Here is a 115,108-nt window from a genome sequence, read left to right as displayed (position 1 = left end):
TTTGAAATATTTCTTCTGAATATTTTGACTGCAACTCCACAAGAAATGTCATTTGCCAGTAACACAAATAGGAGAGCTGGAATTCAGGAAAGCTGGGAGCTTCTCCCAAGTCTCCCCACCATCCCTCGCTGTTGACACGCGGTGCTCGAGTGCTCTGGGGCGTGTGGGCAATGCTTCCAACTTTGAATTTATCTAGGCTTTGCAGCAGTGGATAATGATTATGACCACAAGGTATAGATGAGGAAACTGAGTCACTGAGGGATGAAGTGATTCGCCTGAGAGCCCAGTGAGTCAAGAGGAGAGCTGGGATTAGAATGCAGAATTCCCTGCGTCGTCCATCAGAGCCCTCAGATAATACCATTTTATAAATGCTGCGTCTTTGTAAAGACTTCATGGCTATAATTATCTTCCCAGGACTCTCATGGAAACAAGATATTTATAACTCCATTAAGCCTTTCCTAGTAATTTTATGATCAAAGTGAAAAAAAATAAATAATGCCGTGCCAATCAGTGGCATGTCCAATGTCATTCAGAAGGGCTGCACGATGAAAGCTTCTCCTTGGCTGTTTCCATTAAACACTTGCTATCTTTTGAATGCCTTTCTTGTGTCTAATTCCCCTTCCACTGCATACCCATGGAGAGGAAATATTTTTTGCCATGTGATGAGCCACGCATTTAGAATGTACCAAATAACTGGGAAAGCTGCTTGCTGCCAACAAAGCCTACTGGTTTGTGCTATAAATGTGACCATTTGGAAAAACAAAGAAAAAGAGGGTATTTTTCCTAAAAGCCCTTAATCTTTGCCAGTTTCACCTAAAATGAGCAAAGCCACCTCAGTGTTTCCACTCGCCCTCGGATATCTTTAAAATGACAACACAGATGCCAAGACTAACTGTAAACAATGTCTCAGAGACTGAGGCATTTGGACCCTGGCTCGGCAAAGCACTTAAGCGTGTGCTTAAACTGAAATCCATTCTTATGCTCCAAATCCAGCTCAAGTGTTTGCTTAAAGCAAAGCACGTGCTTAGGCCGAGTTTTGCTTGGCACAGCCCAGAGCCTTAGAATTCATTTATTTTTGAAAGGAAGCCATTATTTTTAGCCTACCTCTCAGGGGCTGAGCTGTATCTTTTCACCCCCAGCTGTCTATTTTCAGGAGGTGTACGTGCTAAGCCTAAACTTTGGTTTCTGTGACAATCAGTGGCACAGAAAAGATACCGAATACTGTTACTACCGTGAAGAAAGAGACCACTTGAAATACTTGACTGGTAAGTGCAGAAGAGAGGGGCCTTCAGTGAAGCTCATTAGAGGGAAGACATAAAAGAAGCTGTGATTATTCTGGGAGGTGGCTGCTGATATGACGGATTATCTTTTCTCTGCGCTGACTGGAGAACATTCACTTGCAGTGGGTCAACAGTTTTAACTCAAGATGTTTTGATGAGTTTTCCGTCAAATATATTTCCACAGGAAATGGATGATTTCAGGGAAAAGATTTATACTTTCCTTAAAAGTATCAAAAAAGGTTTGGCTGCAGTGTAGTTTTTGGACATTTTTGTGCATTTTCTTTAAAAGCTAACTCTAGATTTCCCCTGTCATTAAGACTCCTACCATTTGTTTCATTGGCTTCCCCCCATATAAATGAGTACCAACAGATGGTCCTGGCGAGCCCAAACCATGGCTTTGCTCAGACAGATCTGGCCTATGGCATATCTGAAGGAGGAACAATTGCAGTTTTCTAAGATGTTTCTTAGATGTTTTTTGAGGGATGCCCTAGGGCATTGCCTTTGACATCCATACTTCATCTAAAAGGTAGAAATATAAAGATAAGTCAAAATGCATTAGTCTTTTTAGGTTTTTTTCTTCTGGGGTTAGGAATATCCTGCTTGTGGCAGGGAGATGCTACCCTTGTGGTAGCAGTGTGACTAAAAACCTCATTCTGACTCCTTCTACTGATCTTTACAAAAGCTTTCTAGCAGTAGGGAGAGACAGGTAAGACAAACGCCCACAGAAATTTAGCACAGCTGTATTTAAGAGCAGACTGGATAAACACCTGAACAAGAATAATTTAGATACTGTTAATCCATTCCTAAGCAGGGTATCATAATGACCTTTTAATACCCATTTAATTCTGTCTCAGAGGGAGAATGCTGTCTTCCCTTGCCCCAGAAGATTTACTAATTGGATGGAGCTGCTGTCCAGCTACAGGGCAGACACACAGTGATGGGATCTCAGAGTCAAGCCCACTTCTCTTCAGCTATTTGTTTGGTATCTCTCTGGTTGTCAATAACAGATATTTCTTGCAAAAAGCATGGTTTTATTTCAATATGCCAAAAGCATTTTTTTAATTTAAAACATTTATTTATCTATTTATTTTTAAAATTGTCCTGCCTTTCAGGACAAATATTTTCATGACTGATTCTAGCCTGCTAGGGAGTTGCTCCCTATCTGCTCTCTGTGAGCAAAATAATCTCAAAATACACATGTATAGAATCATAGAGTCATTTTGGTTGGAAAAGACCTTTTAGATCATTGAGTCCAACTATTAACCTCACACTGCCAATCCCATCACTAACCCATGTCCCTCAGCACCTCAGCTACGTGTCGCACCTCATGCAGTTGGGCTGAGGCCAATTGTATGGAGTTCAGCAAGGCCAAGTTCCAGGTCTTGTGCTTGGCCCACGACAACCCCAGGCAATGCTACAGGCTTGGGGATGTATGGCTGGAAAGCTGCCCAGCAGAAAAAGACCTAGGGGTGTTAATTGACAGCCACCTGAACATGAGCCAGCAGTGTGCCCAGGTGGCCAAGAAGGCCAATGGCATCCTGGCCTGGATCAGAAACAGTTTGACTAGTAGGATCAAGGAAGTGATTGTCCCCCTGTACTCAGCACTGGTGAGGCCACACCTCGAATATTGTATCCAGTTCTGGGCCCCTCTCTACAAGAAGGACACTGAGGTGCTGGAACGTGTCCAGAGACAAGCACTGGTACTGGTGAAGGGTCTGGAGCACAAGACTGATGATGAGCAGCTGAGGGTGCTGGAGGTGTTTAGTCTGAGGAAGAGGAGCCTGAGGGGAGACATGATCCCTCTCTCTACAACTCCCTGAAACGGAATATTAGTGAGTTGGGATTCAGTCTTTCCTTTCCAGTAATGAATGACAGGACATGAGGAAATGGGCTCAAGTTGCACCAGGGAAGGTTTAGATTGGATGTTAGGAAACACTTCTTTATCAAGAGGGTTAATAAGCATTGGAACAGGCTGCCCAAGGAGATGGTGGAGTCACCATCCCCAGAGATACTGCAAAGCCGTGTAGCTGAGGTGCTGAGGGACATGGGTTAGTGATGGGCTTGGCAGTGTAAGTTTAGTGATTGGACTTGATGATCCTAAAGATCTGTTCCAAACGTGATGATTCCATGATTCTATGATCTCTAGTGATAGTGACTTCCCCACCTCATTGGACATCCTGTTCCAGTCCTTAACAATCCTCTCAGTGACAAAGTTCTTCCCAATCATGTGGATATATAAGGTGTGTCCCTCCAGCAGCTGATCCTGAATCCCCACTCTCCCCATCTGCCTGCTGCCCAGAGACACACACTTGCACACACATGTACAAATGGGTCTCTGTCAACCTCCAGACTCCATGGCCTCTCTGGCTGCTGTCCTGAATCCCATGTTACCTCCAGTAGCCAGCTCACTCTGCAAGACACAACTATTCCCTGCTCGCCAGTGAGCCTGGCTGCATTTTTGACAGCGACCACACGCTGACGTCACACATCCAGAGTGCACTCAGTATGCACACCCACGCTCACTCCAGCTGCTGGCCCCATGGCCCCTCCAAAATGTAGACCCACTCATAATGCTGCACTCACTCCCCCATACCCTTAAGAGCACACAAAAGAGAGCCCTTCACCCAGTTAAAAATGTCATAAGGAGAAGGTGGGACAGCCTGCACTGACCAAGCACTGTCACTGCTCAGGCTGCTCCCCTCTCAGCCCAAAAGCTGCGAGCTGCTGCTGCTGCTGGCTGTCACCGTGAGACATGGCCAGTCCTGGGAGGGCATTGCTCAGGGTCCTCACCTGATTATGCTCCTCTGCCCCTACCTGTATGGTGGGGAATGGTTTTTATCACAGACCCTCACATAGCCTATTGGCTGCTTTTTTGGGATGTGGAAGGAAGTAGGATGTTGTTCTCATCAGACACAAGATCACACCAAGTCTGAAAAACTCAGCAATACACAGGAACTGTACCAGAATTGTTCTCATGTCTAGGACAGATCCAAAGCCATGTGTGGTTGTATCTTATTAAATATTCAGTTTTAGTAAGCTTCAGGTGCCTTTGATTCATTCTAAACAAACCAATGCTGACCTTTGGGTTATCCATTCCTTTAGGGACCTCTTCATTTTAACATCAAGTTTGCCAGTAAGGAATTTTTATTTTTTTAGTTACTTCTCTTGGAAAAAAAACCCAACCAACTAAAACAAAGCTACAGGCAACCCCTCCCCCCCCCACCCCAAATTCCAAACTAATTAAACAGAAAAATAAAAAGAAATTTATATTCTGGAAAAAAAATATTGCAAAACTTCAAGGCACCCAAACAGATATTGTGGGCATTTCCAAAATTTAGAACTAACATATACAGTTTTGAGGGTAATGACCTCACATGAAAACCAAAGAAATAGTTTTCAGTTGCATACCTCACACTTTTTTTTGTAATATCATAGAATCACAGAATGGTAGGGTTGGAAGGGACCTTTAGAGATCATCTAATCCAACCTCCAGAGGAGACTCCACACCCTTTTTGGCCACGAGGGCACATTGCTGGCTCATGGTTAGTTTATTATCAACCAGGACTCCCAGGTCTCTCTCTGCAGAGCTGCTCTTCAGCAGGTCAGTCCCCAGCCTGTACTGGTGCATGGGGTTGTTCCTCCCCAGATGCAGGACTCTGCACTTGTCCTTGTTGAACCTCATGAGGTTCCTCTCTGCCCAACTCTCAAGCCGGTCGAGATCCCACTGAATGGCAGCACAGCCTTCTGGGGAATCAGACAGTCCTCCCACTTTGGTGTCATCAGGGAACTTGCTGAGGGTACACTCTGTCCCCTCATCCAGGTCACTGATGAAGATGTTGAACAAGACTGGCCCCAGAACCGATCCCTGTGGAACTCCACTGGCAGGAGGCACAGGCCTCCAACTCGACTCTGTGCCGTTGATCACCACCCTCCCGGTGGCTGGCCTTCAGCCAGCTCTCGATCCACCTCACTGTCCACTCATGCAAGCCAGACTGCCTGAGCTTTCTGATGAGGATGTTATGGGAGACAGTTTCAAAAGCCTTGCTGAAGTCAAGGTAGATGGCATCTGCTCTTCCCTCATATAGCCAGACGGTTATGCCTTTGTAGAAGGCTATCAAGTTGGTCAAACAGTATTTCCCCTTGCTGAATCCATGTTGATTCCCCCTGATAGCCACCTTTTCCTTCATATGTTTATTAACAGCATTGACTCCACAGCTTTTACTGCTGTTGAATGTCCATTTGTATGGTTTTTTTGCAAATACTTTTAAAATGATGAATAATCTTTACTTAAAAGACTAAAAATACATGCTAGCTATTATTGTATATGAAATCTGACAGCAGTTAAAGTGTTGATGTCTGAACTTATTTGACAGCCTCTTTGAACAACTTTTACTAGGTATTCTTTATAGGATTAAATATTTTTAGATTTGTACAATTTGTCCTATCAGTAAGCCATGTTAAAGGGAAAGCAAATGTTTTCCAGCTATTGGACAACCTGTCTAAGGAATGGCAATAGCTTTTCTTGCCATTATTTGTCATCAGAAACCACACACAGAATCACAGAATCATAGAATCATAGAATTGTGGAGGTTGGAAGTGACCTTTAGACCTCATCCTGTTTGCAGGTTCCCCTCCATCAGGAGGCAAAGGAACATGTCCAGGCAGGTTTGGAAACCTCCCAAGAAGGCAACTCCACACCCTCCCTGAGAAAGGACTCCCTCACCTCAAAACCAAACAAGTTTCTCATCATATTTAAGTGGAACTTTTTGTGTTCCAGCTTATGCCCATTACCCCTTGTTGACGTCATGATAAAGCTTTCACTGCACATTCATGCAAGGACCAATTCTGAATCCTGTGGAGCAAATAAATCTCAGTAGAAACTTTAGTGGAAAAAGACCCCAGTGTTTCCCATGCTTGCAATTTTTCTATTACAAATCCATTTTCTTTGCAAAAATTTGGCACTGGTTGTAGACAGAGCAGGCCAGGTCTTCACTTACACAGGGAATGATACCTAAGTCATGCTAGTTTATCATGGCTGTGGGGCTGATCTGGAGGTCTCTGTTCAGCCCTATCCTGCGGTTTGTACAGACCAGTATGCAGTTACCAATCTGGTGTCTTAGCACAAGGCACCGCTTTCGGCCTTGGCTCAGAGATCTTCAGGAAGCAGTGGCCTGGCCTAGGGGACTTGCTTTTCCAATGGTTCTAGCACAACTTCCTCGCAGATTTTCCAAACATAGTAGATTTTTTCCTGGATGGCTGGTTGGTTGTCTTAGTATATCAAATTTGCAACATCTGTGAATAATTGGCCCACAAATTATGAATGCAGCAGGAGAGCTGAAATCTTAAACATTAGGAGGGGGGCAATCAGGTGAGGAGCACAGATGGGACTATGATATGGCATACCACAGCTTTCAGTTGGCATTTATAGCATTTACAGTTGAAATTAGGAACTGCTAAGTCAGAGAACCTGTCTGAAGGTGTAGGATAGGGAAGCAGCTGAGCAGTCCATCCAGGGGTGTCTGGCAAAGGAAGGTGAGTTAGTGCTGGGCAGCTTTCATTCCCGGTATTTATACTGGACCCGGAATGGTGCCGTGGGTTGCTGTGTCCCCACCAAATGCAAATGACTCTGCAAAAAGAAGAAAGACAGTAGAAACATTTTAGTTCTGTTACTGGAATTATCATCGTGCTTTAATATTAAGATCTAAACATATTGTGATAGCTTTGGTCTTGGAGAACCAAAATCAAATATGGAGAGTACTTCTCGGTGTTGCTAAAGTCATTGAGTAGGACTTCCAGGGTTACTATTTATTCCAGTCACTATGACAGAGGATGGCACATGAGATCTTAAGAAAGTAATAGTTTTTAACATCTTCACCAGCAAAGCTGCCTGTGGATGCAGATCCAAATTACAATCTTGTAAGAGCTGGCATGGCAACACCATCATTAGAAAAGAAGCAGCCTTCCTCCATATTCTGGGTGGACTTCCTACCAGTATTAGAGATCAACATCTCACATTCTTAAAGGACAGCAGAGGAACTGAGCTTTCAACTTCCAGCCTAAAGGACAATCATACAAATCCCATAGCACTCTGAACGGTTCCCTCTTCTCTTGGCAGTCTAGCTATAAAGCATGTGTGTCACATTTAGGCTGTGAGAGGTAGGCATGCTCATTTAGCAACAGTCTGTGTTTGTGAGGAACAATGTTTTCTGAGAGCTGGAATGGATGCTGTGCAAATGGAGAAGGAAATCACTGCTGAGAGTAGAGACTGTACCACTTTCCCTTCACGGTAATTCCTTTCTGTGTCACAGTTGCTCCTTCAGCCTTACCCTAATCATTTATCTTCCACCACTAAAATATGTAGTGGAAGAACCCTGTAAATGCTGCATTTGATACCTTATCTTTAAAATATTAACAATCCAGTTCCATAGTCATTGTTTCTGTGAGTGGCAGAAAGTAATTATAAAATCTCCTATAATGTTTAGGCAATGAGGAGACAAAATACTCTTATAGGTGCTCTCTTGGATAGCCAGCGCAGCCCCACTCATATTGCTGGAGTTATTCTCGGTTTTCTGAGCCAAAGAGAAGACTGAGTTATTCATTACATGTTTTAATAACAGCCTTCTCGAAATTTTGCTCCGTCATACATAAACACAGTTGTGTACGGTTGTTTAGCTAAGCGCCATGAATGAAGGATACAAAGATGTGGAATACTAGATAAGTGTGTGGATCTTTTACCTCCTTTGGTGCTGCATCCAAAAGCACAAATTCATATTTGTGCAGGAACAGTGCAACAAACAACTGGATTTCCATGATGGCAAACCACCTGCAAGAAAAGAGATGCAAAAGATTGGTCATCTAGCCTGACCATCACATGTGTGTTATCATCAGATGAGAACGAGGATATCTTTGACACATTTTACATTCTGTGCTTCAATTCTGTCTGAAAGTTGATCTTCAGCAGGAAAATATGCTCTGGATTTGTTCAGCTTTATTACTTAATAAAGAACACAAACACTGCCCCTTCTTTCTGGTGAAACTTTCTCTCTGACACCTTGTTTTAAACCAGCCCCTTAGAAAGATGGGGTTTTTTTCCACTGTGCAAACATTTATGTTCTTCTAATGCTTCCTGACTTCAAATAACTCCACAGGATTGAGAAGACAGTCAAATATAGAATAGGCTATATGACTAATTGTGCTATGTAAAGTTATATAATGCAGCTGGGAGCCTGATGACATCAGAGTAGCTGTGACAGCAGGAGGTATTATTTAATGTGTCAGCATTTGGATGCAGCATGAGACCCAAGGGCATGATTTTTTTTCTTTCTGTACCACTCTAAAGAAAGGCCTTTCTTAGTCAGTTTGGAAATTTCAGATAGATGGAGGTGAACTCTTCTGGGCTGTTATTTTTAATGTTGGTATGTACAAGAGCTTTCTGCATTCAGGCACTGGTGTGTACCTGTGCCAGGTCATGGGATGACTCACTTGCAGAATTTAGAAGTGTCTTAAATACCTGGTCAAAATAGTAATACTACCTAGCCCTCCTACACCATTTATTTTCCATTATCTGAGAGATGCTGGAAAACTGGATAGACCAGCCATTGGGGAATTCACTGGGGAGAAGGCCACATGACTGCACATGGCGTCAGCCTGGATTTGGCCTGGCAGGTGTGAAAAGGCAGCTAATAAGCCCCAGGAGACCCGGGGTAAGTCCTGCAGAGCCATCCGGGCCTGCGCAGAGGGACACGAGTTTGTTTTGGCATCGCATCAGGCCCAAATTATCTCTCTGGTTTCACTTTGGAATTACCTTGAGATACGGAGCTTTTGGTGACCTTGAGCTCAGGGGAACTGCAGTGTGGAGATGTTTCAATGGAAATTAGCTCAGGGCATGCAAGACTTACTAGCTGAAACTCCACGCTGGCAGCACAGTACAAAAGTGAGCTTCTTACAGCCCTGTCTGAGCTGTGTGGCCCTGGACCCCTGGTGCTTGAGGTCCTGCTCCTGAACCATCCTCACTGCTTTGGCATGGAGGTACCACAGTGCAGGCAAATGCCAAAATACCTCTAAATTGTCCTGAAAGTGGAAATGCTGCCGTGACAGAAGGTTATCCTTCAAATACAAGCACAACAGAGCAGAGCTAACCAGCCCCAACACCTCTGTACTCATGGTATGGCTCCTCTGTCTGAGCGGCAGTTGATATAACCAATAACTGACTGCAGGACTTCCCAACATTAGACTTCAAAGTGCTTTTCTCAACAGACTGCTGTTAGTCTGCTCTGCAAACAGAAATGCTGAGGCACAAGGATGATAAGCAACAGACATGTCCCAGGCTGGCCTGAGGGACAGTCCAGGAGTGACAGGGAGAGCTGCAGAGTCCCAGGGCGTCCCTCTCTCCCACAGCATGTTGTACACAGCAGAAACCTGAGCTTTCTCGCATCTAAATGCCCCTTAGTTCCCACCTGAGTCCTAGAGCAGTTTTCCTGTAAAAAACTCTGAGACAAAGATGCCTTCCTGGTTTACTTAGTGACAAGGGGGGTTGACAAAGATGTACTTTCTGAAATGTTGCCCCCAGTGCACTGCTATAGATTTGTTGTGTTGCACAGTTGCACGGGCAACAGTCACCTGGCTAGACAAAAGTAGCTTCACTGACATCAAAGTTCTCCTTTAGGTAAAGAAGATGGCACAGAAATGGTTCTGTGAGAGCTCTTCCCATGTGAGTCTGCTAGAATATTTGACAAGTAAGTTATTTTCTAGCTTTCAGTTTGGTTAAATTAGCTTCTAATTCCATGCTGAACTTTTGCAATGGAGAAATGAAATGTTTAATAAATTTCATTTATATATCCCAGTACTGAAGTAAATGAGAACACATCTTAAACTTGAAATATCATTGTTTCATTCACTCCTACCAAGGAAACCTACAACCTGAGATCTAGATACATCCCTTGATTTAATTTCCTTTTTACCAAGGCCACCATGTTATTCTTTTAGAACTACTGCTGAAAAGCATGAAGGTGTACATCACTGGGTGGACTACAAAAGGGTTTGAAAGGACTTTTTGTCTGTCAGCAAGAAAAAGATTCTCCATCTGTTGTCTGTGTAGAAATATTATCGTTTTCTTTCTAAACACAAACTTACTTTAAAGATACTATCGGAGTACAGAGAACAGCCTGAGCAAAGAAATAGGATCATATATAGAAAGAAGCAGCTTTCAGAAACATTGTTTTGCAGCTTATCCTGTACCTGCAGATGCCTCTTGTGAATTCTGCTGTCACCCTTGCTGGGAATGAGGCTGTGCTCTTACTTAGCTCAAGAATATGGTAAAAGCCACAGAGGTACAGCAATGAATGAGCACTTTCCTCTGGCAAGTGAGTGCAGATTTATTCACTTTGTATCTTTAATGCCTTCACAAAGTTTATCTGACACTCATGTCCAGCTTGCTGCAAGGTGCAGACTCAAGAATGCAGGTTGTCTGCAACACCCTCTGGATTCCTTGCTCCACGTGGGACTCTTGAGCTAAATTGACTGGTTTAAAGGATTCTTGGTTACTTGCTTCTTAGAGGCATCAAGGTTTCGAAGGCAGAGAATTGAGCATAGAGATGTTTGAACACAGAAACAAGGAGCAGCTGGTTCCCTGGGACTTGTTCCAGGAAGAGAGATAGCAGAGAAAACAGCAGAAGGAATGCAGGAAGCATCGAGGCTGGCATTGCTGGAGGAGTGAAGTGAGACAGGATCTGCAATTTAAGCCATCATACAGTTGCGTGGGCCTTAATGCAAAGACAAGATTCAAACAGAGAGGAGCCAGCTAAGATATTTGAAGATGAGCAATGTCAGTGACATCGTAGAGGATGGAAAGAGAACCTCAGACCAGAGAAATGTCCTTTAGGTTAGTTTAGAACTGGTTTTATGGCAACCTAAATGCCTATGTCTGTAAACTGTCATGTCTGCAAGTGCAACAACGCTCCCTTGATGAGAAGATGCCTTGGCAGCAGCAGAGCAAAGCTGATGGTCCTCCCTGAAGGATACCTCTTGCTACACTAGTCTCAGATTTTGCTTTTACATTGTGATTTAACCTGTCTTTTCCAGGAATGAAACCACTTTCAAACCAATTTATACAAGGTCTAGATGATACTGAACATTAGGGGATTGACCAAGAGCAAAGCAATAAAAACACTTTATCTCCAAGTGTAAGAGGAGCCCAGTTCAAGAGAGCTGTTCTCTGCAGGGTTTGGGAATAAATAAACCCCAGCTGTTTCACTGACCTTCCTGGACACTGATGCTTCCCTCCTCCGAATGCCACAAAGCTGTCCAAGAAAGCATTCTTCTCTAAATTTGCCTCTTTCCAACGATCCTGTGGGAAGAAACTTTTTTTTCCAAATCAGCCTTATATAAATAAAGTTTATTTCTCCAGGCTAAAAATGACCTTGGACAGCTAATCCTCAATACAAAGTTGCACTAATGCCATTTTTTTGCATTCAACCTGTTAGGGTTAGAATCTGGATGTAAAAGTAAGTGCTGACCCAGGGAAAGAAACGAGGGTCCCACTTGAAACACATTTAGGTGCCTCAAAGTGCTGGAGAGGTTTTCAAAGTCACCCCCAAAGCATTCTTCCTATATCTCCCCATTTTTCTAATTCCTTCATCTTGAGCTATAAAAATGCCACCTTCTCCTTTTACATATATGCAAATTCAAAGCAAATATTCAACTAGTACCTTCCCTCAGCCTCAAAATGGTATCACAGCACATGAAAGCCTCGTGCACATCTTGCACAAACCATTACTAAGGTGGTGTGCACAGACAAATGCAAAGTGTATGAGCTGTTACACAAGAGTAAGGTGAGGAGGTCCATTTACAGGTGCAAGCCAGGGTGTGAGAAAATGAACTATTCTCAAGAAAACCAGCCTATCTGTACCCAGAGGGCTTCTTGCTCTATCCTGAGCTGCTTTAAAAGAAAAGGACTAACACAATGAATGAGGCAATACAAGCCAAAGTTTGGGCAGGTGACACTGACAGAAGCCAGTCTCTTGAATGCTGGGTGACAAACAATACCAGCCTCCAGAAACTCAGTTCAACTCCATCAAGGCCTTCAAGAAACACCTAGTCAAGTTTAAGGCAGCTAACTCCTCTGATGAAGTTGTTTTAGAGAAACAGCAATCTTATATTTGTTTGTTTGTTTACTTATTATCTGCTAGGGCTGTTTAGAGCTTTCTGAGAAAACCTATTAGCATCAAAATCCAATACAAGTATGGAAAAAAAACCTCATTGATGATGAAGCAAGGCAAAACATTTGGAGTGGAAATATCAAAGGGGTACTTACCTATTCCTCATGGGAAAAGAGTGACTCTAAATAAGGAGGTAGCTTGATTTTAGGGACAAAGTTACTAAAAGGATAAGCTGTTGCATCAATGTTTTTGTTTCAGATTTTAAACAGGCAGAAATTGCTATGAGAGATTTCAAACTGATGAAGAGTTTGCTAGAAGGGAAGTTTTGTTTAAATTACTCCTTGATGTATTTCTGTTAAAAAGACAAAGTGTTCTATATCAGATGGTGCTAAAAAGAGCAGTTACAAGTCTGCCCACACAGCCACCTGGAGTGAAATAATAATCAAGAAACTCTAGATGAACTACTGATTTAGCAGAGATAATACCTACCAGAAATCATCTGACTGGAAAGACCAAAGAATCCGAGAGAAGAGCAATACAAACAAATGTCAGGGAGAGAGGAGTAGTTTGGAACACAGAATCACAGTGTCTTCTAGGCTGGAAAAGGCCTTTAAGATCATAGAGTCCAACCATTAACTCAGCACTGCCACAATCACCACTAACCCATGTCACTCAGTGCCTCAGCCACATGGCTTTGCAATATCCCCAAAGATAAGGACTGCCCCCCTTTCCCTGGGCAGCTGGTGCCAGTGCAGTGAAGAAGTTTTTGCTAATGTCCAAACTAAATCTCCTGTGGCACAACTTGATCCCATTTCCTCTGGTCCTATCACTTGTTACTTGGGAGAAGAGACCAATCTCCACCTCACCACAATCTCTTTTCAGGTACTTGTAGAGAGTGATCATGTCTCCCCTCAGCCTCCTCTTCTGCAGACTAAATACCCCCAGCTCCCTCAGCTGCTCCCCATCAGACTTGTGCTCCAGACCCTTCACCAGCTTTGTTGTTCATTTCTGGACACGCTCCAGCACCTCACAGTCCTTCTTGTAGTGAGGGGCCCAAAACCGAACACATCACTCAAGGTGTGGCCTCACCAGTACTGAGCACAGAGGTACAATCACTGCCCTGGTCTTGCTGGCCACACTATTTCTGATCCAGGCCAAGATGCCATTGCCCTTCTTGGCCACCTGGGCACACTGATGGCTCACATTCAGCCACTGTTGACCAACAACTCCAGCTCCTTTCCCTTCAGGCATCTCCCCAGCCACACATCCCCAAGCCTGTAGCATTGCCTGGGATTGTTGAGGCCTCAGTGCACGACCCGGCACTTGGCCTTGCTGAACCTCATACAAATGGCCTCAGCCCACCACTGCAGCCTGTCTAGGTCCCTCTGAAGAGCCTTCCTGCCCTCGAGCAGGTCTATGCACCCAACCATCCTGGTGCATAAGCAAATTTGCTTACACTCAGTCCCCTCATCTAGATCATAGATAAATGTGTTAAACAAAACAGGCTCCAGCACTGATCCCTGGGGAACACCACTGGTGACCAGCTGCCAACTGGATTTAACTCCATTCCCCAACACTTTCTGGGCCTGGCCATCAGCCAGTTTTCCACCCAATGAAGAGTGTATCCATACACGCCATGTTTCTCCAGGAAGATGCTGTGGGAAACAGTTTCAAAGGCTTTACTAAAGTCCAGGTAGACCAGATCCACAGCCTTTTCCTTATCCACAAGTGGGTGACCTTGTCATAGAAAGAGATCAGGTTAGTCAAGCAAATTGGTTTCAGTCAGTGGGGTCTTTCAACAGTAAGATTTGAACAAACTTTAAGCAATTTGTCTACATGCTTTTGATGTGAAATAAATGAAAATAAGAAAATCCAGGAAAAATACTCATGCTAAGGGTGACAACTTACAGGTTTGAACATTTCTGGGTCGGGAAAATATTTTGGATTCCTGTGCAACCAATATGGTGACAACATCAGCATATCACCTGCAGGGATAGTGAAATTCTGAAAAGAAGAAAAAAATCTAAGAAAAGAGAAAAATCACAGGTGCAACTCACAAAACAGTCCTTCCTTAGTACTTTCCTTCCATCAGCAGAAGGTCCTAATAGAGGACAAGTGAAGATGAAAAAGCCATGATGGCCATATTACATATCTGAAGCTTCTTCTTACAGTTGCCATGTTTTTTTCCATAAGAAAGACCTAAATGGTGGAGAATGTGGAAAGACTATTTTTGTTCTAATTAATGTTTTCAGGTATCAAAATAATAGAAACATTATTTCTGTTTTGCTTTGTCTTGATGTACCACGTGTATTTTCTTTCCTAAATCTTCCAAGTGATTTGTTCAATGCAAAGAAATTCTTAGAAAGTCTACTATATCTTAAATAGGAACAAGTGCTGATTCTTTAAGAGAGTGTTTTACATTTATTAAGGCTCTCAAAGGCTGGCACTTCCCTTCTGAATGGCACTGAAAAGAACAAACAGAAAAGATGGAGTTTGATTAGTCACTAAATTGTGGTCCCTCCCCCTATATTTGACATGGCTGATTGCTATTTAATATACCATCAGCACAATATCTCCATTTCAATTGAATTAAATCTAAAACCAATTCAGAACTGAAGGTAAGATTGTGAGCAAAAGAACCAAACCCATTCTTAAGGATGATGAATAAAACTGTTAAGTGTACTATATATGGCAGAGTGTGTACTATCTCTACAATTTTAATTTTATTCAGATCTATTTTGAGGCCCCTTTCCAGATAAATAATACAGCATCCTTTTGGTTTGTTTGTTTTTGAGAAGAAAACCCCAAATCTCACCTGAATTCTTATTGGGTTTACTACTTTCTTGGTGATTGCACCTGGAGACCTCAGCCGTATGGCTTCCAAAGTGCACCATTTAATAAAAGGGAGCTTCTTAAGGTCCTCTTCAGAGATTTCTATTTTATCTTTGCCTGTTTTGGCACGAGAAAGAAGACTGTAAAAAATTACATTACATACTTGTTTTGAGACATGCTGACATGTCCCACTTTAGAACTTTTGATAGAATACTTCAAGACTTCAAGACTTTGTTTACACCCGGAAATGTTCTTTATATTTCAAAGTAAATAAATGCATCAAAACCAGTACAGTTTAACAAAAGCCATTGAAGATAATTTAATAACTTCAGGGTAGGTGAAGATATGGCATTGGCCAGAAGAAGCCAACCAAAGGTCATCTTGAAATCAAGAGTCCCTGGACTTTTTCAGTGCTTTGGTAGGGCACTGCATGGAAATCTCAGGGTCTGTAGGCACCAAGACAAGAAGCCATTGATGAGCTCTTGGGCTAACAAATAAAATAGGACCAGGACAAAGGCATAAACATTGGTTCATGATTTTCTGTATTGGTTAGTTATTGACATGTTCCTTGATATAGTTTTGACGCATGTCAACTAAGAGTCTTCCATGACAGTCTAAGCATGATTCAGATGACTGCAAACGTGAATGACTGATCCCAGCAGGTGACTGGTTTTTGAGGGAAAGAGATGAATCGTGCTGGACAAATTGGCCTCAGATGAGAGAGAGAAAACACAACAGTTCCTGGCCTGGTTTTCCACAAAATATCTGTAAGTCTGGTGAACATCACACCATGAAAAGCAGTAGAATTGAAAGACTTCATCTGACTCTATCTTAGATGCATGAAAAAAGCATAAGACTGATTAATGCAAATCTAGGTCTAAATTATAGGTGTGGAACAAAGATATAAATGCATATGGTTCTGTTTCTAGCTTCTTTTGCTAACACCAAAAGTGGTTTTGCATAAAAATATGACTTGAGTATATGCTGAGTAAAGAACTCAGAGCTGGACTTCGTGTTATCAGTAGTACCCTTAGCAGCAACATTCATTACTCCAGACATTGACCAAATATGTTGAGTGCTGCGCCAACTCAGAACAAATAATGTCTTTGGTTCCAGAAGGCCATGGTCAGATTTATTACCTGCTTTGCCTAAAACAGAAGTCAGGTCTTCCATGATTTTCTTGTAAATAGAAGGGTAAGAGAGGATGAAAACCAGGGTCCAAAACGCAACCTGAACAGAGATGAAAGTATTTTAACTCAGGAGTGTGGAACAGAATTACGGTACCTTTGTAGCAAGTCACAGAGGCAGGTGAAAACATTTGCACTTTTTAGTATGTGCCTACTGTAGTTGGGATGCAGAGAGAACTGTCCTTCCTGGGTAAATCCAAATCTAAAGGCTCAGATTCTGGGAGATTATGTCTGGTCATCTGCTGTGTACTTATCTTCAGTGAACATTACATAGCTTTGGCTTTGAGCTTTGAAACACAGAATCCTTTCTTTAATTTCAAATAACTAAGTGTTAAAATGAATTACTTAATCATTGTCTGTGATTAGGTTTAGCTGCATGAATGGAAGACAATTAAATAGGAAATTCATACTTATATTAGTAGAAATGAGGTTAAATAATTTGCAGGGCATTGTCACACTGAATCACACTAAAATGGGCAGGAAAAGTGTTAATTAAGGCCAAACAATCAGTAGTATATCCCCTTTAGAAATAATTTGCTAGCTGATTATGCAATTAAGTTGAAAATCAAGATATTTAAGAAAGGAGAAAATCCTCTGAGGTAGAATGAAACCAGAAGACTTGCAGCACTGACAGGAGTCTCTCTGCTTTTGCTGAGCCAGTGAGAGATGCAGTCTGCACACATTTTGGTTGTGGGCCATCTGTGCTGGTGAGGGATGAGAACTCGTACTGTTATTTCCCAAATAGCCCCACGTGCATGCAACCTTCCTTCTGCAAAACAAATCTGGTACCTTAGTTTTCTTGCACAGCACTTGGACAGTGTGGCTTCACTCCATGGGCTAAAGAGGGATCACTGAATTGTTTCAGATAAAAGGGTTTAATGAGCTTGTAAAAAATCTCTTTGGAAGGTGAAAGGTCTTTTTGCATCACTCCAAACACCAGAACAGTGGTTGTGACTATTCTGAGAAACAACGAAAGAGCTGTATGTCTATTTACAGCTGAATAGCACAGAAGTAAGTAAGGATAGTGTTGTGGAAGGAATGCCAGTTATCTGACAACAGACAGCAAGCTATGCCTCTCACTTATACCAGCGCGTGAATCCACAGAAACCTCACTGAAATGGACGAAATTCCTTTAGGGTAAATTGTGGTAATACCCATTCTACAGAACCCATAGATACATCCATTAGGAGGACACATAAAAATAACTCTCTTTCTTTCTTTTTTCCTAAATCACATCTGTAACAAACATAACTGTGCTAGAAAGAGCTTAGCAGTCATGGTAAATAAAGGATGTTTTTGCTGCTATGGATTTTTCATCTGAGAAATTCCTATCAATGTCTTCAGTCAGCCTAAGCTGTGTTAGGTATATAGGGCTTGTTAGTGTACTTACATCTGTATTGTTAATCTGTCAAATCTGCTTGTTCTAACATAGACAAAACTTGAGCAGCAATAGAATCAAACTCTTCCTTTTCTCCCCCTGAAACAGCACTGGCAATTGTACAGCAGATCCCTCAGAGAGAAGCAGCCACATTCACTCAAGGATTTACAAATAAAGTTACTCTGTATTATGCTTTTTCTATTCTTCACAATGGATAACACCAGCCTATTTAAAAGACAGTTCCCACTATGCTTCAAAATAAAGTTACATATGCTCTTCACAGCTTAAGATTGTGATCTTAATAGCTATGAGATGTATGTTCCCAAAATGTTACGATAGAGGAAATCGTAATTCAAGGAAAATACAAGAAGAGCTTTTCTTGTCATTGCTTCTGTGACATTTCAGCCTGGATATATTTGTAGTGATGCATGTGGGCGTGATAATCCCTTCTTTGGATTACATGCAGTGTGTGTGTGACCTCTGGTTCAAAAGTCTTTGCTTCCCAAATACAGACTTTTTGAGCAGGACAGAGAGAATATGTTTCTCTGGCTGATGTACTTACTGGGACAGCATTTGCTTGGGAAGCCCAGAGCATGAGGAGACCATAACTGGCAGCTAGATGTTTTCCTTGCAAGTTATCCAGGAGATGTTGCAGTAGTGTCTGTTATAAATAAAAGACAATAATGTGTATGTCCAAAAAAGATATTAAAAGCTAGTTTAGGATAGGGCTTACTAGAATTGAAGGATATAATGTGAGATCAGTTTATCAAAGAGAAGTAATGTTAGTTATGGTTTTTTTGCAGTCACAAAGAAGATATGACAGCTGTTAAGAGAAAGTGAGACCCAGTCATAGGCAGAGGGTCAGAAGAAGGCAAGGCATGTTGCCAATCCCTACTGAACACTTGCCCTGCTCTCCATTTTCTTAAAGTTCTTAAAGGATTTGGTTCCCTCACTCCCTGTTGCTGCTTCTACATGGAAGAAAGAAAAAGGAAATCTCTACTATTTTTTAATTCATGCTCTACTTTTCTACTTTAAAGAACCTGAAATAGGACTTGAACAAGTAGAATGAACGGACAGGAGGAAAATGTTCTCTCTGTTCCTGCCAAAAAGGTGCTTGTTAAGAAGAGATGTTTTGATATATCAGCAAACTCCCTAGTTCCAGCTGCTTTGTTAGTGACCTAACCAGTGACTTCAATGGCTTGATAGTCTTTGTAACTACAGCAACTGTCTAATGTTCTAGGATCAGCTTTTGTTTACAGTATTTCAACAAATAGGGGGCCGCCATGTGTTCAAGACAAAGCTTCCTGTCTCCTTTTCAGAGAGGAAAAGGCTGTTCTTGAATAAAAAATTACCACTCTTTTTTCCAAATTCCCACCCAATTTAAGACATTGGGCTCATGCCTTCTACTTCCTGCACCTTCTTACCTCTCACCATCCCTTCTCCAGCTACCCCTTTTTTTTCCCATTATTCTGGTTTATTTTATGAAAGAAATTGTGGCATGTAAAGCTTTTAAAGTCTAATTAAAACCTGTTTAATGACCTGTTCTATAATTATTTGATAGATCAAAATTCCCAGGCCAGTCAGCCTTTATTCTTATCAGGTGTACAGACAGAATTCCTGCCATAGCTATGGAAAAAAACCAAGCAGGCAACTTATCACAGCTTTGACACAATCAATATTTTGGGTACTTGGCTTCCAATCGAGCAATCTGCTATTTTCTACTAGTCTGGCTGCTGGAGGATCTACTCACTCTACACCAGAGTTTAAAAATAGTACACGTAAGGTTTTGAAATCTCACAGCACGGCACTCTCAGAGAAACAACTGAAGAGGGCTTTTCTCATCTCTTTCAACTGTTCATTGCAGCTGCAATACTGGAGGCTGGTGATAGGTCATAGCTCTGAACTTAAAATTCTCCAGAGGAAGATGTCAATTTTCAGAATTGTAGGAAATAAACTAAATTGAGGAGCAGGACTCAAAATTATGGGCCTGTCCTAATGTAGGTGACAGCAAACCTGGACAATTAAGGCATAGCTATGAAAGCTGACATGTTTGCCTTGTTTCTTCCAGTTCTGAAATAATTCCTGCCCTTCACTCCTTCAGTCAGAACAGACAACAAAGTCATCTTATTTCAAAATCTCTGATGCTTACCTTGGATGCAGTATCTGAAGGGTTGGTCCTTTCAGCATCTAACACTACTTTCTCTAAAAATTTTAGAAGCCATTGCTTTGATTTAGACCAGTTCCTGAAAAGAAAAGCAACAAACAAGAACCACTTAACTGAGGCAGTATAAACCAACATTTTCTTTTTCACAAGAAGGACTTGTTGGTTTCTTTCCAAAAGCCCCTTGGGCAGCAGTCAGTTGGTGAATAGTCAAGTGTCAGTCTGACTGTCAGTAGTGTTGACAGACACAAGGAACAGCATGCCCGAGACCTTCACTTTGGCCAGACTTAGCCTTGCAGCCAGGACCTGTGACTGCAAGAGTCCTAGATTTTCAGCTGAACAAGTTAAATTAATTGTTTGAAAGAAACAAGTTGAAAACCACTGTTTCACTGCAGGTTTTCATTGTGGCTTTGCAGGGATTGCTTAGGCTAATCTTTTCAAGAATGATCCTCCCTAAGAATATCAAGGCCACATCTTTAGAGCATCCTCAGTTCTTTCTGAATGCTATTTTGAGATGCTTAAGCTGCTATCACATCTCTGAGAGTACTGACAGGCTCTGCAAACACTTTCCTCCCTTCTTCAGGGTTTGGTTGCTTCTACCCAAGGTCAGCTCTGTGTCAGTGCAGCCACGTAAGCTGGGATCAGTCTGCCGGGAAAATAGCTAAAGTATGGGAAATAGCAGAGGGGTGCCTAGTTGGGGATTCCTCTATCTTGGAACTCACATTTAGCCTCAGGCTTTTGCCCTTTGCACAATTCTGCATCTTCTGGAAAGGTCTAAGATGGACTCTTCCCGTCTAGGCAAGTCTGTTTCTGCTTTATGCTGGGAAAACGCAGGAGACAAGGTGAGAACTTTTTTGAAGCATCTTAGCTGAAAGCCTGCCTGACCAAAGGACATACTGTTGATAAAGACAGCACATCTTCCTCCAGGGAAAATGGCTCTCGTCACTGACAGTGCAGCAAGCAAAATGCCTGTAATGGGTACACCATGGGCACCATATTTGCTCTGTTACCTCAGGAAGCATTCGGGCATCTGAGAAGCATATTCAAAGTCCTCATCATACTTCTGAAAATGTTCTTCAAACTCCTTGATTTCACTCTGACTTGTCAGACAGATGCCTTTCCCAAATAGAGTGTTCACCACCGCAGGATACATGACATGCCTGCAAGGAGAAGATTGCTGTGGCTTACAGGTCATAGCGAAGCTGTTGCAGCAGTTTTAGATCAGGACGCAGCATGTTGAATTGCCAGCACTAGAAGTGTTCCAGGGGACTGGAACATCTTTTGTATGAGGAAAGGTTGCAGACCTGGGACTGTTCAGCCTGGAGAAGAGAGGACTGAGAGAAGACCTCATTAACACCTGTAGGAGGTTGGGACATCCCTTTTTTCTATGGCATCTAGCAACAGGACAAGGGGTAATGGGATGAAGCTGGAACACAAAAAGTTCCACTTAAACAAAAGAAAAAACTATTTCACTGTGAGGGTGAGGGAGCCCTGGCACAGGCTGCCCAGAGGGGTTGTGGAGTCTCCTTCCTTGGAGGTCTTCAAGAGCCGCCTGGACATGTTCCTATGTGACCTGATCTAGGTGACCCTGCTTCTGCAGAGCGGGTTTGGACTAGATGATCTCTAAAGGTCCCTTCCAACCCCTACCATTCTATGATTCTATGTACCTAAAGAGTGAATGTCAGGAGGATGGGGCAACACTCTTCTGCAGTGTCCAGCAACAGTACTAAGGATAATGGACATAGGCTGGAACACAGAAAGTTCCACTTAAGGCAAAACTTCCATACTGATCAGGTGAGAGAGCCCTGGCATAGGTTGCCCAGGGAGAGCGTGGAGTCTCCCTTCCTGGAGGTTTCCAAACCTGCCTAGACACTTTGCTGTGCCCCCTGATCCAGGGGAAACTGCTTTAAGCAAGGGGTTGAGCTGGATGAGCTCTAGAGGTCCCTTCTGACCCCCACCATTAAGTGGGGGACTCAAGCATCAAGATAGTGAAGGGCTTGACATAAGGCTCATGCCTCATTCACACTCTTATCACAGATGATAAGCAAAGGCTCTGAGATACACAGACCTCAGACCAGTCTTCTGCATATGGCTGAACTTCATCAGCTAGCATTTGGTCACTTGAGCAGTGGCAGAAAGGCTCTGGGCACTGAGATCCCCTTCTCCCTACTAACCACCGTTCTTTATTTCAAGTTCGCCCATGCAGACCTTCTGGGCATTGTACAACCTCTTCTGCTACCAGACACCAGAAGAAATCCCGCTTCTGGCTGCAGCTTTCCTGGACTAAACAGTGCTTCGTTTGTTGGCTTTCTTTTTATGTCACACCTTCCCCGTTTGCTCCTCTGATATCTTGCAAACTCTGAGCTCTTTTCCCAAACCACTTCCACTCTTAAGCTCTGAGAAACCCCGATGCAGTGTTTGCCTGGCTCCAGCCACTGCTCAACACTTATTTCAGGCGATGGCTTCCTTTCCGTCTCTTGCTGCGCTGCTGCTGTTGCGGTGGCTGGAGCCACCTGGCGGCTCCTGCCATGAGTTCTGAGGCAGCTAAAAGACGATGACGGGCATCTAAAACACAACACGGCATTGCATCCAGATTCTTCTATCCCGTGCTCTCTGCAGATCCATAAGAACAGCGCACACTCAGCACAGATTTGCTGCAGTTTAACCATTCTAACCTATGACATCTTTTTTTTTTTTTTTAAAATAAAAATAAAAATTAGACAAATAGCAGGTGATTGGGATTTGATGAGCAGTGCCCATGACAGCTGTGGCACTGGGAAGACCACAGCACCCTGTTTCCCAAGGCTGCATCAGAGCTTCATGCATGATATACGCACCCATGACACCATGCTACTGACCGTGGTCTGTGCTGGTGCCAGTACAGCACAGAATAACAGGTCCATCGCTGCCCTCAGAAACTTGCACCCAAGTAATGGAGCACAGGTGGAGCCAGACAGGAATAACAAGAACACATGAGCCCACATTAGCACACCACCCATTCAATGTGTCTGTTTTTTCACAAGAAGCAGATGTGACTTTGATCTCAGAAGATGAGTGGGGCAACACCATGGGATATGAGTGCTTGCACCCCCTTGTTGAGACCAGATGGATTGAGGGCTGGCAGGTTTCAAAGCCCCTTTCCCCCACATTTTTTCCCAGTTAATCCAAACTGCAATAATTGAAGTAATAGGTGCTCAGTGGTTCAGATGCAGTAAAACCCTTCATCTTAGATGTCTTAAGCAGAAAAAGTCTGCAAAAGACAACTTGGATATGACATCTTAGAAATAGCTCCAAAGCCAAAGACAATACTCAACCTGATGGACAACGCAAAATAGGTGTTGTCCCAGACAATCTGGAAGAAGGAGGAATTAAAAGCTCTGTTGTTGCTACATGAAACTGTCAGTAAAGGCTTTTTTTTTTTAAAGTGAAGGATGAAGTTCTGGCAGGAAAGCCAGCTGCAGAGGTCTTTTAAGTTTTGGGCTAGGCTTGGCCCAAAACATGTAGGGAAAGTTTTCATCCTGCCGAAGATCAAGCATTTTGTTGGTTCATAAGTTCTTTATAAATACGTGAAGTCCCAACTTTGGGGAAACAGAGTTTGTTGGAAGATGTTATGTTTTCTTTTTTCTTTTAAACAAGTAATTCAGATGTTTCTCCTGGAGTTCTAGATGAAAGCCTGTCCACTCTGAGCCACATGAAACTGTGAAGCAGCAATGAATTATCCTGAGACAGCTGTTCTAAGACTTGAGAGTTTGATCCCCACCTGCTTTACAGGAACATCTCTGCTCACATACAGGATACTCATGTGTTAGAGATGTACTGCAAAACTCCCTTACCTTACTAGGTCATAGAGGTCGCCTGTGCCCTCCGTGCCCAGGTATGCCATGTGCTCGTTTAGTTCCTTACACAAAGTGCCCGTAAACATATGCAGATTAGAAGGACCCATTTTTCCCTTCATCATGCTGTAGAGGCTACCATGGTTCTGATAAAATGCTTCTGCAGGGACAGAAACTAAACACAAAAAGGAAGAGAAACTTTTTAGAAAGTAGATCAAGTAGATTTTGACTGACAGTGAAAATTTTTGCACTTAAATTTATGACTCTAATTTAAATGCCTTAACCCTCATTTTCCCAGAGCAAGATTCCCAGAAAGCTTCCTTATAACCTTGTAAAGATTTTGTTGAGCCCTCTGCTTCTACCAGTCTGTGCAATATCTTATTGCCCTGTGAAACTTCAGTAACAGAATCAACAATCCATAAATTTCCCACTAGCTTCAGTGTGGATGTACAGAGGTGTACATGGGCTCCACAAAACTGACTGAAATGAAAAATAAATTAATCTAAGAAACAACTCTTTGGGTCTTCATGCTATACTAGTACACCTGCTCAGTCATACCAAGAGAAGCTGAGAGAGCTGGGACTGTTCAGCCTAGAAAAGAGAAGGCTCAGAGGTATTATATTAGTGTGGATAAATATCTGGTGGTGGGAGTGAAGAAGATGAAGCCAAGCTTTTCTCACAACAGGAAGCAATGGGAACAAATAGGAATATGGGAAAGACACAGGACAGTTTTTATTGTGAGGATAGTAAAACACAGGAACAGGCTGCCCAGAGAGGTTGGAGATACTCAAAACACAACTGGACACAGCCCTGAGCAACCTGCTGTCGCTGACATTGCTCCAAACAGGAAGGCGATCTCCAGCAGTGCCTTCCAGCCACAGGGATGCTGTGATTTAACCTCTGTCATTTCATAGTCCAAAATTACCAAACTACTCAAAGAATTCCTGTCTGTGCCATTCCATATGGATATAAGCATATGAGATGGAGGAACATGGGATATATAGCTCATGATTGGCTTACTGCAGGGTAACAATTAATCATTTCTATAAACTAATATGCAAATTGATAGGACAATATTCAATTGGTCCAAACATGGTACACATAGATGGAGTGTCTAGCAGCAGAAAAGGACTTGATCTCAAACTGGGGCTGCTTGATGATATAAGTCATAACAGTCCCTAGTTCAGTAACCTTTGATCCCTTGAGACTGAGTCCAAATCACTTTACAGTGCTGGATCCACACGAAGGAATTTAATTTCACCTTTGTTTCATAGTATGGTCAGGGATTAAGGTCAGCATTTAAGGCATGATCAAAGAGCCAATGGGCTTTAATGTTCCTGGGTAATGACATTTGGTTTCTGTTAAAAAAGAGCCAAGATTCATTTACCTGCGTTCTCCACAGCTTGTTGTACTGCCTGCTCAAAATTCAAGTCTTTAGAGTTAAAAAATGCTTCAGTTCCTTCTTCCTCGGTCACAAAAGTAAACCGTTTTCCCAGGGCGAATATTGTGAACACAGGGCCATGCTGGAACAAACAAAGAGTTCATATCACTCTACTGATAACATGTTTGATGGGAGCCCTGACAGGACTTCAGTGCTGCTGAGAGGTCAGGAGGGAGGACCTGGTCCTTTCTGCTCTCTGTGCACCTTGGCTCAGAGTGCAAAAAGGATAAAGATGAAACAGGACAAGATTTGTAGACCTACAGGCCAAAAGGAAAGATTGCAGGGGTCTGCCTGGCCTCTTGCAGAGCAGAAGAGAGTCCTTCTCTGAGATTAATGCCTTGAAATTTGAATCACATTACAATGCAAAGGATACAATTCACCTGGACTTAAAGAACTCAAGTGATGGATTATCTACTGCATCTCTTGGCTGCCACAGCAAAGTAGCCACATTGTAAAAATCCATAATCTATTTCAATCTACATTTTTTTTAACAAAAACTCCCTGTTCCTGCATCTATTGGGGTTTTTTTTCTTTTCTAGTTTAAAGGTTCTGCTAATATCAGTGATTTATTTCTAATACAGGTTTTTAAAGATCAGTATCAAAATAGCTAGCAAGCTTTGAGCAGAACAGATGGAGCTTGTTGAGACTTATATTCAGGGGAAGTTTTTCACGACATAAATCATTCTTTCATCTGCCCTTGATCTGGTATCCTAGAGTCCTTCCAAAACTTTCAGCAATAAGTGTTCACTTCTGAATTCCTACATTATGAAAAAGATTACTGATATTTGTAGATACTCTGAACTAGAACATCAAGTGCAATATCTAGTGGCTGTCAGATTCAGGCACAAAAGAATCAAAATTAGGAAATGAAGCATCTTTAGTGTCTTTTTCCCAGTCAAGGCAATTTCTGCTCACAGGCAAAAGCCTTGGATATCAAAAGCCTGGCATTTACGTTTAAAGATACATTACCTTCTTTTGGCCAAGTTATTGTTTATCTACATAAAATAATTGTTTCTGTGTATAAATATCAAAGAAAGGTTTATGGCTTTCATAAAGCCTCTAGGCACATCAGGGAGAGTGACTTTCTTTTCCAGGTTACATTGGTGACACAGGTGAGAAAAAGTTTTCCATTGATCTGCCCAGAGCCCTGAAAAGCCTTGAATCCACCTTGCTCACATGGTGATGCCATTGACTTTAACCATTGCTTTTGTCACCTGTGACTGTATTGCAAAGCCCATTCCATCAAATGCTCTTTGAAGCCAAGGAAAAGATCCCTCTTCACATCAATTGAATTTGATTGTGTCCTTCAATTGTTAAATAAAGAATGACTGTTTAGATTGTCTGGGTGATAATACATAAATTATTGTTTTAACAACAGCTACATTGCTAAGCTTGCTTTTTCTACAGATAACAGCATGTCCTGTTGTCAGACTGGATAAAAACCAAGTGGGGAAGGAATGTGAGTTTGCAATTACATGAGTTTAGGACAAATCCCACTCTGGATCTTTTCATTGAGAATGACAGACTGAGACTTTGGTTCAAAGAAATCATTAAGTAGGACAGACTTAAACAAGTGCTAGGTAAACCAGGATAAATATTTCAATTCAAAACTCTAGAGGGATTAAAATATAAAGTTGCAGAACTGCCTACTTTGATCTGTTAAATCACCCTCAGCAACAGGAGGATGGACAGGAAAATCTGGTGCCTGAAGGAGGATTTGGGATGCCTCAGAATCATTGCTAGTACACAGCAAATTTTTACAAGCATTGTCAAAAATGAGGATTAGTGGTGGGTAAACAGCATGTACTGGAGAAGAACCCAATACAACTTTAAGGATGCACAGCCTTAAACAGATTCCTAATTCATTCCTTAGAAGAAAGAATTAAAGGTATGCACATAATCTGGCATCATTTGAAAGTCTCAATTCAGAGGAGATCTAGAAACATCACAGAAGAAGGCCTAGAAGAAGAACATTCTGAAATGACCTCAAGATCTATTATCCAAGCCCTAACAATTAATTTAGAGCTCTCATCTTGCTATGAGAGAAGTGAAGAAATTTTCTTCTTATCTCAGTTACCAAAATGATGAGAAGCATTTGATATTCCTTCTTAACCCTTAACATGTTTGCCAGGGAAAGTCAGTAACCACAGCCTTTGAACCCCTCATTAAGCAGCTGTATCTGTATTTTATGTTGAGTGGTGGCTCTGATTATCCACCCTGCCCATCACAGTCTGTCTCTAAAACTGCTCTAACTAGCTTTAGGAGGAAAAGCTGGTATCTTGTATTAGAGCATAGATTAAATATTTCGTTAGAGCAGGGCTTTTTTTTCTTACACCCACTCCACTGATGACACAAGGGGAAAATCAGGCAATTCTTCCAGCCCATGTTTCTTCTGTAGGAGGAAAACAGAGGGAGCAAACTTCAAGTAAAGTACAAGTTAGAAGCAGTGGAAGTCTAGTGTGGTATTCCAGGGCTTGAGAGAAAGAGCAGTGAGGGGTAGATATACATAAAATAGACAAAAATTAAAAACCCTAACTCTTTAAGAAAGAAAATCAGTGTCACTTTGGCAGACTGAAGGATTAAGCCAGAGCAGGAATTTTCTAATTGTGAAAGTCTCCCCTGAAGGCAATGAGGTTTCACACTGCCTAGAGCCCCTTTCTGCACTAACTTTAAGGAGGGCAGCTTGCTCATATTAAGGACACTTAACCTTGTTCTGGCAAGATTAAGGAGCTTGGACTTATTGCAGATGTATTTTGCAATTTTTGTAATGCCTGTTAATGACCCCTTTGGTAGCAGCACCTGTTTTATCTGGCTCTACTATGCTACGGTGAACACTCCTTTAAAAGACAGCAGGCAGGAACAGACTTATCTTTCCTGGCCTCAGCACCATTTCCAATGTGGGAGGTGGGAAGGAAGGTAGATGTGCCTGGGGTGTTTAAGAAGAGGAAGGGGCAACAGGTAGCCATCTCCAGGGCTGGACTAAGAAACCAAAGGAAAGTAAAGGGAAGATGTGTAAGAAAGCCTTGTCTTTCTGCTTTGTTGTAGCACCACCAGCAGCCTCAAAGCCTCTCCAGAAAAATGAAAATAAAAACTAATAAACCCAGGGCCACTAAGTTTGCATTTGTACCTCAAGACATTCTTTAGTATGCAAAAGTTCTGATCATTCAATCTGTGAATGACCCCTCCCCAAAAGGACTCTACTGTCAGGTTTTCTCTAAGAGATTTCACAAAAACTCCCTGGGGAGAAAAGGCAACTAAAGCCAATTTAAGTCATGGTGAAACATCTGTCCCCAAAAGGGATTGCCAAACTGTTGTTTGGCAGGCTGCTTTGATCTGGTTGCCACCAGGATATGTTTTTAAGAGAACAAGGAAGTTCTGTTGGGAAGAAAGGAACCTCATGAGGTTCAACAAGGACAAGTGCAGAGTCCTGCATCAGGGAAGGAACAACACCATGCACCAGTACAGGCTGGGGATTGACCTACTGGAGAGCAGCTCTGCAGAGAGAGACCTGGGAGTCCTGGTTGATAATAAACTAAACATGAGCCAGCAATGTGCCCTCGTGGCCAAGAAGGCCAATGGCATCCTGGGATGCATCAAGAAGAGTGTGGCCAGCAGGTTGAGGGAGATTCTGTTCCCCCTCTACTCTGCCCTGGTGAGGCCTCATCTGGAGTCCTGTGTCCAGTTCTGGGCTCCTCAGCTCAAGAGGGACAGGGAACTGCTGGAGAGAGTCCAGCGCAGGGCCACCAAGATGATCAGAGGACTGAAACATCTTTCATACGAGGAAAGGCTGCGGGAACTGGGGCTGTTTAGTCTGGAGGAGACTGAGGGGAGATTGTATTAACATTTATAAATATCTAAAGGGTGGGTGTCAGGAGGTTAGGACATCTCTTTTTTCTATAGTAGCTAGCAACAGGACAAGGGGTAATGGGATGAAGCTGGAACACAAAAAGTTCCATTTAAACATAAGAAAAAACTATTTCACTGTTCAGGTGAGGGAGCCCTGGCACAGGCTGCCCAGAGGGGTTGTGGAGTCTCCTTCCTTGGAGGTCTTCAAGAGCCGCCTGGACATGTTCCTATGTGACCTGATCTAGGTGACCCTGCTTCTGCAGGGGGGTTGGACTAGACGATCTCTAAAGGTCTCTTCCAACCCCTACCATTCTGTGATTCTACGATTCTATGATTCTCCAACAGCCTTACATCAGAAAGTCAGAGAAATATTACACTTTTTTATTTTCTTTTAAGTGAGGATTGATCAGTTCATTTTAAAGGATTATATGGGATGGTTTCTGAAATAGTAGCTGAATGCACTGGAATGAGTTTTCCTCCAGTCCTACATTTCTGCCCTACAGTGAATGAACAAATAACTGATCATGGTATGCATAGATGAAAGACATAGGAAAGATATAACACTACAAGGTAAAAACTGGCCTGGTAAGCTCCAAGAAGCCAATGAACTCTGGATCACACACATAAGCTTACTGTGTGGTGCACCTAACGTGCTTCCAAACAAGAATGACAGCTCTTGATACTCACAGAATCACAGAATGGGGGAAGTTGAAAGGGACCTCTAGAGCTCATCCAGTCCAACCCCTTGATAAAGCAGGTTCCCCTCAATCAGGGGGCACAGTAATGTGTCCAGGTGAGTTTGGAAACCTCCCGAGAAGAAGTCTCTACACCCTTCCTGAGCAGCCTAGGCCAGGGCTCCCTTATCTGAACAGTAACACCCTGATGTTCTTATACCTGATAATTCAGCTGATTATACTTGAACCTCTGCTTTGATTTAACACAAGTTTATAACACCAATGGCTGCAAAGAAGTACTTACAAATATGAACTGTAATAGTTCAAAACAAGAAAGAAAATTTTATACATCTAATACTTATTAAACAATTTTTCAAGTTTCAGGATGTTACAGTGGTTTCATTTTCAGCTGGTCTTTGCAAGTAGTGAGCTGTATGATCCTTCAGTATCAAACACTTGAGGCTTACTATATGGCAGCAGCAAGTGATACCATCACTGAATGAAAATGCGAAACTAGGCTTTATGTAAGCTACTATTAGCTGCCTGGAATAATCATTTAGGCTCTTGCTACCAGACAGGCATAGAGAAAGAAAGGTATGTCCAGGGGGGCAAATCTTCACATTCATCTGTGGTAAGTTTTTTAGGATGGAAAAATTTGCCTGCCAAGCATGCCTGTGTCTCTCCTGAATGTTGAGGGACACTGTCTGGTACTCACCTTATTTGTGCAAGTAAGCCCTGGCACAGGGCTTTCTACATTATCTGAAACAAAGATTAACATGCAACCAGACTGCAAAAGCAAAATAGCAGAGCTGCTGGGTCCAAACAGGACATTTCCACACAGAGAATCATGCCTGAATCAGATTTACAGCCTAACATCATTACTGGTACAAAGCTGATCCTTCACCAGCTAAATGCTCCCGGAGTGACAGGAAAGCGGAAAGCTTAAGAAGTTTCTCCCCGCCTTTCCTCTGGCACGCAAACCCTGAGTAAACACCCACGAGCAGGCACGTCGCCACAGCCATTACCTTGCTTCTAGCTTGCTCTATAAACTTCAGAGGAGCTTTCCCAAACTGAAACGCAGCTCCAAACCAGGGGATCCAGCTCCTGATGCAAGGAGGGGAGCTCGTGTTTCTCGGTTGAAAGAAAACAGCCTTGACAATAAGAAGTCCCAGGATTGCTGCCAAGAGGAGAGTCAGAGCCATTTTGCCTCTTCGCTGCCTGTGTCAGCCGCTGCTCTGCCTGCGCCAGCGCCCGGGATGGCTGCGCAGTCTGTGAGTGGAGCCTCTCAGTAAGCAGCCCAGGGGATGAACCCTCTTGGTCTTGGAAAAGGCAGAGCCAATTCTCCTCCACTCTGGGACGAGGACCAACTCCACTGTTTGCAAAACTGAGATGTTGCTGTGACAAATCCCTGACCTTCGCACCAGCTGCTGGATGGCTACCCAAGCTGCAGGGACACAGCCAGGGACACCGTGGCAAAGCACTGCATCACTTCTTTCCCTTAAAAACAACTTTTGGGAGGGCGATAGCAAGATTATGAAGTAGAGAGGCTGCAATTGGCAGACATTTAGCTTTCAGCAGGCAGATGATAAGCAACTTCTGCAGGCGTTACCTGGAACAGTAAGCTCTATGAAAGGTATTTTTCATCTGTCTGAGACTGATGTACCTTACAGAACGGAAATTTCCTTTAAGCAATGACATGAGCCATGTATCTTGGGAAACAGGCTCTGGTGGTGAGAAGATGGGGTTATGGCCAGCCTACAGTAACAATGTTTAGGCTGGGATGACCATAAATCAATGGCTTCCTTGTGTGAACCTGACTGCTCTGTATCCTCTGGGAAGGACCATGGACTGATAAGGAGGGAACCTCCTGCCTCAGACACCGGAAGAGTGGATGATGCTGAAGTAGCAAGAAATCATCAGATATCTGCAGTAACTGGGGGAAAGGCAAAGGTGTCAGGGGGAGATCACAACCACCGACTCAGAGCCCACCTGCCCAGCTTGCAGCCCAGACCCAAAAGAAGAGGGTGGAGGAAGGGAACTGAGCATCGAACTCATTTACCTGCGAGGTAAAGGGACTGCTAAACCAATCGCTACAGAGAATGACAACACATATGTTTCAGAATACAGAGTATGCTAATGATTTGTTTATAAATACAACACCAGAGGTACTACTGGGCTGAGCTCACTATGTGGATTACCTCCTATCACCTGTATCTGCACAAACGTGCAATAAAACAATATCTGGACTCTGTGTGTAGTTTGGCTCATTGCACACCAGGTAACAAGCCTACATTGCGGGACAACAAGATCATCCCATTAAAGGTGTGTCCAGTGTCTGAGGAGAAGAGAAAGGCTTTGGAGGCTGAACTGACAACTCAAAACCCCTATAATATCACTGCAATGTTAGAAGATAAAATTTCAGAGAGGTCAGATTGTTTACTTTGCATGTGTGGAAGTGGCACACCAAAATTATACATAGAATTCATTAAGTATAGAAAAACCCCTAGGAAACGCTCTCACAGACTACCCTTGCACACCCTCAATAACAGAATTCATTAAGTATAGAAAAACCCCTAGGAAATGCTCTCACAGACTACCCTTGCACACCCTCAATAACAGAATTCATTAAGTATAGAAAAACCCCTAGGAAATGCTCTCACAGACTACCCTTGCACACCCTCAATAAGTTTGAAAGCAATAAAAAAAAAACAGGGGGAGTAGCTGATAGACCATATAAGTTCCATTCAGAGGAACCATTCATAAGTACCATCCAGAGGAATCTCAACAAGCTGTAGAAATGGGCAAACAGAGACTTACCACAGAATCACCATAATACCTGATTGGAAGGGACCTTAAGGATCATCTGGTCCAAACTTTCTTGGCAAAAAAAGTGACTTTGTGAAGTTCAGCAAAGGGAAATGCTGAGTCCTGCCCCTGGGGAGGAGCAACCCCATGTACCAGCACAGGTACAGGCAATCTGAGTGGAAAGTAACTCTGCAGGTCTAGGGTCCCAGTGGCCTCCACGTTTAACATGAGTTGGAAATATGCCTTTGTATTCAGCAGTACTCTGGGCTGTGTTAGGACAAGCATTGCCAGCAGGACAAGGGAGGTAATCCTTTCCCCCTCTGCTCAGTGCTGGAGAGATCTATACAGAGTGCTGGGTCCAGTACTAGGCTCCCCACGGACACATTGGAGTGTGCCCAGTGAAGTACCAAGAAGCTCATACAGGGGCTGGAGCATTTGTTATTTGAGGAAGGCTGAGAGAACTGTAGCTCTTCAGCCTGGAGAAGAGAAGGCCCAGGAGTATCTTATCAGTGTGTATGAACAGCTGAAAGCAGGGTGCAAAGAAGATGGAATCAGGTTCTTTTCAGTGGTGCCCACTGAAAGGGCAAGAAGCACTGAGCACAAACAAACACAGAAAATTCCACTTAATTTTTATTGTGATGGTGGTCAGACACTGGAACAGTTTGCCCAGAGATGCTGGGAAGTCCCAGGAGACATTCAAAACCCAGCTGGACAGAGTCTTGAGAGCCTGCTCTAAGCAACCCTGCTTTGGGCAGAGTATCAGACTAGCCAGTCTTTAGGTCCTTTCCAGCCTCAACTGCTTGGGGTGTTTCTTCTGTGATTTTGTCTTCTTTTTGTCTGGCTTTTTGTCCAAATCTATTCTTCTGCTCAGTCCCAGAACCTGATCCTCAAAATCCTTGCAGAACAAGCTCTGCTCAGCCTTTCTAGCTCTTCATCTGTGTGTCCCACAGACAAGCTGCACATAATGTCTTACATTTCTCCCTTTACTCAAATGCTACCTTCACATACACATTTCCTTTTTAATCAGTTTCAGCCTTTCTGGCTCTGTCCACAAAATTGCTTTCCCATATAATTATTTCTGAACCCCGCTTAGTCCTGTCTGGTTGTCTTCATACCTATGTTTCCAAATCCCACCAGAAATTCCACTGCATTTGGTAAGACTGTACCATGGGAATACCACACCGCTTGTACGGTGCACAATTTGTACACCATTTTGAACTAACACAATTATTCCATTTAAAGTGCTTTGTACAAATAAGTTTAACTTCCTTCCTATACAGGAATAGGTGCACAGATAGGAACCTTTGTATCTGTCCAGATAGGCAGTAAAGTAAAAGTAGCACAGTAGAAATGCAGCTGGTAGGAGAAGGTTAAAAGCTCTGAAAACCAGATCTATAGCGCTCATCAAGCAGCCATACTGAAATCCATTGAGATGTTACCTCCATTGGTCAGAGGTGCAGAACAAGCCCAAATACATCAACTGTGACAAGTAGGATGTGGATCTTCATTTTTCAAACTGTCTGGAAGAAGCAGACAAATCACTTTTAACGGTGACATTACTATACTTCTGTGTTTAGCTATCACAGTTCTCTGTATGCTTATTTCCTGGTTCTATTTTATCCCTTAATTTCTTTCTTTTCCTACAAAGGAGTAAAATGGTACAAAAGCTAAAGGCCTTGGGATATTGGAGTATATTTTCATTATACACACAGCCTGGGTAGTGAGTGTTAAGAAATACTAGTAATTTAGCCAAAAAAAAAAGTTTTAAGTGGAATGAATCATGCAGAGGCAATCACTTAGCATTAGGCTGCAGGGATTACAGCACAATGTTGTGCTATTTGGTGTGCTGTTTGTTTGGCATTACTTAGCATGAGTAGTATGAGTTGCTGAAGCCTCAGGCCACATGCTGTGAAGTTTCACATAGATATGCTGAACCTAGTTAAGTGGAAGAGAGGCAACAGAGCCAACAAGGACCAGAAAATAAGGTTACCATCATCAGTGAAAGCTGCAAGAACACTTAACAGCCTGCCAGGAGTCAGAAAAAGAATTCAATAAGTTGTTAGATTCCAGGCCAGAAATCACCATTGGACCAAAAAGTGAATGAAATGTGCATGAAGTGGGTGTGAAGGGCAGGGGCATAGACTGTAAGGATGTAATTGCTCAGGGATTTCCTTGTTTGGGAAACACCCTCTGTAAAGGCTCCTGGCAGTAAAGTCTTGGAGGGTGTGAAAGTGACTCCCTTAGATGCCCAGACGGTGCAAATTACCTAACACGGAGTTTAAAGTCATCTATGTATATAGGTACAACAAGCCCGCTACTGGCTGGGAAGACATCCATTAAATGCTTTAGTGTTTGGTTTGGATATTTTTTTTTTGGGGGGGGGGGTTAGCTTCTGCTCCTGGGGTACAATTTGGTGAAGGCCACAAGATGCTACTGAAAGGCACCGTTGTGAGGAGGCCACAGACAGTATGATGGTGTGACAGTCACCAACAAGCTTTCCTCAGACTAGGTCCTAGTCCTGGGCAGACAATAGTTAATGGTATTTCCAATGTAAACTAAGACAGTCACCACTAATGGAAGCAGGTGAGAGGACTGGAGTAGTTTGGTTGCCTTTCTCCAGCAGCACACTGCTTTCCCAGACCCTGCTGCTGTGTCTCTATCCCATCTGAAGTTTACTCTCCCTTCCTGAACATGCAGCCTTTGATCAAACTACTCTTTGGACAGAAACTAGAAATGCTGTCTCACTGAAAACTGAAATAAGTAAATAGAAAGAGTCCTTTCTGCTGGAGCTGTCTCTTCTCATTTTAATCAGGGTTTTGTTGGTAGGTTGTTTTATCACTGCATGAATTCTAACCCAAAGAAGGATCCAGTTTAACACCGATTGCTGATGATCAACATAAATTTATCTGACTTTAGCTGACTATTTCACCTGCAATTCTGGGGTCACACCAAAATGTTAGGCAGTCAGACAGGGGCATGGGGGAAGTGATCTGAGATAAGTTTCTGTAACCTAAAAGTACCTCAGATCCTCAGCATGAGGATTAGTGATTAATGACTAATGATTAACTTGGTGTTTCAGGCTGAGCCTTAATGACGAATGAAAAGCTCTTGAACCGCACATGACTCACCCCTTTTTTTCCACAGCGAGAACCTAAATATGCCTACATTCATTTAAGAGAAACTAGGACTGCTTCAGGGTTCAGCCAGGAAGAGCTTTAAACTTTTTTACATACAGGGCTTTGGGCAGAGACTAGCTTCTCTCTTGCCAGGTTTGCGTGCCCCTTGCTCAAACTGCACTACTCTGTGCCTAATCCCCAGAAGATATGCATTGCTACAAGCACTCTAGCACTCTGAGCACTCGAGCTTGGCATGTAGCTGCTGCTAATGCAGCTTTTGTTAAACCAGATCTGCATCAATTCATCCATCTCTGATGCTTGTGCAGTGGATTGACACAGGGATAAAACTAGGGGCTCTCAAGGCGCTGCTGTCGATGACAGGTATCCCACAGAGCAAACAGCCCCCAGGCATGTTCTCATAATCTTTAAGTCTCGTTAATGGTATATTCTTTTAACTGCAGACAACGGGAAAAGCTGTGTGACCGTACCTGCAGTGCCGGTTTCCTCGCAAAGGGTAGCGCCAGTGGCAGACTACATTTCCCAGGAGCCTGTGGCGCAGGAGTCTCTTGTGTCACCGCACATGGACCTTGCAGCTCTGCAGGAGGCATTGAGGCTGCTGCAGTTCCTAGCATTGCAGAAACATGACCTTCAGCAATTTGTCTCCTAAAGGACCCAGAACAGAGCTAAGGTAGGGTCTGCTTTTGCTCCAGATCCTCTCAGGGTGGCTGGTTAGCCTTGTTTCATGTTAGAAGCTAGATGTCACCTGCAGAAGAAGAAAAGAGCTTACCTCTTCCTGAGAGATGGCCCCGAGCCAGCAAATTCGCTCTGTCAGCCTGTGCAGCGGCTGTGGCAGAACTAGGTACAAATCACCGTGATTTTCCGAGAGGGAAGGGGGTAAAAATTTACTTACAGGGGGCAGAGGGAGCTTCAGTCCCTGGATATCTTCTTCCTTGGTGTTCACTCTGGCTTATCCACTGCGGCAAATCTGTTTGTTCCAGTCTGCTTGTTATGTCTTTTCAGTAACTGAAGCCTTGGTAATGTTTTATGCCACCCAACTGTGGCTGGAAGGAGGGATTTTTGAGGTCGAAATCTTTGCCTCCAAGACCAGAGGGCTGCAGTCATTAACACAGAGCAGTTGTGACTAATTTAAGCATTATACTTGCTGGGTTCCAGGAAGAAGACTAAAGAGGCTGGGTGATCTGCTGCTTGAGTTAGCAGCAAGGGGCTGACTTATTCAGGAATTTGGATTGCATAGTTCATGCAGGTTAATCAGAGAGAAATCAAGTCTTACATTTCTGGTTACAGTGAGATGTCTGTAAAAAATAGAGTATAAACTGCTTGCTGAAATGCAGGAAAGAAGCATCCTGGTGTCTGCATAGCACTGCTTTCTGATCAGTAACTTTGTATCATTTCTCAGCATATTCTATATAATTTCTACAAGCTCTTCCATGCAAACCTGTCTCATTGCTGTAATGATTTACAACTTCTCTTTGCTATCCTTTAAAGATAAATGTCCAGTTTAATGCACAAATAGTCTGTAGGTCCACTGAGGCTTTGACTGCCTTCCCCTAGTACCGCCGAGTCCTTTGGAAAGGGCTTTGGAAGGCCCCTGTGACATGGTGTGTTGCAGAGATAGCAAAGCAAATACAAGCTCTGCTCCTGGGAATTCACTGCCTAAAGCAGCTGGGAAGCTCCATCATCCAGTGAGACACCTCATACCCATACTGCTTCACGAGAAGTCCCGGGAAGCTGAGATTGAGTTGGACCACCTCTCCTGGCCAAATTTTTTACATCTGTATCAGCAAAGCAGCATATTTTAGAGTGGTTTGTAGGAGAGAGGCTCAGCTGCATGTGTGTCTGTGTCGTGATAGCCACTATGGGGGTTGTTCCTCACTGTAACTTGCGCAGCCACTCTGCTGGGCAGAACTGGAGAGGCCACACTCTCGGTAAGAGATTTGGCTGATCTCCTCCAGATTTTATTTAGGGAGAGTAACTGGAACTGGATTTTTAATCCAGAATCTCTTGGAAAGTACGTGACAAATCTAAAAGGAATAAGGGAGAAAGACCTGGTGTTTGATGGCAATGTGTGTTGGTTACTCAGGCCCAGAGGCACTTTTAACAGATGCGGATGTGAATCTTCTGATATACTGCTGGGTATGGTCTCTGTCTGCTCGGCAAGGGGGCCTGTGGCACAGATGTTACAGTTCTCCTCGCAGCTGCACTCGCATTCATGCCTGTCCCTGCTCTTTGTCCTCAGTGACGTTTCCCCTGGATCTGACGAAAACCCGGCTGCAGGTGCAGGGTGAAGGAGGCGCAGGTGGGCAGGCGGCCCCTCCCCGCGGCATGCTGCGCACCGCGGTGGGCATCGTGCAGGAGGAGGGCTTATGGAGCCTCTGGCAAGGAGCCACACCGGCTGTCTACCGCCACATAGGTGATTATCTGCTCATGACAGGATGAGTTTGTGTCCTGCATTTGTGGCCAACTGCCTTTTGAAGCAACATTGCCATATCTTCTTGTACTTTAAATACAACTGCAAAGTAGACTTCTTCAGTCTACTTTGCAATGGCACTTTCATAGAATCATAGAATCATTTTGGTTGGAAAAGACCTTTAAGATCGTCAAGTCCGACCTCTCACCTGACACTGCCAAGCCCATCACTAACCCATGTCCCTCAGCGCCTCAGCTACAAGGCTTTGCAGTAGCTCCAGGAATGGGGACTCCATCACCTCCCTGGGCAGCCTGGGACAGAGTCTGACAACCCTCTAAGGCGAAAACTTCCTCAGCTCCAACCTAAACCTCCCCTGGTGCAACATGAACCCATTTCCCCTTGTCCTATCACTTGTTACTTAGGAGAAGAGACTGACCTCCACCTCACTACAACCTCCTGTCAGGGAGTTGTAGAGAATCATCATGTCTTCCCTCAGCCTCCTCTTCCCCAGACTAAACACTCCCAGCGCCCTCAGCTGCTCCTCATCAGACTTGTATTCCAGACCCTTCACCAGCTCTGGTGCCCATCTCTGGACACACTCCAACACCTCACTGTCCTTGTAGTGAGGGGCCTAGAACTCAACACACCACCCGAGGTGCGACCTCACCAGTGCTGAGTAGAAGGGGACAATTGTTGCCCTGGTCCTGCTAGTCACACTATTTCTGATCCAGGCCAGGGTGCCATTGACCTTCTTGGCCACCTGGGCACACTGCTGGATCATACGTACTTTGAAATACGTGGGATTCTGGCTTCATATCATCTCCTCCCACTCTTGCCCATTTCTTCACAGATTGTTTTCTGGCTTCCAGAAAAACAAATTATAGTTTCCTTTTCATCCTTCGGGAAGATCTTCAGCACAAGCAGAAATCAGAGTCCTGAGAACAATAAATATATTTTATCTGAGGGCAGTGGGGAGGGACTGGGGAAAAAGATAAGGTAGCAAGCATGAAGAAATACATTAGTGGTTTGGCCACAGGTAATAGTTGTCTGTGTTTTATTTGGAAATATCATGACCAGTGGGAGGTTTAGTGCTTGGCACTAGCTGAGAGGGAAGCGATGTGGTTGTATTTCCTCAGCTAGAGGGCATAAGCCATTCTGCCTCCTGGCAGACCCATGGCTCAGCCAGAGAGATTCTTTGATACTGAAAGGCTCTGGCTGTAGCACTGCTACCAGGCAACCCCCTTGCTTTTCCCGTTTTGATCACGAATGTGGCAGCAGTGGCCAGCTGGCCCAAGTGAGCCTGGTATCTTGGCCTCTCTGTCACAGCTTGACCTCCAGAAGTGGCAGAGCCAAGAATTTTCTCTTGCTTTTGTTTTCCACAGTGTACTCTGGTGTTCGGATGGTTGCGTATGAACATCTCCGTGACTCAGTGCTTGGCAGGGCTGAGGATGAAAGCTTTCCTCTCTGGTAATGTTGAACGTTTATGCTTTTACCTATTTGAGGATTGTCCCTTAATGTAGGAGTCCTGAAGCCCTAAAAGCTGTCTTTTCCTCATGGCTCGCCTACCCTAAAGAGGGTAAATATAAAGTAGGGGTTTAAGCACTGGTACAGGCTTTCTGATTTCAGTTTCAGGGCAGTATCTTTTAATTCATCTGGGAAGAGGGCTAAGAAATATTGAAACATGTTTCTCAGAGGCTTTACTAGGACTGTATTTAATAAGGATACTGTACTGAAGAGACGGAGAAACGAGTTAAACTGCATTGATAGGAGCAGCTGTCTTGGGTTGGCAGGAATTAGCCTGGATCAGAGTGGATGCAGGGTATCTTTACTGTGACTCACAGTCTGTGGTGTAGTGGCAGCTCGTTCATTTCCATGTGGACCAGGGGATGTTGGGAATTGCAGACAAGCCATGGCTGACCCAGCAGCTGTGTGACAGTGGTGTGAGTAACTGTGACTGCTTCCACAGCTGGCTGGGTAATACAAACCAGAGCTTCAGCTGAGCCAAGCTGGGCTTGCAGCTCATGCCCTGCTCAGCTCTGAGGTCACCTGAGAGCTTGCTTAGCTTCCCAAGGGGCGAGGACACATTTCCAAGGGTATGATAGACATCTCAAACATCCTCTGCAGCTTTGCAGAGGAGAACTGAGGGGTGGCGCACTCTAGGCTTGCAGCTGCTGAAGATATGGATCCCACTAGGTGTGGTGCAGCAACAACTTTGCTGTTTTGCCACTTGCTGTATGGCCTGGGTAACAAATTATGACAGTGGATTACAAGCAAGTGGAATAGGAAGTTTTGCTGATTCTAGTGCTGTATCAGAGCCCAAGAGATAGAAAGTTCATGGCTTTCTAATTTTCAAGTCCTTACTGTTAAAGTGTCAGTGATGTACTTTTATAATTGTACATTTTATAATATCGAACCAAGCATTTTACTCCAATACCGAATTTTGGGTTCAAAATGTAACTGGTTTTAGTGTGGGATTTATAAAACCTAGTACAAAATACTTGTCATGCCTTGTGCCATGGGAAGGGGGAATTATGCATATTACTGAAATTTCTGATGTTTGTAGAACCAGACAATTAACACAGCTCATCTAGTAATGATGGGAGATAAAGTTTTATATATCAACAAACAGTTTAGAACTTCAGATTGGCATGCAGTTGTTATGTGGAGCGCCGTCCCTTACTTCTGTATGTTGCCATCCTGCCTTTGAACCTTAAGAGAGGAGGTAATGTAACCTGGAGAGGTAGCAGAGCATCTTGGTGGCTTATAATAACTTGGATTTTTCCCCCCAGATAAATTTTAAGCCTTTCATAGAATTGACAGAAGTATTATTGACTACCTTAACATGTAGTCACCACAAGTATTAACTTTGGCTGTCAGTATACGAAATAACCATTGATGCTTCTTTCACCTGGGTTGTGCTGCTGAACTCTGCACCTTGAGCACTGCAGTTTGTGAAGATTTTCAGTGTGTTCTGGAGTACATTTTTTTCCCCTGTTTGGCAGGAAAGCTGTAGTTGGAGGCATGTCCGCGGGCGCCATTGGTCAGTTTTTTGCCAGCCCAACTGATCTAGTGAAGGTACAGATGCAGATGGAAGGAAAAAGGAAGTTGGAAGGAAAACCATTACGGTCAGTTTCTGTTGAAGGTGGCATTTTTTTCCTGTTAATGATTATTCTTTGGCCAAAGGTGTGATTCTCTCTCTTTGCTGCCCTCCCCCGCCCCCATCTCCCCAGCTGCTCAGATCTCTTTAGAGCAGTGCCTACACAATGGCTCTGGGCCATTGTGGAGAGGGTGGGAGATCCAAAATTTTCTCCTTATTCCATTTATACTCATAGAATCATAGAATGGTTGAGGTTGGAAGGAACCTCTAGAGCTCATCCAGTCCAACTCCCTGCTAAAGCAGGTTCCCCTCAATCAGGGGGCACAGGGATATGTCCAGGTGGGTTTGGAAAATCTTCCTGAGAAGAAGACTCCATACTCTCCCTGGCCAGCCTGGGCCAGGGCTCCATCAGCCTCAGAGCAAAGAAGTTTCTCCTCACATTTAAGTGGAACTTTTGGTATTCCAGCTTATGTCCATTACCACTAGTCCTGTCACTGGGCATCACAGAAAAAAGTGTTGCCCCTTCCTTCTGACATCTCAGTCTTCTCCATGCTAAACAGCCCCAGGTCTCACTGCCTTTCCTCATAAGAGAGGTGTTCCAGTCCCCTCATGATGTTGGTAGCCCTCCACTGGACTCTCTCTCCTCACCTTCCTTATTCTGATGCATTGCTCCCAGAGACTACAAACCCATCCCACATGTGCAGCATGACTGCCAACACTCTGCTGGGGGAAGGGAAGATGGAAGAAAGGATGGTGGAAATGGCTTGTGCATGATATACAGGTGCAGGGAAGGGCTGGGTCACCTGCATTCAGCAGGGCTTAAAACCTTCCTGCAGATACTCAAACTGCCAGCATCCTTTGACCTTTCCTCCATTTAGCATTGCAAGCCAGATGTGGAATCAAAGGTCATCCATCATTAGTGACCAGAGTGCTGCTTACCAGGGCAACCGGCATGTCTGTTAAAATATTGCAGCATAAAAGTCAAAGATGGATCCAAAGATGGATCAAAAAATGGATGAGGGCCAGACTCTTGCAGGTATAAAGTGCCTTTCCCGTGTGAAGAGCTGGCATGGCAAAGTGCAGGAATATACAAAGATTTCTCCATAGCTGAGCTCTCTACTTATGAGTTGCATACTGATTGCAGGTTTCGAGGAGTGCACCATGCATTTATGAAGATCCTGTCCGAAGGAGGAATACGAGGGCTTTGGGCTGGATGGGTGCCAAATGTCCAGAGAGCTGCTCTAGTGAACATGGGAGGTAAATTTCATAACTTGGTCTGCAGCACTTAAGGTTGCATCTATGCTTTAAGGAGAGGTCAGCCGCTCCCTTGGTCCTCATCTCTTGGTTATCTACACTGGGAACCTGTTTGAGTCACACTGCGGGTGACTTCTGCCTTGGGTGTTTTGTGTCTGTGGAAATCAAGTTGCTTAAAAAAATGAGTTTGTGCCTGCGACAGAGAGATAGTGAGCTGGGAGCAGAGGATGTCCCATGCCAAGCACAGCAGGGACCTTGCCAGCCATGACCCAGCTCCCTAGTGCCCAAGGAAGGTGAGCAGGGCAGAACCAGTGAAGGCAGACAGATTCCGCTGAGTTCCAGGTCCTCAGGAAAGTCTGTGGTGATGAGGCAGGTCTGAGACCAAGCCAAGAAGCTGAGCCAGTACGAGGTCTGGTGAGGCACATCAGAGTCAGACACAGCTCAGTGATCACTAGTGTGTCCAAGATGATAAGAATGGCCCAAGATGATCCATGGGTCAGTGTCCAGATGAACAAGGTCTGCAGCCCAGGCATGATGTGATGGAGCTGCAGGCAGGTACACCTACAGCATAGTTTAGGCAGGGACTGAGGGTTTATAAGGGAAAACAGCTGCCTGAGTGTACAGATCCAAGAAGCACTCCTTCCCCTCTTTCACAAGTCAGAAATCATACCCAGGGGGTATGTTTGTGCTGTGTAAAGCATTACAAGGTGCTAAGAGGGTCATGCTGGTTTTTAGGCTCTTTAGTTTAAAGGTGAGGACACCGCAAATGGAGCCTAGATCTGCCATTAACTTTCAGGTCATGGTCTTTCATTCAGATGCCCAGACACCATTAACTCATGTCCACTTTCCAAAGAACATGTTCTAACATCCATGATGACGTCTTTTGGGGATTTCTTGTCTTATGTTTCTAACGTTTTTATAACACAGAGTGGTGTAAGAAATAGAACCATCCTTATTATGGCGTTTCTGGGTTTGGTTAATGAGTTATTTTGCAGAATTTTCCATTTGGGATCCATTTCATCATTTGTAGGGTAAATCAGAAAAAAACAATAGTAGAAGGGAGCATGTACTCATATGTGTAATGAGGTGCCACAATCACCATGACAAACTGGGACTGAATGCTAGCTGTGCCAATGGGAAGAGCTGCACTGGAAATCTAGGTCTTGCCAAGCCTTCATCCTACATCAGCAAAGAACAGCACAGATACCATTTACTTACGACAATGCTATTTTCCTCATTACAGATCTCACCACTTACGACTCAGTGAAACATTTTCTGCTTCTGAACACACCACTTGTGGACAATAGTGTGACTCACAGTGTTGCCAGGTACTGTATTCCCCAACTGCCCCTTTTCTGCGTTTCCAGCCTCACTGTCTTAATCTACTTTTCTGAGCCAGCAGAATCATAGAATAATTGGAATGGGCCCCTAGAGTCTCTCCAGTCCAACCCCCTGCTAATGCAGATTTCCCTCCATCAGGAGGCACAGTAACGCATCCAGGTGGGTTTGGAAGCCTCCAGAGAAGGAGACTCCACACCCTCCCTGGGCAGCCTGTGACAGGGCTCTCTCACTCACATAGTAAAGAAGTTCTTCCTTGTGTTTAAGTGGAACTTTTTGTATTCCCCATTCCTCTCAGTTCTGTCACTGGACACTACAAAAAAGCCCCTATTCTGTGGTTGTGATACTGCAGTTAAAATGCACATTTATAACTACCTTTTCCTGTTTGTTTTTGCTTGAAAGGAGAACTTTGTACAAAATGCACAAGACAAAGGATACAACCATTGCTACAAAACTGCCCTCACTAGTCCCTTGCTGATGCACTAAACCACCTTACATATCTGTGAAAGCACAGGAATCGTCACATTTCTAGAACTGACACTATCTTATCTAACCTAATTTTATCAGATTGTAAGAACAAGAAATATAAGTTGTGCAGAACAACCTCTTTTACTCCCTTAAATTATGAAGAAATCTGCTTTATGTAAATAATACCATAAATTGCCTGTTGCAGCTCCTTTACCTCTGTCTCAGATATGCACACAGAGGTGAGGGAAGCTGGTGCTGGGAGGACATCTGAGTAAGACAAGTACTAGCAGTCCTCCTCCTAAATCAAGTTTATGTTAAGTTATGATATATTACTCATGATTTTATGTTAACTGTTTCAATATATTATGTATTATTAGAACTGGAATCACGATGCTTAAATTGTCCTGATAAACCTTAGTTTCTTCTTTAAGTATCTGTTGCTGTTGACAGTTGCTGTTCTGGCCTGGTAGCTGCTGTCCTGGGAACTCCTGCTGACGTGGTCAAAACCCGGATAATGAACCAACCGAGAGATCAACAGGGAAGGTGCAGGCACTTCAGAGATTGACTTTACAGTAGAAAATTAAAACCCTGAGTCTCACTGATTCCACTGGGAGTGAAGTGCTAAGTTTCTTAATTTGCTCTTTATATTTCTGGTAGTCATTTTTATTGGTTTGGTTTTGCATCTGCAGGAGGGTGGTTGTGATGGCCACCTAAGCACACCCAGTTACTAAGTGGATTTCAGTTCTGATGTGACTCTGGGGAGCTTACAGAAGAGCTCTTCCTTGTATAAATATATCTGATATGGATTATTTTTGAAGGGATGGGATTTTTGTTTTTTTAAACGGGTATTTGTAATCCTAACAGCTTTTGTTCTCCTTGTACATTCCCAGAGGTCTGCTGTACAAGTCTTCCATGGACTGCTTGATTCAAACTGTACAGGGTGAAGGGTTTATGTCTCTATACAAAGGCTTTATACCAACCTGGATGCGAATGGTAAGTGCCTTTTAACTCTTTTTATAAGGCAGTTGAACAATGTAGCATTAAAATGTAAGGAATTATTTCTGGGTCAACACCTTCCCAAAACTATTTGAGTCTCTATTTCATTGCAGTTAGCGTAGTTGGATGGAGTGTATGACACAACTGCAGCAGTGTCACTTCCTCCACGTTGCCTCTTGCATCACTTTCATTTGGAAAATTCCATCCTGTTTAATTGCTGTGATTTTCCTTGCTTTTTTTTTTTTTTTTGCAGTTGCAAGTTCCCTCCTTTCTCCCTTCCTAAACTCTCCTTTATTCTCTTGCTCTCAGCCCTAGATTCCATCTGCCTTACTTTCATTCCCTCTCTCCTGACACCAGCTTTATTACTGCTCCACCCCAGATCTCACTTTTGCCTCTCTTCAGCCCAGCAGCTTTCTCCTGCATACTGCTGAGCCAATCAAGCTGTGTCTATATAGTTAAGCCAAGCAGCAGCTGGAGCCTGGGATCTGGAACTCATTTGGGCAAGGGACAACTCCCAATAACAAATTTAGATGTGATCACCTTTCTTTCTTTCTTTTCTTTCTTTCTTTCTTTCTTTAAGTCTGTAAAAAAATTTTACAGTATGGCTACATCTAGACTCTGCCAGCTGGCTTCAAGGTCTTACCATTGTTTAACTCACCAGATTGAGCACTAAGGCTGAAAGCAAAAGCCTGCTTCTCTAATTTAACTGAGCACAACAGTGGCCACGGCCTCTGGTGAGAGGAATTGCAGGAAGCTCATCACATTTGCTCAGTTCCCACATTCCTTATGTGGAATGTTCAGTATTGATGGGGTCTTTGCAAGTTTATTACTAAACTAAACATTTCCATGCAGCATATGCCAACTTAAATTTCCCAAAGGCTTGTAATTTAGGGAATGTTTGCTCAGTGTTTCAGAGGAACAGGAAAAAGGTGTTTCCTAGGCACAAAGCAGCCTATTGCCAAACACCAATCTATTGCCAAAAACCACATTGGAGCATCTCAACTAAATGGGTGCAGGGTTTTATGCAAGGAGATCCATGTGATTTTCTGATTAAGGTTTTAGAACAAGTAAGCCCTTTAAAATTTTTTTTTACATGTTCAGCCTTGACATAGCCCCCAGGTAGGAAACATTTCAGGTCAAATATCTGTGAGTTGGGAAGCTGAAAAAAAATAAAAGGTTTAGGTGCCCTAACCATATGCAATGCTGTGATTTTTGTATGAAAGACATTATTTGATATTCAGCTCAATAATATGATTTTTTAACAGGAGATAGTTAAATCTAATGGGTTTATTTATTGGGTCGCTTCTGGTTTAAGCCTCTAACTTCAGTGTTTGCTTTCACAGGCTCCTTGGTCACTGGTATTCTGGCTCTCATATGAACAAATCAGAAGGATCTGTGGAGTCAGTTCTTTTTAAAACTGTGAAACCACTTCAATATTCATCAATAAAGGCAGAATTGGAAAGATGAATTCTCATTCCACAAGGCATCCTGACCCCACAGGGAACCAGTTCATTTAGGAGATTGGCAGTAGGATCACGTATATAGGTTGCTGCTTCAAATCCAGTCCTTGCTGGTTAGAAGCAGCCATTATTTAAGGATACTAAACTAAACATAAGCATCAATGCGTCCTCATGGCCAAGAAGGCCAATGGCATCCTGGGATGCATCAAGAAGAGTGTGGCCAGCAGGTCGAGGGAGGTTCTCCTCCCCCTCTCCTCTGCCCTGATGAGGCCTCATCTGTAGCTCTGTGTCCAGTTCTGGGCTCCCCAGCTCAAGAGGGACAGAGAACTTCTGGAGAGAGTCCTGCACAGGGCCACCAAGATGATCAGGGGACTGGAGCTGTCCCCTGAGATGAGGAAAGGCTGCGGGAACTGAGGCTGTTTAGTCTGGAGAAGATGAGACTGGGGGGGGATCTCAGTAATATTTACAAATGGTGGGTGTCAGGAGGTTGGGGCATCACTTTTTTCTATTGTATCCAGTGACAGGACAAGGGGTAATGGGATGAAGCTGGAACACAAAAAGTTCCACTTCAGAAAAAACTATTTCACTGTCGCTCAGCGTCTCATCTACATGGCTTTTAAATACCTCATGGGATGGTGACTACACCACTTCCTTGGGCAGCCTGTTCCAATGCTTAAACCTTCTGGTGAACAAATGTTTTCAGATGTTCAGTCTAAACCTCCCCTGGTGCAATCTGAGGCCATTTCCTCTGTGTTCTGTTGCTTGTTGCTTAGGAGAAGAGACCATCCCCCTCTTCGCTTCAAGCTCTTTACAGGGAGTTGTAGAGAGCAGAAAAGCCTCTCCTCACCTCCTTTTCTCTAAACTCCAGCTCCCTCAGCCACTTCCCATCAGACTTGTGCTCCAGACCCTTCACCAGCTGTGTTGCCCTTCTACCCTGCCTTCATAGAGAAGGGGAATACTGCTGTTTGCCACTAGCCCTACCTTTGTCAATCAGAAGGCAAAAATGCAGTATAGAAGCAATCATAATGTAGACAGAACAAAACTAACTTTTAATTTAGCAATATCTAGTAGTGAAAAAAACTGTACAAGACTTAGCTCTCTGAGTAAATCCTCAGAATTCCTTTTAGACTAGTCTTTGCAACTACTATCTTCAATGTGCCAATTTCTGATTAAATACAGTTTGAATGTCTTCTTGGCTTGCACTTGTACCTTTTTATTCTATTGTAGATCTGTTGTAGCTGCATGCATTTGGGTGTGTGATTCCAGTTTGGAAAAAAAGAATCTCACTAGGATTAAGGAGTCAGAAGTTTTTGTTCAGAAATACTGTTCTTCTTCTAGTTGTCAGCCTGAGAAACTGAGTTCTTTCCTTCTTGCACACCGTGACCAGCAATTATAAATCTGCAATCAAAACTGCTTCTTCAGTTACATCCTAGGTAGTCCTTCCTGCAATCCTGTTACTCAGCCTAGATGATGTAAAAGTACCTGATTTATTGAGTTGTAAAGAAAAGTAATTGTAAGTCTTTTAGCAAAAAATGGTTTTAACTCTTAAAAAAACTCTTTTTAATGGGTAAAGATATTTGTAACAGTGCTGATTCCTAGTATTTTATATTTAAAAATAAATAGTTAAATTTTTCACATTTTACATTACTTTCTAGTGTTTTGTAATTCTATTTTTTTCATGCAGAAGCTTCTACCTTGTGAAACACTTGGCACTATTCAATTACTTAATTGTTTATTTCTCACTTAGCTTCAGTTTCAGAAACCAAGGATTAGTCCATAGATGGGACTGAGATTCCAGGGCTAAACTCTTCTGTGGCCTGAGAGACTTGCTGAAGTCCTGGACTCTCCTCTTCCTCACACCTCCACTTCTGGCCATTGTCCCTGAAAGATGAAAGGCAGCCCCATCCGAACCTCACAGGTCTGCCTGGGAAAAGAGAAGTGAAACAAGGGAGAAATTGCATGCTTGAAGAGAAGAATGGATGAAATGAAGCAGCATGACAGTCCAGACTATCAGGAGGCAGCCACTAAACACAGCACCCACGTCTTCCACTTCCCAAGGCCCTGAGAGGTGACGCTTTGCCTGCGGCTGCCCCATCCATAGGCAGGACAGCCCCAGACGCTGCTGTTCTTCAGGCCGGTGTCACCCTGCCTGTGCTGCAGATGGCCGAACCTGCACAGGACTTGTCGCGGGCAGGTGTCTGGTGCCACGGGGCCGCCGCTGTTGGCGGGTGACTAGCGGAGGCCGGCCCCCACCTGAGGCGCTGAGGGAGCCATCGGAAGTTGGACGCCAGGACCTCGCTGCCGGCGAAGGAGCAGCCACACACACATGTCAGTTGTCCCTGCCCTGCGGGGGGTTGGCTGCAGCGGGGCCCGGGAGGCAGGGCCACCAGGTGGCGACTGCCCGCAGCCTCTGATCCGAGCACGGCCACAGCAGCTCGGCAGCCCGGCCGCGCGCTCACGGCCCCGCCACCGCCCCTCCCTCACACTGCTGCCCTACTTTGGCCAATAGCCGCCAAGCCCTGCGCGCACGGCCCGCCCCGAGCGCCCCGTTCTGACCAATGGAGACCAAGCAGTCTCCCCTCACCCCGCCCCCTGGCTGGTTCGCTACCACATAGCCGGCATGGAGCGATGCTGTCTGGGCGATGGCAGGTTCGGCGGGCTCCAGGCGGAGCCCTGCGGCTGCAGCCTGCTCCGGTGATAACCCTAATCTTTGGGAAGCCTTCGAACAGTCTCACTTCAGGAGAAACTTCCCGATGCATTGGTCCACTCCCCACCTCCTGTGTCCTCATCGCCCCGCCGCCCCCCGCGCGGGGATGAAAATGGACTAGACCAGTCGGGCAGCCGCTTAAAGACCCTCCCCGCGGGTCACGTGTGCGTGAACCGTCGCGTGAAGGGCTGGTGGTTGGCGGCAGTTGGGCTTCGTTTTGCGGTGCGATGGGCTCCCGGCCGCGGGTGCTCGCTCCCGGCTCTGCTCTGGCCCTGCGGGTCCGTGCAGTGGCCCTGCGCCCCGAGGTGCCCGTCGTGCGGCTGTGGGGACTGCTGCGCGAGCACCATGTTGACTACATCCGTCTCCGCAAAAGGATCCAGGCGATGGCGGGGCCGCGCCTAGCGGCTACCCCGGATTCTGACGAGCTGGCGGCTGGTGAGGCTCAGCTGCGCGTCGGAGACATGGGCCTGGTGGAAGTGGTTGGACTCTGGTACCGCTGTTGCGTGGTGAGTCACCGTGACCGGGACTACCGTGTGTTCCTGCTGGATGAGGGCTTCACGGTGGTCACGTCTGCCTATTACCTGGCACGGGGCTGCGCAGAGCTTTTCCACCTTCCTCCGGAGGTGTTGGGCTGCATTGTGGCCAATGTTGTACCATCTGGAGGGCCCTGGGTGGCAGCCTGGGAGAATGCACCATTTGCCTCCACCTGGACAGTGGAGGCTATGGAGTTCCTCAGCTGTCTGCATGGCAAGGAGGTGTCTGGTCTGGTGCTGGAGGTGGTGACACCACAGCTTGTAGTCTTGGAGCTGCCGCAGCTTGTGGCCCAGATGCATCACCTGGGCTTGGCCAGGAAGGTTGCTTCCCGTTGGTTCTGCCAAATGGTTAGGCGCAGCCTGATTTATGGCCATGTAGGCAGCCAGTTCAGTTCACAGCCTGCGGTACGTTCGCTTGAAGCTTCACCAGTGCCACAGCTTCACCATGACTTGCACTTATATCAGCCTGCGTCACCTGCCTTGGATTACTTCTACCTGCAGCTTAAGGTGGGTGTGACAGAGCCTGTCCTAGTGACCCACGTTTCTGACCCCCACCACGTCTACTGCCAGTTGGAGAGCCTGTCCCAGGAGATCCATTGCCTTTCTGATACAATGTGCTATGCTTATGACTGCCAGGAGCAGAATTTACTACCCAGAGTTGGCTCACCCTGTGCAGCCCGAGGCGCAGATAGTCAGTGGTACCGTGCGCTCCTGCTGGAGCTCATTGCTGGGGAGCAGGACCAGGAAGTGGCTCTGGTGATCTTTGTGGACTATGGCAGGAAGGAGGCTGTGACTACAGCTAACTTGCGCCCTTTGCCTGTTGAGTGCTTTCGTATGCCTGTGGTGACTTATGCGTGTGCTCTGCAGGGTATATCAGATGGAGGTTGTGGCTGGTCCCCATGGCAGATAGAGGAGCTGCGAGCGTTGGTGTTAGGCAAAGGAGTGAGTGCGTACATTGAAGCCTTTAACTCATTTGAGCATCTCTATTATGTAAGGTTGTATGGGGAAAATGGTATCAATTTGAACCATCTTTTTGGGGTGCAGGCTTGCTGTCTGGTCAGCAGCCATACACAGGTCAGCCTAACTGAGGCTCAGGAGCTACTAGAAGTAGAAGAATTGGCAGCTGAAGAGCTGGAATTGCCATCAGGAGCACCTCTTGTTGCTTTAATGCCAGGAAATTCGGCCTCTGCTCCTCTAGTTGATGTGTATCTGAAGTTGGGCACATTCCATGATGCACAGGTGTCTCACCTCCAAGACCCATCTGAGTTCTGGCTGCAGCTCCATGAGCATCACCGCCTCTTCAGGCAGCTGAGACAGCGCATGTGGAATTTTTACTCCCATGCCCCAAGGCTGGATGGTGCTGGCTGGGACCTACAACCTGGATCCCTCTGTTGTGCCAGTGGGAGTGAGGGTGTCTTTTATCGAGCAGTGATCACAAGGGTATTGGACGGTGGGGTAGAAGTACGCATGGTGGACAGTGGCAATACAGAAACTGTAGATAGATGTCTGGTAACAGAGCTGCTTCCTCGGTTCAGGGAGCTACCTTCTTTAGCTCTGAAGTGTTGTTTGGCAGATGTCTCTCCTCTGAGAGGGAGTTGGAGTGAAGCATCTGTCTCTGTATTCAGAGAGCTTGTACTGAACAAGGGACTAAAGGCTCATTTTTTGAGTGTACAGGGTGACAAATACATGGTTGAAATTTTTGACCAATCCCAATTGGGTGAGAAAAGCATAAGTAAACAATTGGCTCAGAGAGGGTATGCTGAATACCAGGGTTGTGAAATACCCAAGACTCCCCAGAAATCCTTTGGTAAGGCTGTGAGCCAGGGCTCTTCCCTAGCTTGTGCCAGGGAAGAAGACCAAATAAATGCAAATAAGAAGCTCAGAGAAGAATCTAATATAAAGGAAAGGGAAAGAGCACTTAATCCTTATGCAGCTGCAGTGGTCAGAGAGCACCCTGTTGCAGCCATTCACAATTCTGAAAGTAGTGACTCTCTTCCTGGTTGTAAGTATGAGGGCAAGGAAGACCTGCCCATCTCTTGGAGACAGAATTATGTGGAAATCAAGTCATCTTCCTTTGGAACTTACGGAGGCCAATTAGAAGTGGGAAGTACAGTTGATGTTGTTGTGTCTCATGTTGAAAATCCTAGTTATTTTTGGTGTCAGTTAAGTAGGAATTGTGATGACCTTAAGGTATTAATGGCTGAAATTCAGGAGTATTGCAAAAATTCATCTTCCCCACATGTTTGGCCAAATCCTGTATGTTTAGCCCAGTACTCAGAGGATGAAAAATGGTACAGGGCTTTAATTGTTAGTCACATTCCTTCTGCAGGAAAAGTACAAGTTATATATGTCGACTATGGCAACAGAGAGGTAGTCTCGCTAACAAACCTCCGCTCCATTAACGATTGCTTTCTTAGGTTAGAGGCTCAGGCTTTCAGGTGCAGCCTTTACAATTTGATCCACCCAAATGGTCAGAATCCTTTTGCCTGGGATGAAGAAGCAGTTCAGGCTTTTCAGGAGTTTATTGATAATTCATCTTGCTTTGAACTGAAGTGTACAATTTTTGCTTTGGCTTCAATAAACAATAAGGAGCTATTTAATATTGTAGATTTAATGACACCTTTTCAGAGTGCTTGTCAGTTTCTGACCCAGAGAGGTATGGCCAGACCTTTGTCTCCTCAAAAGCCTTTGGAATTCTTGTTTCAGCTTCATTCTTACTATTATTCTACACATGGTATCAAAATAGGCAGTGAGGAAGATGTTTATATTACACATGTTGAGGATCCATGGACATTTTACTGCCAACTTGAAAGATGTGCAGATGTCTTAGCACAGCTCACAGATAACATCGCTCGTCTAAGTGAAACAATGACCAGCTTGGAAACCTCACAGGACATTGGGAGCTTGTGTCTAGCAAAGTACAGTGACAAGCACTGGTACAGGGGAGTAATTGTGGAAACAAAACCTAACATGCAAGTCTTTTTTGTGGATTTCGGGAACACAGAAGTAATAGAGAAAGATCATCTACTTCCTTTACCCAGCAATGCTTGTGATATCTTGCATTTGCCAATGCAGGCCATAAAGTGTTCCTTATCTGATATATCTGATATCCCCCAAAAAGCTGTAACGTGGTTTAAGCAAGCTGTCCTAGAAAGGCAATTAAAAGCAGTAGTAGTAGCTAAGGAATCTGATGGTAGACTGTTGATTGAGTTGTTTGATGGTAATACTCAAATTAATGCAAAACTGAAGGGGAAGCTAAACAACAAAGGGCTGCGTAAGAATGTAGAAAGTAAAATGTCGTGCCCTAGAAACACAGATGTGAATGAGACTGCAGAGTCCCATTCAAATACAGGTAGGCCTCTTGAAAGAACAAAATACAGATCTGAAGCCCAGGGAGGAGTGGGAAGTAGCAAAAGGCATTTCAGAGAAGGTGCAAACCTTTTCCAGCCTTCTACAAAGGAAGATCTGGCAGCTGGATTACTAGAGTCAGTTGAAGTGCGTAGCAGGAAGAAGGAAGCTTTTTTGTCAAATGAAGCAGGGGAGGAGTCTCTGCTTCCTGTCCAGATGGATGCACAGTTAGATGTTAAATCTGATGCTGAAGATGAGTGTGCAGTGCTTAAAAATGTACCTGATCTGCTGCAGCAGAAGGTAGTGCCAGCTCTTAAAGTGTTAGTATATGTGTCTCATGTGAATGATCCATTGGATTTTTATGTTCAACTAGAAAGTGATGAGGCTCAGCTTAACAGCATTTCAGAAAGCTTAAATGATGGAACAGAAGCAAAGAGCCCTTGTGAACAGGTCTTCCAAGCAGGTGACCTAGTCAGTGCTGTTTATTCAGAAGACAGCCTGAGATATCGAGCTATAGTAAAAGAGAAGACTTCTGACAATTTGATAAGTGTACAATATATTGATTATGGTAACACTTCAGTAGTTGGTGTGGATCAAGTATGCAGACTCCCTGAAGACTTGTCATCTGTTCCAGCAATAAGCATTCACTGCTTCCTAGGTGGACTTAAATGTAAAATAAATACAGACTGGGCAGAGAAAGCAGTGCTTTACTTCATCAAGAGAACAAGAGAAATTCTGCTAACGTGTGAATTTGTAGAGGAGGTTGAGGGTAAATGGGAAGTTATTCTCAGTGACCACCACGGTGTAATAACAGTAGACTTAGCAGATGAAACTCTTGTGAGTATGGAAAGATCTTGTTCAACAGAAATACTTGATAGAGGAGAGAACAGTAAAGTAACTGTGTGTGAGCCTTTGCCTCCTCAGGCACAGAATGATATTTCCCATGTAAGTGATTGTAAGTCATTTACCTGGAAGTTTCCAAAGGCAGGTCAGATTGTAAAAATTTATGTCACAGTGGCAAATGGTCCAGAATACTTTTGGAGTCACAGTGCTGATACAGAAGACATGAACTACATAGAAGAGAAAATAGAGGAAGCTGAAAATCTTGGACTAAATGCTATGAATGAGTGCAGATCTTGTATTAAAAGTGGTGATGTTTGTCTAGCAAAATATAGTCAAGATGGAAAGTTCTACAGAGCTGAAGTGAACAGCATAAAAGGTGACCATGTACTTGTTAGACATATGGATTATGGAAGTGAGGAAGCTGTTAGCATGGAGATGATCAGACAGATTCCATGTGAGTTGCTCAAAGTACCTAACCAAGCATTTGCTTGCTGTCTGTCAGGTTTCAGTTCCTCAGAGGGTTCATGGCTTAGTGAAGCGGGAGACAAGTTTTTTGATATGACCAAAGACCTCTTGTTAGAAGCTGAAATAATAGAAACTCGGGAAGAGAAAGCTTCTGAAATCCCTCTGTGTGTTGTTAAGCTGGAAGCTTCTGGCAAGAGTATTAATGAAGAGATGAAACATTTTTGGAAGGCTAATGAAGGAACTGGTGATGATGCTTTCTCAGACCTTGAGAACCCCTTAAAGGGAAACGGATGTTCAAACAGTGATATGGGTCTCTGTCTCAAAAGAGAAACTGCTGCTCTTTTTGGATTAAGTCAAGAAGAAAGCAAAAGTACTTCACTTCGTTTTAAATCTTTCCTGGATGTAACTTCTGAGTGTTCAAATAGTGTAGAAGCAAATGTCTCAGCAGGACCTGTTAAGTCTGTGTGTGGGAAGGCTGAGGTTGGATGTGAAACAGCTGAGTGTCAAAGCAACTTTGATAAAAAGATACCTCTGCCTCAAGGAGAGAGTAATAACAGTGTATTGCTGGAACTGAAGAGAAGCTCCAGTCTTCATATCTTGGTTGGTGAAACAAAAGCTGCAGAACAAGAATTATCTGAGGTACCACTTCAAGAGGATGCTGAGCTGCCAGCAGCACCGACAGGCAGTACTTTAGCATCCAGTCTTTTCCTAGGAAACAAACAAGACCTGCAAAGATTGCCAGTGCCCCAGGTACTGTCGTCTCCAAGTGATGAAATGGCAATGTTAGTAGAACTGGATCAATTGCAAACTCACTCTTTATGTGATCTGGAAAACCTCATACCGGAGCTAGAGGCACTCTCAGGACGATCATCCTCTGAAGAAACAAAGCAAGCTCTGGAAACAGAATCACTTGAAATACAGGCAGCTTTGGGCAGTGAAGCAAAAGAGAAAGAGTTGGAATGGGAATCAGTTTTTCTGCCAGTTGTGAGTGGGGAGATGGGAGATTTGGCAGCTCTGGAATTTCATGAAATCTTAAATTCATTTAATGAGAGACAGAACTTGGTGCCTTCAGTTGGCAATAGAGAGAAGACAGAGCTGATTCCATCAGATGTTCAGCATTCTTTGAGAGTGAAGGCAAAGAAACCGGAGTTGATTCCGTCTGGAGCTCATAAAGCAGAAACTATAGAAGAAGACTGGATGAAAGTAGAGCTGTCTTCATCTGGTGCTAGACCTGAGAAACAACTGGACCTGAAGCCCAATGGCACATTGTCAATGCTAGCTGGCAAAAGTGAGAATCTTCTGGAACTGGTGATGCCTGATGTACAGTTGTCTCGGGAAGACCCATTACTGCAAAGTTCTGCAAACAGTGGAAGTCAATTTTCATTTCCTAGAAAAGATTTAACAAATCAGAGGCCTGTTTGCACTGCAAAATCATATGACTGCAAAGTTAAGAAACCTGAGGAGTGGCAGAAGAACGATGACTCTTATGTGAAAGAATGGATGAAACAAGACTTGACTGACTCATTTAAAGAATGTGGAAATATATATGTGCAGCCTTTAGACTATAAGCCTGAGGATAAAGAAGTAGACAACAAGCAAAGTGAGAACTTGGCTGACTGCGGTGCAGGTAGAGTATCTGATTTTAAGGAGATAAATAATCAATGTTGCGGCCGTTCAAGCATGAGAACAGCTTGCTTGTAGAAACCTAATCTTTATTCCCTAATAAGTTACTATATTAGTGTTAGTGTTGGTGTTCTTTAATGGGTTAAGGACATCAGGCTGTGTATCTCAAGGATAATGTAACAGTCCAACAGCAACTAATCTTATTTGGAGAGGCTGGTTAGTGATTTTATGATTGGAAGTTTATTTCTAAACATGAAATGCATTTTCAGGAGTGTTCAGGATGAGAAATTTTAAACTTTCAAATATTAAGTAATTTGGAGGGGAGTATGGGAGCAAGGTTGTTGACATATTTGAGTGTTGTTTTTCTGTTTGAATTTGTCTCACTTTCCTCCTCCATCCATATGTCATCATTTTTGTAGAACACCGTGAGCATATTTGTAGTCTGAAGGGCTTTGCTGTTGGTTCCAGCTGTGTAGTGTGGACCTCTCTAAAATGGTGTGAGGCTCGCATTCTGGAGGTATCTGAAAAAGGTACCAGGGTAAGTATGGTTTGAATCCTCTTTCTGCATGTTTAAGATCTGGTCCATCTTTTGTTTTCCTCTAAACTGTGAGTGTTTTATTGAAATCTATTGCAGAATTCAAGACTTAGTACTGGAAAGGTTGATACTAGACTTTCAGACTACATAGAAACAGCAGTGTCTCAAACTAAGTGGATACTATTTGTGAACACTCAATATTTCCTTCATCTTATTACTGTGTGTTGACTGGGAAGAGTGAAGGATCTGGCTCTGATTTGAGATAGAACCATGTACATAGGAGTATCTGGCATGCAAGTTAATGTGGAGCTGTGGAGTTGTATTACCATTAAGTGCTCACGAACTTGGCATTATATACTGATATTTTGAGGAATTGGAGCTAGAAGCGTAGGAGCTGGGGAAGAAACTTCAATGATACTGTAAGTAATAATGAAAACAGAGGTGTTCCTACCTCAGTGAAATGTGTATTGAATTAGTAGTTGGTGGCAGTTAATTTTAAGAGTAGATTATAATCTAATGGGCTGCCTTGTCCTACTGCTCTTTAAGCTGTGGGATAAATGAGATGATGTATTCCAGTTCAGGGGAAGTACAGAAATTCTGCATACATTAAAAGGGCCTTTAAGATGTAATTTAAGGTTGAAAATCCAACAGATCATTTCATAGAAGTAACTTTTTGGAAGATGGAATGCCTGAGATCATGAAGCCAGCTTTTTGGCTAGCAGATTCCTCGGGTATGTAAAGCTAATCTCAGCTGTACTCAGACGGATGTCAGTATCAGGTATGTGGTGATGTCCCTGTTCATCAGTTTTTCTCTAGTTCTGATCAAGTAGGTGTCTTCCAGCCTTTTTGTCTCACCATACTTGGGTTAGAATCCCAGGAGACCTTGAACAGATTCAGTAGTGATATTCAGCTGTATAAGAGGTTAACTTGCTCTTACTTGCAAGAAATCTTTCCCAAATGCAGGGAGTCATCAACTGTATTTTCCTACTGCTGTATCTTATTTGCTGAGTGTATTCTCAGGATCTACTGCTGTGCTAGATAAGTTTTGGCTCTGTCTGTACAGGTGTTGAATCTCTCCAGTGGCAGTGAGGAGATTGTGGATCCTGAGAATGTCTGGAACTATATTCCTGACAGGGCTCACAGATCATCTGAGGTATGACAGTGTAGTAGTGGACTGGGGAAGACAACTGTCTCTTTAAAAGGGCACTCTGAGTTTAGTTGTGTTGCTGTGAGAACAGAAAGGTAAAGTAGCAAATCTGTACCTTCATGCAAACTGCTAGAAGCAGAGTATTCTTTACAACTTTATGTTATCCTTCTCTAACAAATATCTGTGGAGGCTAAAGAAAAAAATCTATAAGTCTATTATAGAACTGATACGATTTATATAAACTTTTAATATACATTTATACAAACTGTCAGCCACTTGGTGTGAAGACTGTGAATTCAGTCTGTGACTAGATTAATGAAAAACAGCTGGAAGGAAGAAACATTTCTTGATTAATAGTAGACTTCCAGTAGAGAAGAACAATGCTGATATGTGGCTTTTGACAGATCATTCTAGTACAGCATGTAACTGGCAAATCATGAAAAGTACTTCTATTACAATGTAATTAGGAAATTATAGAAAGGTTTGCACCAGTGGTTTTTCATGAAGTACTGAAAACTGAAAAACTCCTGTCTGGAACCCAAACCTCATGTCATCAACTATGCTACTGACAATTAAAGAATGATTTTCGAGTTCATACTTCATATGCTGTTTCTGCATCAAAGTGAAAACTGAAAAGAAGACTTCTGTAGTGAGTTATATCAGGGCGAAATAGTGGTAGCAGTGCTGATGTAGTAAGTTGGTCTGGTATTAAAGGAAACACTTCAATGGAAAACTGTCTTGGCCAGCTTAAAAACAGAATCCCTTTTTGTACAGGCAAAAACTCCTGCAACAGAAAACTTGCAGTCCTTACCAGAGGAGTTCGTACTTCAAGGTAAAACTACCTTAAACCTCACAAAAAGCTTGTGTACTCATTGTTTGTATGCTTTCTAATTTTCTGGAAAAATGCTTTATTTTAGAAAACACAGTTGAAACACTTTTTTTTGTATTTACCTTAATATCATTATAATTTTCTTAGATAACTTGTGTACTGTCAATGTAATGGTGAGTATATGAAATGAAAGCAGCTACTCTGTCCTGATTAGGAATCAATTTAATATTTATTTATTCAACCTAGTGGATTGAGCCTCTTGGACAAGCTGGGATGGTACACTTAAATTACAGGTTTTGGTAGGGTTTTGAACATTACCCACCAGCGTGCTACTCTTGCTCACGTTTCTGAGGCAAGGTGAGCAACTGCTAGGCAGACTATACTAAGCATTGTAGCTTTGGATTTGAATGCCTCAATCCACTAACAGATCTTGGTCTATGAATCTAAACGCGTAATAATACCATCTTAGGTGTTGTAAGGATAGTTTGTGAATAGTGCATGTACATGTTCATGGTTACTTGAACATTTTGAGTGTTACTGGCGAACACCTATTCTGTGTACTGAGGCAAACAGTACGGGTTCTTTCTGGTTAAACGCTATTTCTATAATCTGTGGCATCATAGAGCAGTTCTGGTTGAAAGGCAGCATTGGGGGTGCTTAAAGCAGAGTCAACTACATCAGGTTGCTTATGAGCTTCCTTTCAGATCTGGAATCTATCCAAGGATGGAGATTCCAGAACCTCTCCTGGCATCTTGTTCCTGTGTTTGACCAGAGGTTGCCTGATGGAGATTGAACTAAGGCTGAGATAGCATGTGTGTCTTTAGTGATTGAATTGGTAATTGTATTTCAGTACAGTTGTACTGAAAGCCGACTCATTGATGGGTAACAAACAGTGAAGCCTGCAGGGATATAGTTACCAGTTGGTCAAAAAAGTAGTTTAAAGAACTTCACTAAAATGTTAGAATCATCAAGTCATTATGGTTGGAAAAGACCTTTAAGATCATGAAGTCCAACCACTCACCTCGCACTGCCAGGCACATCACTAAACTAAACCATAGCCCTCAGTACCTCTATGTGTAGGTTTTTTTGGGGTTTTTTTGGTTTTTTTTTTTTTTTTTTTTTTTTTTGTAATATCTCCAGGGATGGTGACTCCCCCCTGGGCAGCCCGTTCCAGTGCTTAATAACCTTCCCGGTGAAAAGGTTCTTTCTAATGTCCAATGTAAACTGCTCCTGGTACAACTTAAACCCATTTCTTAGTGTTCTGTCATTCATTATTGGAGAGAAGGGGTAGACCCCCACCTCACTACAACTCCCCTTCAGTAGTTGTAGAGAGTGATCATCTCTCTTCTCAGCCTCCTCCTCTGTAGGCTAAGCGTCTCCAGCTACCTCAGCTCCTCATCAGACTTGTGCTCCAGAGCTTTCACTATCTTCATTGCCCATCTCTGGACACACTCCAGCACCTCAATATCTTTCTTGTGAGGGGCCCAGACTGGACACAGTATTTGAGGTGTGGCCTTACCAGCCCTGAGGACAATCACCTCCTGGGTCCTGCTGTCACACTATTTCTGATCCAGGCCAGGATGCCATTGCCCTTCTTGGCCACCTGGGCACACTGCTGGGTCATGTTCAGCTGGCTGTTGATTAACATCCTCAGGTTCTTTTCCACAAGCCACTCTGTCCCAAACCTGTAGCATTGCCTGGGGTTGTTGAGGCCTAAGTGCAGGACCCAGCACTTGGCCTTGCTGAACCTCTTACAAATGGCCTCAGCCCATCACTCCAGGCTGTCCAGGTCCCTCTGAAAAGCCTTCCTGCCCTCGAGCAGGTCTCTGCACCCACCCAGCTTGGTGTCATCAGCAAATTTGTTTAGGGTGCACTCAGTCCCCTCATCTAGATCATAGATAAAGATGTTAAACAAAACAGGCTCTAGCACTGAGCCCTGGGGAACACCACTGGTCACCAGCTGCCAGCTGGATTTAACTCCATTTACTATGACTCCATGCCTGGCCATCAGCCAGTTTTCTACCCAATGAAGAGTGTATCCATACAAGCCATAGGCAACCAGTTTCTCCAGGAGGATGCTGTGGGAAACTGTTAAAGGCCTTACTATAGTCCAGGAAAACCACATCCACAGCCTTTCCCTTGTCCACTGAGTCATCTTCTCATAGAAGGAGATCATATTGGTCAAATGAGGTGGATGAGTGCCCAGAGAAGTGCTGGTTTTGAAGACTGGGGTAATGAAAGCATTAAGTACCTCAGCCTTTTCCTCATCCTTGCTCGCTAGGTTTCCTCCTGTCATCCATTAAAAGGTGAAGATTACCCCTAGGCCTCCTTTTGACACTAATATATTTGTAGAAACTTTTCTTGTTGTCTTTTAGAGTGGTGGCCAGCTTAACTTCTAGTTAAGCCTTGGCCCATCTAATTTCCTCCGTGCATAACCTCACCAGTCTTGTAATTCTCCTGAGTTGCCTGCCCTTTCTTTGAGATCATAGGTACTCTTTTTCCTCCTGAGCTCCAGCAAAAGCTCTCTGTTCAGCCAGGATGGTCTTCTGGCTCACCTTACACTTGAGGACAGTTTGATCCTGCACCTTTAAGATCTCCTTCTTGAAGAATGTCCAGCCTTCCTGGACTCCTTTGTCCCTCAGGACTGTCTCCCAAGGGACATGGGCTACAAACTTTCTAAACAATTCAAAGTCTGCCTTCTGGAAATCCAAAGTGGCAGTTCTGCAGATCCCCCTCTTTGGTTCTCTGAGGACTGAGAACTCAATCATTTCATGATCACTATACTTAAGATGGCCTCCAGCCACCATGTCACCGACCAGACCTTGTTGGCAAACACCAAGTCCAGCAATGTCCTTTGCCGTGTTGGTGCTCTCACCAGCTGCATGAGAAAGTTATCCTCCACACACTCCAGAAACCTTATGAACTGTCTCCTCTCTGCTGTGTTGTATTCCCAGCAAACATCTAGTAGGTTGAAGTCCCCTATGAGAATGAGGGCCACTGATCCCTAGAGTTTTCTAGTTAAACTGAAATCTGCAAATCTTCCCTCAGTTGCATCAAATGCAGCATTATTCTTGATCTTCTTCTTTCTGGTTTTGGTAGATTTTTACCCCTTCATTTTGGTGCCTTAACACCTTTGCTAATTACTACTATCTAATCTTGCCCACTGTCTGTGTTCCCAAATACTTTGAATTTTAGTGTATGCACCCTCAGCAACATCATGGAAATGGGAGCTAAGGTCATACAAGCATATGGCACTGGACTAGACCTTGCTGCACACATAGGCTACTGGCTGGAAAGGCAGTTTGAGTAGGAGGTACTCTATCCACACGACTAAACTCTCATAGCGGTTTATGCTAAGCCCACTGAGGGATTTAGTGGCTTACACTTGTAACTGAAATCTGGGAGAATGGCTTGCTCCATCTGTTTGGGCAGTGCCATTGTTTAAACTATCTTGTCCTTATACAATGATTTTGCCTATGTATAGTTGTGTAATAGGGTCCAATATGTTGATGACATTTAGTTTGAGGCCTTGTAGAGCTATGACTTCAGATATCAATCCATTTATATGTGTTTATAGAACCATCTTGATAAGTCTAATCTGGTTTTATTTCCTGTAGAAAAGTGAACTGGCTGCAGTTCAGATTTATCTGAAGATCCTCAAGTCCTTCAGCATTCCTGAAATTAAGTGATGTGGTCACCACGTGAAGCTGAACAAGTGCCCGAGGACACAATCCCATGAAAATGTGTTTTCATAGGAACAAGAATATAAGCAAAGCATTGAGTATTTCTGCTGCCTAACTGAGCAAATGCCTGTTACGCTATGCTTCCCTGTCAAAGAGTAGTACTTGTTGGTAGTGTTATGGTCAATTACCTTATAGCTGTACTTCAGTAAGGATTTTCCCCTTGATTGGCATTCCTTACTGAATGTATGTGTGCACCAGCTTCTGTCTAGCTGTTGGTGGGTGGTTCTTGAGCTCGGGTTTGTTGTGGGTTGCTGTATAGGCTACTGTGTTTCACAATACTGCTTTCTGAAAAGTTGCCTTGCTAAGTGGTTTGTCTTTTTTTTTTCTTTTGACTGAGCAAAGTTCAGGATAACTTGGTGGGTGGAGGAGTGTTTTCCCTGTAAGGGAACATAATTGGTTTTGGTTTAAGTCTTGTATTTTTTGTTGTTGTAAAGCAAGGGAAGAATCTGGAATAAAACTTTGTTAGCAAATATTCATTAGTGTTTTGTTAAAAGACTTGTGTTCTTTCCCTATGTATAATCCCAGATGCTGTGTGTGTACTGAATATCTTTCTTCAGTTCTACTACTGCAGTTAGACATAGCTGTGCATGTTCTGCAACTACTGTTCTGTTTCGACCCTAAAAAGCTCTCTAGAGCACTGTGAGCAATGGTGAGGGCTTTTAAAGTCATGTACAAAACGGAACTTAGATTTATGATGTGGCCTTAATTGCACTATTTTCCTGTAAATACGAAGCAGACCCAGTAGAAAGATTTTGCTGCAGCAAAAAGTACACTGGGGTAAGGATGTCTCTCAAACTGCTGCAGCTTATCTCGCCTTTTATTCTCTGCTTTGTGTTGGAAAGGGTTTCTATTTTCCAGTCCTGTTCCATGCTCGTGTATAGCACAGGTTCTTGCTCCTCTTCAGAGGCTATGGAGTTTTTATTTTTTTTTTTTTTTTGCTACCCTAGTGATTTAGAACCCAAGTCTGATTTCTGACAATGTAATAGGTGAGGTGAGTATGACAGTAGATCTCAGCAAGAGAAACACTTGCATGTTTATTTGTTTAACAGAAACAATACATGGTGGTAGGCTGGAGAGAATCAAATCTGAAAACAGGCTTTAGATGTTGTTGCAAGGGCATGTTAATATCACTGATGAAATAATTACTCCGCTTTCCTTGTTCCACTTCCTTCAGTTGTTTTGTTTGGAACCTGACTTTGAAACAAATAGGCTACAGGCAGCAGTAGCCCCTCTTGTGCAAGACTTAGTCATTTAGAAGACACCCTTTCATATGGCAGCTTCAAAGAGAGGTCTAAAAACAAGAGCCTTCTTTAGCCAAGCACAGTCAACTTCTACTGACAGACACAAAGAACAATGCTAGTACCTGGAAAAAGACAAGGGGCTGGGAAGTATTACACCCATGAAATATCAAGATGATGAAGCAATGCTTACATACTCCTTGAAAGAGAGTGGTATAAGTGTAATTTCACCTACAACAGTATGGGTGAGTGATACTGGTAATACAGGGATTAACAAGAGGCATGGCTTAGAGCTTTGCCAAAAGGGAATTAAAATTGCTACAAGAGTGACCATTTCATCAGCTTTTGTAATGGCAACATCCTCTAACTATGGCAGTAAACAGATCTTAAATGTAAGTGGATCAAGTTCATATAAGAAGTCCCATGTCTGAACAAACACTTTTCTCTGCTGTTACTTCAAACTATTTCTTGAAGCTTTTAGTCTGACTCTTATTTTAATAAGACAGTTTAGGACCACCTTCCACTCTCTTGACTAGAAGGAGCAAACACCGGCTCCAGCTCTCAACTGTTGCCAGAGCAGAGCTGAAATATGCAGCAGTTTAATAATAAAGATTTTTTTTCTTATACTGCAACAAAGACTTGCTGGATGCAAACTGACTTAAAGCTTGGTAAACAGAATTTTAGTTGAATTCCTTGGAGCATTATTTCTCTGCAAACTTGATTCTAAGTCAGGACCAGAAAGATCATTTACATTATCATCAACTGATTTTTTTTTTTCCATGTCTTTTTCTTCTTCTCTGCAGCTGCCTATAAAGCAGAACTTACCCTTTGCAGTATGTCAGGGAATCCCACTAACTCATTTGAACTAATTCTCCATTTTCATGATGATATAACCTAATACTTTGTTGTTGGTGTTCCACACCCCAAAAGCTGTGGAAGTGGTCAGTGCTATCCCACGTCTGAGCAATGTCTCGCCAACATTAATGTCCTCATGGCTGTGGCATGTTCAGTACTTCTTTGTATTCCTTACTCAGGTTCAGCTGGAGATAAGTCAATATTGGTACCAGGAATAACATTGGGTCCTATACCATCCACAAGAGCATCCCACTTATCAAAATCTTTCTTAAGACCTATGAAATGGGGGGAAAAAACCCAAGTAGTAATGAGTTAAGACATCAGCTTTTTTTAACGCTACACTGAAAAATTAAATCAACTTAGCAAAGTACCGGCAGCATCATGTTTTAAGGAGGGAAAAATTATGCTTCAGGTTTTATGTATCAGAAGAAAACTCCACTGAATGTTCCTGTGAGCTGCTTAGATTACAAAGGTAACTACAAACACCTAGAAAAAGTTTGATTTATTTTTTCCACTCAAACTTTTGATACACTTTTTAAAAAACTTTGTTCAAAATAGAATGTAAATATAAAAAGCTTCATAGGAATAAAGAATTAACTTTGTACTTTGATGTAAACAGGTACTTACTCAAATGTTTCTGCAGGAAGGCTAGTGAAGCATGATTGCTTATATCAATAGCTTCATTTGGATCTATTTCTCCTTTTAATTTGAAGAATCTTCCAATGATTTCTCCACTCACAAAGGTAAAGTCGGGAAAGCTCTGATGTACTGATCCTCTGCAAATAGAAAAATGATCAAAAGGCTTTTAAGAAAGCAGTTGTCTGATTAAAAGATGCCATGCGTTGCACAGACTCACATCCTGTTGTCTTTAGCACAAGATAAAACAGGTTCATCTCTTGAGCATTCTAGATTAGCAATATATTCTGTCATAAGAACAGAAGGGATGAAGTTTTATAGGGGCTTGCTGTAAGTCACTATAAATGCAATGGCAATAAAGAGTAGGAAGATAAAAGTTGTTGCTGCTCTGAGTATAAAGTGGATTACAGAGCCACTCACTTCCGTGTATGCTGTGCTTTCACTCGGTGAATGCATCCCTGCACTCAGAAGCCTATTTTAAAGCATTCAGCCACAGATGATGCAAAACTTGTGCCCCAGGGCAGGACTGCTGGCTGCTTTCAAAGAGCTCTCTGTTTCCACAGTGAGGAACATGCTGCTATCTCATTTAAACATGCTGTGGAAAAATGTGGGCCATGAGGAATTAGTGACTGTCTTTCTGCAGTTAACAACTCCGAAAAGAGAGTGAAGATTTATTCTACCACAGAAATGATGGATCCTGGCCACTTACTTGATAGTGATCATTTTCTTGTTTGTGTCACTGGAGATGAGCTTCTTCATCTTTATGATATTAGCAGCCCACTGGAATTTTTCAGAGTTGATAAAAAGCAGAGGCTGCTGGACACTGTTTTGGTAAATGTCATCACCCACAGGAAGCATCCATGCATCAAGGGCAATGCCACACCTGCCAAAAACAACTGGCTATGGTCACAGAAGCAGAAAGCTTTGTATGCCAGTTTTCAGCACACTTTGATTTACAGGAGCCACGGGAAAGAGAAACTCTGTGACACTGAGCAGGTTACTGAATTGTTTTGTTTCAAAATTCTACTCTGGGGAAAGAGGATCCATTTTTGCATTTGTTGATGTCCAGTGCCAGCTGCATCTGGGCACAGGGGCTTCTGCAGGGTCCCACAGTATGATGATACCACATAATGCAGCTATTATGTTCTACCACATCCCCACAGTTGAAAAAAGCATGACTCGAGAAAGCAAGACATGCGAAACCAAACTTTTCTTCTAGAGCTAATTAGTAGTTGGAGTATCTAAGGTAAGGTCCCCTGCTCCAGACCTCTTCAGTGCCAAATGTCTCTTGCCTAGTTTTGCACACTTACCTGAATCTTATTTCTTTGCTGAGACTCTCAATAACTGTAGCACCACCAAAAGAATGTCCCATCACAGCTATTCTGCTAGTATCAACAGAATCCTGTCAAAGAAATCCAGGTGCTGTAAGAGACTTTCCCAAACTTGTTTTTTGTTTTTAATTTAAAGGGAATAATTTTTTAGGCAACAGATCCTATTGAAATTGGACAAGCAGCATTTCTGCTCCATTAGTATCAATACAGCTTGGGATGAACTGAGAATATGTTCATATATCTACAGCGTGATCTTCAGAATAGTTTACAGGAACCAGTTTAGAAATGGAAAAAAGAAACCAGAAGAATGATTAGGCATTTAACAAAACGCAGTCTCTGTCTTTCACTTACCTTTAGGCTATTCCAGTCAAAGTTTGAATTTAGTACATTTATTACTTCCTCTCCTGAATTGACTTTAAGAAGGAGATTGAGAGCTTTGATACACTCCTGGGCTCTTTGTTGCACCTGGGGAGAAAAAGAAGTTGGGGCAGAGCAGTGGAAGGAGTTATCAGAAACTGTTAGGACCTTTGGACACAAGGCTTAGTCTGTTTTAGTTTTTTTCTTCCCTGAGTGTCTGATACAGCAATGAATATCCCAAACTGCAGAATGGAACTATAAAACAGAACTCTTGACAAGGCCTGACCAATGGCAAAACTGATTTTTGGAAAGCCAAAGGTCTTGTGTAGATCCTCAGCACACGGAGGAATTTATGCCAACATCATCAGCCAAAGACCTTCAATTCCTCCATCCTGTCACTACTCAGAGAAGGGGTTGTTGGGACGTGGAAAAGCTTAAATTACACAACTACAAGGAAGACTGACTCACTGCTACTCCTCAAGGTCATCTGGATGAACAAATGTTGTTACATCATTTACCCCACCTGCACAGTAGCTTTGAAACTGTCTTTAGAGTGGAGAAACCAAAAATAAGAAACAGCCAAGAGGCCTGTCTCATTTTGTATGTGAAAACATTCTTGAAAACTGTAGTCAAGGTGTTGCAAATAAAAGTTTTTAAGTATAAGAAGTGTTTTTCACTTTGGTATGTCAATAAAAAGCTTCAAAAAGAACCAAAGAACAGTACTGTTTTCGGTAACTACAGTGTGTAGGCACTCAACAGGATCTCTGTGCATTGCTGTATTTCATATAAATCTCTATCTCCTGACTTCTCTAGTAGTGAAATTTGCAGGCACTAGCTTCTAGAGGTTATTTGCAAGCTCAGACATTATGCATTTAGACTCGTAAAGAGGATGTTGTGTGCACACAGGAAATTACAATTGTACTGCTGTCTGAATGGCCCAGGGAGATAGAGACAAACAACTCCCTGGCTGAATTTGCATTAGCTGTGGGAAAACATTCCCATATTTTAAATGTCAAGTCTGTGCTTGGAGGAGCTTGTCAGTATGGCCATATCACATCTAGAATGAATGCTGCTTCTAATCAGGAAGTCTGCATTGTTTAAATTGATACAAACCATGTTAATGCACATTGAAGGGGATGAAGCAAACATTCCCCCTTAGAGCAGCCATGATTAATCTTGCTATCCAAGAGTAAACAAAAGCTGAAGCAAGTCTAAGGCTAGCCAAACACTTGAATTCAATGCTGTATCACTTAAAGACTGGGCTGGGCAGCAAAAGTGTGAAGGCACAGAGAAGAAACAGAAAGTTGAGTGGAACCACAGGAGAAACAGCTGACTAAGCTTGATGCGCAACTTCATGAGAAAGCACTGTTCTGAAGAAAGCTGTTGTTGGCTTTCCCATTTCAGGAATATAGGACTTGATGCATTATCAGTATATCCTGAGTGTGGGAATTGCACACAAAGGGTTAGATGTGCCAGTGCCCACATATCTCTTGTGCAGACCTTGAAGGTGGAGGCCTGCAAGATCAGCATGAGAAGCAGCCAAGGGAGGAAGCCTTGTGGTAGCAAGATGGTCCTGGTTTGGCCGGAAATCACAGTATCAAGCAGACAAACAGCTTCAAAACAGTTTCAGCAAGGCCATGGTGCCTGGAGTGAGACTTTTCCCTAAATATCAGTAAAATTAATATTCAAGGTAACACCCTGAATATGGCAATGTGCTGAAAGAGGTACGTGCTAAACATGCATGACTATGTTCCTCAGCTCTTCACCCAAATCATGTCAAACATCACCCTAGGGACAGGAACCTAAAGAGTTTTTAGTCTTTTAAACATATGGCTTTTAGTTTTTTGAGCTTTTTTTTCTCCTTTCTCTTCTCAGAAACATGCAGAAGGAAGAAAGAGACTGAAGACCCAGGTGAGACAGTGGACACGTTGAACTCTTCTTCCTCCATCAAGACAGGGACACCTTCTTGGTCAGAACTGAGCTTTTTCGTTCTGTAGTGAAGAATCCCCAGGATTAAGTACTGCCAGCATTTGTATTAGCTATTAGCACTACTGCAGTGAGTGTATTTATCAATGGCAATCTCCAATCTGTTCCATCTTTTGCCTTAATAAATTACCTATTTTCCAACTTTCCAAAATTATGTCTCATAAACAACAATTCTAACCCTTGACTTTGGGAAACTGTTTTCAGTGAAAGTCCCTGGGGGGAAATCTCACAATCTGACTTCGAGCTCTCATCTTTTAATGCAACAATGAGCCATGGCAGAAGACTGCCGACATGGCCAAAGGGAACAACTCTCCTAGTTAGTCCTGAACACACCACCCCTGCTTTGTTCCCTTGAGCACAGACTCAGGAGGAGTACCTGCTTGTGGCGCAAACAATGCTCTTCCTCTCCAGTTTTTAGCTTCCTGTAGTAGATCCACTCCTTCTCCATGTTTGATGTAGACTCTTCTGGTGGCTCAGAAACAGACTTTTTTTTACAATAGTATGTTGCTGAAGCAGATTCATCTCTGTTATATCAACAAAAGGTTATTTCTGGGGATGTATTATGTTTGGGTTGGGGTGAAGTCAGCAAAGTTTTAGATTTCATTTCTCTCTAGAGATCCAAGCCACTGACCAGTGCTGCTGCAGTCACAACTGAGTGCAGACAGCCTTTCTACACAATGCATTAAACCCACCAAAACTCCCACCCTCCTTTATATTCTCTAAATTCTAAAAATAAGAGAAAGAAAAATAGGAAGCCTGAAGAATGACAAATTCTGCTCTTGAGACTTTTCATTCAAGGACTTATCTAAGCAAATTCCCATTGCCTAGGAAGAGCTGAACTAGAGAAACGGGAGGTGTTTGCAGGGCTCAAGAAGATAGGTTAGTTTTCTTTATGCAAAAAGCCTAAGAAGATCTTTAGAATAAATAACATTTCATTCAATGTGAGAAAGTTTCTTTCCATCAGAACTCTGAAACGTTCAGCATACGCACCTGTGCTCCACAGCTGCCACTATAAAGCCCTGAGAAGCCATCTCTATGCAAATGGCAGAATAGATTGTCCTGCAATCAAAACCACACTCTGGTGAGACATGTGCATCATGATCTTAATTACACTGCTCTTTAAACACTGACCATGCTACATATGTGCTTGCCCCATTTAGCATTTCTTCTCTTTGAATTTTCTAGCCAGCAGAGCATGCTTTTGTATGCCAGGCATCAAAGGCTCTTCACAAAACCTTGTTACTGTTTTACTGCCTATTCAGAAGGAAAAATGCTACTGATTTTTAAAAAGTAGCACCTAGGAAACTTCAAAAATCAACTAGCTAATCTTCACAATGTACTTATGGGTTGATAAATACCTTCACCCTAAAATACAGAGGGGGAACAGAATTAAATACATCAACTCTGCTTTTATTTACTGCTGTTGACTTCAGTGGAGGCATACTGAGACACAGCAGCCTGTTCTTCAAATCTGTTCCTGCTCCACGGAGATCTCACCCCCTACTGAAAATCTCTTCAGAACCATCCATGGAGATTGCTGTCTCCATAGACAACAGAAATAGTTTGCAAACAAACTGCAGAATTACCGAAAAGCTCCAAGTCCATGGGAAAAAATGAGGAGTGGGTATTTTTCTCCTGGCTTAAAGGCAGCATTTGACTTTGCAGGACAAGTCACTGAACCTAGACAAAAATCAAAGAGACCGTCTTTGTTACTGAAATGAGAGAAAGCATTTGTTCCTGTAAGAGAGATCCCAAGAATCTGATGACTCCTGATTTCAGAGAGGTCATCTGAAGATAAAAGTATCAAATCTTATCCTTAAAATACAGAAGACAAATACTGATCCAATTCCAAAAATAGCTTCTACTTGTCAGAAGATACTTTCCTTCTCCTTGTGCCATCCACAGCCAAGCACAAGGCCCACATACTTCTTAAACTGTACGAGAACAGATTTGCAGGGAGTCAGGCATCTCTGTCTTGTTGGTATTCAGATCTTAGTATCTATCTGACTTTTCTACATTTGCACCTTTCCCTGTGGGATTTAAATCCCAACACATACACAAAGCTTACCCAAGTTCTTCCTACAGCAATTGCCCAGACTATCCTATTCAGAGGAGTCAGGGACTGCAGGTCTGCCTGAGAACTGGGTCACATTCAGCATAAGCCTCACTACACAAACCATCTGAAACAAATATATTTCTTTAGGAAAAAAATCCCAAAGTTTTAGTACTGCGGCAATAATGCACTGCCCACAGCTGCATACAGAGCTCATGCTCTTGCACTAGTCAAGGAATAAAAGCAAAACCGGTCTTACCAACGTAGTACTGGAAAAGCCTTTCTCCTACAACTCGGTACATATTAAGGAAGTCAGAGAGTCCCTGATAGTACTCTTTATCTGGAATCCATGGTGCCTCTTCGTTATCTGTGGTGTCACATGATGGATAATACAGGCGCAAGAAGCTTCCCTGGGATTTGGAGGGAAAAAAAAAACCAACTAAAGATTGATATTTATTTATATATGGAAAAGAAAAAGGAAGAAAAAAACATTTATGTCAAGAGTTTCAGATGCAAGAATGACAGCTTGAGAGAGTTATAGGACTCTCACAAGAAAATGATCCTCTTCCACAGGCTTTGATACCAATCCTACATCACTATCTTTTTGTCCCTGCAACGAATTTAAAGTAGCATGGCTGTTAGCATCCAGGTAGAGATATGACACCTTCTCTAGGTTAGCCTATGGCTAATTCAAAATGCTCCATTTAATTCAGTTACTCATTACAAACACTAGCTACTTATTTGCTCTATTTCCACATCTTGCTGGATCTTTTTTTCTGTCCTCCTCACTATGCCTCCCTTTGGGGAATGGTATGATGATGCCGTTTGATCAGTTTAATAGGAGTGACTGTGTCCCTTTCACCCTTCCAGCTGGGCAGGGGGCTCTCACGGCTTTCCTTGCACCAGTGAGGCTCATGGAGCTGTTACTGACCCAATTCAGCTTGCTAAACTGGGGGAGAAAAAGGACGCTCCAAGAAGTATATTTTCCCACTATGTAAGCAAGACAAATTTTACCCTGAGACTAGTTTCTGGAGGTGTGGAACAGCAGAGGAGATTCAGGTAGTCAGGGGCATGGTCTCACTGTGGCTACATTGTTCCTGGATGACTTGCACAAAAGGCTGTCAGTAAAGCTCCCAGGCAGCTGGACAGCAAAGGACTGACATATATTGTTCACCCTCATCAAGATGTTTACGAGTTTTTCATGGTCCATCTTTCTAACCGCTGTTTTGTTAACTTGTGCTTTATCTGCCTTTCATTTTTACCACCAGTCTGAATCTTCCCTTACTGTCTGTACTACAGGTCTTCCAGGAAACCTTCCAAGCTTTACACATTTATATAGACCCTCCATTCTCCCCTTGCCAGTATTTTTCCTATGCAGACAGCAGCAGTGTGGCAACAGCACACCTCAAAGCAGCCCTCCCAGCAGATGAACTGTGTGTAATTTGCTTGCTGACTTCCTGGTTTGCAAGGGAATTTGCGACACACTGTTCACACTGTCTTACTCCAGCTGTACTTTTGTTTTCGTAAGTTAAGTCTAGGGCCAAAAAGAACGTGAGGTTGGGAATAAAATCTGTTTTCTTGAATAGTAATTTCTGAGTTTCATACACAACGTGTACAAAAGCTTGCTTAATTAAGCTTGTTTTTATTTACTCATCAAACTTGAATCAACCTTTGACATAAAGGCCATTAAGGAAGTTTCATCATCAAGCCTCCATCCATACTGATGATATTAATTGATCCCAGAATAGTCCTAGTGAACTTTAGCAGGTGACTAACTGCTTACCAGGAAGAGAAAGAGGTTCATTATTGTGCCTGAGAGAACTCTAATTATACAGATTGATTATTTAAGAAAAACACAAGGGCTGATTGCAAAGAGAAACTAATATTTTCTTTGGGCTAACACAGAGTTAGCCAGTATAGTAAAGGAAAACATAAAAATAACCACTACAAACCGATCACAAGTTCCACTATATCTGGCTCATGGAGCTCAGGAGTAAAACCGCACTGTAAATATAAGCATGTTCTCATAGGAAAACTTAAAAGCAAGAGGATTTGAAATGGAAACCTGTAAGCAAGCTCATTAGCTGTCTACCATCCTCATCTTTTTATTGGGCCTCTCTCTGTACTAACCACTTGCAAAATTGACATCCTGTTCTTTTTCAGAGAGATAAAAATTTGAGATGTCTGAGGATTTACTCTGCAGCTGAAACGCTACCTACCCTCATCATGTCAGCCATGCACACAGACAAGACCTTCTGTTTGATTCATCTGTGCAACTACAGCGAGTTCTTTCACTAATGTTATGGCTTAAATCCAAAGGAGGAAGAACCGAGAGCTTTACCTCAACTGCATTTTCTGTCATCAGGTCTGTACATCCAACTGAGTGTGGTCCCTTTCCTTTGGGGATCCTGTAAAACTTAGTGCTGCTGCTCTCCATTTCCATTGGTGCCTTCACAGAAAAACCTGGGGGAAAAAGACAAAGCAAATCAAGAGGCTGCCTTGGGCTGTGTCACCTCCCCTGAAAAAAATTAAGTGTGCTGAAGATGCAGGAGTCAGAAACTCAAAACTTGAGCTGACAGAAGAGTCTCAGAATGACAGATCTAACATCCCAAGCCACCGACCTGACCTGCTCTATGGGGGAATTTCCTCATCCTGAATGCTAAGGATCAGACAACACTTGAGTACTAAAGGGAAATGAAACATATTTCAGGGGAGACCACGGTGGCATTCGGGAAGCCACGGGGCAGGGGCAAAAACCGAGAAACACAAGCCCGGGAGCGGTGAGTTTCAGAGGTGACGGCAGTTCTCTCCCTCAAGGCCATGACCCAGAGCTGCTCTTCCTCGGATGAGCCACAGAGAAGGAAGTTTTTGCAGCTCCTGTGCAAACAAATCCAGCCTATGTATCTGCAGAAGGAGGATGTCACGGAGAAAACCAACGCCGTAGCCATTTGTTTTCCATGAAGCCTGGCTTTGATCCCTGGAGAGAAAAGGAAGGGCTGCGCGTTGTTAGGAAGGTCTGACCGTCGCCGGCCCGTACCTGGGATGGCACCTCCGGCCCCGGCTGGCCCTGGGGCTGAGCTGCGCGCCGGAGAAAGCAGCCGCATCCCAGCCTCAGGCCGCGGGCAGCACCCGCCGGCCGTCGCTCCAGCCCCTGCGCCGGCGATCTCCGGCCCCCACCGCCCCTGCCCGCGGAGCGCGGAGCAGAGCCGCGGCCATTCCCAGCCTGCGGGAGCAGCTCGCCTCCGGGAGTGTCCGGGCGGGCGGGGCCGGGCTCCCTCGGCCGGGAAGCGGCGGGGCCAAGCGCGGCGGCTCCTCCCCGGAAAGGGCCGCGGGTCGGTGCGTGTCGCCAAGATGGTGCGGAAGCTCAAGTACCACGAGCAGAAGCTGCTGCGGCGGCTGGAGCTGGTGAGCTGGGAGGCGGCGGCGGGCAGCCTAGCCGAGGTGAAGGCGCTGCGGCGGTACCGGCTGGGCCGGCGGGAAGACTACGTGCAGTACAAGGCCCTGGCCCGCACCGTCCGCACCTTGGCCCGCCGCCTCCGCGACCTGGGCCCGGCCAGCGCAGCCTTCCGCGCACGCTGCACGGCCGCGCTGCTGGAGAAGCTGTACGGGCTGGGGCTAGTGAACTGCCGGCGCTCGCTGGCCGCCTGCGAGAGCCTTTCGGCAGCCGCCTTCTGCCGCCGGCGCCTGCCCTGCCTGCTGGTGAAGCTGCGCATGGCGCAGCACCTGCGCCACGCCGTCACCTTTGTGGAGCAGGGACACGTCCGCGTCGGGCCCGAGGTGGTGACCGACCCCGCGCTCCTCATCCCCCGCGCCGTCGAGGATTTCATCACGTGGGTGGATACCTCCCGCCTTCGGCAGAAGGTGCTCGACTACAACCAGGAGCGCGACGACTTCGACTTGGCCGCCTAGAGATGTGCTGCCTGCCCCGCTGCTGCCCCCTGGACATGCATCGGTGCAGCTGACTGGTATTTACCTCCCAAAAACACACCAGAAAGGGGAGCAAGGAGGAAATGTACTCATTTCCAGGAAAGTATTGCTCTTCTCTTTGCTCCCCCTTGCAGCTAACAGCTTTATTCATCCATGCAGAGAACCTTCCCTTCTACTTCCATCACTCTGAGAAAACATCTGTCAGCCCAGCTCTGTCACACTTCAATCCTGCAAAGCCAAAGTGCCTGGGAAGATCCTCACCTGATGGCAAGAGAGGATGCAGTCAGGCTGAAATGCACACCTGCTAATAATAGTATTGCTGGAAGGGGTTTTCAGCCTGGCCGAGTGGCTATCTCAGGACAGTTTGGCAGCTTCGCAGCTGCTTTTCTAAGAGGTTGCCCTGTTCCTCCTTCAGCTGACGGGCACACAATAACTGGAGGAGCTGCTTCTGGAAGGATTTTCTTGGGACGTATATGCAGGGAAATGTGGGGTTTGCTTGGGGTCCCTAGTAAACAAAGAGGCCAAGTACTGCATTTCTGGAACTGTGAGACTTTTAGCCAAAAATGGGATTTAAAAGAAGGCCGACTTTGCTTTCATGTGAAGTTGTAAAGGGAAGTTTGATACTCTCTGTATGTTCGGCATCTTTGCTGTTTGGGGTTCCAGCTAACAATTAGGCACTGTTTATGGAGCAAGATCTAACTGGGGAAGAGGCATTGGAGCAAAAGCTCTCCTAACTATAACGATAAACCTTGGGAGGGGGGCAGAAAGCTTCTGCATTTAGCACATAAGCCAAACAGAAATTAGTACCTGAGGGGAGCCTCAGACCTTCTGGTGCTGTTTGGAACTTTCTTCCTCTTTGAAATAAAGAGCAGAAAAGCAAAATTAAACCAGTTGTTTTAAGTTGCTGTGGATGTTACAGGATAACAGCATCCATCATCCCCACTCTCCTATGGTACTAGAACTCAAATCCTTGTTTTTTAAGAAATGCTTCAGCTTGTGTCTTCAGTTGGAAGTTTGTGGCCTTGCTGGTTTTACAGCAGCTGAGACCTAAGATGCATAGCCAGGGTCCACACATGCCTCGGAGGAAGGCTGGGTCTCCTTCAAGTGCCATCAACAGCACCAGTTCTATCTGAAAACAGAGGTTCCACCTGCCAGAAGCATGCCCACGTTCTTGCTTGTGATTGTAGGCAGGCAGATAGTGGCTTCCTTGTGTTTACTGGTGTTTTTCCTTCTGCTAGCAAGTTTGAGTTTGTTGGCCAGAGCCAAAGTGCTGCGAGTGGGTGGTTCCTGCAGCGGCGTCGGAGCCTGGGATTGTAAGGGGGCAGGAAGCAGCTCCCACAGCCTCTCCTGGCACTGGGATAAACACAGAGGCTTTTTTTGTTTTTCAGATCCCAAGGCTAGATCCAACATCGGTGCTGGCTGCCAGGGGCCTGTGTGAGCCACTGCAGGGAGATCATATTGGCATTGTGCTTTTTTTTTGGGCCAGATCCTGCAAACTCTCCCCTCTTCTGGAACTCCAGGGGCTTGCTACAGAAGAGCTTATGCTCTTGGTAGAAGGACAGGGCTGTGACTGTGTGCTTCTTCCCAGCACCTTCTGAAGTGGGATTACTGTTTTTCAGGTAGCTCAGCATCTCCATCAAGCTGGAAGGAAGTTACCAGTGCAGAAGTACAGAGGGTGGTGATGCTGGTGTCAGGGCAAGCTTTCCCCATGCCTGACAAAACCTGATCTCTGCTGTTTCCATGAGTGTCCCATCCCAGCAGCTGAGGGCTGGAGAGGTGCCAGCAAGGGAGGAAGTGGCTGCAAGAGGAGTCTGGTCAGTGCAAGAGCCGTCAGAGCAAACAGTGAGCGGTTCCCATGCAGGAGCTCTCACTTGGATGGTGGCCAGTTGTAAGGGACCTTTTACCAGTGCCTACAGTTGTACTTTTTTCCCCTCCCTTTGTTTTTTGGATATTTTCTCTTTTTTTTTCTTCATTCCTCCCTGACCTTGGCTTGTCCTTTATTTCAAGGCTGCTACAGTAGGGGGAGCTTAGCCTGGGGAATGTGGGGGAGACAAGGAAAGAGTCCTTCACACTGAGGCCTTTTGTGCTGCACAGGGTGTAAATGGCTGAGGCTGTCACCAAAATGCAAATGTGTATTTTTCCACTGATCTGAGCCACTTTCTGCCCCCCCCCCCCCCCCTTCCCCCAGTAAACTGCACATTTTAAAGGCTGCTTTCACCCAATGTCTTAGTGTGGCTTAGTGCAGAGGTGATGCTGACCTCAGTAATTCAACAGATAGCACATGGGTCTGGGGAAGGATGATACATACCCCTTGCCAAGGTGGGAAACGGTGACAGGGAAGCAAAGGTGGAGCTGGGTGATTCCCAGCCTTTGAGGTAATGCTTCTGCATCCTAGGTTAGGCCAGGGCCTCCCAGCTACATCTTGGGGCACTTCTACTTGCACATCTCAGCAGTAGCTGAGTGGCGCTCCTCAGTGAGATGAAGGTGTCATTGTCCCCTTCTTGAGCTCCATATAATCTAAGTACATGTCCCACCTCCTTTAACACTGGAGAATGAACCAAAAAGCCATTTATCATCATCAGAGCATGGAATCACCTTAGTCCCTTCCCCAGATACCAAAACATTTCAGCATTCACCTAGTCTGGGGCAAAAAAGCACCCCTAAATGTTAAGCATTTACCTGAGGCCCCCAGTTCTGGTCCCTGCCCTGTTTTAGGCATTGAAGCAACTCTTTTCACCCTTTCCTTGCTGGTTTGGGCCTGAAACAGGACCTGGGTGAGGGAAAACCTGCCTGCTGTGGAAGGAGCAGGCAGCAGCTTTGGAATCAGACTGAGGTTCAGTCTTCCCCTAAACCATGGAGCTTCTGGATCCAGGGGCTAAATCCAAGTGTACCTCCTCCAGTGGGGATGTCCCCTCTCACTTCTCTGCAAGCACAACTCCACTGCAGAAAGGTCTCTTTCCCTTAATACCATCTGATTTTGAAGAGAAGAAGCGTGTCACTTGCAACAGGCAGAGAAAAAGGGGAGGCTACGCACTACCAACAGCTAGAGATGGAGATTTTAGAGAGGGTCCTGCGTGTTCTCGGCAGTAAGTGAGAGCAGCTTCTCAGCTGCTGTAAATCACGTCAGCAGGGTTAGTAAGCATGACTCCAGACAGCATTGCTGCCCTCAGTCCCTACCCTGAAGAGGCCCAGAAAGCTGTGTCACGGGGTAAAGTACAAGCTGGCTCTCCCAGTGGGTTCATCTGGCTAACATTGCAGTCCACCACCTTGTCCCATACGTATGAGCTCACCAGGCTCAAAATATGCTGGGGAGAAGCCCATCCTAAACCTGCTGTCCCCACTGGCTCCCAACAGCAGCCAGGGCTCGGGGGCAAACATCCTGCTGACGCTGGGTTTGGGGGAGATGACCCAAAACCTCCTGCTCTGCGTTCCTCTCAGCCCCCCTGAATAATTAAAGTTGGGAATATCTACCAGAGGCGTGCTCAGTCCAAACTCCTGCTCAAAGCAGGGCACTGGATGCCTGAAGCAGAGTTTAATCATCCTTTTTTTTTCCCTCTCTTTCATCTAGTCTGTTTCCCCTGCTGCAGCTTGGGACTGCTGTTTCCCATCCCGAAAACTAGAATGACTTTTTCCCTGAACACTGGCCGTACACACAGCAGGGAAGGGGCTGTGTTCCCTGCTGCATCTTTCAGGACAAATCCCACTCCTCCGCAGGGACACGCAGGGATCTTGGGCCAGAGAAGGGGCTGGAAGGGAGGAAATGGAAGAGCTGAAGGCCTCGAGGCCAGGAGCCAGGCTGCGGGAGCACTGTCCCGCTGCACAAGGGGCTACGCAGAAACCACCGGGCTGCTGACAATCCCTCTAAGGCTGCGTCGCTCCCCGCCGCGCTCCGCGTTCCCCCCGCCGGGGCCCCGCGTACCTGTCCTGCGGCGTCCCGGAGCCTCTCCGCTGCCGTCCCGCGGCCCGTCGCCGCTGTCCCGACCCCGCGGTGCCCGGCCACAGGCGGCTGCGCCCGCAGAACGACGCGTCTCTCGCCAACACGCTGGCTGCTGCCGGGCTCTCCCCGAAGGGGAGGGACCAAACTTGGCCTTAGTTTTTAGATGAGACAGTCTTTCTGGGAGAGATCTTCCACGGGCCTGGAAAACAAGCTTCTGGCACGGAGCCATGCCCTCCCCTCCTCCGCCTTCCCCCCCGCCACCCAAAACCCAACCCACTGCACGCCCCAGAGATCCATGCGGCTGCTTAGAAGCCGGGCTGTGCCTATGCAGGGACGGGGGAGGTTTATATACGGCGCTTGTCTGGCCACGGCTGAATTTTGTCTCTCCTCGCGGCGAGGCCGCGTAGGGCTGGATCCGCTCCGGGATCTCCGCGAGAAAACCCGCCCGGACAGGCTGCGGCACCCGGAGGTGCTGCAAGGCTTGGGACTGCGAGAGGAGGCGAGTCCTGGGCGGGGAAGCACTCCATTAAGCTCAAGATCCCTCCATATAAAAATCCAAATCCTTTCCTCTGGCGTTATGAGAAGTGGGTAGCAACAGGCTGAGGAAGCCGATCCCACTGCTGGGTGCAACTTCTGGAACGATTTACGGTGGATCAATCACCCTACTGATGGGTGGATCAGCACCCATCCACACTTTGTATAGCCCAGGCATTTACCCCCTCATAAGACTCGGGGAAATAAGCCTAAAAGCGGCACCAGTAACAGATGAGAGGTCAACAGGATGATTCAGCTGATGAAACAGCTGTAAGAGTTTCAAGGCCAGCAGAGGGAAGCAGCAGGGGAAGGAGGGTAACATTTGTCTTGGCCTAAATTCCTTATGGAGCTGCACCCCTGAACTGTCTCCTTAGAGAGCTGGTGACTCCTGGGGTGGGATCATTGGCTTCTCTTCCTCTCCCATTGCATGTATGTGTGTGGGTATGATCTGAGGCTAGCAGAGCACTAAGGAGCCTGACATTTAAGTTATATTTTTAAACTTTGAATTTTGTTGGCATTTCCTTGGAAAAAAGTAATGACATTGTGTGATGGTGTGTCCTTCCAGCCTGTATTTTGGGTGTGTTTGGGATGTTTATGGGAGTTTGGGAAGAAGCAAATGGCCACATCCACCTCTGGCTCCAGGCATGTACACCCTAGGATTGCAAAACTTCCCTCATGTCAGCCTCCGCAAGCTCCAATATTAGTCCTTTCCAATGTGCTAAACATGGAAATCATATTCTTTTAATCTGTAAAAATTACTCCATGAAGTAAATACAATGCAAAAGCTGTAATGAGTCCTAAAACTTATGAGTGGGACTGGGCTAATTAGCTCAAGACCAACTGTTGGTCATAGAATCACAAAATCATTTCAGTTGGTAAAGACCTTTAAGATCATTAAGTCCAACCATTAATTTCACACTGCCAAGCCCATCACTGACCCATGTCCCTCAGCACCTCATCTACACAGCTTTGCAATAGCTGCAGGGATGGGGATTCCACCACCTCCGTGAATAGCCTTTTCCAGTTTTCTCCCCTTTGATTTGTCCAGACTGAAGAAAATAATGCAGTATTTCCATCCTCAGGATGATGGGGTAATGCAGTGACCCTTGCAATTCTCTGCCAGCAGAGCAACTAGGAAATATTCCCTAGCCCAGGTATAGTTATTGAAATCCCTGCAGGGACTGAAGGTCTGCTGTGTTCCTTGATAGGAGTCTGTTGTATGGAACTGGAAAATGCAAAGCATGGCTGTGGAGATGAGAATTTTAAGCAACATGCCATAGTTCCATTATTTGCACCAAAGAACGTCAGAAGATAACTTGCACAGATATTTACTTCATAAACCACTACCAATAACGGATCTGCAGCACTGGCAGGGGAGGAGCCAGTTTCCATGGCACGGGAGGACCAACAGACCCGTGGCAAATGTTTGGCCTGAGCTGCCTGTTTGTTAGCAACATCCTTCAGAAATGCAATGTGGTTTTATCTCTGAGTCCTTTACATAAGGGGCTCTACTTGGCTCCAGGTTTCCATGACTGCAAATCAGATGTCACCATCAGTCTGGGATCACTGTTTTGAAGGTATTTTTTTCCCCTCTCATTCCTTTTTCCTTGTTCTTTAATAAATCCTGTTTTCTCAGAGTGCATGTCTCATTTTTAAGCCAACTGCTGCTTGGTCTGTTAAAACTGCTCTTGAGAGGAGCTAATTCATCCACTAAACAACCATCCCTGTTTTACCAGGCACCTTTTTCAAGTGTGGAGCATGACAGAGCTCCATGAAGCTGTGGCTGTGGGGGACTACGACCTGGTAGATGAGATTTTGAGGTCAGGGCGCTGCGACCCAAATCACAAGGATGTTGACTGGCACGATAGGACCCCGCTGCACTGGGCTGCTGCAAAAGGTAAGGACACCTTGTTCTGTTACCTCTGCAAACCAGCCTTAGGAAAGGAAATGCTGGTTGTAGTTACACCTTGCTGGCAACTAATGCTGGTGGTAGTCACAGCTTGAGTCTGCTCATTTTGTGAGCAAGAAAAAGAGGAAAATTGCAATTGAAATGGGAACTTTGCCTCCAAAATGATTTGTGAGATCATCATTGAAGTGATTGTTTTAGCTTTTTTTTACCCTTGGTATGTGAAGATTTACAATTGACATGATATGTACAAATAGTATGGCCACTTGTCCCCCACATAACTTTTCTAAGAGGTGACTTCACATAGTGCAGAGGAGTTATTTTCCATGGACACCTGCATAAATGAACAGAAAGTCAAACCCACTGTATTTATACCAGATATTTATAAAACTCAATAGAACAAAATAATTACAGTATGCTTTATATTGCCCTTCCTCTGTCCCACATGGTCGAATGAACAGATGACTAGAGTTGTATGTAGCTCCCACCCAGTCCTTTACCATCAGAAGTGTCTGTTAAAATCAAATATCCTTTTGCAGATATTCAGAGGAGAGATGAATATATGACGTGTACTTGCACATAGTGTAAAATGGGAAACTGAACCTGTACTCCTCCATGCGTATGACACCAAGGTAGTCAATAGCCAATTGGTCAATGACTAATTGAGATGTGCTGTTCAGAAATTAGAATTTCTTATTTATTGCTTTTGTTGTAAAATGCTTCTGAAAGCAGTCTGGTTTGGATGGAAAAAAAAAGAAACCCACAACATTTTCTAAGGCGTATCACAGAATCACAGAATGGTGGGCATTGGAAGGGACCTCTAGAGATCATCCACTCCAACCTCCCGCTAAAGCAGGTTCCCCTCAGTCAGGAGGCACAGGAACGTGTCCAGGAAGGTTTGGAAACCTCCCAAGGAGACTCCACATCCTCCCTGTGCTCAACACCAAACAAATTTCTCATTTCATTTAAGTGGAACTTTTGGTGTTCCAGCTTTTGACCATTACCCCTAGTCCTATTGCTGGACACTACAGAAAAAGTGTACTCCCAACCTCTTGACACCTAGCCTTTAGGTACTTAAAAGTGTTAATGAGATCCCCCTTCAGTCTCCTCTTCTCCATGCTGAACAGCCCCAGTTCCTGCAGCCTCTCCTCATGAGAGATGCTTCAGTCCCTTGATCATCTTGGTGGCCCTGTGCTAGGGTCTCTCCAGCACTTCCCTGTCCCTCTTCATCTGGGGAGCCCAGAACTGGATACATTATTTAATAAATCAAATAGCCAGATTGTGGGTAAAATCCATTATGACATGACTGAGGAAATGATGATGAATTGTGCATGACTGACATATGCATCTTGAAGGTCTCAAGTCTAACACAAGTGCCTCTTCTCTCCCTGTGCTGCCACCCACGGAAGGCCAATCGGAGCTGGTCAGGCTGCTGGTGGATCACGGCGCCCGGCACTGCCTGCGGAGCGACGTGGGCTGGACTCCGGCTCACTTTGCTGCCGAAGCGGGCAGGCTCGGTGTGCTCCGTACCCTTCACACGCTGCACGCTGCCATGGATGCGGCCGACCTCTTTGGAGACACTCCCAAGAGGCTTGCGGACATCTACGGACACCGAGACTGCTCCAGGTTCTTGGAAACGTGAGTAAAAGTGGCCTGTCCCTCTGTGGCAGCTGATGGGGCCCCAGCAATGGAAATTAAGTTGACTGCTATGTAATGGACCAGAACAAATAGAAATGTGTTAGTTGTCTTTCCATCTAAAGCCTATTTACATGAGCCATCAGTGAAGGCCAACCGCATCCCTCTTGAGTCCATGTCTGGAATATTGTGTCCAGTTTTGGGCCTCTCAGTTGAAGAAGGACAGGGAGCTGCTGGAGAGAGTTCAGCACAGGGCCACAAAGATGGTGAAGGGAGTGAAGCATCTCCCTTATGATGAAAGGCTGAGGGAGCTGGGGCTCTTCAGCTTGAGAAGACTGAAGGGTGACCTCAGTAGTGTTTATAAAGAGTGGATGTCTGGAGGATGGAGCCAGGCTCTTCTCAGTGATGTCCAATGAAAGGACAAAGGGGCAATGGGTACAAGCTGGGACATAAGAGGTTCCACAGAAACATAAGAAAAACATTCTTCACTGTGAGGGTGATGGAGCACTGGAACAGGCTGCCCTGATGAGTTGTAGAGTCTTGTTCTCTGGGGACATTCAAAACCCACCTGGATGAGTTCCTGTGTGACCTACTCTAGGTGGCCTTGCTCTGACAAGGGGGTTGGACTAGATGATCTTTTGAGGTCCCTTCCAACCATTAACATTCTGTGATTCTGTGATTCTGTTGCTTACTAATAGCTCTGTAGTATCTTGATTAAAACAATAATGTCATGAAGCGGTAAAGATTTTGAAAACATACCAAGGCAAACTATAAAGGGCAGTGGAACAAATGAATGTCTTCCCAATGTTTTCCTCATGACAAAGACCCACATTTGCTCATCTACTACTCCAGCACCTCAGTGTCTCTCTTGTGAAGGGCTCAAAACTGAACACAGTAAAGAGTGTTGTGAAAACCTGCACACACTGAACTCTGAGGTGCTGGAGCACCCAAAGGCTTTTCCTCCCCTGGGTTTTGCTGTGAATTTACAGTTGCACCACAGTCCTTAACCAGACTCTTTTTTACCATTGACATATTCGCAAGACTGCTTTGACACCATATCAATTACGAATTTTCTTGTGGACACACTTTTAATGCAAAGTCTCCAGCTTGCCAGTTCAGCACAAGAGCTGCCAAGTTCAAGATCAGGCACAGTGGCTGGGCAAATGTCTGAGAACTGCCAGATGCCACCTTTCATTAACCTACTTAAACCTTTCTCTGGGTCCTGCTGTCCTTTTGCTGTGCTTCCACAGCTTGTTGGTTCCTGCTGAAGTGCTCCATGCTCACCTTTTATCTTTACACAGTGTCCTTCCATAGAAAGAGATAACCAAGCTGTGCAAAATCTCCCTGTAAAAAGCCCAAAATACTTGATAGGAGAGCCACAGATTCCTCTTTCTAAGCTCTGGCTGTTGTGTAAGCTGATGGGGCCTTTCACATACAGAACACCTGAGAGCTAATGCCTTGCTGTGCATGGAAGCTGTCATGCTGCAGACCATCATTATTGCCCATCTTCCTTCAACACAGAAGATTCAGCTCTTATTGTCCTCAGACAACTAATTGATGCCTAAGTTTGCTAATTAGTTTGTTTTTCTTTTTTTACTACTGAGAGCCTAGCTGGGATAAGCCCTGGTTTACCAGTTCTTTGAGAATGGGGCACTTTCTTCCAGAGGAGAGTTTCTCCTTATACTCTTCTCAGATCTTGGCTTGCTTAGTTTCTGTATCAGAACAGGTAAATATTGTCTGTCCTAGAGAGCAAAAGGTCTGCAGGCTTGTTCCCCTCAATGAATCGTTTCTAGTAATTGCTTATCTATTGAGCGCTGCTGTTTTTGCACTAATAAGTCCTGCCAAGTCTATAGCATTTGCTGAGCACTTGCCTGTGCACCAGGACCAAGGGGAGGTGACAACAAGGCGAGAGAATTGCCTGGATAATGCCAACAGGCAACGCCTGAGGCAGGCAGAGGATGAGGGAATGATTGGCAGGAGGTTTGACATCCTGGTGTGAGCCACCTAGGGTGACCTGTGTCACTGCCAGGGGGCTTTCTGAGGTGAATGACTAATGTAGTGTGGAAAAGTTGTCTTTCAGAGCCAGATTCTGGTCTGACTTGTCCCATGGCTGCCTGGCTCAGCCAGAAGCATGGCTGGGAGAACTTAGAAACCAGGGATATGCTTTGAATTGCCATGCCTTGGACATTTTAAAAGACACATGAAGACTGTATGATCACCTCAGAGCCTGTGGGCAGCCTAGGCTTTATCACCAGGGCTCAGGAAGCCGCTTTTTAAGGCCAGCCACTATAATTTACTGTCACAATGGATGCCTTCACTTTCATGATACACTTTCACTCCCTCACATCAGCAAACTTGGAGCTAACTAGGAGCAATTACTGACGTTTGTGCCATAGTCACAACTACCTTCCATGGAAGGTCCTGGGGTGATGCCCATGGCCAGGCAGTGCTCCAAAGATCTGGGGGCAGTTGGGCAGTACTGGTGTGTGCCACAGACAGAAAATGGAGTATGTATCTGCACACCAGTGCTGTGCAGCACGGAGCAGGTCTGCCCTCTCCTCACCATGTCTCTGGTAGTGGCATGTAAATATGAGTGATATTTTGTTACAGAGCATCACCATCAGTTTTGAATATTTGTCTACCATGCAAATGAGAGAAAAGGCATTTTTTAAAATAACATCCTATGACAAATACAGAGCTGACATGTATATCTAAACAGAGCTATGAGCATCCAAATCTTTCCCAAATCCCAATTCAACCCTCTCTAGCATCACCATGACCCTTGTGTGTCTGACCCCATGTGCTGCTGACTGCATGAACATACCTCTACCTACCTGGGTTGAGCCACTGCTCTGTACTGGGGATTGTTTGCATCAACATGGAAATTCTACATGTAGCCATATGTAAATATTATTAACATGTAAATATTATTAACATGTAAATATTATTAATATTCTGCTACAGAGTATCTGTACCACTCAATGAAGTTTGCATGGACATGCAAAAGATAGGAAGCAGCCTTCAGAACACAGCTGCTTCTGAATAACAAACATATTATTTGCATCAGATTGTGGGTTTTTTTGGCAGCAGAAGGGCTTTACCCTGGATGCTGCCAGAGCTGTCCAAGTGGCACAGAGGCCCATGGCCCCTGCCTGTTGCCAGCCTGCCTGTGAAGTGCTGGGTGTTGAAACTGCCAAGTCAGCCAATGGCATCCTGGTTTGTATTAGAAATAGTGTGGCCAGCAGGACATTAACGTTCTGTGATTCTGGGAAAGAGAACTGAACAAAACTTTCAGTAACTTGCAAGTTGGGCTTAGACTGAGTGATCTTCAAAGGTCCGTTCCAATCCAAACCATTTCATGATTCTATGCTGTGTGACTTGGATGTAAAGTGTAGATGTACTCATTCTTTTAAAATTCCTCAGTGCCTACAAAATACAGAAAGTACCTATCTGATTTTTGGTTTGAAGTCACTTTTTTTCCAGTGTTGTGATCTGATTAACATTTACAAATATCTAAAGGGTGGGTGTCAGGAGGTTGGGACATCCCTTTTTTCTGTAGTAGCTAGTAACAGGACAAGGGGTAATGGGATGAAGCTGGAACACAAAAAGTTCCACTTAAACATAAGAAAAAACTATTTCACTGTTCAGGTGAGGGAGCCCTGGCACAGGCTGCCCAGAGGGGTTGTGGAGTCTCCTTCCTTGGAGGTCTTCAAGAGCTGCCTGGACATGTTCCTATGCGACCTGATCTAGGTGAAACTGCTTCTGCAGGTCTAGATGACCTCTAAAGGTCCCTTCCAACCCCTACCATTCTATGATTCTATGTCAGTGCAAGGCCTGTATAAAGATTATAAAGAGAAAGTTAACAACACTTAATAGAAAGAATATTTAGGAGCTGTGGTTACCAAACCGTAACTGAGATGATAAAAACCCATTAAATTCTACTTCTCGAAAGAGTACTTTGATCTTGATGAAGATTATATTTTGTTGTGATTGATTACCATGGGAAATGTAATGAGAAAACATTTATATTCCCAGGGTATATGGAAAGCTACAGTGGAATATGTTTATTTTCAGATTAGCTTCTACAGAGTCCTTCAATCAAGATCTGGGTCTGTGTTTAATAGAAAATATATGAATATCACAAAAAAAATAGAGCTTTGGTAAACCATATGTGCCAAGCGCGAACCCACTGCTGACTTGGAAATCCTAGGGTCTGGATGGGTGATGATTCACAGTCTGACATGCACAGATTTCATACCCTTGAAATCATGGAGATAATTTGAAAAATGCAACTGAAAGCCCAAAAAACCAGAGAGCAGTTGTGAATGATTTGCGTGTGGAGGCATTGGGCTGAGAAAAATTATATCCTCTACATTATTTAAAGTTTTCCCAGGTCAAATTTGAACCTCCACAGCACAGTCTTATTTCTATGACATTGCTTAATTAAAACCATTATTTTAAAAAAACAGAAATGGGGATGAATTGTCAAGTTTAATTCTGGATTTGAATGTAAAATTTCAGGTATGAATTGGATTAGGATTAGATCATTTCTGAGGCCAAACAGTCATCCACAAAGAATAACTATGTACAAACCCTCCCTAATCCCAGTCGTCTTCAGATCAGATGTTTTGACATAAAGAATTTCAAATTTTTGACATGTTCCTATGTGACCTGATCTAGGTGACCCTGCTTCTGCAGGGGGGTTGGACTAGATAATCTCTAAAGGTCCCTTCCAACCCCTACCATTCTATGATTATATGATTCTATGATTCTAATACTTGTGAATGAACAGCACAAAAAAGCAAGGAAAATGCAAATGTGGTTACAGTGAGTTAATATGCCAAGCCCAATTGCATTCAGTGTGCTTAAGTCTATTTTATAGTACACAAATTCATTAGATCAGGCTTAGAGAGCTTCGTATGGTTAAAATTATAATGGTAAAAGTCCAATCTCCCTGTGGAACGTGGCTGAGTATTTCTCACTCTAGCCCAACTCACAGTGAGTACCTGATCACTTGGGGTGATGAATGCTAGTAGATTTGAGTTGAACCTCTGTTTTACCCTGTTGCTGGCAATATTGACCATAGACATACATGATCCCTGATCCTGCAGATGCTCACGAACTGTGATATGACTGTGCTGTGCTCAGAATCTGAAGATGCACTCTTGCCTTCTTCCCCAGAGCAGAGGAGGAGAGCAGAAACTATCGCAGGACAGCTGCACTGAAAGGAATTGCGTTAGATCAGATAGATGAAGACTGGGAACTCAAGAAAGACAGCCTTCAGAGAAACCCACCGTGTTCTCGTGAGAAATACACATCCTGTACTCAAAAGAAAAATCAAGGAAAAAGGAAAAAGCATTAGTGTGTTGGGCCTGTTTGGTGCCACTGAGAACTTGCAATGCAGAGCAAAGACTGGTAGACCTCAGGTGCAACTACGGCATGAAATATGGATGAAGAGGAGAAGCAAGGGTACATCCTTGTGATGGACTGTAAATGCTGACATTAACAGGGAGAGAGTAGAAGTGCTTCTGGCTCTGTGTGTGTTTATACATGCCGTATCTCTATCAGAAAGCTGCAGAAGATATTTCAATGAACTAATACTGTAACTCACTGAAATGCGTAAATATACAGGAATGACATCAGAAACAACTCATCTTGACTGAGAGGGAAATAATTTTGCTTCTGACTGATTAATGAAAGTATCTGGGACTGTGGTTCTGCTCACTCTGATGAAGTCCATGGCCCCTGCTTGTTTCCTTCTAGCCCTGAGTCAACCAGGAGGCTCAACTGGGACTTGTAGCCTCTGGTGTTGGCTCTCTTCTCTTTGAAGAGTAGAGTGTAGTTGCTTCTTCTGGCTGCAGAAGATAAGTTGATGTTGACATTTTAATGGCCACACGGGTCTAACAGCTTGTAACTACAATTCCTGGCTCAGCAGAAGGGAGTCCATTCTTCCTTGTTACTGATTAGAGAGATCTGTGGCTGACAAGATGGAGCACTGCCTTATTTTTAACAGTGCTTCCAGCCATTTTTATGTCTTTGCTCATAGGAATGCGGTGGAACCAGTCCTGAGCTATCCCTCTGCTCTACTACATTTTCCATGGAAAAAGTATTCTTAGCTGTTTCACTTCTGTCCTGGTTTAGGCTCATCCAGGAACAAAGCAGCATGATCAGCAATAAGTACCTAGAGCCCTTGGAGTGCCCTAAGGAAAGGGAGGGCTCAATTGCCACTTATGGTCCCAGACAAAACAGATAAAACTACTCAACTTGGGGAAGAAAAATGAAATTAATTTAATCCACCACCAACCAAAAGCACATAATGCAAACTATAACAAACAGAAAACACCATAATGATGAAGAGTACAACCAGCCCTTTAAGACCACCTTCCTCCCACCTGTCCCCTCTTCCTGGACTCAGAGTTCTGATTCCAGTGTCTTTATCTCCTCCCAGCCTTCAACAGCTTAGAGAAGCAGAGAATGGGGGATTCAGTCAGTCCTTTCCTCATGGTTCTTGCTGCTTTCATCATCTCAAGGCAGATGGGACTCCTCACCAGTCATCCCTGCTCCAGCATGGGGTCTTTCACAGGCTTGGCAGCCCTGCACGAGCCACTCCAATGTGCATTCATCCCAAAGGCTGTAGCTCCTTTCTGCCTCTTGTGTGGATCTACTCTGCGGTGTCCAGACTCTCCGTACTGGCCTGTGCCATGACTACCTCCTCACACAGTCTCTCGCCCGTCCAGGTGCACTCACACGGAGCTGCTGGTAGCTCTCAGGCCTGCCATGGCCCTACATGGGTTGCAGGGGCACAGCCTGCCTTCTCACCATGGGTTGCAGAGAAATCTCTGGTCTGGTGCTTCTCCTTCCTTCCTCCTTCTCTGACTGAGGGGGTCCAAAAGGTCGCCTCCATCATGTAACACTGCTCCACTTCCTCTTCTGACTCAGATTTTATTTTTTCAATAATGATGTCAGAGGCACCAGATTGGCCTGGCTAGGCTGGAGGTTGGCCCACCTCAGAGCCAGGGTATGTTTCAAGAACTATTTAAGGAGGCAGTAGCGCAACCTCCTTTCCCACTTACGAAGCAAAAAGCAGTTCCACACAAAACCCATGACAACCTCTCAATTATAAAAGCTCTGGTTTTGCCCCAAAGAAGTGCTTTGCTCAATGCCAGCACAAACACCTGGCACATCTATCCATGGGTCATTGTGAGATGAAAACAGGATATTATTCCACACTGCCTTTTCCAAAAATGCCACCTTCCTGGGTGTTTTACTGAGCCGGAGTCTGCTGACAATAGCAGATCTTGTAAGAAGATATTAGCAGAGGAGGAGAACAGCTGCACAGAGCAGGGGAAATGATGTTTTTGGAGGACACAAGGCAGAGAGAGCACACAAAAGGAAATCAAGGCAATAATAGCGTCATCGTGTTCACACGGGTTATAAACCAATGCAATGGAGAGACACAGCTCATAAAGTTACAAAGTGCACAGCGTCAGAAGAAAGAAATGTGAATCAAAACAGATAAAAACTTGTTGCTTAGTTAAGTAGCTTCAATTAGCAAAGACTAAAACATTTTTAGAAGGTTTACAGAACCGTTATTCCCCTTTTGAAGTCAGCCCATGTACCAGCTCTGAATTACTTTGATATTGACAACATTTAAACTCAAAGAATTATATACAGGAATTTAAAATAATAATTGATTTAACTCCTAATAATTGAGTTCAAGCAATGATAATGGAGTTTTCTTCACTGAGCTGGTGGTGATAGAACATCTGTATCATCTGCAGTGGCATTAGAGATTAATCTACTTGGTTTCTATAATTAAGGAGCAACATCTTTATTGGGTTCCAGCTTTCATGACAGTTCCTACCTCATGCAAGCCTTGCACTTCCCACAGAGCAGAGTCCTTAGCAGTGTCTTCTCCATTTTGGGATTGCTGAAAATCAGAATAAGGGAATGAATGGTTGGAAAAACATATGGATATACTAACACCAGAAATGTCACAGGACTTTCCTTCTTCATGAAATAAATGAATGCCAAGACCAAACATACAAAGTTAATGGTGTAAATAAAGAAGAAGGACAGAATAGATTTCATGGCTTTGATATGGGCATCCATGCTGAGGTCCTTCACTGAGTTTGTCTGCATCTTGCGATTATGGGTCCAGAGAGAATGAAGGAGGAGAGGGGCAGAAAAGATGACCGCCATAAAAGCAGTGGCAAAAATGAAGCCACTGACAAACAAAAGAGGGAAAAAATTATCATCTAGTCTGACTATCAATTTAAACGTATTTCCTGCAGTTGTGGAGTTGAGGTTCCTACAGTGCATTTTAACAGTGATTTTGTAGAGAAGGATGGAGATAAGAAAAGATAAAAGCGCTGAACCAAGCAACAGCCATGGCACGATCCTGTCAATTTTTACTTTCAAGTAGATGAAGAAGACGTGCCTGAAATTTGCAATTTTTATACAATAAAAAAGACAAAGACAGGCAGAAACCCACAAGTTGCAGGTATTGAAAAAGCTTTGAACACCTGTTAATATCTGGAATGTGGGGTGAATACAAATGGAGCAGGGATGAATTATTGCAATAAAGTAATATAGCCATGTAATGCATATATGCATAAACCTGGAGCATCCCAGAAACAGGAGGATCTTCTCATTAGAGTTAAAAGTTCTCTTTTTGACCCAAGCAATACAAAGCACAGAAACAATGAAAGCGTTTATCCACATGCCAGAAAATGCCTGAAGTGTGATGATGGTCATAGTCATGACACGGACTGAAGTGGTATTAAATTTATCTGGAGAGTAGCAGATTTCCATCCTCGGAGGTGGGCAGCTGTACTGTGCCAGAAATGTTGGTTCTTGCACCAATGCTTGCGGCAGGTTGGCAGCTGGTGTTTTGTGAGTTTCACCTATGGAAACAGGAGCTTTATAGAGCTGCTGCTGGTGGTGATTTTGCTGCTGCTCATATTCAGAGCAAAGCAGGTGCAGGAATGTAAATGTGGTGGATATTGCCTTACCTGGTATCAGTGTCAGCCTTCAGTATTTGAATTTAAGCTCAGAAGAGCTGATCTGGGTGACACAAACAAAGTAGATGTTTTTCTGTGGCGGACAATGTAATGATTTAGTGCTTGTCCTGTGTTTGATGGCTGTCAGGATTGGTGATCTGTGTTCTCCTGTCCCATCATCACTTAGAGTGCTCATGCACAGGTTCTAGTGTTTGGACTTAAGGGTCTTTTCCAATTAAAACCATTCTAAAGTTCAACCAAGATGCTGGAAACTGGAGTTCACTTTGACCCTTCATGGGCGTGGAAACCCATGTCAGTTTTCCCCATGGTATTACCTTAATCATAAGTGAAGAGCAATATAGTAGGGGGAGAATGTTGAATCATAGAGTCATAGAATGGTAGGGGTTAGAAGGTACCTTTGGAGATCATCTAGTCCAACCCCCTTGCAGAAGCAGGTCCACCTAGATCAATTCACACAGGAACGTGTCCAGGAGGGTCTTGAAATCTTCCTATGAAGGAGACTCCACACCCTCCCTGGGCAGCCTGTGCCAGGGCTCCCTCACCCTCACAGGAAAATCGTTTTTTCTTATGTATAAATGGAACTTTCTGTGTTCCAGCTTCATCCCATTACCCCTTGTTGAACAAGACTGGCCCCAGAACCGATCCCTGTGGAACTCCACTGGCCACAGGCCTCCAACTTGATTCTGTGCTATTGATCACCCACCTCAGGGCTGTGTCATTCAGCCAACTCTTGATCCAGCTCACTGTCCACTCATCCAAGCCACACTGCTTGAGCTTTCTGATGAGGATGTTATGGGAAACAGTGTCAAAAGCTTGGCTGAAGTCAAGGTAGGTGACATGTACTGCTCTCCTCTCCTCTAGCCAGCCAGTTATGCACTCATAGAAGGCTATCAGGTTGGTCCAACAGGATTTCCCCTTGGTGAATCCATGTTGAGTCCCCCTGATAGCCATCTTTTCTCTCAAATGTTCAGTGATGACATTCAGGATGAGTTCTTCCATCATCTTTCCAGGGATGGAGGTGAGGCTGACCGGCCTGTAGTTTCCTGGGTCATCCTTCCTGGCCTTTTTGAAAACTGTCGTGACATTGGCCTTTCTCCAGTCCTCAGGCACCTCACCTGTCCTTCATGAATGTTAAAAAGTGATGCAGAGAGGCTTAGCAACCACATTAGCCATCTCCCTCAGTACTCTTGTATGCATCCCATCAGGACCCATTGAGTTATGAGCATTTAGCTTGGCCAACAAGTCTTTAACCTCTTCCTCTTCCACCCAGGGCAGGTCCTCTGCTGTGCAGACCATCCTACTGTCCTTGCTGTACTGGGCTTGCCGAGGGCCAGCCATGGCTGTAAAGTCCGAAGGAAAGAAGGCATTCAGTAGTTCGGCCTTCTCTGCACCGTCTGTCATCAGGGCACCCTCAGCGTTTAGCAGTGGGCCCATATTTCCCCTAATTTTCCTTTCCCCTGTTTTAGCCCCTGCAGAGCAACTTCTTCTCCTTTTCCAATATGTTAAACACAGAGGTGTTACCTCTTTTGCTAATAAGCTTGGCCTTGATCTGCAGTGGGTCCATTGTAACACTGACTGACACTGGCCCTGTCAGATACATGGGGAGCTTCTGGTATCTCGTTGTTTATAGAATCTGCCTTTCAAGCCTCACTGCTACCATAACCTGGCCACACAAAACCACTACATTATTACATCCTGTTTTTTACTTTTTTTTTATAGCTAAAAATCTTTCTACAGCCTGAACACTTTGACAAGTGTTTCTTCAGGCCAATGGCATGTTGGGGTGCATCAAGAATAGTGTGGCCAGCAGGTTGAGGGAGATTCTGCTCCCCCTCTACTCTGCCCTGATGAGGCCTCATCTGGAGTCCTGTGTCCAGTTCTGTGCTCCCAACCTCAAGAGGGACAGAGAACTTCTGGAGAGAGTCCAGCGCAAGGCCACCAAGATGATCAGGGGACTGAAACATCTTTCATACGAGGAAAGGCTGCAGGAACTGAGGCTGTTTAGTCTGGAGAAGAGGAGACTGAGGGCAGATCTTGTTAACGTTTACAAATATCTAAATTGTGGGTGTCAGGATGTTGGGACATCCCAGGTTTTTTTCTATTGTAGCTATCAACAGGACAATGGGTAATGGGATGAAGCTGGAACACAAGTAGTTTTACTTAAATATAAGAAAAAACTATTTCACTGTTCAGGTGACAGAGCAGTGGCACAGGCTGCCCAGGGGGTTGCGGGGTCTCCTTCCTTGGAGGTCTTCAAGACTCACCTGGACACGTTCCTATGTGACCTGATCTAGGTGAACCTGCTTCTGCAGGGGAGTTGGACTAGATGATCTCTAAAGGTCCCTTCCAACCCCTACCATTCTATGATTCTATAACCATTCTGTGATTCAGAAGGCCTAGAATTCATTTTAACAAGAAAATCCAGCACCTACCACGTGTTCTTCTAAAATTAAAGCCCTACTTGTATGTATATAGATTTTGGGTTTGTACAAGGCCTTGGACATTGCACCTTGCACATAGTGACCAGAGTTACCAACTAGATCTCGACTTATGCTTGGATGTAATTAGGAAAAATTTAAATCTCTACAGATATCTGTGTAGCTACAAGAAATAAACAAGCAGCATTTTTCCTCTTCAGACAGATGCATTTCTTTTTGGGGGGATAAAAATTCGACAACTACTTTTTTAATTTTGTTATGACATGTTCCTATTTGCTTTTTTAAATCTAAGGACCTTCCTACATCATGAACACATTGAAATGTTTCTTTAGAAGGCCTAGAGTTCATTTAAACAAGAAGGCATAGTACCTACCACATGTTCCCCTAAAATCTATTCAGATTTTCCAGTAGCTTTTCATAAAAATTCTGCTGTGATCTTCTACACCCTTTGTTTTTCACATACTTAAAGTCATGTAGAAAACTTGAAAAATACAGCCGAAAACCACATCAACCAGAGGAGAGTTTTGAATTATTTATACAGGCTGAGTGATTTGCACAGGCAGAATGATTTGCACATGGTGAAATATGGAAAGGAGAAGCAGATGGCTTCAAAGGTGTATCCTTGTGATGGATTGTAAATGCTGACATTAAGAGGGAAAGAGTAGAAGTACTTCTGGCTGTTTGTTTATATGTGCCATATCTTTATCAGAAAGCTGCAGAAGATGTTTAAATGCCAGCAAAAACACCATGCACATCTGCCCATGGGTCATTGTGAGATGAAAGCATGACTTCATTCCACAGAGTCTTTTCCAACATCCTGGGTATTTTACCGAGCCAGAGGCTGCTGGTAAAAGCAAATCCTGTAAGAAAGTAGTAGCAGAGCAAGACAGCAGGTTCACAGAGCAAGGGAAATTGTATTTTTGGAAGACATGAGGTAGAAAGACGACACGAAAGGGAATTAAGTGAATAATAGTGTCAACACGGTCACACACGAGTTATAAACTAATGCAAAGGAGAGACACAGCTCTTAGAGTTACAAAGTGCACAGCGTCAGAAGAAAGAAATGTGAATCAAAACAGATATAAACTTGTTGCTTAGTTAAGTAGCTTCAATTAGGAAAGAGTAAAGCATTTTTACAAGGTTTATAGAACTGTTATTCCCCTTTTGCAGTCAGCCCACGTAGCAGCTCTGAATTACTTTGATATTGACAACATTTAAACTCAAAGAATTATATACATGAATTTAAAATAATAATTGATTTAACTCCTAATAATCGAGTTCAAATAATGATAATGGAGTTTTCTTCACTGAGCTGGTGGTGATAGAACATCTGTATCATCTGCAGTGGTTGGAGAGTTGCATTAGAGATTGAACTACTTGGTTCTGTAATAAAGGAGCAACATCTTTATTGGGTTTCAGCTTTCATGACAGTTCCTACCTCATGCAAGCCTTGTACTTCCCACAGAGCAGAGTCTTTAGCAGTGTCTTCTCCATTTTGGGATTGCTGAAAATCAGAATAAGGGAATGAACAGTCGAAAAAAAATATGGATATACTAACGCAAGAAATGCTACAGGATTTTCCTTCTTTGTGGAATAAATCAATGTCAAGACCAAACATACAAAGTTAATGGTGTAAATAAAGAAGAAGGACAGAATAGATTTCATGGCTTTGATATGGGCATCCGTGCTGAGGTCCTTCACTGAGTTTGTCTGCATCTTGCGATTATGTGTCCAGAGAGAATAAAGGAGGAGAGAGGCAGAAAAGATGACCACCATGAAAGCAGTGGCAAAAAGGAAGCCACTGAAAAACAAAACAGGAAACAAATGTTCATCCATTTTGACTCTCAGTGTCAAGATATTTCCTGCAGTTGTGGAGTTGAGGTTCTTACACTGCACTTTATCAATGATGTCGTAGATAAGAGTCGAGAAGACAAGGGATAAAAGCACTGAACTCAGCAACAGCCATGGCATGATCCTGTCAATTTTGACTTTCAAGTAGATGAAGAAGACGTGCCTGAAATTTGCAATTTTTATACAATAAAAAAGACAAAGACAGGCAGAAACCCATAAGTTCGAGGAATTGAAAAAACTTTGAAAAGATGAAAATAGTTGGGCTGTGGGGTGAATACACATGGAGCAGGGATGAATTATTGCAATAAAGTAATATAGCCATGTAATGCATATATGCATAAACCTGGAGCATCCCAGAAACAGGAGGATCTTCTCATTAGAGTTAAAAGTTCTCTTTTTGACCCAAGCAATACAAAGCACAGAAACAATGAAAGCATTTATCCACATGCCAGAAAATGCCTGAAGTGTGATGATGGTCATAGTCATGACATGGAATGAAGTGGCATTAAATTTATCTGGAGAGTAGCAGATTTCCATCCTCGGAGGTGGGCAGCTGTACTGTGCCAGAAATGTTGGTTCTTGCACCAATACTCGGGGCAGGTTGGCAGCTGATGTTTTATGAGTTTCACCTATGGAAACAGGAGCTTTATAGAGCTGCTGCTGGTGGTGATTTTGCTGCTGCTCATATTCAGAGCAAAGCAGGTGCAGGAATGTAAATGTGGTGGATATTGCCTTACCTGGTATCAGTGTCAGCCTTCAGTATTTGAATTTAAGCTCAGAAGAGCTGATCTGGGTGACACAAACAAAGTAGATGTTTTTCTGTGGCGGACAGTGTAATGATTTAGTGCTTGTCCTGTGTTTGATGGCTGTCAGGATTGGTGATCTGTGTTCTCCTGTCCCATCATCACTTAGAGTGCTCATGCACAGGTTCCAGTGTTTGGACTTAAGGGTCTTTTCCAATTAAAACCATTCTAAAGTTCAACCAAGATGCTGGAAACTGGAGTTCACTTTGACCCCTCATGGGCACGGAAACCCATGTTAGTTTTCCCCATGATATTACCTTAATCATAAGTGCAGAGCAATATAGTAGGGGGAGAATGTTGAATCATAGAGTCATAGAACGGTAGGGGTTAGAAAGTACCTTTAGAGATCATCTAGTCCAACCCCCTTGCAGAAGCAGGTCCACCTAGATCAATTCACACAGGAACGTGTCCAGGAGGGTCTTGAAATCTTCCTATGAAGGAGACTCCACACCCTCCCTGGGCAGCCTGTGCCAGGGCTCCCTCACCCTCACAGGAAAATCGTTTTTTCTTATGTATAAATGGAACTTTTTGTGTTCCAGCTCCATCCCATTACCCCTTGTCCTGTAGCTAGATACAAAAGAGATAAGGGATGCCCCAACTTCCTGACATCCACCATTGATATACTTATAAATATTAATGGAATCTGTCCTCAGTCTCCTCTTCTGTAGACTAAACAGCCTCCGTTCCCTCAGCCTTTCCTCATAAGAAAGATGCTCCAGTCCCCTGCATCTTGGTGGCCCTGCTCTGGACTCTCTCCAGAAGTTCCCTGTCCGTCTTGAGCTCGGGAGCCCAGAAGTGGGCACAGAACTCCAGATGAAGCCTCACCAGGGCAGAGTAGAGGAAAAGCAGAACCTCTCTCGAACTACTGGCCGCACTCTTCTTGATGCATCCCAGGATGCCATTGGCCTTCTTGGCCACGAAGGCACATTGCTGGCTCACGGCTACTTTATTACCAACCAGGATTCCCAGGTCTCTCTCTGCAGAGCTGCTCTCCAGCAGGTCATCCCCAGCCTGTTCTGGTGCATGAGTTTATTCCTCCCCAGATGCAGGACTCTGCTCTTGTTGAACCTCATGAGGTTCCTCTGTGCCCAGCACTCAAGCTGATTGAGACACTGCTAAATGGCAGCACAGGCTTCTGGGGAATCAGCCAGTCCTTCCAGGTTGGTACCATCAGGGAACTTGCTGAGGGTACATTCTGCCCTCTCATCCAGGTCACTGATGAAGATGTTGAACCAGACTGGTCCCAGGACCGATCCCTGTGGAACTCCACTGGCCACAGGCCTCCTACTTGATTCTGTGCCATTGATCACCACCCTCTGGGCTCTGTCATTCACCCAGCTCTTGATCCACCTCACTGTCCACTCATCCAAGCCACACTGCTTGAGCTTTCTGATGAGGATGTTATGGGAGACAGTGTCAAAAGCCTGGCTGAAGTCAAGGTAGATGACATGTACTGCTCTCCTCCTGTCCACTAGCCAGCCAGTTATGCACTCATAGAAGGCTATCTGGTCCAACAGGATTTCCCCTTGGTGAGTCCATGTTGAGTCCCCCTGATAGCCATCTTTTCCCTCAAATGTTTAGTGATGACATTCAGGATGAGTTCTTCCATCATCTTTCCAGGGATGGAAGTGAGGCCGACCGGCCTGTAGTTTCCTGGGTCATCCTTCCTGGCCTTTTTGAAGACTGGCGTGACATTGGCCTTTCTCTAGTCCTCAGGCACCTCGCCTGTCCCCCATGAATGTTAAAAAATGATGCAGAGAGGCTTAGCAACCACATTAGCCATCTCCCTCATCACTCTTGTATGCATCCCGTCAGGACCCATTGAGTTATGAGCATTTAGCTTGGCCAACAAGTCTTTAACCTCTTCCTCTTCAACCCAGGGCAGGTCCTCTGCTGTGCAGACCATCCTACTGTCCTTGCTGTACTGGGCTTGCCGAGGGCCGGCCTTGGCTGTAAAGACCAAAGCAAAGAAGGCATTCAGTAGTTCGGCCTTCTCTGCACCCTCTGTCACTAGGGCACCCTCAGCGTTTAGCAGTGGGCCCATATTTCCCCTAATCTTCCTTTTGCTGTCAATGTACCTGAAAAATGTATTATTACTTTCCTGAACTTTCCTGGCTAGGAGATGTTGAAGTGTATAGAGGAAAAAGGCAAACATAAGCATGACTCCCTGTGGCAGAGTTCAAACGCCATCTGCTAGCAATGTGCAGAGTTTTAGAAATGAGACCATGCTGGATTCCCAACACACTGAAATACTGTCAAACTTCCCAATGACTTTTAAGTCCTGAAAACCTTTAACAGGCAAGGTATGTTGAGCTCTGTAGGGCATGGACTGCCTATCGATTTTGGGTTTGTACAGGGCCTTGCACATGGAGACCCCACTTACCATCTAGATCTTGGCTCATTCTGTGGCTTAATTTGTAAAACATTACATCTCGATATGTATCTATGTAGCTACAAGAAATAAACCACCAGCATTTTCCCTCTTCAGATTGAAGTGCTTGCTTTCTGGGAGAGAAAAATATGAGCATAGCTCTTTGTATATTACTATCTGTGGTGATTTAGCCCTGGGTGTGTGCCAGGTGCCCACCAAGTCATTCTATCATTCCCCCTCCTAAACTGGGCACGGGAGAGAGAAATATAATGAAAGGCTATGGGTTGAGATAAGGACAGGGAGACTGCTCAGCAATTACTACCATGGGCAAAACAGACTCACCTTGGGGAGAAATGGTTTCATTTATTAACAATCAATCAAAATAGAGTAGTGAAATGAGAAGCGAAAAACATTTTAAAACGCCTCCTTCTTCCTGAGACTCTTCTTCCTCTCCCAGACACAGTGCAGGGGATGAGGGATGGGAGTTGTGGTCAGTTCATTACAGGTGGACTTTGCTACTGCTGCTTCTCAGGGAGAGGCCTCCTCACACTTCCCACTGCTACAGTGTGGCGTTCCTCCCAGGGGACATAGTCTTCCACGGACTTCTCCAACCTGGTTCCTTCCCACAGGGTGCAGCCCTTCACAAACTGCCCAGTGTTGGTCATCCCAAGAGATACAGTCCCTCAGGAGCAAACTGCTCTAGCATGGGTCCCCCACAGGGTCCCAAGTCCTGACAGCAAACCTTGTCTGGTGTGTGCTGCTTTCTCCATGAGTTCCCAAATCTTGCCGGGAACTTTCTCCAGTGTGGGTTTCCAATGGGATCACAGTTTTCCTTCAGGCACCCACCCGCTCTGTTGTGGGGTCCTCCACACTCTGTGAGTGGGTCTCTGCTCACCAGTGGCCTCCATGGGCTGCAGGGGCACAGCTGCCTCACCATGGTCTGCACCACAGGTCACAGGGGAGTCTGCGTTCCAGTGCCTGGGCACTTTTCTCCCCCTCCGTCTCCACTGACCTGGATGTCTGCAGGGATGTTGCTCTCACATTCTCACTCCCTTGTGCTTCTGAAGTGGTTTTAGCCCCTGCACACCAACTTCTTCCCCTTCCCTAATATGTTAAACACAGAGGCCTTGCCTCCATCGCTAATGGTCTCTGCTCCTCCACATTTTCCATGGAAGAAGCATTTTTAGTTCTTTTACTGCTCAATCAGAAAAGATCTGATTTTTGCCCTAAAGCAGTTCTTCATGCCGGCACAAACACCCCACTCATCTGCCCATGGGTCACTGTGAGAAGAAAGCATGTCTTTATTCCACACCGCCTTTTCCAAAAATGCCACCATCCTGGGTGTTTTACTGAGCCAGAGTCTGCTGAAAATAGCAGATCTTGTAGGAAGATATTAGCAGAGCCGGAGAACAGCTGCACAGAGCAGGGGAAATGATGTTTTTGGAGGACACAAGGCAGAGAGAGCACACAAAAGGGAATCAAGGCAATAATAGTGTCATTGTGTTCACACGGGTTATAAACCAATGCACTGGAGTGACACAGCTCATAAAGTTACAAAGTGCACAGCGTCAGAAGAAAGAAATGTGAATCAAAACAGATAAAAACTTGTTGCTTAGTTAAGTAGCTTCAATTAGCAAAGACTAAAGCATTTTTAGAAGGTTTACAGAACCGTTATTCCCCTTTTGCAGTCAGCCCATGTACCAGCTCTGAATTACTTTGATATTGACAACATTTAAACTCAAAGAATTATATACATGAATTTAAAATAATAATTGATTTAACTCCTAATAATTGAGTTCAAATAATGATAATGGAGTTTTCTTCACTGCGGTGGTGGTCATAGAACATCTGTATCATCTGCAGTGGTTGGAGAGTTGCATTAGAGATTGAACTACTTGGTTTTTGTAATAAGGGAGCAACATCTTTATTGGGTTTCAGCTTTCATGACAGTTCCTACCTCATGCAAGCCTTGCACTTCCCACAGAGCAGAGTCTTTAGCAGTGTCTTCTCCATTTTGGGATTGCTGAAAATCAGAATAAGGGAATGAATAGTCGGAAAAACATATGGATATATGAACTCCAGAAATGCTACAGGACTTTCCTTCTTCATGGAATAAATGAATGTCAAGACCAAACATACAAAGTTAATGGTGTAAATAAAGAAGAAGGACAGAATAGATTTCATGGCTTTGATATGGGCATCCATGCTGAGGTCCTTCACCGAGTTAGTGTGCATCTTGCGATTATGGGTCCAGAGAGAATAAAGGAGGAGAGAGGCAGAAAAGATGACCGCCATGAAAGCAGTGGCAAAAAGGAAGCCACTGAAAAACAAAACAGGAAAAAAATGTTCATCCATTCTGACTGTCAGTGTCAAGATATTTCCTGCAGTTGTGGAGTTGAGGTTCTTACATTGTATTTTATTCATTCTGTCGTAGATAATGAAGAAGATGAGAAGGGATAAAAGCACTGAACTCAGCAACAGCCATGGCACGATCCTGTCAATTTTGACTTTCAGGTAGATGAAGAAGACATGCCTGAAATTTGCAATTTTTATACAATAAAAAAGACAAAGACAGGCAGAAACCCATAAGTTCAAGGAATTGAAAAAACTTTGAACACTGGTTAATATCTGGAATGTGGGGTGAATACAAATGGAGCAGGGATGAATTATTGCAATGAAGGAAAATACCCATGCAATGCATATATGCATAAACCTGGAGCATCCCAGAAACAGGAGGATCTTCTCATTAGAGTTAAAAGTTCTCTTTTTGATCCAAGCAATACAAAGCACAGAAACAATGAAAGCGTTTATCCACATGCCAGAAAATGCCTGAAGTGTGATGATGGTCATAGTCATGACATGGAATGAAGTGGCATTAAATTTATCTGGAGAGTAGCAGATTTCCATCCTCGGAGGTGGGCAGCTGTACTGTGCCAGAAATGTTGGTTCTTGCACCAATACTCGGGGCAGGTTGGCAGCTGATGTTTTATGAGTTTCACCTATGGAAACAGGAGCTTTATAGAGCTGCTGCTGGTGGTGATTTTGCTGCTGCTCATATTCAGAGCAAAGCAGGTGCAGGAATGTAAATGTGGTGGATATTGCCTTACCTGGTATCAGTGTCAGCCTTCAGTATTTGAATTTAAGCTCAGAAGAGCTGATCTGGGTGACACAAACAAAGTAGATGTTTTTCTGTGGCGGACAGTGTAATGATTTAGTGCTTGTCCTGTGTTTGATGGCTGTCAGGATTGGTGATCTGTGTTCTCCTGTCCCATCATCACTTAGAGTGCTCATGCACAGGTTCCAGTGTTTGGACTTAAGGGTCTTTTCCAATTAAAACCATTCTAAAGTTCAACCAAGATGCTGGAAACTGGAGTTCACTTTGATCCTTCATGGGCATGGAAACCCATGTCAGTTTTCCCCATGGTATTACCTTAATCATAAGTGCAGAGCAATATAGTAGGGGGAGAATGTTGAATCATAGAGTCATAGAACGGTAGGGGTTAGAAGGTACCTTTGGAGATCATCTAGTCCAACCCCCTTGCAGAAGCAGGTCCACCTAGATCAGTTCACACAGGAACGTGTCCAGGAGGGTCTTGAAATCTTCCTATGAAGGAGACTCCACACCCTCCCTGGGCAGCCTGTGCCAGGGCTCCCTCACCCTCACAGGAAAATAGTTTTTTCTTATGTATAAATGGAACTTTTTGTGTTCCAGCTCCATCCCATTACCCCTTGTCCTGTTGCTAGATACAAAAGAGATAAGGGATGCCCCAACTTCCTGACATCCACCATTAATATACTTATAAATATTATTGGAATCTGCCCTCAGTTTGTGTTCCAGCTTCATCCCATTACCCCTTGTCCTGTTGGTAGCTACAAAAGAAAAAAGGGATGTCCCAACCTCCTGACACCCACCATTTAGATATTTGTAAATGTTAATAAGATCTCCCCTCAGTCTCCTCTTCTCCAGACTAAACAGCCCCAGTTCCTGCAGCCTTTCCTCACAAGGAAGATGCTCCAGTCCCCTGATCATCTTGGTGGCCCTGCATTGGACTCTCTCCAGAAGTTCTCTGTCCCTCTTGAGGTTGGGAGCCCAGAAGTGGACGCAGTACTCCAGCTGAGGCCTCACCAGGGCAGAGTAGAGGAAAAGCAGAACCTCTCTCGACCTGCTGGCCACCCTCTTCTTGATGCATCCCAGGATGCCATTGGCCTTCTTGGACACGAGGGCACATTGCCGGTTCATGGTTAGTTTATTACCAACCAATACTCCCGGGTCCCTCTCTGCAGAGCTGCTCTCCAGCATCCTCCTTATGGATGGATATGGACCAGAAGCTCAGAAGAGCAGTGCTGAGAGAAAACAACCCATTTCTCTGAGGCTAAAATTGCAAGAAACAACGTGAAGCCAGGTGGTCTTCAGGTCCTTTTGTCCTGCAAAAAGTCAGGAATGAAGTTGTCACACTGTGATGATGACATTCTTCGTCGATGCATTTGAAAAACTACCTTGTGTGTGAAGAGCGGCCTTATGGGCACTGGATATAGTGCTGCTACTCTGCATTGGAATATCAGTAGGAAGCAGCATTTAGTGAATCGCCCACTTCTCTGTATTCATTTACCCTCACCTTCATGCCTATAGAGGGTGGAAATTTTACAGACTGGATATCAAAGAGGAAAATGAATTCCCTTTTTTTTTTCTTATAGTCTATGTCCTTGAGTCCAGGACTCCGCGTTGGCTTGTTCCACCTGGCCGTTAGTGGATTTTCTTCCCCTGGAAGTTCTGGACAGAAAGGTCCATAAAGGTTGGTGTTGGAAAGAGAAGATGGAAAGGCCTGGAAATTTCCACAAGGATCATGTTGTAGGAAGCCCAATATCTTAGATTTGGAAACATACTGAAAGATTCAGCAAGCCCTGGAAGGAACCTGCATCCCTTCCCACTGCACTCTGCTGCAACACAACTCCTAGAGAAACCTTACTGGTTACCCTAATTCAACTCCTACTTCATTGGTGTGCATCTATCTTTAGTGAGTTGGTTGGTTTCACGTGACCGATGACCAAGATATGAAGCCTCAGTGCTGCCCACGTTCTGAGATCGTTGTCTGAGAGAGTTTTCATTTCCTGACATTGCCTGCTATCTGCTTTATGCTCTGGTGTAAGTATTCTCTGGTTTTGCTGACAGAACAGAAGATATGGTGCAGGGTAGCTGTTTTGGTTTTTTTGGTTGTTTTTGTTTTATTTCTCTTGTCTCCATATGTATGTGAGAAAAATATCAGTTGTTTCTGTAACAAAATGTCTAAAGATGAACTATCTATACTCGGACTATGCTTATACAGGGACACTAAATGAAAATATTACACTAGCAGTATCATACAGTGGCTAGGGTTTGGGCTCAGCTCTGTGTGGGGAATCTAACACCTTAAAAAAGTAAGGGTATAAAATTAGAGTATCAAATGCTATGTTTTTAGTGCATGGAAGATGCACATCAGCCTCTTAAAACACAGGTGTCTTGCCAGTTCAAATCCATCCTCTCCAGCACCACTCTAGAAGGGGCAGGAGTCTCTCAAACTTTGTATCTACCAGCCCACATGAATATTTTGGATACCCTTATCTATCTAAAATGGCACCAGACACCTATGTTTAGGCAACTGTATAGACATACAGCTGTAAGGGGATTAGTTGTTTCAATCTGACCTTAGTGCAGACTGAACCTCTTCCTACTCCAGAGTCCTTGTCTTTCTCCTTTGATCACATGAGGAATCCCAGATGATATAGCCCAAGTTAACTAATGGGTTAGGCTGTCAGATACCTACCTTCTAGAGAAATCCATTCCACCAACATATCAACTTCAATATTCAGAATTCTGTAGTTACTTTAGGATACAAGCCTGGGTAATAGGGGAGATTAAATTGTTATGGAAATTAAATTGTTATGGAAACCTTAATTCAACCCCCTGTCCTCCTTAGATGAAGGTAGATGACTAGCATGTTATAGTGTGGCAATGGTTCCTTGTGTGCTTGATTCTGTGCAGGTTCTGTTTACAGAGAGATGGGTTGGTTGATGAGGCAGCCTGATAGACTGTGCAGTTTTTGGAAAAAACATATATTGCCGTTCTTGATATGTTGCTCTGGCCTAAGTGGTTGCTTATCTCATTTCAGAAACAGGAAGGAAGCTTTTTGGAGGTGAGCACTGGTATGCACTGCTGATCTAAACCAACATCAGCAAGTGTGTAGGTTTGGCTTAAAATGTTAACACAGGCCTGTTGATCTCATCTGGAGATCTTATTAACATTTATAAATATCTAAAGGGTGGGTGTCAGGAGGTTGGGGCATCCCTTTTTTTTGTAGCTAGCAACAGGACAAGGGGTAGTGGGATGAAGCTGGAACACAAAGAGTTCCACTTAAATACGTAAGAAAAAACTATTTCACTGTTCAGGTGACAGAGCAGTGGCACAGGCTGCCCAGAGGGGTTGTGGAGTCTCCTTCCTTGGAAGTCTTCAAGAGCCACCTAGACATGTTCCTATGTGACCTGATCTAGGTGAACCTGCTTCTGCAGGGGAGTTGGACTAGATCTCTAAAGGTCCCTTCCAACCCCTACCATCCTGTGATTCTATGATTAACAACTGGAGAGGAATGCTCTGAGAAACAGCTCCTACCAATGGAAATTTCCCATCCCCTATATCCTAGCTGACAGCCTGGGTAATAAGACTTTTTATTATGGTAGCATTGTATTACTTGCATTAGATATACCCTGGTTTTGTCCAAGTTGCTGTTATTCCATTTGTGTTTATTGTGTTGCATTAATACCCTTGTTACTGTTGGCAAGACAGATCAACACAACTCTGTCCTGCCATGTTGTTTTCAAGGTAACAGCCTTAGTGACCAGCTAGATGCTGATGAGCAACCAATTTAACTAACATTAGCGAGACTGCTAGATAAAAAGAAGTCAGGAAATCCTAATCTCAAGAACAGGCATATTGATCTACTGCACCTTTCCTGCCTGATCTCATTTTAACAGCCTTAGCTCAGTACAGACAGAAAGGAAATGCAGATATTTCATAAGTAAAAAATGTTCAGAGCATTCTCCCTTCTGGTTTCCATTTAGGTTTAGGGAATATTTTAAGTTTTAAAGTTTTAGGGACTATTTTAATCTTTTTTAAGGCATAAAAACAAATAGCAAATCAGTGTTAAAATCCTATGGCTCTTGTGTTTACTAACCCTGAGCTTGAAGTTTACAGTACTTGAATTTATACAAAAACATGCAATAATATTACCTTGTGAAACTTGATCAATGCCCTGGTTGTCTAGCAATCTACTTGTTTGTTTCAGCACTATCAGTTTATCTAATAAAAGATGTTAACTCTCCCAATGGCCTCTGAAAAAATTGCTCCATTCAGGGAATTCTGTTAAAATCATCCTGCCCCATGATTCAAGTTGATGTTTTTTATACATGTTCATAGTTTTAGTGCACGCTTGTTCATACTTTCTATCTAAAATTGTAGATATTTCTAATATTCTAAAAGTGTAACAACTGATATTGTCACCCTCTGCTGTGGGTTTCAGATCTGAATGCAAAAGTTGTTATCGTGCAGGTGTTTAACATGTTCAGGCTGTTGATTTCAAGCCCTATAGAGGGAAGCAGGCTTACCTGAAATTTGAGAAGCTGGATGGATAATTTTGTATTACCAATCTGGTTTGTACCATCTTTTTTGATACTTTTCCCAACTCTAGTGACCTTTTTTTTTTTCATGCTTTTCCAAAAGATATAAATGTCTGAGCCACATTTTTCTCACAGAAGTTATCCCAGAGTTAAACTCAATGCAAAGAGACTAACCAAAGTTAGTTATTATCTGCATTTCATGTTCTCTTATATAAGAAAATGCTATTTTATTCCCTTTTGCCTTCTAGCTGTTGAGGTGAATCCCTTTCTTGGCACTCTTTTAGGAAAAAGAAGCAAGTAACTTCCTCCTATTGTGGAGTAGGGGCAGGATTTGTCACCAGTATGTTGGCACCAGCACATAGCTTCCTACTTGCTTTCAGCTGCAGCATTGGGTTTACTTGACCAATGCTGAAGCCAACACTCTCCATTGCTGTGCAGGTCACCGCAGTTTGTCTTTGCAGTCAGTGGGGAGGTGATTACTCTTCCAGGTCACAAAGCATCTCACCTAAAATATAAATCTAAAATAGATCTGGTGACATTCAAAATGCCCATTACTCTCCAGGGGCTGTAAAGATGCCAGGGAAGCTAACTCAGCAGCACATGCCAACACTGTGACTGTCTAAAGTTAGACCAGGGGATTTCAAGCTTGCTGGGAAGAGCCATCAGGAAGCTGATGACACCAGCTAGTGCCTGTGTAGATCAGCCCTTGGGTGCCAGGAGGCTGGTGCACAACATTTTTGGGCAGCTTTTACTTTGTTTCATTTTTAACCACATAGTGATGAATTATTTCTGAAAGGGCATGGAAAGTTATTTCAGTATTTCAGTACCAAACCAGGGAAGCCAATGTAACCTGTGTTCACTGGAGAATGCTCAGTACCTTTGAAAGTTGGGCCACTTATTTAGGCACTTTGGTGAATATAAAGAACAGTCAATGCAGGCATCTGCTGTACTTTGCTGCACCGCTCATCTTCTGCTAATCCCCTTCCTATAATTGAGCCAGAGCAACTTGGAGTTGAAGAGCAATAGTATTTGCCATCACCACCTCTTTTATAAGAACTGCAGCCAGACAAAGAACATGTATTCACTGTCGTCCAGGGAGGGCATGATGAAAACCGAATCAGATCTGGGGCAAGGACTCATCACCAGGCTCTGGCAAGATGCTGAAGGTACACATTGCTCTGTATTCTGATGTTGCAAATCTACTCTGGGCAAGACTGGAAAACTCAGAAGGGATATTCTTTTACCTTGGTCTTGCATTTGAATTAGTATGTAGATGCAAATCTTAGAAGGTCTTATGGAAAATGAGTGGAATATCCAAGTCTTTGACACATTGGGCAAACCAGGAGATGAAGACCATGCTTTGATGGGAAGCTGTTCAGGTAACAGCTGTAGGTTAGATGGCCATTGGCCTTTACCGTGCTTTTATGAGATACAGAGCAAAGGTATCCAGCAATAAATAAGTCATTAGAAATACCCTTCTATTAATGTTAACCGCTGTATACCTGATGCTAAACATGAATCTTGACTTTTCAGACAGAGAGGCTAATAATTTTAGTTTTAAATGTTTAATTCTTCTTTAAATTTCTCCCTTCATTATAACATCTCATGAAGAAATGACAGTTTGAGACTTAGCAGTTGTAAATTGGTGATTGCTCCATAAAAATGAAGAGAGCTCTACTAGATTGTCACAACTGACTTCAGTGCAACTCTACAGAATTTATTCAGATGAGACTCTTACTTTTATGCAAATATTATGGTAGTTTAACTAATTTCCTAGTTTTTGTTTTAAGCTGAAAGCCACTTGCCCTTTGTACAGGAGCTGACTTGACGCATCCCCACAGAAGGACATGCATAAGCAAATATCACAATACACAACTCTTGTTTGTAGAGAAATTCTGACACTGAAACCAATCCAGGATCACCAAAATAGGAAGTTGAGCTTCAGCAGTGTGTCATAGAGCAGGAGGAAACTACCTCAGAACACATCTTCAAGAGAAGAGTTGCTGTGTGTTGCAGAGCTGTATCGGGAAGGTGTAGCTGATGGGAATTCAAAGGTTATTTGACCTGCACCATGTAAGGAGGCAGAATGATTATCTGAGAAGCAAATCTGCAGTGATTTCCCCTATTCCAAGGACAGTGTTGCATAGAGTCCTTTTGATTGAGGCTTTGGCTCCAAGTGCACTGATTTAAACATATTTGAAGAAATATGATTGTATTGAGTTCTCCGGTATTTTGATTGCTGCCAGGATACAGGAAATAAGTGGGGCCTTGTTTTGAGAGGCAGTAGAGAAAATGTAACACAGCAGACAAGTATCACATAGACAGTCCAAAAATCCTTAAGCAAAAATGTTTTTTTGAAAGTCACGGGTGTGAGCCTAGCTGATCTGTGTACAAGTGGTCACAGACAGATCTGCTTTTGGAAACACGAGTGGTGATTAGTCATAAAAGTGTCTCATGGTGAAGGGAAGGAATAAACATACAGAACAGAAAAGAAAGCCATTTCTGAGGAATCTGCTCACAGGGAAGAGAGAGCAAGAGGTGGCTTTTGGCAGTAACAGATCACATTTGCTGCCTAACATTGCATTTGGTCACAGTTTGGAAATCCTGCAGTTATACCAGAACTGTGGGCAGTGAGGAGAGCAGGCACATAGCAGGCAAGGTGAGGGGATGCTCCCATTCTCATCACATGTGGTGTTCTAGAGGGAAGATGATTGCTGGAAATGTTTGGGACAGTTTGCATGAGGCTTGGAGCAACCTGGTCTAGTGGAAGGTGTCCCTGACCATGGCAGGGCAGTTGGAACTAGATGATCTTTAAGGTCCCTTCCAACCCAAACCATTGTATGTGTGCCTAGTGAAAGGCACAATCCAAAGCCCAGCACTCAGAAGACCATCCAAGAGCAAAATGAACAAGAGGGTTATTTAAGTCCCATCAATGGCAGTTTCTTGTTTCTAGAGAAGCAAGTCTGTTCGGCTCTTGTTTGACAGGCTGTTTGCTTGTGGTTTACAGAGCATGTGGTTTGCTGACACTGTGAAGTCTCTGGATGTGTGACAGAGCATGTGGCTGGGGAGATGACAGCGTCTTCCGGCCTCTCGTGGCTAGTGACAGATAATTAACTGCTCAGCTTCAAGGAGGGAGGAAGAAAAAACAAAAGCTTAACTACTCAGCCTTCAGAAGTTTCTTGAGAGCAAATGGGTCAGCAATTATTGAAAAACTAAGTAGCTTTATTAGGTATTTGTAGGGAATGTTACTGTAGAAAGACAGCAATGCTTGTGGGAGCGCATCCGAGTATAGGCATGTAGCTGGAAATAGTGGTGGAGCTCAGAGTGGCATCAGGTGGCAATTCAAGTGGCATCACATGGCAAGTCGGAATTGTCATTCTCTATGCTGTCTCTGGTATTTGCATCAGCTAGATCTCAGACAGATAATAAAGTCCAAACCTTTAGATGCAGCCACAGGGTGTTTGGAAACTGCCAGTGTGATGCATTTAAAAAATGTCCTTGCTGTCAGAAGAGACACTTCCTATAGAAAGGGAATGTATTGAGGTTATTAGGTGTAGCTGATGCTCAGTCATCTTCAAGGGAGGTCAAGGACAACAAGAAGGGCTTCTTCAAATACATTGCAGATGAAACTAACACTAGAAGTAGAGTATTGTATTATCAGAATCCCCACTGGAACAGAAGATAAGGGTGATGAGTAAACATCTGGAGAGCTGTCTATTTCAGAAACAAGGTTTTTAAATGCCTAGTGATTTCAGGTGCCTGGAGTTTTGAATGCCAAATATTAAACCCTGTGGATGACTTTATGTGGTTCTCTGGTCCCTGAAAATCAGATTTCCAGGATAGATTACATTTCCATGTCTTGAAGATTAGTCTACTTAATAGTATTCCCATTTGCTAGTACCCCTATATCACTTCTGACTTCTGGAAAGTTCTGATTGAAAATTAAGTGGTTCTTTTTGTACCTGGAAAAACTGGCAGAAGGAGTTTTTTGATCCAAAGCTTCTCTCCTGAAGTCACAATTTTTGTCAGGACCATATGCAGCTGCTCTGCTCTGCCAAAGGTGATAGGGAAGAGGAAGACAGGAAAGCTACTGTCTGGTGCAGAGTGCAACCTGGCAGGCTGGACTGCACATGCCCATTCTCTGTGTCAGATGCATGTCAGATGGCTGTGTTCATCTTACTTCATGCTAGATGACCAAAGAATGTGAACTTTCTAGACTCCCTGCAGGGTTATTTGAGATCAACAGGTACCTTCTGGGGAGCAGTTGAACGCATCCCATCATAGTTGTGATGAACCACTCTTCTGATGTGCTGATCTCCACCAGCTGCAAGGGAATCCATCACTGACGACCAATGGTGGGGGAGATAAATCCTATCATCGTTCTGAAGTGAGTTTTCTTTGGACAATGTCAGTGTCAGGAAAGTAGGAATACTTTCTATAAGTAAATAATCATTAAACCAGATTTGACCATGGTATAGGGGTCAGAGCACTTGGTCTCAGGGGAGAGTTGAAAGTACACTATGATAACACAGACTCACTCTGCACTACTTCATCATGAGACTGTGATCTCTCTTGGTCTTTATGAGAGAAAAAAACCAAAAAACCAAGCCAAAACCAACAAAAGAAATCCACAGTGTTCTTGTTTTCACTCCAGCATACAATGGAGAAGCTTTTGAAATGGCAAGAACTTTTGCAAGGTGGGAAAAGCTGCTTCCCATGAATGTGTAGCCAGGATTGTGTGCTGCCTAATAAAACACAAACAGCAGTTGGCCTTTCTGGCATACAAAATGGTCCAGCTTTTCTGCAGGTTATGTAAGGCACTTGGCAATGCTTCAAAGTCCCCTTTAGCAGTAAGAATGGCCTCTGAAATTTCCTTGACAGAACTTTGTACTGGGATTAATAGGACCTGCTGTGTCCTATGGATGCCAATGATCCTGAAAATATTTGCAGCTGCTAGGTGAAATGAGTTAAGAAATGGAAAGACTTGTTAGGGAACTGCATTTAGTCTCCAGTAATAAACAAGTTCATCTTAACTTCTAGATATTAAATCTAATATGATCTCACTTACAGGGTTTTGATCTTTGAATTTGAATATTCATTTTGATACTAGTGTGCCTAAAAACTTGGGCTCAGTGTCACATTTCTTTCCGGGGAAAGTTGGAGGTTGTCTCTGTATAACCACTGAGGGTCTGTACCTCACCCTTTTTACCCTCTTTCCCAATGTCCTACCCCTGTTTCAGGTCTCCTCTGACCTAAACTCTCTACTTTCTTGTCCCAGTCTTCCTCCAACTCAGTAGGATGTCCTGATGGGCTTGAGAAAGATGCAAACTGGAGGTCCATGCATGCCTACAGCTCCCTGCTCTTCTGGTTTCTCCTCCCACCTCCTTTGCTGGGTACTGCTGCAGCCGCTAGAATGAATTATTGCTGCTTCATTTCTTATCCTGAAATCAGCCTGAAAGACATCTCAAAATACATGATAGAACTGTGCTGTATATGTCATATACTAAATTAATTATTTTCTTTTCTTGCAGATCTCGTTATTTTGATTACATCTGAGGTCCTGGTCTGACCTTGAAGTGCCCTCAACCTCTTCACTACAAGTGCAAACAGTCATCCAGAACAGGTATAATATATTATTTCACTAAAGAAATTCGGTTCTGTGGTTTCTATACTTTAAGAATTTGAACTAAGCTTCCCAAAGATTATCTTGGCCCAAGCAGTAAAGTGCTTTTCCTATATATTGGGAATTTTTCTTTCCATGATTTATTTTTTTTATTATCTTTGATGACTACTTATTTCCCTTACTTCTTGTGTCTGAAGTCTCACTGTCCAGCCTTTCCTAGCCAGAAGCACCAATGCTTGACTTTCCAAGATCCTGTTCCAGGACTTCCCTTTTTTCCCTGTGACCATTACCACTTCTTCAAGCCCAGTTTTTGATAACTGTCACTTTCAAGAATTCAGCTCTTTAGGTCACTGTTAAAAGCATAACGTGCTTCTCTACCTTCATCTGTCTCCAGACCAAATTTAACATTACCATGAAAGCAGAATGGGAATTTGTTTGATCTTGTGGTGGGATGATGTTCGCTGGCTACCAAGTGTCTACCAAGATGGTCTTCCTCCATCAACAAAAGAAGAGAAAAATACAATTAAATCCTCGTTGATCAAGATCAGGACAAATAGATCACTTACCAATTACTGTCATGAGCAAAACAGACTTGTCTTAGGGAAATTAATTGAATTTCTTGCCATTCAAATAAGCTGGGATGATGAGAAATATGAATAAATCTACAAGCAGCTTCCTCTACCCTTCTTATCCCTTTTTCCCAGGCTCAGTTTCACTCCTCACCTCTCTACTTCCTCTCTCTAAGTGATATATGGGGAAAAGGTATTGGGGCTGTGGTCAGTTCACGACTTCCTTCAGGCATCCACCTGTTCCAGCGTGGGGACCTCCCCAGGCTCAAGTGGATCTCTGCTCCCCGGTGGCTGCAGAGGCAGGGCCTCACCATGGGCTGCATCATGGGCTGCAGGGGAACCTCTGTTCCTCCTTCTTCACTGACCTATGTGTCTGCAGAGTTGTTGCTCCCATACTCTTACTCGTCTCTCTGGCTGTTGTTCTGCAGCACATTTTCCTGTTTCTTAAACATGTTACCACAGAGGTGCTACTAATATTGCAGATGGACTTGGCTTTGTCTGGTTGGCAGTTCTATGTTAAAACCAGCTGAAACATGGGGGCACGGGGGCAACTTCTGATGTCTTCCTAGAGAAACCACTGCTGTAGCCCCCCCTGCTGCTAAAGGCTTGCCACATGAGCTGAATACAGGATGCATTTGGGAATGCATGTGTTATGTGAGGTGCTAAAAGAATATATTAAGTTGCATTAGTTTAACATGAGACGAGTCTAGAACCTTTGTCCTCTACAAATTAAAATATATGCCTCTAGATTGACTTATCTTTAGACATCCTCTTTAGTTTCTTGGGTAATGTTTAAGTTGTGGGGACTAGAACACAATTATTTTTCAGACTGTTCTGATTTTACTTCAGTTTTTTTGTTCCTTTCTCACCTCCACTGCTACACACATGCAAATCATGGCCTTCATACTGCATATTGGCTCTCTTTTCTTGCCTGTGAAAACAGCTTTTACATGATATATCTTGACACGTGCTTCTCTTTTTACCAGTAGTGTGTCCTGTTCTCCTCAAGGTATCAGTGTCCTTCAACAGAATAGTTTATAAAAGCAAGTGTTGAAGAAGATCCATGTATGCTAGGTAAAAGATCAGTCCTCTGGAGTCCCTAAACAAAGAAAATCTGTGTACTTACTCCTCTGCAATGTCACCTCAAACAAACACTTTGATCCCACTTTGATCCATTTTGAGGAAAATACATTTCTTAGGTTGAAGGACTGACTCCTTTCTACAACAGAGTAGTCACTGTACATAGGCACATTTCCTACTTAAAAACTATTTGTGTGTGAGAGTGAAGCACCTCCAGAGCAATTGTTCTTCTCTTCCTACTGAAACTCTGTGTGTTGTGCTGTGGGTGATGATGTCCATGGCACAAGTCTTTTCCTACCTAATTACTGAACATGGAGATGGATGTCCTCACCTTTATTTCTTGTAATTTCAGATGTGAACTGCCTAAGTTTAAGGCACTGAGACAGTCCAGGACACATGGGACTTTTGCAAGGCAATAGGAGGTATGACACATGAACTGTGGGAGATCTAAAGCTTTTGAGTCTTGATTCAGTTAGCTCATGTGCCTTCCCTGATCTATGTTCCTTGAGAAAGAAAATAGCACAGTGCAGGACAAGAGTTTGTCGTGTCTGAAACCCAGCAGGAGAGAAAGAAGCAGAATGTGCCACATTGTGCACTAGGGCATCAGTCCTGGGATGGGAACAGCTGTGGCAAAACACTCACAGGGCATTCATAATCATCTCTCTTTTATCTTTAATCTTTATGTGTGATGTTAATTATTAATTGAAAGCAGCACCGGGACAAATTCTAATGTCATTGGAATGCTGTAAACTCAAACTGACTCTGCTTAAGCATGTGGCTTTCAT

At 43.9% G+C, this 115,108-nt stretch overlaps 9 protein-coding genes across 12 annotated transcripts; 4 read left to right on the top strand and 5 right to left on the bottom strand.

The window, feature by feature from the left end:
• Positions 1-5,095: 5,095 nt before the first annotated feature.
• LOC104553876 (24-hydroxycholesterol 7-alpha-hydroxylase) lies at positions 5,096-31,146 on the bottom strand. 2 transcript variants are annotated; one of them, XM_061989975.1, is made up of 12 exons: positions 30,814-31,146; positions 25,215-25,350; positions 23,828-24,002; positions 21,005-21,154; positions 19,983-20,076; positions 18,396-18,494; positions 16,408-16,498; positions 15,252-15,385; positions 14,345-14,440; positions 11,537-11,625; positions 8,016-8,103; positions 5,096-6,906 (listed from the first exon to the last, which is right to left on the bottom strand). In XM_061989975.1, the coding sequence occupies exons 1-12, from the start codon at positions 30,988-30,990 to the stop codon at positions 6,835-6,837; spliced, it is 1,401 nt and encodes a 466-aa protein (XP_061845959.1). In that variant the 5' UTR covers positions 30,991-31,146; the 3' UTR covers positions 5,096-6,834. The 2 variants fall into 2 exon arrangements, with proteins under 2 accessions (XP_061845959.1, XP_061845960.1); XM_061989976.1 differs by lacking the exon at positions 21,005-21,154.
• Positions 31,147-36,306: 5,160 nt separating this feature from the next.
• SLC25A27 (solute carrier family 25 member 27) lies at positions 36,307-48,309 on the top strand. Its single transcript, XM_061990119.1, has 9 exons — positions 36,307-36,397; positions 37,967-38,140; positions 39,520-39,604; positions 41,140-41,262; positions 42,379-42,491; positions 43,732-43,816; positions 44,745-44,837; positions 45,185-45,287; positions 46,634-48,309. Exons 2-9 carry the CDS (start codon positions 38,053-38,055, stop codon positions 46,703-46,705), a joined length of 762 nt encoding a protein of 253 aa, XP_061846103.1. The 5' UTR covers positions 36,307-36,397; positions 37,967-38,052; the 3' UTR covers positions 46,706-48,309.
• Positions 48,310-49,684: 1,375 nt separating this feature from the next.
• On the top strand, positions 49,685-63,193 carry TDRD6 (tudor domain containing 6). Its single transcript, XM_061990082.1, is given in 6 exon segments — positions 49,685-50,376; positions 51,973-56,273; positions 56,689-56,807; positions 57,868-57,957; positions 58,726-58,783; positions 62,398-63,193. Coding segments are annotated over 6 exon segments (5,322 nt in total). The 3' UTR covers positions 62,460-63,193.
• A 340-nt stretch (positions 63,194-63,533) lies between these two features.
• On the bottom strand, positions 63,534-79,074 carry PLA2G7 (phospholipase A2 group VII). 2 transcript variants are annotated; one of them, XM_061990085.1, is made up of 11 exons: positions 78,826-79,074; positions 73,321-73,442; positions 71,239-71,389; positions 70,513-70,606; positions 69,917-69,985; positions 69,303-69,450; positions 66,935-67,048; positions 66,563-66,654; positions 65,962-66,135; positions 65,244-65,392; positions 63,534-64,891 (listed from the first exon to the last, which is right to left on the bottom strand). In XM_061990085.1, the coding sequence occupies exons 1-11, from the start codon at positions 79,070-79,072 to the stop codon at positions 64,788-64,790; spliced, it is 1,464 nt and encodes a 487-aa protein (XP_061846069.1). In that variant the 5' UTR covers positions 79,073-79,074; the 3' UTR covers positions 63,534-64,787. The 2 variants fall into 2 exon arrangements, with proteins under 2 accessions (XP_061846069.1, XP_061846070.1); XM_061990086.1 differs by lacking the exon at positions 78,826-79,074 and adding an exon at positions 74,017-74,240.
• On the top strand, positions 74,277-75,793 carry IMP3 (IMP U3 small nucleolar ribonucleoprotein 3). The gene has a single exon (XM_010204141.2). It carries the CDS (start codon positions 74,331-74,333, stop codon positions 74,886-74,888), a length of 558 nt encoding a protein of 185 aa, XP_010202443.2. The 5' UTR covers positions 74,277-74,330; the 3' UTR covers positions 74,889-75,793.
• Positions 75,870-88,599, top strand: ANKRD66 (ankyrin repeat domain 66). 2 transcript variants are annotated; one of them, XM_061990088.1, is made up of 5 exons: positions 76,648-76,720; positions 78,475-80,954; positions 81,114-81,274; positions 82,693-82,921; positions 88,100-88,599. In XM_061990088.1, exons 3-5 carry the CDS (start codon positions 81,136-81,138, stop codon positions 88,278-88,280), a joined length of 549 nt encoding a protein of 182 aa, XP_061846072.1. In that variant the 5' UTR covers positions 76,648-76,720; positions 78,475-80,954; positions 81,114-81,135; the 3' UTR covers positions 88,281-88,599. The 2 variants fall into 2 exon arrangements, with proteins under 2 accessions (XP_061846071.1, XP_061846072.1); XM_061990087.1 differs by lacking the exon at positions 78,475-80,954 and having other exon boundaries at positions 75,870-76,720.
• A 2,179-nt stretch (positions 88,600-90,778) lies between these two features.
• On the bottom strand, positions 90,779-91,732 carry LOC104550301 (taste receptor type 2 member 41). Its single transcript, XM_010204965.2, has one exon. It carries the CDS (start codon positions 91,730-91,732, stop codon positions 90,779-90,781), a length of 954 nt encoding a protein of 317 aa, XP_010203267.2.
• A 4,081-nt stretch (positions 91,733-95,813) lies between these two features.
• LOC133624912 (taste receptor type 2 member 7-like) lies at positions 95,814-96,767 on the bottom strand. The gene has a single exon (XM_061990104.1). The coding sequence runs from the start codon at positions 96,765-96,767 to the stop codon at positions 95,814-95,816; it is 954 nt and encodes a 317-aa protein (XP_061846088.1).
• Positions 96,768-101,357: 4,590 nt separating this feature from the next.
• On the bottom strand, positions 101,358-102,311 carry LOC133624898 (taste receptor type 2 member 9-like). Its single transcript, XM_061989977.1, has one exon. The coding sequence runs from the start codon at positions 102,309-102,311 to the stop codon at positions 101,358-101,360; it is 954 nt and encodes a 317-aa protein (XP_061845961.1).
• Positions 102,312-115,108: the final 12,797 nt, after the last annotated feature.

The sequence above is a fragment of the Colius striatus genome, chromosome 2, assembly GCF_028858725.1.
Source record: "Colius striatus isolate bColStr4 chromosome 2, bColStr4.1.hap1, whole genome shotgun sequence".
Taxonomy (NCBI): Eukaryota; Metazoa; Chordata; class Aves; order Coliiformes; family Coliidae; genus Colius; species Colius striatus.
The sequence above is the reverse complement of the archived record's forward strand: the minus strand, read 5'-3'. Positions and strand labels throughout refer to the sequence as shown.

Coding starts and splice junctions, on each gene's coding strand:
- IMP3 (XM_010204141.2), top strand. CDS start 74,331: ATGGTGCGGAAGCTCAAGTACCACGAGCAGAAGCTGCTGCGGCGGCTG.
- SLC25A27 (XM_061990119.1), top strand. CDS start 38,053: ATGCTGCGCACCGCGGTGGGCATCGTGCAGGAGGAGGGCTTATGGAGC. Junction 38,141..39,519: donor GGCTGTCTACCGCCACATAG/GTGATTATCTGC, acceptor TGTTTTCCACAG/TGTACTCTGGTGTTCGGATG. Junction 42,492..43,731: donor TGCTCTAGTGAACATGGGAG/GTAAATTTCATA, acceptor TCCTCATTACAG/ATCTCACCACTTACGACTCA.
- LOC104550301 (XM_010204965.2), bottom strand. CDS start 91,732: ATGGAAATCTGCTACTCTCCAGATAAATTTAATACCACTTCAGTCCGT.
- PLA2G7 (XM_061990085.1), bottom strand. CDS start 79,072: ATGGCTCCGTGCCAGAAGCTTGTTTTCCAGGCCCGTGGAAGATCTCTC. Junction 66,655..66,934: donor TTGACTGGAATAGCCTAAAG/GTAAGTGAAAGA, acceptor TTTCTTTGACAG/GATTCTGTTGATACTAGCAG. Junction 64,892..65,243: donor CTTCCTGCAGAAACATTTGA/GTAAGTACCTGT, acceptor CCCATTTCATAG/GTCTTAAGAAAGATTTTGAT.
- LOC133624898 (XM_061989977.1), bottom strand. CDS start 102,311: ATGGAAATCTGCTACTCTCCAGATAAATTTAATGCCACTTCATTCCAT.
- ANKRD66 (XM_061990087.1), top strand. CDS start 76,647: ATGAGTGTCCCATCCCAGCAGCTGAGGGCTGGAGAGGTGCCAGCAAGG. Junction 76,721..81,113: donor GTGGCTGCAAGAGGAGTCTG/GTCAGTGCAAGA, acceptor CTGTTTTACCAG/GCACCTTTTTCAAGTGTGGA. Junction 81,275..82,692: donor GCACTGGGCTGCTGCAAAAG/GTAAGGACACCT, acceptor CACCCACGGAAG/GCCAATCGGAGCTGGTCAGG.
- LOC133624912 (XM_061990104.1), bottom strand. CDS start 96,767: ATGGAAATCTGCTACTCTCCAGATAAATTTAATGCCACTTCATTCCAT.
- LOC104553876 (XM_061989975.1), bottom strand. CDS start 30,990: ATGGCTCTGACTCTCCTCTTGGCAGCAATCCTGGGACTTCTTATTGTC. Junction 18,495..19,982: donor CTTCAGATACTGCATCCAAG/GTAAGCATCAGA, acceptor TATTTATAACAG/ACACTACTGCAACATCTCCT. Junction 6,907..8,015: donor TGGATGCAGCACCAAAGGAG/GTAAAAGATCCA, acceptor TTCTTTTTGCAG/AGTCATTTGCATTTGGTGGG.